This window comes from Vanellus vanellus (assembly GCF_965231255.1).
Source record: "Vanellus vanellus genome assembly, chromosome: 2".
Classification (NCBI taxonomy): domain Eukaryota; kingdom Metazoa; phylum Chordata; class Aves; order Charadriiformes; family Charadriidae; genus Vanellus; species Vanellus vanellus.
The window spans coordinates 82,117,045-82,261,223 of NC_138906.1; positions in this window are offsets into that span (position 1 = coordinate 82,117,045).

Consider the following 144,179-nt stretch of genomic DNA (forward strand, 5'->3'; position numbering starts at 1 on the left):
CTCATATTTCTTGCTCAGCAAGTTGTTCTCTTATTTGCCTCACTTTTCTCTAGGAAACAAGGTGTGAATTTTCACAGTATCTTGCTCGAGGGTCCAGTACTTTAAATTATGTAAGATGGATTGCTCAAGTTGTGCATTCCACAGAGCAGCTCTAACAGCTGTGATGGTGTTTCTGTGTTGCTTTACTTATTTATTTATTTTCAGATCGGTACTGGGATAAAATGTTCTCAATTTTTTCTTCACTAGAGTACAAATGGAGCTGCAATGCATTTCTGACCTGCTGCATTTGATGTTTAATTCTTAAAAGCATTTGATGCTGTTCTATAAAATCACAGTGATGTGCAGTCAATACTGCTAAACTAAAACTAGAAGAAACAGTAATAATAAACTTACGGAACCTTATTAAAAAGATAGAACCAATATAGTGTTTTTATTTGGGAGGACACAGAATACTTGGAAAAAAGTTTTGTAAGGGTCCCCAAACCAAATGCTATTTTGCCTTCCACCTTCATTCTGAGCTTGCAGGAGGTTGTGTAAATCACCTATAACATGCTGGCTACACTAATAAAGAAACAGAAGGTAACAGTATTTTCTGGCATTCACTACAAATCTCTCTCAAGCCAGCCAGTCTGACAAGCATACTCCTTAATTTAATAGCACAGTACATGATGATTTGGGTCATGAAAATATTTAGCTCTTTCTGCTAAAGATCATATCACAACTTGCTAGCAAATCATACTATTCTTTAAGTCAGCGTCTTTCAAATCTTCTCCACAAATCTTAGTAGACAATTTACATCCTATTGTCTATCACACCGCTGATGGTCAGTGATGATTTATTTAGTTACAAATTGCCAATATCTGATAATGTCAGCAAAACATTTCTTTCCAGTACCCAGACACAGATATACATTCATTAAACTTTCTAAGGCTGAAAGGTGCGCCCACCACTGGATATCATACCAACGCAACTGCCAAGTGTGGACAACTGCAGTACGGCTGCTGTATAATTTTATATGTGCACATATACAAGACCAATGGCTCACAGATACTGTAAAAGAAACACATTTCAATATGCGTTCACAATGTGTGAATGTGACACATTTGAACACATTGCAGCCACATTTTTTCTGGCTTGTCGTTGCAGTATCTATCATTTTGTGTGAGAAGGCTGGAGCAGAAACATACCGACTGCTTTTTAAAATTCTATTTTAACTTAACCCAGTTATGCAGTATTTCATAATACTCTAGTGCTGCTCAGGTCTTTGATCATTGATCTGAGCACAATCAACAGTTACACGGCCAAAGTCAGAAGACAGGGACAGTAAAAAGAAATAGTTAACAGCACTGATGCAGAAATATAAGTAAATAAATAGTTTAGGAGACAATACTCGTGACATTTGGAAGTTCATGACAGAAGCATTGTAAACCACTGGAGAAGTACAACCAATGTGGTGAAGGCAGTGCAAACGCTGATTCACAGCAAACAATAAGATGTTAAAGTTATCACAAGGTCACTAGCAGTACTAATAGCAGTATGCCAATGGCTATCATGCTTACCTGGTGCAGATTTGATTACAATTAATTGGCAAAGAATTATTGATTTAGAATTAAAAGCAGAGATGGAACACCAGGCCAAAGATACTGTTAGTATGAAAGCAAAGCAAGCCTATTTTTTTTTTTTAGCTATAAAGACAATAGAAGGAATAATAACTAAAGAAACATTTGCAACCTTTTTTTTTTTTTTTTTTTTTTTTTAATGTATGAAAACAGCATTAAGGCTGTATATGCTATAACTCACTTGGGAAGGACTGTAAATAGAACAGAGCTGATGCCTCTGGTACAACAAAAATAAATAGGAAAATCTTCCAGTTATGGTTATAGCTATAGATGAATCAGCCTGTTTACGGTGAGATAATGGTGCTGGTAACACATTAGCCACGCAAACTGTCTCTGGGCGATTATCCTGCTGTGGTATTAGGTGTCTTAAGTGCTAACCATTATATCTGAGTTACAGTAATGCCAGTAACATTTTTCATTTTTAACACTTCAGCAAAACTATACATTTTTGTTCGTCCTGTTCATATTCTGTTATCACAATATGACATTATTAAGACTTGAACTGAGAGAATTCCAAAATTCAATATTCTGTTATAATTACTCCGGGTCACATTGATTTTCAACCAGCTGGACTTAGAATATCTTTTTCAGGTCAGGTTAGCATTATTTTTTAATAGACACATAATACACTGCTTTGAAATAAGAAATTCTGTCAGTGATATAGTATTATTTTCAGCTTCTTGAAACACAAACAGTATCACTGATTTATTGCAATCATTTCCCATAATCTTCAAAGTAGCAGAGGCAGATACACTCATTATTTTTGCGATCACAATCAATAATAGGAGTACATCTATCCCCTCTGAAAGAAACAAGGTTTCTCTTGTTTGGAGATGAAGATACTTTCAAATTTGATCAATTTTTTCTCATTACCTCAGTCTGCTCCTATTCTTCTGCTTTCTAACATCAGCTACTGCAACTAGACCACAAAAAAGTATTACATCTTCCACATTTATTTACAAGCATGATAGAAGCAACAAAACCAGCCAAAGCAAAACCAAGCAGCTTATTTCAAACAGTATGGTCAGAATGAACTACTTCCTCTGCTGTGCTATGAAAGACAAAATGGGAAAAAGCAGTATTAGTAGTCCATAAGTTACAATTTCAGCATGTGCTCATTCTCCATTTGATCTTTTCTTTGACAAGAAAGATGCATTGTCTGGCTGGTAACTGTAAAGTGTCCGTACCATTTATTCTCTAAATGATGTTTTCTGGGTGTTAATTTCACATACACGATACAGCCTACTATATTTCATAGATGCATATTCATAAGAATAACTTTATTTCTTTTTTCTACTCTTTTCATTTGCTTGTTCTATTTTTTTCTTGCAATTCTAAGTCCATTAGATGTACCCTGGTTACCTAAGCATTATCTAATTCCCCTTGAGGTCTTAATGTGGGAGTGCATGTTGAGGTTCAAAGAGGCACTAACTGAACAACTTTTACTTGTTCCTTTATGCTTAAAAAATTAATGTACCAAAAATACAAATGGGAAGGTTATCTTCTGACCATTTTGAATGATCCCATTTCTTCAGTAACCTGCTAAATTCTATGTAGTTACTAGTGCTAGCACTTTTATTCTGCTAAAGAATACAGAAGTTCAGTACAACTATATACATTTTATACATACTATTTCAAACTATATATAATTCTTACTCAGGAAAACTAACACAGAAATACAGCTTGTTCAGAAAGAAAACATCTCAACTCTGAATTACAGACACAATCTTTCCCCTTTATCTTCCCCCTTTTTAATGGCCACAGAACCTTGTATATGACATGCAAGGTCACAGAAGCAGCCCAACAGTTTTTAGTTCCCAATCTGTGAAATCCAAACCACTTGAAGGTGCGTTCTCCAAAAATCCAAACCACTTGAAGGTGCGTTCTCCAAAAACCCAAACCACTTGAAGGTGAGTACTCCAAAATAGATATAAACTTTTGCTAACGTGTCACACTAACCCTCCATGATATATTGTACATATGTGTACAATCATATATTGTACATAATGTGTACACTTCTTGCGTATGTTTTGTGACTTAGAACTTCTTTGCAGGAGGCACATATGCTCTTTGTTTAATAGTCAACATCTGTGATTAATATAATGATGTGTGCAAAAGTTCCAACTATAATTTTTTTCTTGAAGAATGATCTACAATGTATTATACGGGACAGCATTTAAAGTCAAGACAATATGTGTAGGCATGCAGCAACACACGCTCATATGCACACATACACACAATTTTATCCTAATTTGCCCTTAAGATTCCTCTTGCTATTCAGGGTCAAATGGATTTTGAACTGGGAAGGCGATCTTCAAATCTCATTATTGGGGCCATAGTTGATACACATATATGAAATAAAGATGTACTTCATCAGCATCTCTAACAAAACATAGTAGCTGTGTCTGGTCCACTAACAGGGTACCTTCATGATCTAAGACGGGCAGGCTGACCTTGCAGTAAAGCTACTTTATGAGAAGAAATTGAACTAAAATCTGGAAACTGTTTATGGTAGAGAAGGACTGGAGTTCAAGGTACCAAAACCAAACACATGCCATGAGTACCTGGACGGTTTAGCATAGACACTGTGAGTAAATCCATCCCAAATAACTAACAACTACCTTCCTGTAAGTTAAACCTGTTATGCAAAATACGTATCCCCAACCCATCAAACAGCATTCTTAATGAACTGCCATTTTTTTTTTAAATTTTCCTATTAATTTTTTAATAGGTTTCCAAGCTGCTTGATATATTTTTGTATTAAGGAGAAAAGGGAAGCCAGTGAGCAAAACTGAGAGACAGAACACTAAGCTAATGTTTTATCTCAGACAAGAACCACTTACATGATCCAAAGCTCACTGAAGATGTCAGAAGAAATGGTCCCATTCATTTGAACAAGTGCTGAATCCAGCTTTCTTGAAAATTCTTCAGTTTTTTATTTATGGTAGTAAAAGAGAAAAATTACCAGCTCAAGCCAGAGGGAAATGATACATTAGCTTCTGTTCACGAAGAGAGCAAAAAGCAGCAGCTTACTTCATTGCACTTCTCTGGTTACTACAGAGCGCTAGACAGTACACAGCAATATATAATGATCACCTTTCTGCTTTCACACCACCAGATTATCTGAAGTGCTTTATGATTTACCTAGGTATGAAGCAGATTCTTGTGGTCACTGTTACGAAAAATCCCAAAGCAACTGAAAAGCTGTCTCTGTCAGTTTTTGTCTGTGATAGCCTTTGCCACTACTCCAATATTCCTCCTCTAAAGGAATGAGGGGTCTCAGCTGATGATGTACTTCTGAAAGGTGATGCTCCAGTGGCTAGGCCAGCCTTCTGCTAAGCCAAAGGCAAGCATGAATGAAGTGCAGAAACCCTACATGGGAAATATATGTTCAGCAAAGAAGAAAAAGCAAACTCACTTACTAAGTGACAATCAAATACAAAGTTGGTTAAATCCATTTCCACAATATTACATAGTTGCTATTACTGACAACACATCTGTAGCTGATACACACCTCAGTCACTAATGCATTTCTTTAAAATGCGATCCTTGGCAATCTGTGTACCGTCACTGACGGTGCACAGGTTATTTAGCTCAATGGATTGCACCCTTATTTCTTTCACGTAAACGAATGGCTCTTGTGCTTTGGTACCAGCTGTTTATTGCTACTGACTGCTACTTTGCAGTCTTAGAGCTGAAAACAAGTGATTCATGAACTCTGTCAGTAGAAGAGCTCCAGTCATTAAAACTTTGTGATTCCTGTGCGAGGGGCTGAGCCAGGATGGTTTTGCTGCATCGCCAGAGTTCCCATACAAGGCTAATCCAATGTGAAGAACCTCAGATTCTGCTATGTGGTACTTGCTTCCTATCATTTTCCTGTGACTTCATGCATTTAAATAAATTGTTCATATTTAGTGACAGAAATGCACTGATGATCCTGTTCCTTTCTGATCTGCAAGCTGAGCCATAACAATTTACGCCAGCTGAGATACTGCCTCACACTTCAGAAGTTCCCAAAAATACCATGCAAAGTTTGCTTGCCTTTGATATATAGAGATCATACTCAACTCTAACAACAGCATCCCTGTCCACATTCTGAGTTTTCATGACTGTATAACTGCAATCCATACTTACGTTAATATATGTTTTAACAAGAGCTTACAGTATGCCAATGTCCAAACTTGCTCTTAAGGTTGATGACTGCAAACTTTCAACAATAAGACAAAAATAAATTGTAGACTCAGTGAATCGTTTCTTATTTCTGTTTTGTAAAGTAAACCATCAGGAATATTAGAAATCTCTTTGTATTTCCTCCTGCTAAAAGATGCTATTTTTAGACAGTTTCTGAATAAATAAAACAATAAAGCTATGAAGTGGAGGGGGGGTATTTTTTTGTGTTTTTTTTTCTAAGCGAAAGGAAACAAAACAAGTGGTTTTAAATGCACTGCAACGGTCCTGGAGTATAATTCAAGGTCAGCAATACCGAGGTGAAATTAAACACAGTTATTCAAAATTTACTTTAAAAAAAAAATCTCAAGACTGTTCAGTTTCTTCTGTGCTTCAGTCTACAGGACACAAGAACAGGCAGTTTTGTTTTCTGACATTTGGATATGTAACATTATGGTCAGTTTACCCTTTGTTTTGCATCTATTTATGTAGTCTGACATATATTTATACATAATTTGAGTAAGTATCTTAGAATGTTTTTAGAATAAATTTCAATCTTAACATTATATTACTGTTATTATGAATTAAGAAAAGCAACAGGAAGTCAATATGAAAATAATAAATAGGCCAAAACCGATTTTTAGTTTTAATTATGTATTTTTACCATCCACTTTGGCACATTTTATAAATATTAAAGAACCATGCCAGATTATAAAACATGACTTCAGAATAATAAATTATTAAAAATACACTAATGAATAAACAATTCACTACACTGAGGTTTGTCCCACTGTTACTATATTGAAAATATTTTAAAAGTGGCTTTATTTCTGTGTCTAGTACAAGAAATTATTTCATTTAGGGCCTTGCCTGTTAGACTCACAATTAAAAAAAATAAAATAACAAAATATGTTTTGTAGTTAACTTGATTTACCCAAATGTCCCAGTTCTGGAGCAGAGACCATCATCTCTTTCAGAACAATCATCTCTCAGATATCTCAGCTTCCAGCAAAATGCCTTGTTTCCATTAGGCAAGTCTATCACAGGCATCAGCGTCAGTGAGAAATTAAAGCCTTTCATAACTCTCCTTCTCACAGAACTTCACACTTTCCAGACAATAAAAGCTAAAAATTACACTGTCTTTGGAATTGAAAATGTCTTTGTACTTCTGAGAAAATTATAAAAGCCCATGCAGTCCTGTTGTATGCTGATATTCCCTCCAAAACCAAATTATGATCAAATTAACTAGAAAACTTATATCAGTGAGACTGTCTGTTCATACGTATGTATCCACTAGTCTTTTCTGCTTACTCTCTCAACTGTCAGGTGTCCTCTGTATTTCAGAAGTTATCCAAATCCCAGTTCAGCTTATGGTTGAACCACTGATAAGACGCAGCACAGCCTTTACAATTTACATCCTAAATTTAAGGCACTTGTTTCGATGTTCATCTGGCTCCCTATCACAGCAAGAGCAGATCTTGCCAAGAAGTCTAGGCACAAAATTGGAACCTACCATTAAATAACCAGAAATGCCTTCCCCCAGATTCTCTTCTTCCCCACTTTAAGCAAGCCTCGTCAGTAGCTCCATAATGTTTGTGGCAATAAAGCCATAAAACAGCTCAGAAGATCACAATTTTGACTGTGTCTACATTACGAAGTAGCACAGTGCACCAAAGCTAGGGGTGTTGGAGAAACAATTGGTGCTGAGGACCTAAAATCAGTACTACATCGATATGGGGGTGGGAGGATGAAGAAGAGTGGGAAGGGTAGTTCAGACTAGCTCCAGACTGAGTGCGGGGAAGGAACACTCACCAGCAGTTGAAGGTGACCAAGCTCACTCCAGAAGTGCCACTTTCGCTTTAGATTCACACAAAAATCAAGCACAGTTCAAGCACTCCCAAACTGTTCTGTGATGCAAACTAAAGCCCAGTAAGTGGAAATTCACTTCAAGAGAAGGCTCCCTGGCAGAGCTGAGTTGCTAATGTAGATCAACCTCTAGGAACAGTTTGCCAAACTCTGAACCACTCAGCAGCTCGAAGCCAGATGCCAGTCCAAGGGAAAGAAAAACTCTCCAGAGTTGCAACATCTGGAAGAGCTCCACTACTGGCACAGAAGCTGAGTAAACTCATGAACTCTGCCTTAAGCCCAACCTAAGGAGTTCACCAGAGAGACGCAGAAGTTCAGGACAGAGTTACATTAACAGATAAAATGCTTACAGACTGAAGCTCCTTTCTGATTGACTGAATTAGATATTTAACTGTCAGTATTCATCCATGCTGACGTATCCTGAGATGCATGTAGGAAAAGATCAACCACTGCAAAAATAAGAGTATCCATACGTAAATACTGACAGGCTCCCTACACAGTAACTCAGAGACCTTTACCATTTAGTGTTCTTTTGTTTGTAATTATTATACCTTAGTGCTGCTCAGGTGCATGCTGTGTCGCCCCTGAAAATGAATAAAGGAAGACTTATAGCTAAGGTTTCAAAAGAAAACAGGAAATCTGAAAATTCAAGGGGCTAACAGCATTGCCCAGGCAGTCATTTGCCCGTTTTTCCACCTGCTCCAAAGGTTTTAAGCATTGGATACTCGGAATTTCCCAAAATTTAGAGAGAGAGGTCTCTCTGGTCTTCTCCTAATTTTAACCAGACTACTTAAAACTTCACACACTGAGGATTCCCAAAAAGAGGATACAGTGTACTGTTTCTCTAACAGTAGGAGATCAAAAACTATTGACTGTTTCTTGGGATCTAAAAAGTCTTTCTGTTTGTGACAGGAACTATCCTCAGTGTCTACTGGTTCATGTCCTCTTGAGCATGTGGTGCTTGTTATTCTTCTACCTTAGCTTCTTAGGAAGACATATATCTTAGAACTGAAAATCCTTGGAAAAGTAATGTGCCTTTTTTAGCCTTTAAATGTGGACCATTCATGTAACAGGAGCACAAACAGAAGGGTGACTAAGTTGAGGATCTATATGAATGTGGTACTTCAAAAGAGGTGAGGAAGTCAGTAGTTCTTGACTGGTTGTTAAATTGGAACAAGCTCTAATAAAGAATATTCAAAAGAAAACAATTGGAAGGAATGAAAGCTGAGACAACACAACCTGTTACACCATGGAGGAACTCCCACCAGAGGCCATCACTGCCTCTGGAGGCCTCAGGTGTGTCTCTGCAGATGGGAGAGGAAATGATCTTGGTAAAAACAAGGCTGGGGCATTCATTAAAGTAGTTTAGTTCCTTCTAAACTCATAAGTCTCTTTTTCCTCCTCTGCCTCTCTCTTTGAAGAGAAGTCCCTCAGGTCCCCAGTAGTGGATTTTGGCCTAAACCACAACAGGCATTAACACAGCTCCCAAAGTACACCAAAAGGAACATCTATAAGCTAGTATTTGTAACAGTACCCATAATGGTTAAAAGCATAGAAAGATAAATTTTGACCTTTATATAGGTGCATTTGCTGTCTTTCATCAGCATTTTACAGAAAACGTATATATTTTGGTATAATTCAAAAGATGATTAATATCAACTGACCCAATCACACCAAGAGAGAAAAGCCAGCGCTGCTATACAAACACTAGTCATGATGAATTAGCTAACACCTCAGGCCAGTGGGACAAATCATCAATTGTATTTCAACTAGAAACACCACAAAAAACTCAAACTCTGGAATTAAGTCTCCTGATGCTTTGTCATTTGGCTATCTTCTCAGTTAGCAAAAGAAAGAGAAAGAAAGAACAGAGTTGTGGGAAAAGCATTGCTTCTGTTGCAGATTTGTGACAGAATACTGCATCTTTTGGAGTCATATTATCTCTATGGACAGAGCTTTCCAAAGTGATTTAGCCAGAAAAATTAGGAATTTTCTGAACTACAATAAAGTACCTAGGGCTAAATGACTTAAAAGTTAAACCAATCTTGAAAATGATCTTAGTTTTTAAATAAGAATAAACATAACAGATGTAAAAATATATTTCAGAATGATGAAGTCAGAGACTGATTAAAATAAATATACAATTACCATGAGTAAGAGAAACTATTTGAAAGCAGATTCTTCCACCTGAGATTGCTTTAGGCTTCACAATACATTTTGCCAGACACATGTATTTCACTGTGTACATGAGACAACAATATTGGCTTCAGTGATTGCACAGATTTACTTCTGTTTATTCTGGATCTCTAGCTGCAACGATTGTAATGCCAACAATACAACTGTGGTTTGTGTGTTGCTTCTGAAAAAGCCCCTCAGATTTATTCATCTTTTTCATGTTATTTGACTAAGGTGTAGATTGAAGCCACCGAAATCATTACTGCATAACATCAATGAAAATCAGACTCCAGGAAAAAAACACCGGTTATTTTCTAAAATAGCAAAGCAACTTTACAAAAAGCACTCAGAAACCTGTGTTACTACCTGGATTTTATCCATTATGTCCTGACCTCCCCAGATGTACAAAAAATAACAAGATCCTCTCTCCTGCTCCAGTGGTTCATTAAGGGTAAAAAATGACTGAGGGACATAAGAAAGCTTCAACCCTTGTTGCAGCCAAAAGAGACCACATAATGGAGGCCTTGATAAGTCTTACCTAACTTTGAATGGAGGTAACGAAGTTAATCAGTGAGTCATCCTAACCTCCTCATATAATCCAAGGAAAAAGAAATATTCCTCCCCCAGTGAACTGGAGTGCAAACAAGGTAAATCAGCCTGTGAACGCACTCAGTTCTGTGAACCAGCTGAGGAAGATTCTCAGAGAAACTTTCAACCTCACCTTGGTGTTTCAGGCTAAGTGAAATTAACTCTAGCCTAAGACCACAGCTGAAAATTGTTATAACAACTCCTCATGGATATCTAGACTTTAGCCAAACAGCCTTTTCCAAAGGTTTCCACAAACCCTCACTAACTCCTTCCACAACCAACAGCAACAAATTATCACCCCAACCCTTAAAACATTTTCAGTGTTTCTTATTCTCTTGTTTTTTAACATCCAAGCTACATTAGATTACAGAATGACTCGCTTTCACAGAAAAGAGCCAAGAAAATTCTGGAATTTTGGCTAACCTGAAGGATGCAACTGTCAACCGTGAAATTTCTAAGTCCAAGTATATTCTTAGTATTCTGTCCATTCTTGCCCTAAGTGCTCATTTAACTAAAATGAATGATTTGTTGCTGCATAAGACATCACAGAATACATAGTGTATGTAGAAGAAGCCTGTACCTGGAGTTGAAAATTGCATTTAAAACAAAACTAGTAACTCTACGCAATGCAAACCAAAGCAACACAATGACCTGCACTATACAAGCGTTTTTCTTAAGTTTTCTAAAAAAAAAAAATTAAAATCTGGTTATCTCTTAAAAAAAAAATAATAATCCATTCTAATGGAAGTGCTCTGACAGTGTTATTTCAAGTCAGAGGTATCGACATGCCTTTGTTCTCCTGTAGTTTTCTTTTCCCAGTTTCAGATACAATAAACTATCCATATTATGATGACTTCTTTTGAAGTTAATCATGATCATGTACTGCAGAATGCTACATGTCACTTGCGTAATACAGAAAAGATAAAAAATTATGAGGCAAAGACTTCATAAATTTGCAGTGCTTATTGCTTGGAGAATACTCAGAAGTCACTTAAGAAAGCAGACAATTAAATAAACGCGATTACAGTTCGTAAAAATGTAAAGCCTTGCTCTACTTTCCAAAATAACGGTGAAACTAAAGGGATTGCACTTGGTGTAGCCCCTGCATTAAAAATAAGTTACTTTGAGATGAAAACTTATAGCTATTATACTCATCAATACAAAGAAAATAATTGTCTTGCATAGCAAACACGGGAAACCTCACTGGAAAAGCCAACTACTGTTGTGAAGTTTTACATGAAAACTGAGCAGTCTGCCCATACTAAATATTCTTGACTTTAAAAGTTCACAACAGCTGACATTTTTAAACCATTATAAAGCTACATATTTGTATGTTCTACAATGTGACTTCTGAAAGGGCTGTAGCATAAGACAGGAAATATTTAGGCCGTTTGTAAAAGGGCAAATGATTTTATACAATGTTCTGCTGCTGCCAACTGGTATTTTAAAGAGAGTCTGTCAAATTTCAGAAAGAGCATATTTTAATGACGTGTTGAACGTACCAGATATATATCCTCAATTCTCTTTATGCAACTCATTACTTTGTGAGCGGAATGCCTCAGAACAAGCCCTCATTTGAATAAAAGCTAACTTCAAAAGGGAAGGATCCATCTGCACACATGTACTGTGTGTCTGATTTTAAGCACGTGACTTAGTGGAACCGATATGCTGGAAGACAGCCACCAGCTGCAATACCGTTCTGGACCAGAGATGACAGCCCTAAGGCTGATGGTGTCACCCCGACTAGCAGAACCTGCTCCACAAAGTACAGACAAGTAGTAACATACTGCAAGTTATTATTCCTCATCAATTGTTTTGCTCAGACAAATGACATATCATTTCAATTGTGCACATACTTTTTTATTGTTTACAATTGATACTACACCAGCTAATAGTGTGTTAGTCAAATGTATACATATATACACTTCCTTTTTCACTGCCTGTAGAACATAAGATCCCTATTCATCAGCATTTACAGGAGTGCCATGTGAATATGAGTAATGCTACAAACTGTTACTAGGTGCTAAAAGTAAAATCAGAGTCATGAGCAAATTGTGTCAGTGCAAGGGCCAGAGAAGCCAGGGCAAACAGAAGCAGCACAAATTATGCATGAGTCATCACAGATCAATAAAGGACCAACAAAGGAAGCTTTGCTGATGGTTAGGAAAGGAGTTTAAGAAGCGAGCAGACTGTTTTAAGAATAAAAAGTGGAAATAGTATTTATCATCTGTACCAAATAGAATTCCGAATGCATCATTTGACGTATCTTAGCTCTGTAAAACAAAGAGTTCATGCTCTAGTAAGAACTTTATGACACGTTCAGTGTACCTCCGCTCCACAGAAATAAATAGCTAGCCCAGGTTATTTATGAATCCTGTTAAGACCACTCAAGAACTGAAGGGTCTTGCTTTGAAAAGATTAACTAATATGACTTGAATAGGATTTAGACCACAGTGCTTGCACTTCCTATGTAGCTGGCACTTCAGACCCAAAGGATCCTCGGTTCTGTGCAGGGTGTGGTATCTTCACACTTCTTACTTTTGAAAATCATCTTTATTGCAAGGAAGCAATCATGAAACTGGGGATAAAACCTCAATCATTTATTTAAAGGAATGAACCTCACAGCAACTTGCTTCTCGCATGAATGCTTTTTCCTGTGCCTCTAATCTAAAGTCTTTATTACACACTGTGCCCTACATCTGGGCCTCAGCAGGTTCAGAGTTACAAGATAACTACAACTGGTATTTGACCTGAATAAGCTCTACGGAAACCTTATTCCAAATGAACACAATTTAAACCTGCATTAAAACAAAAAAAGATTCCCTTTTCCGCTAGTTTTGTTGCTCATTACAATGAGGACAGGATTTTTTCCATTGTATTCCCCTTTATGAACTCACATATTTTTCTCTTTTCAAGCATTTTATGTGTATTATATTTATTTCATGTTATAGCATAGTATAATATAACTTCTGAGCTGTTTTCCTGAGTTAAGACTTTGACTGCGTGCACACACAAAAAAATAATCTTTCACTTGGACAGAATTACTGGGTGCATTAAAATTTGTCAAGGGTTCCACTGAAACAGCTAATGAATAGTCCTACACTATTACAGAGACAGAGACAAATGCAACAGAATGTTTTTTTCTTTTGCAAAGTTTACTGAAAGGAATAAAAGGAAAGAATGAGAAAGAATGATAAATCAATAATAATGCTAACAGGAATATTACATTCTTACAAAATTATTACATTCCTAATGAAACTAAATCTGAGGTTTACCTCATACCTCATGTGGTCAAGATTTAGAATTTATCTGAGATGCTGGAACAATTGCCATCCAGGATATATGCAGTGAGGAGAAAAAAAAATTACATATATAAGGTAAAACACACAATGGAATAACATAACCCTATGCTTATGAATGTCTTCACAATTTCCATCTGATTTTTAAGATCAATATTATTCATGTTTAATCTCAAATATTTCTGCTATCCTCTGTCAATAGTCAACTGTTATCCTTTGCACTGAAAAGAAACACTAAAAAAACAACCCAGGAGATAAACACTGTTTCTTAGAAACTATTTACTGTTTTTATTTTTTATTTACTGTTTTTATTTACTGTTTTATCTTGAACTTGAGTGATTGGAAGACAAAAAAAGCTTCAACAACGAGCTAAAGAGAGAGATGCCTCATTCCAGCTATTCTTTAGCTCATCTTTACAGAACTCATCACATTCCTGGGAAGGAAATGAGAGGGACAAACTCACTTTCAGTTTTAAAGAATATCATTGAACATCATTCTCAGCACGCAAAGGTTAATTATTCCTATTCAGTGCACGGGAAAATTTAAGCAAATATTAATTATTTGCCTAACAGACCTAAATGCATCAATTTTGATGAAAAGTTCATGGAAAATGTGCAGCTTTTTTGACACAAGAGTCTGATTAAGAAGTTAAACAATAGACTCTCCTCTGCAGTGCTGCAAACTTGCAAAAAACAATGCTGTGTTTTCTAAACAGTTAATCAACCTTATACGTGTTTAACAATACTTCTGAAATCTGTTTTACATATGTAAAGCAAAAGCCCAATCCTGCAAATACTCCCACGCAAGAATTATTTATTCAGATAGGCAGTCCTATTGGAACAAACTGGGCACATCTGTAAAGTTATCCATGTGCATAACTGCTCATTAGATCAGATAGCCTGCAAGAGCAAGCAGGTATCTGCGTGCTATCTGAAATTATCCCAGGTGGTATTATTTCCACCCGCGGTCAGCGAATTTCTAGTTGACTCACTGATGCTTTTAGAAGCTGTCACACTGACAACCGCAACAGATTCCCAATCAAAAAAGGGCAAGAGCCTGTTGTTCGCAATGGCAGGTAGCAGCCCTCTATCAGGCCACTACACGCACATATAATGTCCGTCATCACCATAAAACTGAAAGCACAAGGACAAGCATTAGCAAAGGCAAAAACACTGGAGAGACCTGTTGCTTGAAAAGGATGATGCCAGGCAGGTAGATTAATGAACACTGCAAGCGGCAATCCATAAAGCCAAATGGCAGGTCCAACAGAGGGTACACACACGCACATTATTTCATAAATTACAGTAGTGCAATTGGAAGGGTCACTTCTTCAGTATAAAGTGGAATGCATTATACTTCCATGCTCCACTCCTTTGTTAGTTTTGTTAGTCTGTAAACTAAATGGGATAAAAAACAACACATGGGGGTCAGCGTGCTTCCAAAAATCCTCCTTCTCTTCCCAGGGCATACACCAGCCTTTTTTGTGTGTTTGCATGCAAAACTGTACCTCCAAGCTATTAAAAGAACTATCTCAGACTGAATTTTAATTTGGATACCTCAAATGTAGCAACAAAATTGTACACAAATAGGAATTTTAAATGTATTCCAACTCCCATTGAATGGCAGCGGGTTTGAGAGCACTGTGTTCCTTTCGGCTCTTTTTAAAATTTTAACCTGCAACCTTATCCATGGCTCAAATTTATTCTGAGCACAGAATAAACTGATATAATTGCTATAATTTGAAGTGAAGGGGATTTTTTTTTTTTCTTTCCATATACAGTGCTGTTAACCTTGACTCTCAGTTCGGTGATTTACAGTCTCTGTAAACATGATAAGAGGTCACGCCTCACTTCTAGCACTGTCTTAATGAAACATAAGTGCATCAAATACACACTGATACAATTTATAATAATGCTAAACAATTTTTCATATGGAATGACATTCCCATGAAATACTCTATTTCAATGAAATCAAATCTTCCCATGGAAAAGCATCATCTTCTAAATATACTAACAGCTTCTGTCCATTGTCTTTTTACAGGGTACTTACAATTATGTATATACACAAACCAGGTCGAAGAACCTCCATTCCTGCAAGAAACCCTGAAGTAAGCCTTCCTAAGAAAAAGCTTAATTCTCAGCTTTTTAATTTTTATTATATGTATATAATTTTGCATACACTTGTAATAAATACAGAAATGAAAGAATGAAAACTAAAAAAAAAAGTTTACTGATCCTGAGTTGTTTTTAATTCCCCAGAAATGTTGGGAAGAATTGTTTCTGTTCCGAATTATAAACAATTTCTAATTCATTAATTGCTACAAATGGGGAACTAAATGCCAACTATGAGTAAAACATAATTCCACATAGTTTTCAGTTCTTATCCCTCACCAAAGAGGAAAAGGAAAAGAGCCCCCGGCTTTGAAATAACAACATGATCTTTTGTATAAAGGAAAACATTTTTATAAAGTTAAAAGAAACTGTTCAGAAAGACATCTTAGGCTGTACTTATTCACCAATGAATGACAGCAGAACAGACTACACTATCTCAAAGCCACGTTTCCATTTCCAGGGCCTCCCCGAATACTAATCATTTTCACTCAGGATTCAAGCAGCATGGAGCACGTACCTTCTTCTGAACCCTCACTGACCTGTTCCAATGCAAGGTAGAGTGTAGACAGTAGAAAAAAGATAAATAGGATGTCCCTTTTTATACACCTAAGATATAGTAGGCCTGACATTTATATGAATTACACTGGAAAACACTTTGTAAGTTTTAAATGGCCTTTAGCACTGTGAAAGTGCTGTAAATTGGCTTTAAGTGTAAAAGAACCAACCACTTTCAAACCTACTGGCTTTATCTATGGAAACAGTTTACCTCGCTCTCAGACTCTCATTTAAAACTTAACTCCTCGACCTCTGATCGTCTGGGACCATGAGGCTAGAATGCTGGACAAAGTCCCCGGCACTCCATATAGCGTTGTGTGGACATAGCTATAGAGGACCTGAAATCAGATTAGGAGCATATTCCAGCCTTGCAGTGCTCATGGGAAAGCAGGACAACCATTGCTGTAACTACTATTTTGTTAGAAGCGGTGGCTTCTGGCACTTGCAGAATAGTCCCTTGTCACGCAGGGGGAACACAGGCTTGGGAACCTGCCTGCGTATACTGTAAGATGCATATTTTCCAAAGTACATCTGGAAACACGCTTTTGATGCGTGCTGGCTGCACAAGTCCTGTTATGCTTCCGAACTTGAGCAAACACATTGTTCAACTCAGTTCTGACCACACTGCCTATATAATAATAGCGGGGGCAACGTCCGGCTTACTGCACCTGAAATGTATCTGAAAGAAGGAAAGATACACAGACGGCCAAGTTACCCACTAAAGCTTATCAGAGTAGACCAGAGGAGTAAGCAGCAAATACTTGCTCACAACGCCCTGTTAACTAGAAACTTGTTTATGCCATTTGGTTAGGAGAAAAATAGCATTAACCCGGAGAATGTTTAGTACTAATTATGCTGTGATTTTTTTATAACATTTTGAGCAAGAAAACCATTCTGTTTCAAATACATTGCTAGCCTCGTCTAATATAACTGAATCTTGGACAAGCTGCAAAAAAAAAAAAATCATGTTGAATACAATCAAAACAAAGTTACTCTGCTTACAATAATTTAACCCTCAAGCTAGAAGTTGTTTTCTATTTTTCCATTCAAATTAGCCCTGAAAGGATTCACAGGCATATATTACAGCTTGAGCATCAAGTCATATGAGAAAAACATCAAAAGAAAGTAAAATCTACTAAAGAAGGATCCATGAAAACAGTTAATCTTTCTTTAATTAAACTTGCTTGGTTGAAAAACAAGGAGACAAACAACAATCTTTAACAAAAACAGTTTTTTATATAAGCAGATGGATGAGAAAAAAAGACCTCTAAAATAAAACAGCAGAGGTGCAAGAAAGAATAGTTTTCATAGTGAAATGATTTTTTTTTTTTTTAATATCAAAGCTAATTCAGAGAGTAAATACTCTGGAAACTGCAGAATCCACATATGTTTTTTTTTTCCTTTCACTTTACTATATAGCTTCGTCAGTATATATATATTATATATATTAAACAAAAAGGTGAGAGTACTGGAATGGATCATCCAGTAAGAAATGGCAAGAGTCATGCTGGTTTATTGTCTCAGAAAATAAATCTATTTTTTTAATCTGTCTTTTACTTCTTATTCTTCCAATCCTTGGAATATGATCTTGATTGAGTTAGTTTGCACCTCTTTGCTAATGTAGTTTTACAGCTCTTATTTAGGCAATCCATAGTTCAACAGGAAGCTTTTTTTCTGCGGTTCAACACTGTTGAACAAACAGAAGCCTCTGCTGCTTCAGCTGGATGCTCTAGGTGCTAACAGGACAATAACTTATTAGCAGCATATCTCAATGTTACCAATGTTTCTGTATTTAAAAATCTCTTAGTAGTGGTATAACAGAGCTGTGCTTTGTGAAAAGAAATCACCTCTTACAGATTTTTTCCCACAACTTCTATAATTATCAATCACTTCTTTTTATTAAACATATTGCAATATGTGAAGAAATTTTTGGGTTTGGTTTGTTTGGTGTTTTTTTGTTTGTTTGTTTGTTTGTTTGTTTTTCCAGAAAGTTCAGTGGATGCGGAAGACGAAAAGTGAAAGAACAGCTGTATCTGAATACCTTCTTGGAAGGTCTGAGATGTGAGGAAGGTAGTATGGGGAAGTGCAAAGGAAGAGAACCATTCTATTAGTCTATCCTAACATGCTGCAATGGATTATGTAGTTTGAATTTTCCATACAATGCACAACCAGGTCTTTGGTAACGATGGTTGCTGGATGTTTAGAGGATCCAGGATAACTACAGCATTCTCAGAAGAGGGACTACAGAATACAATTATATTTTCAACCAAATAATTACAAGCGGTACACCTACTTCAAGCGGCTTTGTAACTGTACAAGAACACGAAACAGGACACAAATATGAAAAATAAAAAATTTAAAAATAAAATTTAAAAATAAAAAAAAAAAACAAACAGGACATAGACACAAAATGCTGGGGTTTTTTTGTTTGTTTGTTTGTTGTTTTTTTTTTTTTTTTTTCAAAAAATCATTCCACTTATTGTATCTCTTCACCCTAAACCTCTATGGGATCTTTTTTTTTTCTGTCCATGTAACAACTGATTAACTCAGCAGAAAAATATGGCGCACTATATTAAAACTATACCACAAAGAAGATGCAGTTCCAGACTACAGGGAAAAAACAAAAGGAAAATGGGGAAAAAACTGAAAAGAAAAAATAATCTTATTTAAGTTTAATGAAGAAATTTAAGAAATTTCTGAAAAAGTGTGCTTGTTTTGACCTTGAAAAGCAAGTTCAATCAATGACACAATCAAAACACACTATCCTGATAAACAAAAGGGAAGTTATGGTGACAGTTATACTTTTCAATAATTAGATACCCAGGTCCCTCAAAAAAATGTGGAAGAACTGTTGCATAGACAGCATAACAATTACTAATAATGGTACAATATTGGATCATATAATCCTAACAATGGTAATATACTGCTAATAATGTTAATATACTGTATTTGACCCTAAACAACAGAATATTTTTAGACTTCTTAAGCAATCAAATGCTATGAATAAGTACCTCTATTCTAACTTACGCAACAAACGCAATGTAACTCTTTTTGATTTGTCAATTTTTTTTTCCTTTAAAGACTTCCTCAGCTCCACTGCCAATGTGTGAAATATGCTAATGTGGTGCTCCACAGTTCTACAAATAAAAGGGATATTTTTCTTTATTATTGTGTTGATGTATCCTTCCTAGTTGTATATCCTTACCTCTTTCTCACCATTTTGCAGAAGAATTATAAAATGTAAATGGAACATAAAGAAACACAAAACTCTTCTAATATATTCAGTATACCAAGAAAGGATACTCCACTCACTATCAATAAACATTTTCCTACACCTCAATAGCCCAACAGTCAAGAAGTTAACTCTGCTCATCATTTAGCTCTCCACAGAGCAGTGTGATGGCCCCATGTTCCACATAAGATTTTTTGGTTCTTCACAAATTAGCTTGCTCAGGTACTACGTGTAGTTCTAGGTAAGCAGTGCAAAAAAAATGCAGGTTATCCTAAGCAAATGCCAATCAGTTTGTGAAGGCAACTCCCAAGGAACATAGCCATCTACTACACCAGTAGAAGTTGTTCCAGGCTTCAAATAGTTGACAACTTCAAAAACGGTCCCCATAGTTTCCTAAGGAGGTCTGAGAAGAACAACCATCTTAACTGCAGCATATTATAAGACCTGAGCTTGACTAAATGCAAGAAGAGCAGCCACGAAGTCATCTGATGAACTACAGAAGCATGTTACCAAAGTTAAATTTTCCACATGAGAAGATGACATTTGCCACCATATAAACATGCTTAAACCAATCTATTTTGAGATCTGAGGAGCAAGCTGTGAGGATCGGGTTTCTTCCAGAGTTGCTTTTTTTTTAGATCATGCCTTTTCTACAAAGATATAAAGACTACATCAGTGTCCACCTGATTTTTTACCGTGGACAACACAGCATTATTAAGAGATCTTCTACCAAAGAACATCTTCTGAGCCTTCAGCAAATTAAATTACAGCTTGGCTACATAATCACCTACTGATGTCGCTGCATGGTTAAGTTTGGTTTTAAATCTGGACTTGTAATCGCCCTCAATGTTTTCAGATGAGCTATGTGTTCAGTACTTTAGGGCATGAGTATGCCTGTCTTGTGAACATCCACAGCTGCTCCTTTCACTTCAAATAGTATTAGAACTATTTTATAGTAATTGACCTTACTTTAACCATTTCTCATGAAGCAGATGTTGCTGGAAGCTCCCATAGACAGAAAAGAAGCAGATCGCATAGTTCATATCTTCTCCACTGCCACTTCTTCGGCGCTGTACCAAGCTATTCATTAAAATATCAACATATCTCCACAAACTATGCTTGTTCCCAGCTTGATGCTCCTACATGACCTTAAAATACTACAGTTGTCCTTTAGTGAATCGTTATTGAGCTTCTGGATGTGCTGAGTCATGAATCAAGAAAGATTTAAATTCTCTCCAAGCAGATAAGGCTTTGTTTGGGTTTTTTTCTCTTGTCATCAGTCATTAAACAGATTATTGGCAAATAAAAAGTAGAATCTGATTCTCTAACATTAAGTTATCAAAGAAATATTTACTGTGTTTTTTAAGAGAATTTTTTAATAACAACCCTATTATTGTCTAAGGAGCACAAGTTATGCATAAGAACTCCTGTAAGGCTTCAGTCAACACCTTCCCCTCAGGGAGAATCAAATCTTTTTAGCCTTCCTGATACCAATCAGCAGTTACAGGAACAGCTAGAATTAAGAGTTGGTTGTGCCCTGGTCCTAGTAGGATCTATTTGTTTTTCTATGCAAGAAACATGCTGAAAGGCTTCTACCTCCAGCAGGAAGGGAAGAATGCATCAGGGAAGCTATAGCATTGTTAAACAAATCTGTTGCGTGGAATGGCAGCACCAGAGGTACTGGATCTTTACTCTGTGATTACACACACTTCGCTTGTTCTATCATGTAAGGTTTCTGAATGTGGCTACCTATATGACGCCACCTGCAATCAGAAAAAAAAACGTATCTGTTTACACTTGGATTCTTCCACTCTTACTCACCTCAGAGAATTACAGTGAATAGGACAAACTCTGACAAAGTGCCACCTACCAGATTCACAGAATTTAGACCTTCTCAGAGCGAGCTAGCAAACATTTCTCAGCATTACACACAAAAAATCATCACCCTTAGCTAAACCTCCAGCAGCCCCACTCTCCAAAAATAAAAGCTTTGGTGTGTTGAGGTGAAAGACAGCATGTTCCATGGCATAAGGGACAGCAATTAAAAAATGTATCATTGAAACAAGTCACTAATATTCAACTCAATTACAACAGTTCATTGCCCTAGCATAACAAAAAAAGTTGGTCTGAAAGGTTCAGCAATGTAATCATCCACACAGTATAAAGAGCAAATAATGCATCTGAGATTCACTACTTAGCTATTTTCCTGATTTTATTAGCCTTTGAATCAGACTAAACATGCTGTGTTGTTCATTACAGTTTTGCAAGTCAACCTTTAAAAAATGTAATCCAACTAGTCATATATAGCTTTGATTCCTAAAGCCAAAAATAACATTAAAATTTTATGAAAAATCTGCTGGGACTTTGAAGCATGGAAATGTTTTTTCCTGCTGTGTGTTAAAGGCAATAAATGGACAGGTGTTAAGTGTAGGTATGGAAGTTCCCGGCAAAAATCAATGCTATGATGAAAAAAGAACACATAATCACATTGCTTATACCAATGGCTTAAGTATCTCCCGAGTATGGCTATCTTAAAAGCTAATACTGATTTTTTTTTTTTTCCTAAGAAGCCTAAAAATTAGTTGCCCAAGTGTCATTAAATATCTGTTTAAGCTCTTTTGAAACAGCCACTGAACAATTACTTGTTTGAAATACTTATTCTCTACTGAACAGGCACAAGTTAGAAATAGTAATACAGCCTTCTCAGTGCCCCTACTAAGTGCCCTCCATTTTGCATCTCCATGTGAAACCTTCAAGAAAAGCAGTGAAGGCACTGAGACAAAAGTAGGGAGAGCAGCTGCATTGGTATAACCTCTTTTCTGTACTGCAATGTGAAATCCTACATAGCACTTACTGACAGGGGGCTGTGGGAGCCATTGTAGTAGAACCCACAGACAGCACTGAGGAGCTAGCTCAGTATTTTTCAGAGAGCATCAGCTGACAGTAAATATCTTTAATATTAACATTTTCTTTTGCCTAGACATCTGTACTACTAACTAGAAACATTTATTTTTTCATTTATTCTCAAAAAAAGTAATTTTACACATCTGGCAATTTATGCTGAGGAAATAGTAACATTTAATTGCCCAGTTTTCTCTAACTTTCTAGCTTGCTATCACTTTTTAATAATATTCCTGAAGGCTGGAACAACTAAAACAATCTGCCAGGCAGGCACAGTACTACAACAAAATCAGTTCTTCATCACAGTAAGAACAAACAATTTCAGAGTATAAAAACAAACCTAGAATAAACAGGTAATAAAGCTTAGAGTTCAATGTGACGAAAAAGAAAGAACAGTGACTGCTTTGTACCCATGCTAACACCCTCATAAGAAACTTAATTTTTTGCTTTGAGCTGTTTGTGCCAACAAAGAATTTGTAACTGAAACACAATGACAGAGAAGGAAGAGATGCTTACTCGGGAGCTGTTGTAGTAATTGTCTTGGATGATTCTGCAATTTATCATACGATTCCAGCCTTCAAACTGTCTAGTGCATGTGTGTGAGGATTTCCACAGACACGTACTACTCAGAACAAACAAAATCAAGACCCTGCCCTCCAAAACTTTGATCCTTATTTCTGCTAGAAGAAACAATTAAACGATGAAACCCACCAACACAAATTTCAGGAACTATTCTGTGTGATGGAAGGGTTGATATTCCATGCAGATGTTGCTGAAGACATTCCAGATGCATATAATTTGAGATTTATTTATTCATTAACCACCTGTGAGCACCTTAAGTGCAACACAGTTAACTGGCTATGTGGCAATTCTCAGCACAACTAGGAAAATGCTATGACACAATGTTTGCATTAAAGAAACCACACAGACATTTCTAGCATAAACAAGATTATCTTCAGAAATCTAAGCAGACTAGAACAAAATTGGGCTATTTTACAGCTAATAGAAATCCTCTGCCTTAAAAATAAATTAAAAAAAAAAAAAAAACAACCCAAAAACAAACAGCAAAACCTCAATATTTTGGGATTTTTTTATACTGAATTCTTCTACCATCTTAAGATGATCTGCTTAGATGATCACAGAAAGTTCAATAGCTAATATGGTTACAAAAACTGTAAGTGTTCAAATATTCTTGAATTAAAGAGAACTTTTATTCCTGCAAATGGAAAAGCTTTGTTCCAATCATGCGTTGTCACAGCCTGTGGCATCTATAAATTATAAATGTACTAATCAGGACATAATTAATATAAACTTGCCTTAAACTCAAATACAAGCATACTAAAATTGTGTAGCTAACAATAATGTGTAAGCATTTTGCAACACTGCGATTGCATAGCCAGACACAATTTTAGGTAAGTTTATGAGCAAAAGGGGCAAAGACAGATGGATGCAGTTGCAGGTAGGAGGCATTCAAGGAACAAAAGTTGCCAGATGAAACATGCTGGACATGCTGGAAGAAAGACTGGCAAGACAAAAGTAAAACAAACAAGCAGGTAAGAAGATTCCCCTTTTGGGGAGGACATCAATAGCATAAAAACATCTGGCACATGGTAGAAGAAAGAAGCAAGCCCATTTTGTTCCTGACTTCTCTCACCAAAGAGCTCTTAAACCTGATCACCCAGATCTCTGCAATTTAGGACCATCAAGAACCACAGATATCATTACTAAATACATAGCACCATCTCCATGATATTGTATGCTCAAACCTAAGCTAGAACATATATTTTAAAGACTACATTTTTTATATGTAGCAATGATTACCAACATTGTGTAAGAAGTGCCATGAGCAGGAAGCGTGTTATTCATGAGAGAAGTTAGTAAAGTTCTATTTTAAATCTTAAAACTGGGCTGATTTGTCAGTCTGCAAATGGCCCTGTCCCAGAGATCTCCAATTCACTCAGTGATAAATACATATATTCAGTTCTAACACATCATTCACTTTATTGTTACTCAAATTACTCAACTCATCTTACAAGCACCATAAACTTTTGGCAGATTGGCTCAATGTGAAAAATTCCCCAAAATGTACCATTCGTAGAATTACAGGTTGTTGGGCTTTTTCATCTCCCACCTGTCTTTTTAGTTTAAATAAAATCCATTCTACATAAATTCATGCTTTCTATAGCAAAGCAACAGGTATGTGACAAGACATGTTGCCCCAAAAGTTCTTCCAAAAGTTCCACCACTTCTTTGCCTGACACCTTCGAAAAGCATTGCCTCAGAATACAGTAGAGGTCTGACCACAGCTGCTTCCGTATTAAGCTTGCTCAGTGCTAGGCTCTGCCAGCAAAAGCAAACTAGGTAGTCACAGAGGTTAAACAGAAGACAAAAGCTTTCCTAACAGAAGAGACAGAAGACTGCTTATCAAAACCAGCACGCAGGGACAAACAGATCACTCGCCGGTCGCGACGCGCTAGGCCTTTCCTCCCTTCCCTTTGCACAGCAGGTGGATCCCTGAAGGAGGTCAGAGTTCTGCTTTCAAGACCAGCAGCTTATGCTATCTTCCACAGATGCTTGGGATGGGGGTTCTCTTTCACCGTTCGTCTTTTGTAACAATTTACATTTCGCTTTTTTGATTTGGTAGTCCGTTACGCTGTCTTCACCAGCACTCTGCAAAAATGGAGGTGATTTCAACAAAGTGAAAGGCAGTCGAAAAAGCAGGCCTATTTTAAGTCCCAGACTCCTTTTCTCCACAGAATTACTTTGGTATTGCTGTTTTAAAATATTTCATGCCTCAGGACTGCTGTTGTTTGAAGTGTTTTCTCATATGATCAAGTTTATATCCTCAACAGAAAAATTCCATCGGACTGAGAAATGCAGTATTTATAATTTTAAGGAATTCTACTGCTTCTTTAAGCATTTCAAAAAATTACCTTCCTCTTAAAACTGCCGCTGCTGATTGCATTTGTTAAGCACTCCTCTTACCCAGTATTGCAGAGCATATGCTTCTACTCATGCTACTGTTTAGCAAATGTTACATCATTTTTGCAGTATGATTATGTCTCTTGGAAAACATCATTCCAGCTGCATCACAGTTGCAACGAATTTGAAGCCATATTCACAACTGCTTTATTTCAGATATAAACTATCAAGTTTCCACTAATTTCAATGACACATTTCAAAGCCAATACTAATATTATGCAAGACAATTTTGAAGCTACTGTAAACTGTTAAAATGCCACCATGACTTACACAGCATACAGTAGCATCATGAATTTCTTTGTGGCAAGCATTATGCCAGTTGTTCTAGGTTTACAGGCGCAGATTAATTAACCATTTTCACCAACCTGCCGCTTTTCACTTCACTTCTTACTCACGCTTCAATACAGCTGCAGTTCCCAACATGTTCTTCAATGCAATTACCTCATGAACAGAAACCAGAATTATATTCTATGCTTCCTGCAGGTAACACTGGGCAAAATTAATATATACTGAACTCAGATGAGCTACATACCTTTCTGCTGAATTCAAAGGATCTTAGAACTCAGCAGGGAGCACGCCAATTATTTCAAAAGAAATCTGTGTGTTGCATACACTGTAAAGTTAAATACATGGCAAACATGAATCTACATCCTTTCTCTGGAGGCTGAGGCTCAGGCAGTATCCTCATGTGACATTATTGTTCCTGTCCCTCAAAGACCTTGCCAGTATCTTCAGGCAACAAGGAGGAAATGAAGACCTAATGGTAACATTTTTTTTTCTTTTTTTAATGGTAGAAAACACTTGCGGGGAAAAAATAAGCCTCATTATACATCATAAAGGAAAAGGAAACTTTCTCCAATTGATCTTAAAGGCATTAACTAAGTAACTGAATGTTGAAATGTGGTTATTTCTTCACATGCTAATAAGCTCAACTGAAAACGCTTTTTTTTCTCCTCTAGGCCCCCAAGCAGTTTGTTTGGTTTTTTTTTTTTCAGTATCTGCATATCCTGTTAGCTGTCTGTTACAATGCATTACCACATGTTACATATTTTAAATGTTCAGTACACAAAGAGCTCCTGCAGTTTGTTAACCTTTCCAACCTAGATATTAAGGTCTGTTAACAGGCTTTTAACGATATTTTGCACACCTAAAAGGTTTTCTAAAGAAAACCTCAAACCAAAAAGAGAAATATTATAAGAGTAATATAGGTAAGTCAAAATGAATGCCTAGTAGTTAAGGTATGAAACAACTTCTTCAGTTGCAGAGTTTTTAAACTGCAGTTACTTCAAATTAAATAGTTGGATTTAGAGTCCCAACAAATGTAAGAATATGATCATCACTGATGGGAGTCCCCAGACAAGAGTTTTGCACAACTCTTTTTACAAGCCATTTACCAGATGTGACTGTTCATCCCCTTAGCATAAAAGGTGGAGGCTTTACTCTTTAGCTGAAATTCTTTTCTGAAAACAACACTTGCTCAATATTGAACTAAGCTTTTCCTGAAGCAGCATGTTCTATCAGGAAAAGAATAAAAAGATAACAATGTGCTTTTTATTGACACAAAATACACCTACCTGTCAGTAAGACCTTCACCAAAATCTCAAAGCACCTGCAGTATGACCAATTAAAGACGTTTTAATTTTGATGCAATTTTGCCCATTCACTTCTTAAGAAGTTTGTATAGGAAAGTGTGCGTTTAACGTAGAACATACCTGACCTTTTCAAAATACCCCAAAAGGGAAGATATTCCTTGCTGCAAATGCATGAAGGACTCACAGGTTGAATCTCTGCAAATGTTTCTATTGTCCTCTCTAACTTCAGTAAATCTTTTCATAACACCAAGAAATGTAACATCTCCTGGGCTAGGCCTAGCAGCTGCATAATCAACACGTGGAACACGAATTGAAAGACTCCTCGCTGGAAGAGACAGGAACAGGATGAGACTGTTGCCTACATTCGTGTGAATGTGCGTCTGATCTGTGGAGTTAGCCACAGCCCTGTATGTATGTGTATATGTGCTGTACATGTGTACTCTCCCTGCGTGTGCCTGATGGGAACACCGTTTCAGCCTCGCTACTGACTGGACCTGGGGAAAGGGGTTGCGTAGCAGCTTTGCCTCTCTTGGGCTGTCAGATCCACTCCAATATACTTTCTCCTGATGTCTTCAAAACTAGGTAAGTGCAGCTGGGTAACTTCAGTCATAATCTGTTAAGTATATTTGGAATAATTCTCAACCCAAAGGAGCACCAAGATTCAGGCAGAATCAGCTGATGAAACACACATACTCTGAAGAACACAAAGGGGAAATAAAAGATAAAATAGTTACGAAAAGTATGTCTATTGTTTTCTCCCATATTTTGTCTTCTCCTTTTGCTGTTAACATTTTAAAAAAATGCGAAGCTGCATTTGACTATTGAGTAGGAGAAACATAAAACAAAAAGGTAAGTTCTTCCAGATTAGCCATTAGGATGTTACTGGACCATGTGAAAGGTACTCTGAAGTTGCTTCTAAACCCATTTGAACACAGCAAATAAAATGGTTTTAATAAGGCAGCCTTCCACTCACATTAAAAAAAAAAAAAAACAAAACAACCAAAACACCACTACCACATCTGCTTTTCTGGAATGTAGACATTTAAATTTTGGGGGAAAAAAACAACAAAAAAAACCCAGACAGTGAATGATCATCTTCATCTGAAGACATCTTGTTATTAACGAAGGAACCAAGATTGCTACTTATGTATTTGTTCCAGAAGCACTTACTCACCCACTGTGAATCATCCAATAAAGTACTAAAAACGAGTCTGGTGGGAAAGCTGATTCACATCATGTATAGTTTCCAAATCTTGATTTAAAAATTCTTTTAAATATTAGTCACAGTGAACATTGCCAGGTGACATTTGTAATTGTTTATGACTTTTCAGGATAAGAAACTTACAGAGTTATTTTTACAGTTCAAAATAAGTTATCTCATAGGAAAAATATCTGTCTTGCAGAACAAGGATCATACCAGAGGTTAGCACTGACCACCTACCATCGTGTACCCTCCTAAATATATCAGTAAATTCATAGCACCACAGAATAATTTTTCCTCCCAAAATCCTCTAAAAGAAAATAATATATCTACTAATAATATTGGTATTTGCACCATTCATTCACAGAACTATAGAATGATAGAATAGTTAGCTGGAAGGGACCTTAAAGATCATCTAGTTCCAACCCCCCCGCCATGGGCAGGGACACCTCCTACTAGACCGGGTTGCTCAAAGCCCCATCCAACCTGTCCTTGAACACTTCCAGGGATGGGGCATCCACAGCTTCTCTGGGCAACCTGTTCCAGTGTCTCACCACCCTGGCAGTACAGAATTTCTTCCTAATACCTAATTTAAATCTACCCTCTCTCAGTTTAAAATTGTTACCCCTCATCCTGTCACTACACTCCCTAATAGACTCCCCATCTTTCCTGTAGGTCCTTTTTAGGTACTGGAAGGCTGCTATAAGGTGACCCCAAAGCCTTCTCTTCTCCAGGCTGAATAACCCCAACTCTCTCAGCCTGCTCTTCTTCTTGGCCCTCCTCTGGACTCTACACAACAGGTCCATGTCCTACTTATGCTGGGGGGTCCAGAGCTGTACACAGTACTTCAGGTGGGGTGTCACGTGAGCAGAACAGATCTGCAAGCTTGCTGAGGGTACACTCTATCTTATTGCCCATGTTCTTAAAAAAGATGTTTAACAGTAGTGGCCTCACTATTGAACCCTAGAGCATACCACTAGTGCATGATTGGGCTCTAGCTGGACTTCACAAAACTGGTCACAAGCTTCAGGCAGTTTTCATTTTACCTCATTGTCTATTTATTTAGCCTGTACTTCATGAGTTTGTCCATGAGGATGTTATGAGCGACAGCTTTACTAAAGTCAAGGTAAATGACATCCATTGTTCTCTATTTGTCCACCAGACAAGTCATTTTTATTGTAGAAGGCCATTAGGCGGGTCAGACATGATTTCTCCTTTGTAAATCCAAGCTGGCTACTCCCAATCACCCTCTTAATATGTTTGGAGTACCCTGTCCTATTCCATGTTCTTTGTCTCCTACCTCATTTATTAGTGAGCCCACATTTATCCTAGTCTTCATTTTTGCCACTGATATACTTGTAAAAACTCTTCTTGTTGTCCTCCATATCCCTTGCCATATTTAACTGCAGATGGGCTTTGGCTTACCTAGCCTTACCCCTGCAGACTATGACAGTGTCTATATTATTCCTCCTTTGTGCCCAGATCTTTATTCCATCTCTTCTGTGCTTTCATCTGATGTTTGAGTTTTGTCAGAAGCTCCTTGTTCACCCACGTAGGCCTCCTGCTACCTTTTCTTGAATATATATTATTACCTCCTAACATACTAAATGCAAACTGGAAAAATAAAATAAAATAAAATAAAAAGCAAAAAGAAACCCATGCTATAGCTCCTGCTAGTTCGTGCAGTCACAGCAAACTTGTATATCAGCTACAGTGCATGAAGATGAATTACCTGTGAAAAGGAAGCTTGGTCTTGCTTTTGTTCTCTTTGTAAAACAGAATCTGCCTCTGATAAATTGCTGTTCTTGGCCCATATTCTCAGCTGGCATTTATTCACACAGCTCCAGTGAAGACAAGGCAACTACTATCATTTGTACCTGTTGAAAACATAGCTCATTAGAATCTTCTTTACTGTGTTACTCATTAAGTGTGAATGTCAATGATTTCTTTCCTAATAAGAAATTAAGCTTATCTAGATATCCCTAAATTCTTACTTGGTATAATTGGAAGCTTACTTATCATGTTTGTTTAGTGGTTACTGTCTCTGAAAAGTAATTTTCTGAAAAATTCTCCCTTGCTTCAAAGCAAGCAGGTGAAGAACTAGTGAAAACAGGAGAATTCCTGCCACACCACTTACTGTCCCCAAAAAATGGGCAACTGAAAGTGGAAACGTTTATACACCACAGTAAATCTTGCTGGACTAAATCATGTACTTTCACTGAAATGTTCAACGAGAAAGACAATCCAATGAACAATCAACACTTGATATTTCTTACACTATTAAAAAAAAAAGAGATTTTTTAATCCAGAACAACGAGGAATACCACATCTCTTACAAAAGGTATAAGAGGATTTCATTGTGTCAACACAGAGTAGATAAACACAAAGGAATTAACCATTGAAGTATCATTGGGATTTAAATATTTTTAGTGTCTGGTACAAGGCCATTGTACCACCATAAAATATGAGGTGTCTTTTCTAAATAAAGTTTGTTCAGGGAATATTACCATTTCCAGGTTTCTCAAGAGAAAAAGACTCTATATTTATATGGATGCCCTCAAAGTGCTAACTTCTATTTTTTTTTTGTCAAACAATGAAATAAAAAAATATTCAATCAGACAATCAAATTCAGTCAATCAAATAGAAAATATCTTTACTGAGGTTCAAAAAGCACAAACCAAGATGGAAACTCCCAATAAAAGTTAACTACAAGTAGTTAAACCAATGTGAAAAGTCTGAGTGACAGACAAGGGAAAAAAGTATTGCCCTCTCAAGGATGAACAAGATTAACATAAAGACCAAGTGACAGACAGATCCCATCAAGGCCAAATCTGGAAAAGCCTTTCAAATACCACGAATATGGTGATTGTAGGAGCTCAAGAAGCTCTAAGGAAATCTTTGTAAACATGTAGGTGCTACACTGGGTTCTGAAGGATGAAGCTTTCTTTATTACGGATAGCTGATATTACCAACTGACAAAAATATTGAAAGTCACTTCTTAAATAAATATTTCCAGTTTTTTCAAGATTACTGTTTCGTGAAAAACTAAAATTGCAAGAATATGAGTTTATTACACTATTTCAATGCATTTATTAAAAAGAAACCGCTGACCTAATCTTGAAATACTAGTTAAAAAAAAAACCAAACAGAAATTTTTCATGCTTATCCTATTTAGTGTGAACAAGTGAGGCTATAGAAGATTGGAAAAGGGCAATTATAATGCCTACATTTGAAAAGGTAAAAGAAGAAATACAGAAATATAGAAAAGGCATCTTGCTTTTATATCTAGGAAAGCTTATGGGACAAATATCAGATTATTAATAAATGTTTAAAATGTAAGGAGCAACTAAAACCAAATACGGATGCAACAAAGCCAAATGGTATTCAACCTTTTGTGTGACAGGGTAGAAGATCTGCTTAAAAAGAATAACTAGGAGAGTGCATATATCTTGATTTTAAGTAGGGATTTTGACACCACCTCACATGACATTCTTATATGCAAATTAAGGAAATGTAATATAGATGGAACAATTATGTTTTATGGCCTGTAGCTCCCTCTTGTAATGTAGATTGAGTGTAATTCCTCAAGGGATCTATCTTGAGTCTGGATATGTTTAGTGTTTTAATTAATGATTTGGCTGGTGAAATAAACACTATACACATTAAATTTGCAGTTGATGAAGAAAGTTGTGATGGTTTGCAAGTGTGCTGAATATCAAGATCAGAATTCATAATCACCTAACCCCGTCTTTTTCCCATGACAAATGATCTGAGAGAAAAGCAAAGAGTATGAATCAAAAAAGACAAGGCAAGGTGCAACACCTAAGTAGAAATAATCCTCTGCCCAAATACAGGGTGAGAATAACAGTTCGTCAGAAAAGATCTTTGAGTTTATAGTGTACCATAAAACTAAATGTTACTTGACTATGTCATGACGCTACAAGAAAGGCAACCTTCATATTAAGGTGTACAAACAGTAATCCTGCCTGTAAGACATGCAAGTACTTGTTTTACTTTCCTCAGGGCTGATAAGGCACCAGCTGGAATTCAGTGTTTAGCTCTGTGCACTGATTGTCAAGAAGGATGTGGACTGACTGGAGAGAGTTCAGTGGAGATCAATATGCACTTTGGAGAAGAAGAATGAATTAGGCTCGTTTAGCCAGAAGAAAGAAAGATCAGAGTGGCTATTACTCCAGCTTTCAGATACACAATAGAATGTTGCATTGAAGAAAGAGGGACCAATCTTTCCTCCATGTCTGTGATGAACAGAAAATAATGAACTGAAACTGTATTAAAGAAATGACAGATTACCTAGGAATACCGTGGATCTCTATATTTCAAGGTTTTAAGAAATGAATCGTATAGAGGGTTGACCCAAATTCTCTTCCAGTTCCTTCTAGCCCTATTTTCAATACATTCTATGGAGGTTATGAAACATCGTCAATTGAGAGAAACACTAAAATATCAAGCAGGAAGAATGCATTGGTTATGATAACTGGAAGAATGAAATGGGACTTAATGCCAGTCAGAGTCTTGGATTTAGAGACTAATAGTAGGACCTTGAGTTATAAGCTAGAAGGTCATCACCTGCAAATAAGAAGATTAAAAAGACCACTGTATGCTTGGCAATCTTACAAGGATCTTTCATCATCTTTTTCTGCTTTGAAGAAAAAGTCTGTCCTGTGATATATATTAAAAGTTATTTCCAGTAGAGAGAAAGTACTATAAATGCCATTGTTAAAGACACTTGTGATAAGTTCCTCATGTAGATAACTTCATGCAGTATCTCTCAATCATCCTTAATATAAGAATTATTTAAATTTCACTTTGACACAAGCATAGAATGACTATGAGGACAGATGAATAGAAAGCTTTTGTTACCAAATTCTCTGAAAGTAATTGTTCTGGATTTACCAGACTAAGAGCTGAGAGCAATAATAATTGGGTTAAGGATCATAGAATCATAGAATGGTTTGGGTTGGAAGGAACCTTAAAGATCACCTAGTTCCTGCCCCATTGCCATGGGCAGGGAAACCTTCCACTAGACCAGGTTGCTCAAAGGAAAAAAGGAAAGAATTAAAATATTTATGTAGTACTCACTCAGGAACAAACAAAGATTAGATAATCAACAGATTTCTGTCATAAGTTTTATAAAGAAGTTTTTATCAAATGGATTTACAATAACAATCATCTCCCGCCAATAGGAGAGGCAAAAAACCTCTCCAAACGACTTTTAAATCCAATTTGATGTGCTTCTGACAGGCAATGTTTCAGAATCATAATCTTTTACTAAAATCACAAGATATTTTGCAGCCATACATAGGTATGTGTAATTCGTACTTCCTGTATAAAAGGTCTACTCAAGGATGTACAGGTATGAAAATATAAAGAAGTAGACCTTTACAATAAAGGGCTTTTAAAATTATTTTTTATACCTGTATAGACACACACACTTTCCTGGTTTAACGCACCATGAATATCAGCAGCTCCCATTTGATTCCTACAACTTTGACCACAACCTTTTAATCAAGCCGTGATGTTAACCAAGCAGTCTTCCCCTTTTCCAGCTCCCCTCTCTTTGCTTGTTGGCTCTGTGCTAACACTATTTGAGTAGTTACTCATTAATTTACTACTTACAAATTCCATCAGTTTCCTCCCTAATTCCTCCTTCACTCACAAGGATGCTTCAAATTGTTTTTTGACACAAATGACTTAAAATAATTGCTGGCTTTCTGCTAAAAACCTCAATGAAAATGGTACAGAAGTAACGTAGATTATTTAGAGAAAAGAGCTGATTACTGACCTTCAACACGACAGCAATAGCTTACAAATTCCTATTCCTTCTCCACTTTTCACAAATGAGGATCGCAAGATACTTTTTTTTTTTTTCCCCTACCCAAGTGGCAGGTTCCAATTACTGGCTGATTTCTAATCTAACCAACAGAAAGAAAACTTGGGATCTTTTTCTTTATTATTATTATCATCACTAATTCACTTTGCTGTAGTTTCAGAAACAAGTTAGAACTGTTCTTCCAAACCAATTCAAATCATCTTTCAGTCAAAATAGGACCATTAGATATTTTTTTTTAATATGTATATTACATAGCCAGTCTTCATTATTTCTGAATATTTCTTCTAGTGCTTTGAAGAATATCTGGAAGTAGACTTCTGCATTATAAATATGCTTAATCTGAACCAATATGAAAATAATATTTTAAAATTTCACATTGTATCTCATAAGTTACTCAGAGAAAACATTTTTGTACTTTCACACCCTCATTATGAATAATGCAAAGAGCCAATTAATAGAAAATGTTCTGAATTATGAATTAGGATCAAATTAAAAATGCAAAATTACAGAAAAACAATGACTGCTTGTTTTAAATTTCCCTTCTAGACAGGTAACCATTTTTAACTACATCTGCTATCCACATTTGATCTATATCTTTATCTACTCTTATGGCTAATGAGGAACAAATTGCTTATTACTCATGAATGACACTAACTACCCGCTCTTGTACAAAAGAAGAATATTACAATTTACATTTAAATGAGATTTGAAATGTTAATGAACAGAGCCAGTATTCTAATTATCTATACAAATACATTAAATTAAGGTGAACTTTAGTAGATGAATTACCTCAGAATCATACTCTATGTTTGCCCAGCAGCATTAGTGAAGAATATTTTAGTATTTGTAGGGTAATTCCCAATAACTGGGGGTCAAAAATGGGCAAACAATGCCACAATGTATTTAATACCATTTGATAAGAGAGAGATGGCCAATCTTTATCTTACACATACAAAAATAGCTTCAAAAGGAACCTAAAAGACATTTGATGTTTTCTTTAAGTTTATGTAAAGCAATAGATTTAAGGTGTGTTTCTTCCTCAAGTCAGTTAAGCCCAGATGGTTAAGGAATCTTGGCCTCTATCTCCAGCTACAGTGCTTAATTTCCCATTGCTTGCCGTTTTGTTGGTTTTTTGGTGTTTGTTTTTTTTTTTTTATAGCTGTAATTTAAAACATTTGAGACCAAGATGGTAAAGAAATCCACGTGAATGCTTTATGCACATGAGCTGAAGATGCTTTTTCTCAGTCAAAGAGGCTAAATGAGCACTTTTTTTTCTTTTCTGACCAGTCATACTGTTTTTACGGCAGTACTACCTCTCTGTCAGAAAAAAATCAAGAAACATCATTAAGTTTTTTCTGACAAAAGCAAATGTTTTCTATAATTATATTAGCAAAGCCAGAAACATAAGTTGGTACTGTATTCAGAAATATCATTCATCCAAAACAATAGTCCCTTGAGCTTTTCATTTTTGGCCTCACTTATTTCAACTGTTCTACACATTGGCAGATTCCAGATATCATTAAAGGATCAAGAAATCAACAACAAGATAACCCTCAAACAAGACCCCTAAGACAACAATCTATGCCATGACAAAATTTATTTTTTTTACTATTTTTGTTTTTAAATAACCAGTATCTTATTGACTCATATTATGTGAAAAAAGGATAGTTCTCCAGAAGGATTTAATTAAAATAGTTCAATAAACAATGTAGAGGGGTTGTAGTAGAATGACATCCCAAACTTTGCATGATAGTTCAAAAGACACTTAGCACTACCTTAATTTTCAATAGTGTACCCACACAAAGTTGGTGAAAAAAATAGCAAAGTCCAAACAGATTTAATATTTAGATTATGACAACACTCCTGAAAGAAGTCATCATTGTATTATTACACTATATTATTTGATATCCTTAAAATTATATTAAAAGTCCATACATTAGTTTGAATCACTTTCTGTTCTGATGCTGAAGTGCTTTTCACAACTTTGATACTGCCTTTGGGCAATACCCACGCGTGTTTTCGTACTGTTCTTCCACTAATTTAACGGTCTGCTCAGAAATTCCAGCCCATTGTTTGTTGCACCTCTTGCTCATTTGCAGCATGCTCTTTGTTTCAAACTCAGCAGCAATTGCTGATGCCTGGAAAAGTTTTTTTGACACTGAGGAAGGTCTTAAAGAACATTGAAATGAGCCACTGATAGTGAATTATGCATAGATTTAAACTCCCATCTGAGTCTACTTTTTTAATCATCATTGCTATTACCATCTTCTGCTTCTCCTAATAATAAGTTAAATAAAAAAATAAGATAAGAAGATAAGAAGCTCTCAAGATTTATTTTTAAGAAGGCTAAATGTTCAGCAGTCTGCAGGTAGACTAGGTCAATACCAATTCCACCCACAGCATCCAGCAAATGAGCTTTATGAGAGGGTAGCAGAGCTGCTCATGATTAAAAATTAGAATAACACTTGCAGGTTAACTGTTAATTACTCACAGCATTTGGCTCACATGTTTTGCATTGAATATAGACAGATGGGACTTATCTGCCCATGCGAAAATAAAAGGGCACACTGGCAAAAGAATTTCAAACATTACAGTAAAAGTTAAGATTTTTGAGGGACTCCTTAATTGAGTTTCTATTCTAAGGAGAAATTCCTCATTACCTGCAGTTCACAAAATTAACATAAAAACGGAAATTCCCTTCCTCTCCTTAGTCTTTGAGTAGCTAACACCTTCTGTGAAAAAGGTTAACACTCTCTATTACTTTAGATTATAACAGAAACCAGGCAACTACACATAACAGAGCAGGTAAAGGGCCATACTTCTTGCACCATAACCAGCCCAGCTAGAAATAGTAATTCCTCTTAAATATTGCAAACCTGGGTAAAAAGCTTATGCAAAAACCCAGAAACCTTGCAAACTGATTTGGGATTAGAAGTTAAACTGTTACAGTGATCAGGAATATCTTGAAAACGATTCCTCAAAATCAGGTTTTTGAAAAATCAGAAATCAACAAGTTAGGCATTCGTGTCCATATTGGACTAATAAACAACTACCATAAAACGAAATGGAAAAAGCTGGAATGCTTTTCATATAATATTTCGGTATCTCCCTTTAAAGCAAAATGCACAAGCAGCAGACTAGCCAAAGGCCAACTCCTGGTTTTGATGCAAATGTAATGCAAAATACTTTTTGGAAGGAACACTTTTTTGTTGCTGAAGTTCAGACACAAACCCTGTTGCAGCAGCTGCTCCTAACTCTACACACATAACCTTTCTGCATGTTAAAACTAGAGTAAAACCCATTATCTCCCTTGTTGTATGTGTTTTTTTCCTTTCTTTTTCAATTTCACTGTTAGTCCTTCTTTGTACCTCCACTTTTCTTCATCTCTCTATACCTTTGATGTCTTAGTCAGGACCACGTTGGTTTTAGACAGGAAGAAAGGGAGCCAAGTTGTATCTGTCTCTCCTTTATTCTCTCTCCGAAAATTCACTTCCAGTGAAACACCATTTTCTGGCTGGACTGTATCCTATTTTTAGACTATCTCTTTATCTAGTTTTCCACGTATAATTTCTGAACATTTCATTATTATTTTTACAAACTCTTCAAGGTTGTCTCCTTTTCCTGAACTTCTCTGAATTGTGTAAACAGGTGGCACTAAGCATATGATAGCTTTTTTTCTTAAACTCTCAGAGGCTATGAAGTGTATTCGGAAACATTCAACACATTTCTTGAGTTCTAGGATTTTATTTAGACGCTGTAGGTGCTATTGTCTTCAAAATGCATATCACTTATACAAGTGATTTATGCAAAAACTAGAATTTGACATGCAGAAGGGATCTGTATTTTATGTTTCCATCATATTACACTTTACATATAATCACAGTAATCACTATCAACATGTTTCATATCAGAGATCACATTTTTAAATGCTGCTGGAGTCAAGGTATCACCTTTATACCAGAAACCTCTTTCAGGAAACTTGGAAAAATACCCCAACTTTTTAACTTCCTTCATTATGCATACTTACAATTGTATTGTAAGTGGGTTGGTTTGGTTTTTTTTAGGAGCCAAAAATGTATCACTCTGTGCTCTAGACTCTCCATATAAAACTGGAACTACTCAGCTGAAACAAGCCACTAAAAAATCTTTCCAGCCAACAAGATGAAATGAAACTTTTAAGTCTCTCTCAGTGTCAAGAAAAATTCTACAAGCCTCAAAATGGCAATGTTTCACATGAGTAACCTGATGACAGAAAGTAAATTCAGACTACAGTCATTCATTCTTGTCATCTCTCTACAGGTCAAGAATGGTCCCATTTTTGTGGTTTTCCCATGACTAGTTGCAAAATTGGATATAGGAAGCTTCATTTCATTTGTATGAAAGAAAGTTTCTGAGTTAACTTCACCCAAACATTGCCCAAAGGAAAAGTTGAAGTTCGGGTTGAACTTCCATATACAAAAGAACAATCTCCACAAAATATTAGTGCCAGTGCCTGTTCTGTATGGTAAGAGTATTCTAACTGTTGTTGTCATTTTAACTGTGTTACTCCTGTAACTCGATGATGTAAGCGCAGAACACAGTTTAACATCTTATGTAACACAGCTATGGGCTTTGCAAAGTATGAGTCGCTGAATGACACGTACAGCTCCTAGGTGGACAGGAGCTGAAAATAAAATACTTTGTATACCTATTGTTATTAAGAAACCTCTTGAAATTGTGTGATGACTAATAAAAGTCAGCATTATCCAACGCTTTTCTGACCTTAGTTCTGTGGAAAGTGTGTATTTGCTTGTTTTTAACAAGTCCCTTTTTTTATCAAAATACCACACACCTGATGATACTCCCAAGACATGGGTTGGAATACGACCTTTTCCACTAAAGCAGTTTACCAGCTGTATCTACCTGCCAGAACTATTTGTATTTCAAAGGCCCTGCATAAAATATAATTGCTTATCACAAAGGGACAGTAGGCTAATAAAATCTGACCATTTAAATTGTGCTGGGATGGAGTTAGCTTTCTTCATAGCAGCCCATACGGTGCTGTGCTTTGGACCTGTGACTAAACCAACCTGGCTAACACACCAGTGTTTCAGCTATTGCTGAGCTGTGCTTGCACAGCATCAAGGGTTTTTCTGTTTCCCACTCTGTCCCTCTGGTGAGTAGGCTGGGGGTGTGCAAGAGGTTGGGAGAGGACACAGCCGGGACTGCTGACCCAGACTGACCAATGTCATATTCCATGTGATATGTCGTCACGCTCAGCAATAAAAGCTCAAGAAAAAGAGGAAGAAGGGGAGATGGTAGTGGTTACGGCATTCGTCTTCCTAAGCAAGCTTTATGAACAGTGAGACGCTGCATCCCAGGCGGTGGCTGGACATCTGCCTGCTGATGGGAAGCAGTGAGTGAATTCCTCCTTTGCTTTGCTCGTGTGTGCAGCTTCTGCTTCACCCATTACTTCGATACATCTTTACCTTGATCTGTGAGACTTCTTGCTATCTTTCTACTTTCTCCTCATCCCACAGGAGAGGGGAGGCAGCAAGAGGCTGTGGAGGTTTGGCTGCTGGCTGCAGTAAACCCACTATAAGGCAAATAAAATAACTTACAAAGTTGTGTACTATCTCGTCCAGAGACATCTCAATAGAAACTCATGTACATTCATCCCAGAAACCTTTCGTGAACAGAAAGTTGCTCTAACTTACAGGAGCCTGTGGGCCCCATAAGAAGCTAGGAGCAGTCTGGAAGCATCAGACTGCTGAGCTACAGAGATATGCCCCCAAAGGCTCTTAAAATTAGTGTTTATTCGATTTCCACCCCTGTGCTAGACACCGGGGACTTCTGAAGGAAGCAGCTGTAGACCTGATGCAGCCCTTCACTGCTCTGAGATGCAAACCCTTTTTCGCCTGGCAATATTCTTTTAGAAAAAAAACGTGAAATGCATTCAATGTAAATAATTCACTTGGTGTTAGAAGGCAATGCTGCAGCTATGTGATAATGGGAGGAGCAAACTGGGTTAAAGCAGCACGCCCCAACAAGAAGTGCAGAGTAGAAAAAACTGGGACACAAGAAAAAAAAAACAAAACAAAAACAAACTCCAAAGCACTCACAAACACTCATTTAATTTGAAAGGCTATTTTTCACTTGACCATGGTTCCCAACTACAAGATTTGCTTCCTGTGAATATTTGAATATTAGAAACTCACCAAAATGAATGCTCAAATCAGTGAAATCTAACGGTAAACATCCAAATAGTTATCCGAACCTAGTTTTGAGTTATATATTCACTCAAAAATTACAGTAAGTTTCATACTGGCCAGTTAAATCAGTCATTCAGACTCCAGCAACTGGAACAAAATAGGTCAAATCTGTAGCTGAAAAACACTTTGTGATTTTCAGATAATCAAACCAAACTTCAGCAGCTATACACAAAGAACTATTAGCTAAAATCACATGAACGTGTGTGTACTCAGAGATAGATGTGCACCCATGCAAGAAATGTAGAACTTTTGAACATGCACAAAGGCTGCTATTGTTGAATAGCTACATCAAATATCTGCACTATTGATAATTACCCATTGTCAGAGGCTGATGTAGTACAGTACATTCCCTTTCATACTACAGAACCTAATGTCCTGAATTTAACTTATCAGATGTTAAGGCCACATCTCCGAGGTATTAATTAACTGAGTATCAACAGCTTGTACATTTATATAATCCTTCAGAAATATACAATTCTTTCTCTCAAGACTTGGAAGCTGTTCAAAACTGGTTAAATAAACAATCACTCAGCTGTCAGTTAAATTACATGAGTACTATTCTTCTATTCAACACTGTATGCAAAACCTCTACTATAAACACTAAAGCACTAAAATAAATTTAAAAGATCTTGAATTTTGGGAGCATCTGGTTATTCCTTATCTTGCATGCATTAGGATGTAGCAGGGCGGCTGCTTATTTTATCAAATGTGTCAATCATCAACTTAAATCAGATAATTTTGTCTTTTCCACAGAAATTTCAATGCAACTATGTTTTACTGTATCTCATTATCTTTTACTTTTTTCATTCCACTCATCAAATGCATTTCCGTTTTCCTGCCATTATGATACAACATCATCCACAGGAATGTAAATATTTTTGATTGAGCTGTAAATGGTGACAGGAACTTGAATTACGACTGCATTAGTGAGTGACCTGCTGCAGAATTTACCAGGGTGAGTTCAAGGACGTGGTACGGGCGCTGCCTCCAGCAGACTCCAGGACGCAGGGACCCAGGATGCAGGACTCCTGCCCAGCTGCCGGAGCCCGGCCAGCTGCACCCAGAGGTGTCTCTTTCCCAGGCCAGACAACACGGCTGATGCTTTCTGCTTTGCACAGTTCAACCAAGAGCAAGGCCGCACGTGTATCCCGGACACACATACACAGAGGAGGGCTGCCTTTTAACAACATCCACATATAACACCACCAAAATTCACACGGAACAGTCAACCAAGTCCTCTTCCCCTCCTTGGTTATCGAGACTGAAGCTCACTAGAGAAAACGCATGGCCTCACGCTCTAGATTCTCAGGCATACCCACATTCATGGATGCCTCAAGCACCAGTGTGCTGGACCCTCTGCCTCTCTGACAGCCCTGATCCTGGGCTCTCTTACCCACTATCAAGGCCAGGCTGGCCCTCTCCAAGGCTACATCTGGAGTTTCTTAATGGCTTATCAATTAGCGACTGGAGACATTTTGTCTTAGACAAGGGATAATGGAGAAAATGCCAACCAGGTTTGTGTCTCTGTGTGTTTTGCTTACAGCTTTCCCTGTTCCTGATGACGCTCTGGGCACTTGAAAGGTCCTTGATCTGACCACCTTAGTGAAGCACATGCTGTCAATTTTCACACAGGTTTACTGAAACTATACTAAACATTAATGCCATATAGACAACTACTTAATACTGGTATTAGCAACTGGAAACAAGTTCTTATCTTTACTGCTTTTGGCTATGCCAGCTGCACAACACGCCCATCCTGCTGATGAAAGAAACCGGGTAAAGGGAACAGGTAAACTAGAGTATCTGGAAGCTTCTTATTTCATTTGATACTCAAGTATGTTAGAGAAGAAGGAAAGCTGTAGCTGTCAACAACACAAACTGGTATCTGGAAGTACTTTTGCGATCCCGACTCCCAACAGGCTCAGATTCCTTCAGACTGTGCCACAGTCAAGTCTGTTGACATTCCTCTATGTTGAGCTACCACAGCTCTCCTGTACAAATTCTGGACTCCAAGCAGCAAAGTATGAAACCTGTGTGTTAGGACAGAAGCTGGGACATAGCAGATCCTGGTGGTTAAACTGCAGAAGAAAGCAGAAGCACTGGACACATCAGATACCACAAAGGGGCAGCAAATGTCATATCATCTCCCTGAGTGGAAAACAGCAAACAAATCTCTTGTGAGCTTATGGTTGGGTGAATTAATAGAGATAAAATTGAAGAATGGTCAAAGGATGAGGACTGGGTTTCCTGAATGTATCAAATGAGCTTCTCCACAACTGTTTCGCCAGTGCAGAGTAAGTGGCCAAAACTCACAAAGTTTAAAGACATTTTACACAAGCACTTCTTTCAAATCACAGAATCACAGAATTTTCTGAGTTGGAAGGGACCTCTAGAGATCATCTAGTCCAACTCCCCTGCTAAAGCAGCATTGCCTAGAGCACATTACTCAGGACTGCATCCAGGCGGGTCTTGAAAATCTCCAGAGAAGGGGACTCCACAACCTCCCTGGGCAGCCTGTGCCAGTGCTCTGTCACCCTCACCGTAAAGAAGTGTTTCCGTGTATTTGAATGGAACTTCCTGTGTTCTAACTTGTGCCCATTGCCCCTCGTCCTGTCACTGGGAACCACTGAAAAGAGTCTAGCTCCATCCTCCTTCAACCCACCCTTCAGATACTTGTATGTCAATGTCTTGATGCTTTTTCTCTCACATCCTCATACCTGCTGAAGACAATTCAGAGTCCAAAACAGGAAAGGTAATCAAGACTAACTTTAAATTAGACTTACCCTTTATTTGCATAGAATATAGATACATAAATTATACTCCCAGACTGTAATCGAAGCCACGCTGAGTCTGTACTCTCAGTACAAAGAACAAATACAAAAGAAACACACAAAACCCTGGCTACACAACATATGTTCGTCCAGTATAGTATGGTCAGGCTAGAGGTACAGAACATGTGGGAGAATGAGAGAGCCTCATCATCTGTCTTCTCATGACAGAAGAAAGGTCTAAAAGTTCAGTACATGTATCTTGATGTTACCTGCTCCTATACTCACAGGGACTGTGCTTTCAAACAAATTTTAATATGATGCAATTACATTGACTACAGGGGAAATACAGCTAAATACAATAAAGTTAGTAAGAGGAAAATCAGTCCCTATATTTGCAAAAGTAAAATTCAGCAGATCTAATAATGTAGAACTGACTTCTCTGGAAAGGTCATGAGTGTTTAATGTATATGCAACATACGCTGTACTACATTTGTTATCTAGTTATAGAAAAAGGTCATTTTGTGCATGGCATTATATGATCTCATAAAAACAGTGCATAAAATATATCCATATAATCTTGTTACACCCACCAATATTTAAATTTGTATCCTTTTAATGATTTTATATATTGTGTTTTATTGAGACAGAATGGGTAACTTGAATTAACAGGCAGTCGTAAGTCAACAGTGAACATGAGTGACATGCAACAGCCTTTAGCCTTCTGATTTACTCCTCAGCTGAACAGGCATGGCATTATTTTGCTATGATTACCAATTCAGAACATATTCATAACTAGCAGATGTTTTCCTCTTGGTTGCTTGGCAATTAAAGGATGTTGCTGCAGCTGAATTTTGCACCTGGACAGCAAAATGACCAACCCAGCTCCATGAAACCTTTGACTTGCAAAAATTGTCCCTTAGTGGAAATGATCATTTTGAAACTAACACTAGATCCATGTGTCAAAGATAATGAATTAACCTTGAATCACTGGTTAATGCAACCAGATAGCATTTAATTTCCAACTACTATGTGAATATTTAAGAATACAGCTAGAAGAAAACACGATAACATTCTCCACTGCTGCTGATAATTTAAGAGAATTCTGTCATATGCTCAGTTTCAGGTATATTATTAGTTTTTCTCTTCAACAATGAAATAACCAAATAAGTTTGTGTCCATTGTGAAAAAAAAATAGCATGCAGTTTGCTAGCTGAAAGCTATTTCTTGTCATGAACCTTCAAAAAATAGCAAACAAGCCCAACAGCTCTTGATTTATAGTAATTACGAAAATACAACAGCAAACTACTTGTGAGGAATAAGCCTTAGAAAGTTAAACAAACAAAATTAAGACGAACTATCTGTAAAAAGAATTTAAAAAGCTTCAACATTTCAAACTAGTATACTAACCAGCTTGCATATACACCTAGCAAAGTCTGTAAGCAAGGATTTGTACGCACCAATCTGTCAGCAAGCACATGCGCTACTTAGCCAAATCATTCTATTTGGCAATAAAGAGAGAACAAAAAAATTAAGACCACAGTTTCTGATAATAATCACTACATATCAATCACCGAATTCTGTGCTGCACTGAAATACCTGACTGACGGATTGTAGGATCTTCAGACACTACTCCGAGCTATATTTCCGCTATATTAGTGAAACACTTTGAGGTCCAAGAACAAAATTATGTGTCTTTACCTTGTCTTACTCTTCTGGAAATGAAAACAGTCACGTTTTTGTTTTATTCAAGGGGTTGAAAGTAGGAGAATTACTCCCTAGTATTTCAAAACAAAATGTCTGAATGTGTTATTTAAGATCTAATAAGGTTTGATGGAATTGAGCCCTTTGGAAATTAGTTTAATGAATGTATATTTAATGTATACTGAAAATATATATTGCTAAATTTATAAAACAAATATATATTGCTAATAAATAGCTTAATTCCTTCATATCAGATAAAAAAAACATTAGTGAGAGCTTTAAAGAACATGGATGGTTGTTTCTTTATACAATAGCATGGAGCACAGTTAAAGACAAGGCAACAGCCCAATAGTCAGTACTGAGGCAACTAAACACAGCCTGCCACGTACCGTCACTTTAAGATGATTCCTTTATTATGCCAGGAAGAAAAGACCCCATCACTAACACTTTCTGTGTCCAATCACTGTGAACTCATTCGTTATTCATTGAAACATCCATCAAGGATCAAAATAGATTCATTTGCTATTCATGATGCTCCCATATGCACTTCTGCAGGTCTTGCACTGTATTTCAGCATTTAAATGACAGATTGTACAGTTGGAAGTAGCATTATATATTAACACTTTGAATACCACCTTGTACCCTAGCCCAGAAATGCACACAAGTATATGTTTAACTCTGAACATAAGCTTAACTGAGCTGAATGGAATTAGACATCCATTTAAAGTTAAGTACACAATTAAGCATGGATACAGGGGGGGGAAAAAAACAGAACACATGCACCCCTGCCCCCAGTACATGGGGAAAATGTTTTTACTGAAGCACTTTGATGATTTGAGGCTTCAGAAACCACCTAGAATCGTAGGACAGAAAGCACAGAAAACACCACAGGAAGCAAGCAGCTAGTCGTAAGTATGTAACACTTACCCAGAAATGCTATTTTTGCTGTTGTTGTTGTTGTTGTTCAGAAATTAGTAATAGGTATTTTAAGACAAAAACATTATAACAACAATATTACATACTATGTCATACTTTGTGGGGAAGATAGCACATTTTGGAGAACTTGTGGGCATTTTTTTAAAAGGGATAATGTGACACTCCTTAGAGAGCTAGAAACAAAGAAATGGAGTGATAACCTGGGACCATGTTTGCAGCATAGCAAATAATTAATATTAAATAAAGGAAGACTGAGGAAGCAAGGGCAACAACACAAGTACATAGCATCACCTGTGAGTGCTTTTTTATGTGTTGTCTCTGAGCCGTTCTACACTTCAGCATGATCTTCTACAGGACACACAGATCAATCCCTTTCTTCTGTCACAGAATCACAGAATGGACAGGGTTGCAAGGGACCTCTGGAGATCACCTAGTCCAACCCCCAATGATGCCATGTAGACAGACAGACATAATTTTTCATCTTCTCCAAATAAAGAGGATGCCAAACTGTGTTCCCAGTTTTCTGGGCCTGTATACTAACCATCTCCATCAAAGGAAGCAGCAACCACCAGTCCAGACAAGTCATTTCCCTCTCCTGTCTTCCAAAGGCAGTATGAAGACTAAACAAACTGCTGCATGAGTGCTCCAGCTGTTACACACCACATTTTGAGGTGTCTTAATTTTATCCCACATTTCACTCTGAGGCCAAAGGCTTAACACAGGGTTCTGGATTCTATCTCAAAGACCAGGTAGCTCAAATTATGTCCCATGGGACTTAAGCACTCATGGGTGCGCTCCTTTCCTTGCACACTGCAAGAACAGAACAGATGTAAAATACCACTAATCAGAACTGCAGAATTCCTAGCTCATTTGATACTGCAGTAAATCACTGCAGAAGTCAGAAAATCAACACAGAGAGTCAACCAACTTTAAATTTGACGCATTCCATAAAGCTTGATGTCTGTGATAAAATCTTAAAAAGAAAGACAAAAAAAAAACAACTTTTTTTTTTTTCTTAGTAATTGCTATGAGAAAACACAGGTAGAAAGTTTAAATAATAAGCACCCTGTAGCATTTTTAGACCTTATTTAAAAGCAAACCGCTACTGTCTCATTTACATGAGAATTCTTATATTAAATAATATTGCAATCAAAGGTTAGTTGTTCATATTTAAAAATACTCCAAATTTGGTTTGTCACAGACAATTTTTTACCAGTATTTTGCCACTGACTTGCATATCTGAATCTTTCATGTACTTTGCACAATGCCTGCTAAGTTTTGACTGACTTAATTTAACAGTTTTAAATGACAGGAACTAAAAATTTTAAAATATATATACCTACACAGACACTGAATTTTTAACTTATTTGAATTTCAATAAAATGAGATAAATCTTTAAGTAAAATATTTATTCATATTAGAAACAGACAAAAGAGAATAGCTCATGCATAACTCAGGACGAGGCAAGAAAAAAGGCTTTTTATTTCTTGACTCTTCCTCATATTTTATATTTGATAACTATTCATAAAACAGAAAGGACAAACAAAATAAAATAAACATTAAATCTTTGTCCTAGGGTGTTCTGACTTTTGTTTATGCTTCACCACAGTCTGTTTTAAACACCTATTATCTAAGAACAATTGCTATGCTATATGTCTAAAAGTAAAGTTAAAATAAGTTGTATTTTCTAAATTGAGTGAATAACTTGGTATAGTAGATAAAACACTATTTACCCCTTAAATAAATGAAAAATAATTCACAGAATCAACCTTTATTCTAAACAATTCTGGTTGAAACCATTGGCAAGACCTACTGAGCCGCCAGTCTTTTCCTAGGAGATATTAGTAATTTAAATTTAAAAACAAACAGTTAAAATGCAAAGTGAGAAGTGTTTTGTCCTTATGAATACTTTTAAGCCTGAATTCAGAAAACAACCTTTGTTACGTCAACACACATCACTCCACACAGTAGGCCCAGCAAGGGCAGAGGAGGACAAATTCTTACGAAAATACTAGTATTTAAGATCATTCAAATACACAGATTACTGCAACAATATGCTTATACAGCTATCTACACCCAAAATACCCAGTTTAAATCTCATTTAGGCTTGAATATGAGATCCTACGACATACCTTAAAGATTTGCATGGTTTTATAAATTCCGAACACGCACTCCGAGGTTTTGACTGAGGTTTCCTGCTTATGCCATACACACCGCAATTGCATTTGCAAAACTCCTCCAGCAGGAGCTCCAGCTGGAACATTCATTGCTGAAGCTGTACACTGCTGCCTGACCCACTTGTTCTGCTGCTTCTCCTTCTTGTACGCATTCTGAAATTTATTTGTGCTTCATCTTTGCCCATCTTGCAAAAACATCCTCCCATTAACTGGTTTGTTAAACAGAAATTAAAAAAAAAACAAAACAAAACAAAACAACAAATGACTTTGCATACAACTGAAAGTTGGTTCACATCACCTGTGATGAATAAATATCTTTCATTTTTGCATTGGTGCCAATCATGAAATCGACTCACTTTTTTGACCTATACAAGAGTACTCATTTAATGAAAACAGTTGCAAGTTTCTGTGAGCATTTAATCCCTTTTCATGCATTTTGGCCAAGTTTCTCTTGAAGGTTCAGTCCACTGGGATTTTGACACATTAATTTAAATATTTTGTTTGAATCTCAAATAGGACATTGAATAGATTGTGAAAAAGCAATGTTCACTTATAAACAATGACTAAATGTGTGGTTATGAGATCCTAGCAACAAAGATGCTTTTTCAAATAAGTACAATGCATCCATTTCTACACAATTATATTGAAGCTTAAAAAAAGTGTCTTAAAAGATAAGAATTCTATGAGAACACAAATTTGTAATTGAAGTAGTTATTTTGCCAGCTAACTAGCATTTCCAACACTGCAAAACCATTTTACATCTTTACAGTTGCTAGTATCTACTTATTTACCTAACAAAGAGAATTCTACACTGTGTAACATCCTACGGAAGTCAAAACCACATTGGTAGCACAGTAAGTAACAGATATTTTAAAATCTGATTTAGTCAGAGAACTCTGAAACAAATGGGGAATGTAAGTGAGACAACTTGATAATAAATTCTGTTCAAACTCAAGCATGCAGTAGTTTGATACAGTTGGAGCTGTATCAGCTACTGGTTTGCACCTCAATACCTTTTTTTTATTTTATTTTTGTTAAAAAGGCATATTTAGCAGCCACATCTGAATGTCACCAAGTCTGAAACAGGTACTTACAATGCTGACAGTGCAATGTGCAAATTTCTGTTTATATCCATACACACACACAATTTTTAAACAAAATGTTAGAGAAATGTTGCACCAGAGAAATGTAAGCTCCAGGAACTAATTACTTTGGAGGGACAGATCAACAGAAATTGTTTTTTCCTATGAGGAGGCTTAATGATTCCAGGAGGAATGAGATTAATCACAGGCCACCCTGCAATCCTCAGACATGCCCAATGAAACATCTAATAGACACTTGGGTGTGCCTCCATCCTTCATTCTTAACTTTGTTATAAAGCGTGTACATTCAGAGAAACTTCAGGAGCCTCATGCTTAGGCATGAGGCTTTAATGACTATCTCATTAAAGAAGTGGTCGTGTTTATGGAAACAAATTTTATTTAGTCTTCCTCGGCCACCAGGGCAATGGAAAGTACCAGTAGGAGACAGGAAGAAACAGATGAAGCAGCTCCCTTCTCCTCTGAGGCGTGCTGGAAGCTTTAAGCTGCAGTGCCTCTTACCTATCCAAGGCTGCGCTTCAGCAGAGGCTCCTGTGCATCCAACATAGCTGCAGCAAGATGCTTGACTGGGCCGGGATGAAATAAGCATACAGAAAATAAATCTCTCGATCCTCAGTCTCCCCAGTTAACACTGCTGCACTATAAGAAATGATGACAATGCTACAGAGAGGGATGTTTTTCCATCTACTCCCATTCTTTCCTTCCAATAAAGGAAATCACAGTTAAAGGATGACAGTTTATACACTGGCACTCCACAGCACATGATCGCAAGTGATACCAATTTTCAGCAAAAAGAATAAGCACTGAAGCATAAACTGTTAGAATTAAATAGTAATGGTTTGGAACATATGCACTAGACTGTGGGCTTTGCACCGAGCAGCTTTCCCTGCCCTTGGGCAGGGCAAAGAAGCTATTGCTTCCTTTATGTAAAAGATCAAATAAAAATTAACATAAAAGACTGTTTGAATGACTTTTGCAAACTCCTGAAGACCAGGAGAAAGATGCAAAGTTAATGCTGGAGGACGACCAGGATATGGCAAGACCGAACGAAGGACAGTAGTTCCTTTCTAGCACCTGACAGCTGAGAGAGAAAATATCATACCTACTTTAACTGCTGGTGCATCGTCTGCCTCTTTATCCAGTCCAGTTGTTGCAAAAACTGAAAAGTACAAGCTTTTCCAGTACTTCCCTTTTTCATACTCACTCTGCCTCGCTCCACTTCTATCTTTGGAAATCATTATGATATTTAAAATTGAAAAAAATAAGCACATAACAGGGGTACATTTTACTTTCTGTATCACAGCAGTGAAATTTTACTTGGTTCAAGAACAGGACATAACAGAAAAAATACGGGGAAATAGAGGGGGAAAAAAATGTGTCTTCTAAAAGAGCTTTCCCTTTGGCAAACCATCATTAAGCCTCTATGTCTTCCTCTCTTGCTCCATCTGCACAATAAATTGCCTGCAGTATCACTGAAAAAATACATATTATGAAACTCAAGACTGACCAAAATGTCAGAATGAAGAATCCAGTTTCATTAGGAAACTGCCCCAGCGCTGCCACTAAAGTAACCCAAGATGTTACAGATGCTCGGAGTATGTTAACCAATGGATTTCTAACTAAGCTACCTAGTTACCAGTATCATCTTCGGCCAGTGAAGTGGGTCTCTGCTGGTACTCCACGCCTATCAATGTCAACACGTGTGTGAAGACCCTGCCTGTGGCACAAAGACCTTGAAGAAAACTTCCTGGTGTACTTACACTTTCTACAATGCTTCTCAACTTTGGTCCACCCTGTGCTGTCTATGAAGATGGGCAAAGGGAATAGAAAAATAATGATACAGAAGCAAGAAGCAGCACAAGTGACAGACACAGAAGTAGTAAGAAGCACAGTAGTATTGAGCTGGAGGGAAGAAAGCCTGCCCAGTGAGAGGCAAAAAGACCAAGAAATGATAATGGAAGGAAAGGGTCAATAAAGTCACTGAGAGGAGTCTCACAAGTGGCTCTGGAAGCTTCATTTCTATGTTTAGATGGTTCCTTGAGTCCCTCAGGAGGAGAGTGCCAACAAAATACACAACCAACACTTATTTCCATCCCTTTCAATATCCAGGCACATACAATCTCTGTCCTGCGACTTCCAACAAACTTTGGGACTTACTTCAAAGTTGTGTCTGACATTCTCTATTGTTTCTCCTTTCAACCAACAGCACCACACTCTCCTTTGATGAAAAATCCATGTGATCAAGGACTTACTCAGTGAGGTTCAAAATACCACTGCTGCATACCTCACACGCATTCCAGCTACAACTTTGCCTGGAATTATTTCTCCATGCTGCACAGCATTCTTAAATCCTAATAACGGAACAGTCCCTCAAGAACTCTGTAAGACAGAGATAACCCAACGCATAGTGACGCAAAGCCTGATACGCCCAATGCATGGTGAACAGCAACAAGAGCTGTTGTTCTGAAAGCACAATACTGTCTGCCAGGGATAAGCAGCTAGCAGCACACGCACAATTAGAGAACACACGTACAATTGTCAGCAACGAAGCTTCAAAGTTGAAGACATTTTAACTTTTTGCAGTTTATAAATTAAAGGATACCGTAGGCCTCCATGAGCCACTGCTGCTGTACAGAGCAAGAACGTCATGATGAAACCATTTTCAAAAGCAGTGTAAGTAACTGCAGTTGCCATACCCTCTTTGCAGAATTCCTTTCTAGGAATGTGTATTTATGGAACTGTCAATCTATATGCATAGGAATTTATTTCATAAATTGAATCATTATTGTCTGATGCTGTTCCCAAGTATTTTAAACACTTAAACATTTCAATTAATATTCCTTTCTACATTCTGCCTAAAACTTCCTAAACAGCTGTTCTTTGGTCTCCTCACACTACTGAAACTAAGAGCAAGACCACCATCATAAGATCAGTAAGTTAGAACAGACCTCCCAGGCTCCTAAGCAGAGTCCCTTGCTATGGAACACTCTGTGCCATATAAATCCCTTTCATAATACAAGAGACCGCCACCTTAAAAAAAAAAATTAAACAACAAAAAAAACACCCCCCCCCAAAAAAAAACCCAAACAACCCACAAACCAAGAAAAAAATCATGGCTCCCCTCCTAATAATTTTATTATCATATTTGGTGGAGGGCTGTTCCAGAATTTCTTTGCTCAAACAACTAGGAATCTTACAGTTTCTGAATTATGCTTTTTCATGGTAAACTAATATCCACTTATTTGGTGTCATCATGGCCCTTTAGCTAAGTGGTTCTTTTCTTCCCGGAATTTATGCCTGATAAATTTATGAATTTTGCTCACATCTCTTCTTAGCCTTTAGTTTGTTAGAGTAAACGAGTCAAGCATTTTCCAATGTCCAAGGTCATCTGCTGGCTCATCATTCTTGTGACAGTGTTCCTTCTGCACTTGCAGCTGCTCCAGCTTTAGTTTGTCTTCCTCTTTCTCTTTCTTCTGGAAGATAATGCTTCAGAATTTGTTTCATCAAGATTTTAATAGCACCAGTTGTTCCTTTTATTATATATATAAAAAAAAGTAAAACAGTTCTTCTAATACATCAAAGGGACTGCATTTTGTCCTTTTTGCAGATGCATCTCAACGGCAGTTTATAGCTGCACCAGCATACTAAGATCTTCCTTTAGTCACTCATTTCCAGATTAGGAACTCTCAACGGAAAAAAAAAAAAAAAGAAACTGAATGATAACAGGAATAAGAGCAATGAAAAGAAAACAAAAAACTAATGACACACATACAGAATCTAATAGCGAAACAGTCTCTCTGTAATATATCAGTCTGCCTTTGTGTCCTCCAACTTCATTTTGTCAGCAGATTATGCTGAAATGTTTCCCTACTATTAATGTAAGGGTCATTAATGGAAACATTTAAGAAAATTATTCCCAATGCTAACCTTTGAGAAACACTAATGATTTCCCTTTGCTTGATATTTCTTTTTTCAGTGTGAATAGTTACATTAACCAATTCTTTATCCTCTTTAATAACCTCCATTGCTTCCTGTAACTTCTAATTTAAGACACAATCACGTAAAATGTTCTACGGAAGGCTAAATAGAAGAGGTCTACCTTATTTTCATGTGGGGAAAAAAAAACCCTACACTATGCTATACCACATTTACCACTTTTTCCCCTTCTGTTCAAAGTCTCATGGTTTCAGCAGCGGCATACAAGCTACACAGAAGAACAAAAAAAAACCAACTCAGCTGAAAAGTGGAAGGGACAAGATCCAAACTAGCAGTGGAAAGGAAGAATGAGGACTAAGGAAGGAGTAAGAAGAAATGACAGTGTTAACTCAGCTGTTAGCACTCTACTGGAACACATGGGGTACCGGTCCTTCAAATGGCAGGGACAGATGCCAGGTTTTCTGGCAGGACTTGTGACCCCGTGGGGGACCCACGCTGGAGCATTCTGTTCCTGAAAGACTGCACCCCATGGAAAGGACCTACGCTGGAGCAGTTTGTGAAGAACTACAGCCTGTGGGAAGGACTCAGGTTGGAGAAGTTCATGGAGGACTGCCTCCCATGGGAAGGACCCCACAGTGGAGTAGAAGAAGAATGCAAGGAATCCTCCCCCTGAGGAGGAAGGAATGGCAGAGATGTGATGAACTGACTGCAATCCCCTTTCCTCATCCCCCTGTGCCACTGGGGGGAGGAGGTAGAGAAATCGAGAGTGAAGTTGAGCCCAGGAAGAAGGGAGGGGTGGGGGAAGGCGTCTTAAAATTTGGATTTTATTTCTCATTACCCTACTCTGACTTCTAATTGGCAATAAATTAAAGTTCCTCAAGTCGAGTCTGTTTTGCCCATGATGGTAACTTCTGAGCGATCTCCCTGTCCTTATCTCGACCCACAAGCCTGTTGTTATATTTTCTCTCCCCCTGTCCAGCTGAGGATGGGGAGCGACAGAGCAGCTTTGGTGGGCACCTGGCATCCAGTCAGGGTGAACCCATCACACTGGGCAGGCCATAGAGTATACTCACCTCATGGTATAGAAACAAGAGCTAATCAAGGGGCAGAGGTTTATGTTTGGGATCCAGCAGTCCCAAAACTGGTCTTACAGGAGTCACTTCTTTTCTTTCAAGATGTTTATTTAGCCTAGATTTGTAAGGAAATGCTGCATGTGTGCACACATTGAGGATGCATGCTTGTCAGGCAAAGAATAAGTAGCATATTTAACTTCTGAACGAGATGACCAAATTGGTTAGAATTACTACAAAATTTGACAGAGGATGCCACACAGACGTGTGACACACAGTGACAGAGGCTGCCACATGGTGAACAAAAGGGTAGAGCACAGGTTTAATCTTTAGTAAAATCAGAAAATCGAGGCAGTAATGAGGTAACTCCAATGCCCCAATGCAAATGAAGCTTAACCCTGTTTTGAATTTATTTCTCTTTTTAAGTTACCAGAGGCTGAAGTGTCCACAGCATAAACCTATTCATTTTGCTTACAGATATAGCTAGTTGAAAAGAAGGAATTACATCCAAGTAATTGTATTAAAACACTATTAACATTATAGTCATCCACTCCAGAATCAAGAACACTCGGAATCCTGAGAAGAGGGATTGGGAGAAGTCTGCTGCAAGGGAAGCATGTGTGTGTCTATACATACACACATGTATATAGAATCTTGCACATACACCTATAATTAAACATCTATAAATTTAAGATTGTGCAGCAATTGTTACACTGATGTTTCTTAGCACAAAGGTTTGATTTGGAACCTCAAGCATTCTTTAGACATACAAGACATTAATTTTGTATTGCTTATATAAAAAGCCCTCAAAAACCCAATCACCTATCACAGTAAGCAATCTAAATAAAATTGCACAAATTGAACAATGCAGTGTAGCCTCCTTTATACCACAGCATCCAAGAAAAACGGTAATAGTTCATTTGTAGTACAGTTGGAATGCTCATTTTCCCTGGCATAAGTTTTGATACATTGCTATTTCCTGAATTCCATTAAACCCTGAGGTATTCCAATCTTCTTAAATAAATATTCTTACTTTTAAAATAGAATTTGTTTTTCCTAAATAATGTACAGGTTTGCTTTCAAATTTCCATTTCAAACGTTCAATTAATTCAAGTGTAAGTTATAAAAACTACTCATCATCCAATCTGACTGTCAAAATGTGGAGGAAAAAAGTAAATTAATTTTCTCCCATTCAAGTTTCAACAGAAGAAACTGAGGTTCACATCAGATGAAAGCTTCCATTCTTTATAAGTTTTTCTTCTAGCTGTCCCTGGCATACCAATGCAATTATGGCAAAAAATAAAAAAAATAAAAATCACAGTTGCTTAACTGAACTTGAATGAATGACTCAGGAAATAAAAATCCAGAAAATAAATCTTCTATTTTATATGAAATCCTTCTGGATAAATGATAGACAATCTTCAAAGGTAGTAAAGTTTTTGTAAGGCTTCCTCTGGATTATCCTAAGCTTCTTTGATTTACCTGAACTTTTTAAGGTCCAGTGGCTCATACTCCATTGACTGTTCCTATTTGGCACACTTTATTGTAGAAGGCACAAGTTATAGGTCTGCAGAACCGTGTCAGTCCTCCTCGTGGACTGGCTATAAGGAGAAAGAGCAGCCTTGTTCCTTGCCTTAGTTTGTCAGCTCTATCAGGAATCTCAGTTCTCAGCATATTGTAATTTCCTTTTGGGGGGGGTTGGAGGGAGTGGGGAGTGGTGCAGGGAGGCAGGAGGAAGGGAAGGCAATTCAATGTCCTGCTAGGGCAGCTAAGTAGCTTCAGTCTTATCTTTGCTGTCTTTCATGTTATAGATATTTAGTATGAAGAATATGCCAGTCACAATAAATGTTTCTCAAAGAAGTGAACAAAAGTTTAAAACCATCGGTCCTGAGCAAACAGATGAAGAAGTATGCAGGTATTTGCTTACCACAATTGGAGCATTAACACTGGAGAACAGTGAGCAACTGAAAGTCTGTCAAAAGGTGATAACAGCTATTAGAGGATTGTCTGGTCAGAAAATACACCAAGTAAAAGTATATTTCTCAGATCAGTTATTTAACAAAGAGGGGGGAGAGATCCGTGGACTAGAATCCCACTAGCACAAAAAAAAAAAAAAAAGGAAGTGTCGCTTTCCTTTCCACGTTACTCAGAGCCTCCCCATGCCGTATTTTACTTCTTCCTCATCACAAACAGTCAGGCACATATCCTGGACCACAACGCTATTTCTGAGCTTCACACAACCTGAGCAACTCAAAGTCATGAGTTATATGAATGTGTAAGATACAAGAGTCCTTCACTTAAATTGCCTCAATTTTCGAAGTCTCAAGCATGTTTCCATTTGTGGAAAGGAAACTGGTGAAATTTAAACTAGACCAAACAGAAAATAGCTGCTGAAGTTTCATCACACCTTATTCCGCCTGATTATTGTCTCTGCAAGTCCATGAGTTTAAACTGACTCAGTCTAACTTGGCTGTACGTGTGAGTAACGATAACACTTAATACTTGACAGAAAATCCCCCGGGCCTCTCTAATATTAAAAAATACAGAATATAATACAATCACAGCAGCCAATGAACTTCATTATACATTTTTTTAAGATGTGGTGGCTGTATGTCTTTTTTAATTAAAAATGGGACTAGCCAAATTCCAAGTAAACCAGAAAACCCTGGAATGAAAATTGTTCTGACTAAGAACTAGACATAGCATCTTGCATTCTGTAAATACTTAAAAGAGAGAACCAAATTATTTAGAGGGGGGCTGGTCTGGCAAGATTACAGTACAGATTCAGAGGTTTCTGACACTTGTCACTTTGCATTTGAATAAGTGTCCAGATGATCCTTTGGCTAATCATCAAAAGTATTATGAACTTTAATATAAATACCTTAGGAGCTGAAACTACACGATGGTTTTGGATTCTTTCAAGCTGAATTAAGCTTTACCTTAATGTAAGTTACTATACTTAATCACCATTCTTTTTGAGTAGAACTTGAATAAGATTTTCCTGAACATTTAGGACTAGCCAAGCCCTTACCAATGTTTCAAATCCCGATATATGCTATGGGAAACACACACGCTGTTAGTCATACTGATATCCTTCCATGAAGGGTTTGAAATGTGAGTGTAATTATGACACAAGAGCAGACTATCCTTCCCCAGGGGTAACATAAAGAATAAAAAGAAGAATTAAAACCAGCTCATACTAGGGTGCATAAAGAACATATTAACAAAAGGATATAAACAAAGTTCTGCGACGCTCTGGAGCAAGCTGGATTCAAATCCAACTGCATTTCTTTAGGGTAAGACTTAAAATGCCCAAGACAGTGGGCAGACAGTTCTTCAGGTTTTGTATCATTGTTGGCAAGTCACAGAATCTGCAATTTTGCCAGTGCCTGAGACAAGCATATTACGGGGCTTCAAGGCCTGTGGGCTTTTCCCCCATACTATTTCTGTGAGAGCTCTTATCCCCTCAGACCAATTCAGCAGCTGTCTGCTGGGAAGGGGGGAGAAGGAGAGGGACAGAGGAGACAGAGGGAAGGAGAGGGAGATCTTCTATATTAGACAACATTTCTCTTTTTATTTCCTCCATTCCCTGTATTTTTTCCTCTCCTTTTCTTTACCTGAACTGCAAGTTTGACAGATAACAACACTAGAATGGGAATCTATCTTCAGGACAGTTGACAGATAACATCTTAGATAGTGCTGTCTCTAATTAGTTTCCTGAAGATCACGTTTATTACATCTTCACAATAAAAGGGAAAAAAATTCCTTTCAGCCCAAAGCTAAGGAAGCGGATTTTCTATAAACTACTTTCCATGGCAAGCAAAAATTGTCTAAAACAAACATTTAACAAGAGGACTCATGATCCTCTGCTACATTCACAAGACTAAAAGCTTAAAGGACAGCAAAATCCCAGACAATAGCCATAGGAACTTCTCATGGAGCCATCAAGGCTATTAGTAGACACCAATGTCACATTAAGTCAATGGAGACATAAGAATTAAATACTACATTTAAATAAATGGAACTCAATTTTTCATCTGTATGAGCTATTTAAGAATCATTGGTGAGTTTTCATATATATATTATATACATAAAGAAATGTAATGGAAAAAGAGTTCATTCTTTGCTGTTTACTCAAGGAAAGATAAAATAAGAGAAACTTTGCAATTCACTGTCATGTAATTAATTATCTCATAGAAGTGCATTTAGATGCCTGTTGATCCAGTAACATTATTTAATGTCCATCAATAAACACAGACACTGAATTAAAAATCTGAGATTCTGATGGAATATATATTTTCTGTCAAGAGTTATAACCTCTAAGCAGCAACTGGCAAACCAATAATCTTTTTCACCAGCACTGAAAATAAATTCAGCCAAGGACAGTAACTGGCCAACCATGAAATTGTGCACTTAACTGGACTTCACACTGACAACAGAAATGCCAGATGAAATTTATATAGGCCTGCTAGTATCACATCTGCTGAGTCTTATTCTCCAGAATCTTCTTACCCAAAATCCATTTGTAATGAAAGCAGCAGTCTAACCATTTGCTGTATCAATGTCAGTTTTCAGCATCATATTGATCAAATTCGTGTTGCCTGAAGTTTAAACAGCAGAAATTATTCCCTTCATTCCAAACTTTTAAGAGAAAGGTGGCAGTTTATACTGTGTGTGAATGTCAGGAACAAAATAACTACCTCAGGAACCTTGTCAGTATTTTGTGGATCTGTAAAAAACCACAATATACTATAAAGCAACATGGTATGCAAGGCTAGGCCATGACAGAAAATTTATTTTATTAAAAAATATAATGTATTAATATGCACTGAACATGAATACATTTATATAATTAACAGATACTACTTAGAACATAGGAAACTATGTTGGTTTTAGAAAAAGGTTCTGATTCTTCTTCCTTTAAGAAAAATAGCGAGTGATAGCATTGGATTTATTTTTTAAGTTTGTAATGTCCACTTTAGCATTTTCTTGGAAAGCAGGAAGCCTTCAGATGACTACTGGAAAAAATGCTGAAATTTTCTCTACTTCATTAATCTGAAATAACACCAAGAAAATTCTCAATGCTCTGAAAATTACTGTTTCTTCAATCTATTTATAATAGTAAATTTACACAAGATCTGGAATGGTACATCCTAAATTACACACAAGCCTAAGACAAAATTTTGCAATACAAATGCAATGCAGATGATGTGAGAGCAATTTGAGATAAAAGCCACAAACAGATCTATTACAGGAAAGAAATACATACCGAACAAGGCCTTCCCCCTTCATTCCTCCCGCCCCACCATTTAATGCTTGTAAAAGTAGCCAGTTTCACGTACATGTAATTATCATCTTCCTCAAGAACAATCTTTTCCTACCTAAATTCAGCCATCACAAATCGAACTACCCATACCGTAGCACAACTTTGACATTCTGCAAAATAAACACTGAAGACAGCAAAGCACAGATTTATGTACTTCTAAATCTGTAACTTGTAACATCTCATCTGGGCAACCGCTGTGACAGCAGAGTCTCATGCAAGCCAAAGAGACTCCATTCACAGACAGCAACCCACCATTTCCCTCAATCACCTACCAGGAAATATATACATACATTCATGCGCACACACATACACATATGCTTTATCAACTGCCAGAACAAGGACACACAAAAAAAAAGAAAACACTGTTCTGAAAACTTGACCCACTGGACCAGATCAAGTACAAATGACCAACAAGTTCCATTCATTTAAATTGATTTGATGCTGATTTATATCACCAGGGACCCAATCCATTTTAAAATTATGTTTTTTAAAGAAAATTTGGTAGGAACAGTTTCGATCCTCAACAAACACAGCGTAGTTTGCTTCTCAGTGGAAGTCTTCCTAGTGAGTTGTCACCTATGCACATAAAGATGTAAGTTAAAATCTAAGCTCTAGACAAAAAAGGGAAGTAAAGGAACTAGGAAGTAAGTCCTTCGGTTTTCATCACAGTGAAAAGCAGATTGGATCCTTGTCCAGGATTAAATATTCCTCCCAGAAAAAACTCGATATTGTTCTGCACGCTGGGTAGGCAGAAAAGCAGGCAAAATTGCCCTTGATGCTCTTCCCAGCTCAGTAAAACACAATTTTTATTAGGCTTTTCAGTTTGATAAATGGAAAACATTACAATGAACTACTTTTTTTTTTTTTTCTCTTGCACATGATTAGGGAAGTCTAACCTATTGGCTGAAATACCATTACCCCCACAGAGCCTATATACAGCCTGTACTTCTCCTGTAATCCCTTGCTGTTGACTACAGGTAGCTCTCTCATTAGAGTGTGACAGCTTGGTTCCCTGATCCAACAGCTGTTAAATCTAGTTCATTTCCCCAGCAGGTTTTTCTATACTGCCGGGTGAATTAAGTGCAGGAAGTAATGTGAAGCCTTCTATCTCTAGGTCCTAGTTGATTTGCAGGCAAGATGGGATCAAGGCTCATATGGACCACACAGTAATCCATCCCGTGAATAGTTTGGGTACCCTTTGCAGCACTCTTGCCCCCTTAAATAGCCAAAGGCAGGGGGAAACACCACAGTCTCACTCCAAGGATGTTCCTAAGCAACAATCTCTGCTAGTCTTAAAAATGGCTTTCTGTATACAAATCTTCATAGTAAATTTCAATAAACCTATTAACCATATGTCAACAGCAGCAGAAAAGTATACAGACTGTGTTAAATTGGCTCCTAGCACTTTCTTAGTAGTGTAGACAGGAGCTGGCTGGCACAGCAAGAGCTAGATGGCAAATAGAAAGTTATTTTCAAGAAAGGATGTCATTACAGTTGCATTACCCTCTGCAGCTGATGACAATACTGATTTTTCTCTCTTTTTTTTTTTTTTTTTACGGCCTCATTCAAACATCTGTAACAGCAAAAACAATTTTCAGTGGCATTCTATACCAATCTAAGATAAGAGGAGGAAAATATTAATAACCTATCTATATCAGGCCTGCCAATTATACTGTTATTTTTAAGAGTTTCCATTTACACATTCATGTAAATGGGACATTGCAGCCAGCAAAGTGCTACTGATGTAAATGAGGCAGCCGTCCAGGCAGTAAGTAGCCATTATAATTTCTATTATTACTAATAGAATTCATAGTCCAAAAATGCAAAGACTGTCTTTAATTCTTCTAATTCTTTCACCTCCCCAGAACCTTCAGTAGAGGGTGTATTTCTCATCTTTCTTGACACAGTCTGGTGCAGTCCATCTCTGGCTGCCAGAACAACTCTTCAATTTTATTAAGTAAGAGAATGAGCTGCCAGATTCCCAAGGGACCAGTAATTCACACCACAGTTTCCTTCTAGTTAGCATGTGTTCACACCATCAAAATGTTACTAATGAAATTTGTGCGGCTACCTGGAAAAAAAACCAAACCAAAACAACAAAAAATGCACGGCACCCATAATTTCAAGTAAAAAGTTAAAAATCCTGATGTTTGCAAAATGCATACTAAGCCAGACAGTTATATTTCCATAGCTTTGGAGAGTCCCTTCTTTCTCTCATTTATAGTAAACTCTTCATCTATAAAAAAAGCAAATAACGCCCCCAAGCATTCCCCATTAATTTAGCATAAGTTTACTAAGATATGTAGGTCAAATAATGATAATTTTTACATTTAAAATATTACTATTTAAAACAGAACTGGAATACTAAATATACAAAAAATAAGTAGCTATGGTAATTTACATTAAATATGCTTTTATGTTTGGATTTTATAAATTTGACCAACAGAACTATCGATTTCTGGGAACAACATACCCCTAACAGTTCTATTACTGTTTCACAAGAGAATTCCTGAAATTTCATTATATATAACATTCATCATAGGAAGACAATACCTTCAAAGTAGCTGGCTTCCTTTATTTACTTCACAGCAAATTGTGCTTACAACCATTTTTAATTAGACACCACTAGCATTCTTAATTTTCTCTGTGCCTTGAGAAGTTCAGCGTCCAAAGTTTTCAAAGTTCAAAATTTTTTTTTTCTGTGCTTTAAAAATATTAACTTCTATACAATGTTAAGTACTCACAGAGAAAAAAAAAAAAAAGTATTTTGCCTCCAACCTGATACCGATATTAAAGGGTATGTTATCCCTGTTTTAAAAAGAATGAACAGAGAAAGAACAACCTTACTTCACTGGAGTGTTGTGAAAACTAAAATAAAACTTCAGTCTCAGATTAACGAGAGAAATGGGGAAAAAACTATGCATGAGAGGGAATTAATAACTGTTTCTATATCAGAACTGAGTTGTGTGAAGATCATCTGTGGCCATTCCTTGAGCAATGAGAATACTCTACGTTCACAAATTTAAAACTGCCCAGCTTGTTTACTGAATAAAGAGGAGACTCTATTCCAAAACTAGTATGTGATCAGGCAGTTAAATGCTTCTTGCAGTTTTAAGAAGAGTTAAGGTTATAGAAATTACAGTTATTTAAACACCTGTGTGCATCCCCTTTGAAACTGTGTATAAGCCTCCAATATTCTAGAAAAAAAAGATTTCTGGATATTTTTCAAAACACAGCATCCTGTTGTATACTGAATATCACAGTGGTCAATGGGAAACAAAATCCTTAATGAGGTCACAAATCCTTAACATGAATGCATTGACAAGACAGCCTGTGAAGCTAAAGTGGAAAAACAGGCTGATGCTTGGATATATTAGGAACAGTGTGTGGAGTCTGGAAAACTGTGGTTCCATAATCTAGATATAAGGACTGCCAAATGCCTCCAGAACACTTTTAACTCAAAGCAGGTAAACTAGGAGCAAAATTTAAATGTTTGAAGAAAAATTTAAACAGAGGAGAGTCAAGGTTTAAAGAGAAAGAAAAAAACATTAAAAAATTAGGTTTACTGTACTTTTTCCAATACCAGAATCACTTTTCACTGGCATTTTGATCACTTCCTACAGACACAAGGCCATGGATTTAACCTCTGTACATATATTCAGGTCTTGGATTGCATTGCCACTCCTACCTGTGAGATCCTTTTCATTTATTTGTTTGTAAATTCTATGTCTTAGAAGATCTCAGAAATCCCATTCAGGTTTGTAACTCTCCAAAGATTATCCATTTTTTACTTAATGTGGAAGTCAGTTTTGACATTTCCCGCATTATATTCTTAACTCTTACCACGTCTTCAGAAATACAGATGTCTTATTGCCATTTCAAACACCATGTCCTGCATATTACTAGATGATTAGTAAATCAACCTCTCATTGCAGGGGAAAGAAAGGGGAAGACAACAATTGTTTTTCTCTGATGCGATCAGGAAGTGATTAAATTTTAGTTTGAAACCTTCTGAATGTATCTGATTGTTGCCAATTGAACTGTTATCCTATTTCCAGCTACAGCAGGGACTGTCGCCTCAGAAAAAAAAGACAAGGCACCTTCAAGATTCATGCGGCGTATGTCCTTGTTTGCGGTTGGGGAGTCTTTCTGACCCCCCATGCAGGCCAGTGTCTGAATCCCTGAGGCATATGATTTGATTTTCTTTACCATCTTCCTTACACAGAGCTACGTGTTAACATTGTAGAATTAAAATGGAGGTTAATGTTCCGCTACTGGTGTGTAAGCATAAAGGGGAGGCATGAATTGAAAGCAGAATGAGTTTATACATCACACTGAGAAAGATTATAAATCCTTAATCACCTTGAAGAGCACTTCACTGAAAAAACATGAAATTCAAATTTGATACAGAGTAGAGCCATAATTTCCTCTATGAGAGCACAAGAACGTTCTTTGTACAGCACCACAAACATCCTTTCATATTACATTGGGCTAAAGCAAGTCTATTCTGGTTCTCTAAATATTGTTGGGGGAAGGCAGTTTTTCTGGAAACTCTAATGAAACTACACAGTATTTTGCTCTAATGCTTTTTCGCGAACCACTGTGCAGAAAGAATCTGGGATGCTGCGTTCTGTAAAATCTGCAGAAAGAAATTCTATTAACTTTGTCAGATTGAACCTTGCTGTTGATATAACTAAGTTTCTACCCTATTCAGCCTGACTTTAATAGCAGGTCAATTTCATTAGCAGAAATAGGACGGGCAATAATAAATAGCTGACACTATCTCCACCGGGACACACCAGTTACATCACACTTTGCAGTGACAACCTTTCTGAATTCTTCCTAAGGAACAAAGAAAAGACATTAGTATCTGGCATCTACCCCAGTATGTTATTTGGGCCTATGCAATCCACCCAAATTTCATCACTTGCTTTCAAATTTAGAATGTCAGATGCAGTGAAAGAAATTTTAGATTGTTAAATTTGCTGACATGTGTTACAAGCTGTATTAGTAATAGTAAAATATGCCAGAAATGAGATGGTGCAGAGTGGAAGAATTATGATATGGGAAATAAAAGTTTAAAAAAGAAATGTTTCATTTTGAGTTCTATGAAATTATCATGCCTTCAATATATTTTTAAAATTAAAAAACCCAGTAAAAGTTATCTCAGTGACTACCAAGTTAAGCTAGTTCAAATAAAACCACAATGAAAACATCTGAGGTCAGTTCTTTGTAATGACAAGTTTATTGATTAAAAAAAAAAAAGCAAGAGATTACTCTCTTGAAAGTAGCCAAAAGGATATTTTGGAAATATACCTAGTCAGATCCTCTCATTTAAGAAAGCAACTGGAGCAGAATGCTTGCACTAGACAAAAATAATGGCACAAGGAGAAGCAGAGTTGGGATTAAAACGTTCAGAACTTGCATCCAGAGAGAATCCATGATGTTCATTTCTCTACTCGTTATGCTCGAAACTTGCAGTCTCCTACAGCTTCAGCTTCTCACAGTACTTGCCTAAAAAGCGTGTGAAAGTGTTTTGAGATTACAGGCTTCTGAACTGCTTGTTTAGATCCTCAAGTACACTATGAAGCTGCACGCATTTCCATTTCAACTGCACTGTCTCACATTCTTGAAAACAAAAGATATTAAATTTACCAGATGGAGACAGATTACGTGATGGATTTCTGTCACTGAATGACGCTACAGGTCTGGGAACTACAGACTGCGACATATTGGAAGGGGTCTTAAGTAGATTTTGCCATTCAGCAATACAACGATTATTTCAATATTAGAGAGATTTTCCTGTCTTCACTCCTGATCTCTAGTTCTGAACCAAACTGGTACATTTTTCTGCTTGTTCTTATACTTCTAATCCTGATTCTTATCACATCCTGTTTTCTTCAACACTAGTAGCAGAGAATAGTTCAGCATGGAAGTCCTTTTATGAAATAAAATTACAGTGCAAACTCCAGAACAGAAGAGAGTCTAACCTCTGGCTGTAAGAAGTTACAACACATAATAAACTATCCTCTTCCCAGGTATAAGCACTCATCTATGATGTGGGAACACGACAGAATATATCTAACTGTAGAGAAAGAAAATCTTGCATCATGCAAACACTCTATAATTACATGGCGATAGCAAACAAACCTAATCAAGATCACGAAAATAAAGCTCAGTGGGAGCCAAACAGGTGTGGAATGCAATAGGAAACAAGAAAGGCTCCTATGAGAACACTGGCAACAAAGCAAGACCAAGGAAAACCCATTTGCTGCTAATCAAGGTAGGAGACCTACTGATGAAGGAAGAACACAAACAGGCTTTAATACTGATTTTCCTCTTGCCTTAGCCTGTGTAGGTAAGATCTTCTCTCAGTACTCTTACTGTCAGTCTCAGAGTCTCGGGGAGCGAAGTATTACCTACAAGAGAAAATCAAGCCGGAGAGGAGGACAATCACTCGATCAGAGTGAAAACACCAAGTCCACAGGACTGCATGGGACTCAAGAGCGTTGAGAAACAACATTGCTTTGAGGTTGCTATCGTCTTTGAAAGATTGTACCTTTCTTGCACTGCTACTACTGCTGTAGTTTGTTTTCGAAGGGGGAGGGAAAAGGAATGAGCACTAAGAGTAAAAGCCAAGTCCAAAGATTTCCCGTGTGAGGCTAGACCAAGTCTTTAGTATCTCTGGAATGTGTTTCCCACTGCCTGCTGGTTGCACACCACCACTATTCTTGATGATTGCCAGAAAGCACTGACATAATGCAAAAATAAAGCACTGTGGAAATCAGTGCTTACCAGCAACAAAGGGTAGCCTTTGTTCTGTAAAACAACCCTAATACAATCACAGCGCATTTCCTCAACACTACACTGTTGTCAGGGCGTTGGGAGAGCAGCAGCACAGAAAGCCAAGGAACAAGAAAACAAAGTACGCACGTATATGATGTTAACAGAAAGCCAAAGATTTCGTAACAAGTGGAATAAATCCCACAGGGAAACAAGGATACGTATTCCTTACAACCTAAATAGGAAAATTTCAGAAACTTTGGAAGTACAGGGGCTGAGCAAATATGCAGACTCCCGATCCCTTACACATTCAAAATTTCTTCTATCTTTTAAATAAGCTTCCACATCTGAAGTTTTGACAAAAACTGGAACATCCACAGTACTGACTTGCTTCGTGAAACTAGACTTCATTTACTTCTTTGCAGATGACGAATGTAATATACATAATTTAGTTAATACACAAAGTACCGCATTAGAGATGGAACTGTGATGCACATTAAAGTACTTCAGAGCCGCATCAGTGGGGGGGGTGGGAGGGGGTTTACAGTGCTCTTAAGTGAGATGGGGCGGTGAGCAGGAGAACAAAATGCCAAAAATAGAAAGCATCAATACTGTTAAATTATAAACAGACAGAAAGGGCTCAGAAATAATATGCAAATATAGACCTGCTGGTTTAATGCAGACATGGGGGAAAAAAAAAAAAGCTTTTTAGAGAAAAATTAACTTGACACCCATCCATATATTATACATATCACTACACAGCGTTAAAGATCACATTAATGTGATATATACATACTCAATTACTATAAAGATCAGATTCTTGAACACTGCACTGTCACCATACATAGTGTCATTATACCGGCTACAATTTTGAAACATTTCTCAAAAGTTTATATATCTTTAATTGCTATGTGACCTGACTCTGAGAAATGGTAAATATCAAAATATCATGTAAAATAGTTGTGTTTGAAAGGAATCCCTAAAGGCATTTTAAGGGTCATCAGGGTTTGGCATCGAGACATACTTCCTACAGAGAGTTATTTCCCGTATTTTAAAAAATCCTGTCTTGGATGCCTGAGAACTAAAGTAAAAAAAAAAAAAAAAAAAAGGTTTGTATATTTTTGTATGCAAAATATATGTTTTATTTGCCAGACTGTACATACAAGTACTAGTGCATTACGCCTAGTCACGTATCAACTGGCAGTGCAGTATTTAGGACCTTGATTCCTTTTCATTCATTTCAGACAACTACAGAAGTTTTATTTAACTATTATGATTAAAAAGTTTATATATTTCATGGACCAGAAGCCATTCATCTTTTTTATCCAATGATTTTCTGGCCTGTATTAGCCCGTATCAACTTATATCAGCTAGCAATTTCACACTTTTGGCAATTCCACTTGATTAATTAGGAATCAGATGCAACTTAGGTTGTCTAAGTGTAACTGTGAACAACTTGAATAAAGTAACAAAAATTAATAATTACACAAAACAGGTAATTCACAAGAAGATACAAAGATGCTTTTCCTTAATAACATTAGTAGAGTAGAAGAGAGCAGTGAATGTTGCTTACCTAAACTTCAGCAAGGCTTTCAAAGCAGTGTTCCACAGCATCTTCATAGCCACAGCATGGAAATACAGAGGGGATGGATGGGCTACAAAGCAGAGGAAAGCCTTGCTGGACATACAGCCAGTGACTCAGTCAAACTGGAAAGCAGGTTTTCCTCAGGGTGAATAATAGGACAGATACAGTTTAATTCCTGTGTCAATTACCTGGCCAAAGGGATGATATAAGCCCTCACGGGGTTTGTAGATGGTATTACATTAGGGGGGCATTTGAGAGACTGGAGTGGAGAGCTGCTCTTCAGAAGGATGTGGATATGCTAGAAGAGTGGACCAAGAGAAATCTTATAAAATTCCAGACACAAATATAGGATCCTGTACATGGGAGAGAATAACCCTTTGCAACATTTCAGACTGCAAAAAAGACTTAGGTGTTGTGGTGAAGAAGGTGAGGAGAGTGCTTTTCCAGTGATGAAAGATAACTGCACACCAGGCTTCATCTGCCATACTACAGCCATCAGGTCACGGGGGAGGAGTACTCTTCATTTATTTAGCCTTTTAGGAACGAATGCCCCTTTCCCTCCTTTCAAGAGACATGTCAGCTAACAGCAGAGGGTTCAGAAGACATATCGAGGTGACTGGGGGCTGGAGTACCAAAGCAAGTTGCTTTCTTTAGCTTCAGACACAGAAGCTAAAGGGGAAAACCAGCTGCAGACTTCCACTACCTAATCAGCGTGGGGTTGGGTGTGCAGAGAGGATTACAGAGAAGACAGAGCTTAGCTCTTATAAAAGAGTACAGCAAAAGAGTCAAAAAAAAAAAAAAAAAGATAACCATGATAAATTGCAGCAACGGAAAGTCCAATTACATGCAAGGAGCTAAAAAAAAAACCACAGCTTCACTGAAGGAGTTGTCAAACATCTGGTCAGGTGTCCAGAGATGATGTGGAATTCTCATTCTTGGTGATACTCAAAAACCTTACTTGACAACGCCACTATTTAAGTTGGATCCAAGTTCACAGTTGATCCTGCTTAGAGGATGAGGAGGCTGGATCATCAAACGTCCCTTCAAACCTAATTTATTCTTGGATCCCATGATTACGTTCTACTTGCAGTTTATCACTGCAGTGTTCAAAGTACCAGTGTCAGTTTGCAGAACTCTTCCTAAGACTTATCTGTTAGTTCTACTTTATTCCAACTTCAGTCTGCACAGACAAGTGGGATTTTTCTATAGTTCCCAACTTAAGTTCTATTCCATCACACACTAAAGAACTAAAAGAACTAAATTATTTAAAAAATTAATTTCATTCATTTTGGATGCTCAGGATGAACAAACTGAAATAAAATCACAAGCTAAATGTTACAGAGAATATTAAAAGTCATATGAATTATGAACGTGTGCAAAGCAAATATGAAAACCTTTAGACCAGCTGTTAACCAACATTTGAAAGCCAAATGAAGTGAGTTTGGAAAATAATGCACCAGATGGAGGCAATATGTATACCCAGGGAATAACTGTTTCTTTATCTGCCATTCTTACTTACTTTCAGACATGCACATATCACCACTGAAGAAAACTGCTTTACTTTATGTAACATCTTGCAATAATGTACTATTCTTTGTGTCCTGGTCATTTTTTTTTTTCCTTCATTGTAGGAAGGAAAATAGTAGTGATAGAAGTAAACACTAGAGGCATCTTCATTTAATGAAGCATCTGCTTATGACCAATTATTATATATATTACATAGTCATATATTCATGTAGGGGTCCTTATAAATGAAACTAAGTTTACATATATAGCTTCTGTTTAACAATTTCCTACATTTGGAATACTTTTGATGTGCAGAACTATACAGAAATTTATTTAATTGGCAAGTATTTAGGATATGTCAGGCAGCTCTGCCAGTACGTGCTTAAAGACAAAATGCATATGCTGAAAATGGTGCTGTCAAGCAACATATTTAACTGGAACCTGATAGAGAAAGTTGTACCAATACGAAACGTGCTAACAGACTGACAGGAAACAAAGATGTTTCAAATTAGTTTGCTAACACCATAAACAAGAGGATATTTTGGTTTTAGTTTTCTCAGAAAGCCTAGGAAATTGACAAAGATATAGTACCTGACACACAGAAATTAATTTTCTACATATGAAACTTATGTGTGGTCCTCAGTTTCTGCAAATCCATCTAGTTTGTGAAGAGATTACAACACCTTTAGATACTGGCTGGTTTGTGTATGCATTAAGTGCTTCAGACCGAAGTTTTTCAGCATTAAGTTTAGCAAATGCTGGCATATACTAATAAATGTTACTCACATGCATACATTATTTAATCCTAGGTAAACCTCAAGACCCAGCAAAATTATTTGTTATTTGGCTACTGTTGCTACAAGGCAAAAAATGCTTTCAGAGATATAAACTCAATGATAAAAAATACAGAAAATGGAGTGTGATGAAGACATGAAATACTAATGTACTTTCTTTCAGCATTTTGTTAAACTAAGAATGAATTCCTTTGTTGTCAGTATAGATTTTAATGTTGCAGTGAGATGAAATCAGTACCCAATGTATAGAGATAAAAAAGGATGCTTTTCCTTGTTTTGTGTTATGACTGTAATGACTTTGTATAATCACTGCAGCAAGTTTTGAAAGAGGCAGAAAATGAAAAAAAAAAAAACCTGCCGATTGCATAGAAGATAAAATCATTGCTGTGAATTTTCAACTGTGCCGCACTTGGCTATTTGCTGCACAATACACAAACAGATGATGTTCAGATCAGATGCAGGAAGAAAATAAAGGCCTTCCATGTCCAGATGTTCTTAACACTGAGGAAAAGATAAAAGACAAATTTTAAAGTGTTAATATTTTATTTCTAAAATGTTTTTATTTTAATTTCTCACCCCCTAAGGCACTTTCCTTTTCTGTTTTCTTTAAAGCAACCAGATGGTTGAAACTTGTGGAAGAAGAGCTATTTGCACACTTCAATTCTCAGTCTCTACTGTTTTTAGTAAAAAAAACTTGACATTGCTACTTAAAAATAAAATAGTTCATTACTCGTACAAAAAAAACTATTACTGAAAGAAAGATATCCAAGAACCAGACAGTTAAATCCACTTCTCTCCTCAAAGAGTAGAGTGCAAGTCCTCGTCTAAGGAATAATGAAGGAAGGTTTGCTTGCCTGAGCTACCTGTAACACACAGTCCAACAAAAGCTAGTACAGCAGTAACAGGAAGCTGTGAGAAGCAGAATTTTCTGAGCTGCTCTAAGATCCACAGCAATCCTTCAGGAGTGCCAAAGTCCCATACAATTAGCATAGCAATGGGATCAGTGTGAGGCCCTCTGTGTAGCCATAGCTGCAGTGCACAGGGAGCCAAGTGATTTACACCATCTTTAAAAAACATGTAAGCATGCGACAGCTTGGACTGAGCCCTGCTTCATTCCTAGATTCAAAACTATCTGTGATCTGGCAACAAGCAACCCTGTTAGGAACTGTCAGAGCTGTATTTCTTCCTTACTTCAACCAATAGTTAAAGTCCAACTTTACTGCTTCCCCACCAGTCAGGAAGGCGGACTTCAGCGGAGGCCAGGCTTTATCTTGGTCTGACAATTTTTATGAAAAATACATACCAACTGTGCAACAACTATACAAAGTTAGCCCTAGGAAGGAAGAAAGGGGGCAAAAAATAATGTAGCTATGACCATATCTTGTTTTGGACACAAGCTCTGTCTCTCTAGAACTGCCCTCTATTCTAAACTTGCTTTACAGTCAGGCAGATAGAGGTCAAATCTATCCTCAGCTATAGATGCTTAATGCAAGCTTCCAGGCACCACAGAGAGGGGAACTTGGGTCTGCGCTATCCTTTCACGTGAAAACAAGTGCTCACTTATTGCAGTGTGCATGGCTGATGTGCATCCCTGACCACATCTTCCATCACATGATGCTGTCACTCAGCAAAAGGAAGACAAGTCAGCTATGCTCTTTCCTGATGTTATGTTTTGCAGAGTAGTCTGGAAGTTGCAATGAGCCAGATAGGGGTATCTGGCCTGCTACAACATGGGGAGATAGTTTAAAACTCACCGTACTGCTTTATTTCCAGTCCCAGGCTGCAGAAGTCAGTCTAAATCAAGCTTGTACTACCAGCTGCTGCTAAGTCCTTTGTGAGCTCTAAGCTCTCACTGCACTGGGGAAGGGAACGGGAAGAAAGGAGGAGGTGGATGTATATAGAAACACAGAAACTATTCCATACACATACTTGTTAGAAATAGGCTTTTCTCCTGTTCATTCTCTCAGGGTTTAGCAGTGTCCCCACAAAAAGCTTCTGGCCCTCTATGCCCCCAGCCTGCCTTCCCCTGATGAAGCAACATCCAGAAGTCTCACCACAGACTTTCATCACAACAAGGAACAATGCTTGTGAAAATCTAATCATAAAGCAGTACAAAAGTAAGCCTCAAGGGGACTGTGATATTACCTTTACAAACATTAGAGGATATGGGCCAAAGAGGTCCCTGTAATGTTAACTGTGCCCCACTGAAACACCACCTTCCTTCTGACAAGGTAGTAAAAAACCAACAAAACCCAAAATAAAACAAACCACCCTCCCCCCTCAAATTTTTCACGTTCCACCTATTCCAAAGCAAAAAAGACTAAACAATAAAGAACAGAATGCTATAGAATTTAACGGATCACAGATTCAGGCTGGAGGCCCTTGGGACGTCTCTAGTCCAACCTCCCACCAAAAGCAGGGTCAGCTCTGAGGTCAGAACGAATTGCTCAGGGCTTTATCCAGTCTCATCTTGTTAACCTTAAAGGATGGAGTCTGAACAGCCTCTCACACTTCTTGACTGTGCTCAGGGTGAAAATGTCTTTAGAGACGATCTGAATCTCCTGTATCAACTTGTGCCTATTGTATTTTTTTTATCCTGCCACGCGTCACTGCAAAAAGCCTGGCTTCTGAGACATTTTACATGAAACTCATGTACAAAATCAGTCATTGTATAAAATACAGTAAAGTCTTTGAAATACAGACTGAAGCTTTGAAATTTTCAGCTTGTGAAAGAGCAAAGAAGCATCCCACCTTCTCTGCCTGATAAGTTTTAAGAGAGACTGCCACTGGGTTTTGTAGTGTCCCTGACCCAACAAGCATACTTTGAAAACATCAGCTAAAGCCCTTCAGGAAAGGTGACAGAGAAGTGCCAGATTTCTAAAGACAAATTTACCTGGCTTAAATATTCCATTTCTCTGAAATAAAAGTGTTTACAGGCACTTCAGCTTGGGGTCAAAACTGCTGCAGTTCCAAAGTATAGGAAACTTTAAAACTATGGGATAATGCACAGATTCTCAAGAGTATGCTTTTCGGTTTAGACATTGAGTTCTATTCCAAGAGAAACAAAAAACAACATTAACAAACCCTATATGCACTTGCTGCAGTTGTTTGTTAGAATGCTTCTTCACATACCTCCCTTTCTCAGCACAACTCTTTAGGCACTTCATAAATATTAATTTACAGAGTACGCAAAAGACACAAAACCTTTTTTTTTTTCTTGAGAGAGAGAAAGAGAACACAGACAGAACACCTATTCCCAGCTTCACACAGAAAATCTTCAGCAGACCCGTAAACTGAACCTACATGCCTCACTTTCTCGGGCAGACTCAAGTGCAACAGCTTCTTTTCTCTCCAGGCCACTCTACTACTCAGTAGGCATGATCTTTTGGGGATCCGAGATTAAACGTTGAGAAAGAGACAGGGTCAGGAAGAAGGTGCTCAATTGTCAAACCCTTAAGGGAGACCAGAGGTCATGCTCCTCAACAAATGATTGGTTACAATGCAATATGGACTCCAATTACCTTCCCTAGGCAATAGAAAATTCTGCTGAAAAAAACAAATTTAATTTTAAGAATGAAACACTCACAAATGAAGTTTAAAGCAAGTTCATCTGATAACTCCAGGATATGCATGTCAACTGTTTTTTTGTTGTTGTTGATTGAGGTTTCTGTGAGTTTTTTTTGCAGTTGGACAGGTGGTTCAAACTTCACAACTAGACAACAGCATTAAAAAAATTAAATCATGAGCTGCATACCAAATAATCTCATTCTGTGCTGTCCTTCTGCTGATATAAACAAGTTAACATGGATATATTGTTACAGAGGTTTGTTTTTCTTTTAATTTTTAAGAGTTTTGCATATGGAGTTTTACTGTTGTAATTCCTTAACTTTAATGGAAAAATTGTTATAACCAGCCGTTGAAATAAAAATGGACAATTGATAAAACAGTGCTAGCTAAATTCAGTCATTATTGACACAGTGTTTTGCTTTCAAAGTTTTTCCATACACTCACATAAACTCCCTTGAAGTTAGCCAGATAGCACCATCTTCTCTCAGCCTTTCATTCACCGGGGTCTTCTTCATAGAGTTACACAGTTGAAATCGGCATGCTTAGCAGATGAATTAGGGAGGGAAAATGTTTACCTTGACACAACTTAAATATCCTCCACCACAGACAGAAAGATGGGATGAGCTAGTAATTACCGCAGTTCTATCCTTATCAATACATGTTACAGTGACATCACAGACCACATGCTACTGCCCTTGGTAGACTCTGAACATGTTCACACAAGTGCCCTGTATCAGGGGAAGAGAGAAGAAAGTGGTCTCAGGAACAGTGAAAACTTAAGTTACGACAATCGTGGAAAAAAACATCAAACGCTTACTCAATTCACAGAACTCTGTTTCTTTGGTACTATGCTACGTGCCTTTCAGACACACAAGGTAATTCTGCGAGGAAGCCTTGCAGGCTGCGAAGAGAAGTACATATGCAGTCTCCTATTACTTACCCATTTTTTATAATTTGGTCTGGATTCTTCTTCTCACATCCCCAGTAGAAATAAAAATAAAACAAAACCAAAAACCAGATGCAGAGTTCTCAGTTTGTCAAATAAACCACGTACCTCGCTCAAAGTTGAAGAGGACATCAATACAGAATTCATTTGCTATAAAACTATGCCAGCTCCAGATTATAAAGCGAGTTTGAAGAAAAAAAAAAAAATCATAGTTATTTTATCCCAAATGTGGACCAACGGTGAAACTTGACACAGAAGAACCTGTTGACCTGTCACTAAAGTTAACATTTCAGCATGCCTAAGCATACCATTCCCAACCACCTAACTTCTTATTACCCTAACTAAATCGGAGACATGAGACAAACTACTAGAATTTTCCACAGGTGAAAGTTTAGAAGGAACAGCCTGACTGAAAAGCAGTCAAACATCACACCTATAATATAATTGGATATGACTGTACCATGTTAAGACATTTTGTTAGGAAGAAAAGAGTTTACATGTACCCAATTCAGAGACATCTGTATAAAAGGAGCCTCCAAACTTCTCATGAGAATAGATATAGAGATCAGACAAAAAAAGCTATCTATTCTAGCATGTTAATTCTCCACTAACCTCTTAATGTTTTTCTCCCCACTTAAGCTATCTATTTTTTCCCCTTACATTTACTTTTTCATTCAGCAGTCTCATAATCAATTGCACACATTTCACACCGTTTCCACACCAATTTCCTACATCACTTCTGTATCACATCTTCTATTCACCGTACCAAGTGATTAAGAGATTCTTCTCAACTAGTTTGATAAATGTCTAGTCTTTTATGGCACCAGTTTCTTCAACTGTTGCTGTTCTTAGCTACTATCTGAGGGTCAACAAAATTCCTAATTACTTCTGTTCAGAAATGACACATTTTTATATACCGGGAAGTGTTTTAAAGCTTCTGAGCTCTCCAAAAGCCCTGGGTTGCTTCACTCTAGATAATAGTATCGGCATAACTCCAGAAAGCACAGAATGTAAAACTGTAGAACACCAGAAGCAGCTTTTCAGTAGGTTTCAGGTTTTCTTAAAATTGTTCTAAAAGTATCTGTAAAAATAAAATAAAAGCCCCAACATATACAATAACTTTTTCAAAGAATTTCACTTCCAATAAAATAGCTTTTCCTTGAACAAAAATCCTCCATTAAATACCAGCTTTCAGTATCCATTAGCACAGAAAAGGACTAAAAAACCTTCACATAACGCAAATCTGAAAGTTACTTGGCTCTTTCAAGCAGTGTAGTTCTTGCTTTCAGTATTACAGTTAAATTTTCTCCTTTCCTTAACAGCTTTCCTATGCAGAGAAGCATTTTTTTTCTATGGGAGGAGGAAGATTTGGTCTAAATATATATATACGCATATACACATACACAGAGATATATCTTTTCATACACAGATAATTTTTTATTGAAACAGCCACCTCGACACATTGTTTGGACAATCTAGCATAAGGTTGAGTTACAGTTATTCACAATGGTGTATTTTACAGATACAGAAACAGTTTCTTGTGCCTCTATTCTCATTCTGTACCTCTTTACAAATACTATATTTTAAACAGTCAAATAAGTGGAAGATTAAATTGCATTATTGAAAGAGGTAATTTCAGAGTTTATTGAAAGAACATTTCTGAAGGATGCACATCCCTGTAGGCAACAGCTGGTGATAGAAAAGGAACAAAAAGGAACAGCTGGTGGTTGTCAATGGCTGTCGACAACAACCACTGATGAGAGAAGGACTACAATTTTTGGTAAAGAAGAAACACACCATCACTGCTTCTGAACACTGAAAACACTACACTGGCAAGGGGGCTAAAAGTGTTTAATTGCCTTATTATAAACTCAGGGCATGCCTACCACTGGTAATAGAGCAAGAACTGTTCAAAAAACCAAAGGAACTAATTTGAGTCCAAAACACACATACACTAGTTTTGGTCTGAAGACAGAATATTTGTGTTAACATAGCACTGTGGCAGATGGACCATAGTAATAAATGGACAGATACCAAGTTTTGTGGTAGACAGGTTCAAGCTTTCCATACCTTGCAATACTGCACATACCTAGAAGTGTTTTCATGCTGAAGTCCTGTTAAAGCTGCAGGATAACTTTCCAATTTTGGGGAGGCTGTGCACATGGACCACTGTTAATGTACAGAACTCAGTTAAAGTGCACAATCACAGTGGCTACGTCTCTATGCACAGGTAATTTTCTCAGTAGTACAAAGTCTATCTCTTATTCTAAGTGTAAATACTTTACTATTATTCAAAACTTCCTAGAATAAAAGATAGATCACCTCAGAAGATGCCCCAAAATTATTCACTAAGTTGGAAAAATGCTGAAAGAAGTATTTTTGCAATACATTCCTTCAATAAGAAACCATTTCATCATCCTTTCTATCATCTAGAAGCTCCAGCCACAATTTGTTGTCGGGCGTCCACCTTGTTATGCCAAGGGGAAAGTTGTTCCAAGGCAAAGTTCTAGAGACTCCTGGGCGATCCAAACACTGGCTTTGAGTGTTTGGATTGCCCAAGCAGAAATATTTTAATTAGGATCTGACGATATGAAATTATGAAGTTCATTTTCTTCTTAATAGTTTTGTGAAAGGCATCCAAATAATCCTATAACCCAAAAAGTAGAACAGAAATGGTTTGCTTGACACTCCTACCTTTTTATTCATGCCTTTTAAGACAAAACTATTTACAAACTTGACCCTAACCTTTAACTACTTAATCCAAATATCAGATTATTCAATGAATAAACCACTAAAATTATTAATCTGTTTAATCTTCCTAATGATAACTGTTGATGTGAACAATATCCTTTGTACAGCATGGATATTAGCCTTCATTTTAACCATGACTTCTGCAAAGCCTCAAAAAGTACATGCTATATACATTGAAAGTAGTGCAACAGATTTGAACCTCAGACTGCTGTATGGGTCACTCAGAGAAATGATATTCAAACACCTCCATAAGAAGCATAGAAAGGATTTCACAAAGCACAAATCATTTATTGTTTAGAATATAGTTATAAGTGTTGCAGAACTGAGTTTAGTCTGTAAATCAACAATTTGTTCTTTGCCAGGAAAGAATCATGGAGTTTTCAGAGTTGGAAGGGACCTCTAGAGATCATCTAGTCCAACTCCCCTGCTAAAGCAGGATTGCCCAGAGCACATTACTCAGGACTGCATCCAGGCGGGTCTTGAAAATCTCCAGGGAAGGGGACTCCACAACCTCCCTGGGCAGCCTGTGCCAGTGCTCTGTCACCCTCACCATAAAGAAGTGTTTCCATGTATTTGAACGGAACTTCCTGTGTACTAACTTGTGCCCACTGCCTCTCATCCTGTCACTGGGAACCACTGAAAAGAGCCTGGCTCCATCCTCCTTCAACTTGTATGCCATGGTAAGGTCTCCCCTCAGCCTTCTCTTCTCCAGGCTAAAGAGTCCCAGCTCTCTCAGCCTTTCCTCATAAGGCAGATGCTCCAAGCCCTTAATCACCTTAGTTGCCCTTCGCTGGACTCGCTCCAGCAGTTCCCTGTCCCTCTTGAACTGGGGAGCCCAAAACTGGACACAGTATTCCAGTTGTGGCCTCACCAGTGCAGAGTAGAGGGGGAGAATGACCTCCTTTGACCTTATGGCCACACTCTTCCCTATGCAGCCCAGGATTCCATTGGCCTTTTTGGCAACAAAGGCACATTGCTGGGTCATGGATAATTTACTGTCTACTAGGACTCCCAGATCCTTCTCCTCAGAGCTGCTTCCCAGCAGGTCCACCCTTAACCTATACTGGTGCTTTACGTTCTTCCTCTCCAGATGCAGGACCTTGCACTTAATTTTGTTGAACCTCATTAGGTTCTTCTCTGCCCAGCTCTCCAGCCTGTCCAGGTCACGCTGGAAGTGCAGAGCTATTCATGACTACCCATAAGGAAAGCATGTTCTTAGTTGCATTGAAGAAAATGAACTGTAAAAACCTGTCCCAAGACATGCCCAAGAAAGGGGGGATGGAAGAAGCTCCAAGGAAGGGATCTCTAACTAGGGAGCTGTAATAATGCTGCCACTCCTGCTTTCTAGGCAAAAAAGTGGCCAATGCACACATCGAAAGCAAAAGTTAATAGAAAAATAAATAGTTTTACTGTCCTATCCACTTTATCTAGAAACCTGGTAAGTTCTTCATTGACATTCAAGAAGCATTGCCAATCCCAAAGTTTCCAGCTTCTCTCCCCTGGCATTAACTCCATAGTCATTTATACTAATCTGTACACTGCCAACTCATCCGACTGTTCACAGACGACAGTTTAGAAATGATCACGCTATCACATGCCAAATGGGCACTGCCAAAGCTTAAAGAACAAGAGTAGGGGGTTTGGTTGTTTTTTTGTTTGTTTCTTTTCCCTGCCAGTGGCAATGCCGGGTGCGTTGCTGCGCTGCGGTACCCTTTGCTTATTCATCCTATGAAATCCTACACTATTTCATGGTGGATGGCCCATTAAAGGACCATGGGTCTATATCCAAAGTCAGCCACCATTCTATCAACAGCGTCTAACTCAGTCCCTGGCTCCAGGCATGCTCCTGATTCATACTGGAGCCAACTCCCATGTTCACCAACCTCCTCCTCCGCATGCTGGTTTCTGTTCACAGAACATCCAGAAGAAGCCCAGATGTGCAGCCAAGAAACCCATTACACACCCAGTAATTGCTAATCCGGATAACGAAGGGAACAAGACTATTCACGTAGGTACAGAGGCAGCAAGAAGAGCTGCGTCTCACACCTCAAATGATCCGCAGAGGATGGAAGGCAGGGGAAGAGAGTGAGAGGGGAGGATGGAGAGCTATGAGTAGCATGTGAAAGACTGATTTGTCCTATTACTTCATCTACCTTACCCCAAATATAAAACTGTATTCTTTAAGAAACAGAGGAGCCAGAAAGCACAAAGATGAAAAATTACCAAAAAGTGTTGCAGAGGTGAACATAAGAATGCTGCTGTACTCCACAGAACCCGCAAGTGTTACAGAAAACAGGAACAATGTATTAAAAATAAAAGTTTAAAAACCAATGCTACTCTTAAATTCAGATCTGACATCTCCAAAAGCTGCCACACTGGAAGTCACACCCTAGTTGATTATCCATAGACTGAGAATTTTACTTCACTGTATTGGAAAAATCTTCGTCTCCCAAAAAAATATTCAGTGCATTTTAAAACCTTAGTAAAAGGACTTTCAGGGATGCAGGAGTATCACCCATTTCCAAACAAAACACAACTGCTCTAACAAAAAGAAAAAGAAACAAGATGTAAATGGAAAGGTTAGGTATTCTAAGATTAACTTTCCATATTTCCATCATTTTTCCCCTCTCCAAACGTTATAAATTAAGTTTACACAAAGCTCTGACATTTTTATTCATATTCATTATAATAGGAAAAAAAACGTTTGAGAAACCGTCTCGTGATCTCAATGCTTCCTTTTTTTTTTTTTTTTCCCTTTTCCCTTAAAGACTCAATTTATACAGGTAACACAGCATCCTAACCCTGATAATTCAAAGTGGTTTGGAATCAATCATTTCATTAAATGCTTAGGAGCCTTGCAAAGTAATACACAAAACATTTAATACAATATTTGGCAGTTATGTATAAAGTAATTTTCCATAGTTTTACATGATTAAGTGTTCTTGTCCTGCAAGCAATAGCACCATAAATAAATATTCAAGATGTTCTTGAACTAGATCCTAAATGAAGAACAGACCCAATAGGAAAATACTGTTCATGAATTCAGAGTCCTATGAAAGGAGCAGAACAAGGATGGAAGACTATTTAAACAAACTACTAGAAACTACGTTTATCAAAAAGTTAGTTTTCCTTTAGCAGTCTGCAATGAACGCTAATTTACAATCAAAAGCTACAGAAACAAATTATGGAGTCAACCTATTCTCTTAGCACTGCTTTTCAGGCTTACTGTGCCCATTTTCATGTTACTGAGAGGCAATTAACATTCAAATCCCATTAACCCAAATTCTGAACACCACAATGAGCACAAGAGCAAAAGCATGTCTTCACACCATTTCCATCCCCTTTATAACATATTTTTAATGCACAGAAAATAACTTGATCTATCATTAGCATGCTAAACCACCCAATTTCTTAGTATTGTGGAAAATGTGTCATCTTTTAAAACCTTATCTGCCAGTGAAACCTTTAAAAAAAAAAATAATTTAAAAACCACAAACAAACAAACAAACAAACAAAAACAACAACACAAAAACACCACACACCACCAACTTTCAATTGGATAAAACAAAAGGAATAAAGATTAATCAACAATGAATAAAGAAGCAATCTATTACTCATGGCAAAATTTCATTTGCTTCCCTTCCCCGGTTCAAATGCGATCCACTTCTTTCAGAAATACTTCCAGATGTCTTTCAGAACAGAACAGAATCATAAACCTGGACCCCTCTAAATCATATGGGAATAAACCATCAGACCAAACACAGACAATAAAATCAGAACATTCAAAACTCATTTAGCTGTGGTTGGAAAAGACAAGCTCATTTTGTAGAAGACTTTCAGCATTTGACAGTTTGTTCCAAATCAACCTAAAAAAGCAGTTGAATGATTATCTCCACAATTCCACAAAAAATTTCACTGCAAAGTCTCAAAATTACTACATCCTACTATCATATTGATCGCTTCAAAGGACTGCCATAGTGTAATATGCAACTCAGTTTAATGTATAATTATATTAAGTAGTTACCGCTGTGCAATACACACTGATAAAATATTAAGATTGCTTTGATAATATTAAAAAAGATATACAAAAACATTTAATTTGTCTGGATATTTATATATGTATAATATATGTACATGCATCTATAAATATATCTCCATATATATCCGTATAACTCCATAAAAATATGTTAATATTGGCAACATGGCACTTTCTGATGAAAAGCTGTTTCAATGACTTTTTTTTTAAGAAATCCTTTTTTATAATTTTGTGATTCAGATATTTATCCCTTCCCCAAGTGCCTCCCTGCTGTCCACTCTGCCTGCATCAATATTCATGTCTCTCTCTCTACTCCAATGATTAGTTCCCTAAAGGCCTATAGTAGTTAGGGTCTCTTTATATCACCATTAAAACAGATAACTGGTTTTGCTGTTAAGAGTCTCTTAGCCCTCTGTGCTGTTATGTGGAAGAGCCTATGGTCCCGTTCCTAACAGGGAATCCACTCTGACAGAGCCCTAGAGAAGCATTTGGGGTGCCGCACAGGCGATCTTGCCAACAATGCTTTGAAGGAGAAAGTTAGGTGAACGAAGTCCTTCAACAGCAGTTCATTTAGCTATAACCTCGAGTTAAAGACTTACTGAAGAAGTACATTAAGAAGAAATCTTAGCTTAAATTAATTCAACCTGAAAGCTCAATAGAGACATATTCACATTGGTAGCTAGACAAGTCAAAGCAGGGAGGCTTTTGGTAGAAAGCAGTACTAATTAAGAAAGAAGAACTCCAGAAATGTCTCTAGCCAAAACACTTTCAAAACCAGTGATGGAGCAAATCAAAACACTTTTTATATTAACAAATACCAACAAATAAAAGCTCACTGTTTAACAGAGCTGGTTTCCTAAAGGCAATTCTCTATCATTTCTTCATTCTCTTCCTCTGTTTCTTCTTCTGCTTCTCCCTTTCCAAAGAGCTTTTCATCTCCTGCACTTTGCCCCCCTTTTCTTTCTCATTTCCTGTCTTCTACTCTGCAGTTCTCCTCCAGCATCAAGCCTGTCTTACATTAATCAACCAAATGATACTAGCTTCTTGCTGTAACTACACAGATATAGGATATCCATTTTAGGGCTACAATAAGCACAAATATGACAAAAGATAACAAGTCCTTCACACACCACTAATCAAAAAAACCCAAACACTTATTTGAGAACTTTGATGTCCGAGATGCTCATGCTTACATTCAAACCTATGAACTCAAAGTACAGGTATGTGGCTGAAGGCAGGAATGTTTTCCACTGGTGATCTCTCAATTCATTCTTGCTCCTTTATCTGTCATTGGTTTTGGCCAAGCCTCAGCTCCTTTTACTTCAGGACCCTCTATTTAGCACCAGCTCTCTCAAAATTTAAATAAATCAAGTTCTGGACTAAAGCTCTTGAAATACTGTAAAATAATGACAAGGACAAACATCTCAGTGCTACATCAGAATATCACTGGGGTGTGCTTTTAAACATAAACAATGTGTCAACTATGAGGAAACCATTGTTCTATACTATGTAGGTGTGGACTGAAAGTATGATTTTATACAGATAATAAATGTATGTTTTTGTTGTTGTTGCTGTTACAAGATTACAGAAAAAAACAATGATTTTGGATGTTTACAGTATTTCAAATACTGTTTTTATGAATGTTGTATACTTATTCAGTACAGATTAAGGAAGCTACTGTCTAAAACAAAATAGACTTCACCAAAAAAAGGTCTCCACCATAGGAACAGAGAATAAAGGAGGGTTGGCTTTCATGAATTTACAAATCAATTACTAAGTACATGATGCACTAAGAGTATGACATCTAGTCCCATAAACCTAAGCATTAAAATAGCACTACATAAGTTAATGTGATTAAGCCAAGATATAAAGAACATCAGTGTAAAAAAAAATAAATCATTAGTATCACAAATTATTACATACATATTTAGACAGATTTTCTGAAGAAGCTAAGGACAGCAAAAAAGTGATTACAGTTATTACCACCTCTGGATATTAATATGACATTTTAACTAATACTAGTTATTTCAAGTCTATCTTGAATACAGAAATGAAATATTCTTTCTCTTTAAAATCTAAAGTCCATTTCATACACTCAGATCTTTTGGATTACATTGCTAATATGCTAATTCTCATTAATTTAACATTTATCTGCTTAACCCACCTCCCAAAAGTCATGTCTTAATTTCCAGAGGCAACAGTGCTTCAACGTACTGCAGATGTATGTTGAAAAGATCAGAAAATAGCATCAGTTAATCCAGAACCCACAGTAGAAAAATTACATAATTCTACTACACGAACAGATAAAGATCACACTTTGTAGAAAGGGCAGAAAGTCACAACAGCAAGAAAGAAAGATTCTCAAAATATGAACCAAACACTGTTTGCTAATTTGAATTAACTCATTTCTGAAAGCATATTCCATCTTGTACTATAAAACATCACCATTACTATAAGCCCTCAAGGCATGTCAACATAAGAAGAACATGTCAAACCTCAAGAGCTCAGTTTGTAAGGTGTCTAGAAGGATGGCTGAAATCATACAAAATGCAAAGAATAACCAAGGCAAACCCCTGCAGGTATTTGGAATGGCTATTTCCTTAGAAGACTTCTTTCCTTCATCTAGTAAGAAGTCTTTCGTATCAACAATCATATCCTTTTCACTTGCAGAGAAATTTTGTTTTCTACTTATCTAACTTGTTTTATTACCCACTACCTTTCTAATGGAGCTTTCTGAGATATTAACTCTAAGATGAGAATGGTTACGTTACTTATGTTGTTACATGATCATTACTGCAGTTTGGATAGGTACTGCCAAACCAAATGCAAACTTGCAAGTTAAGTACCCCTGCCTTGGTGTAGCTGCAACAGAAAGGAAGGATTGTTCCCAGGCTTAGAAAGAGAGCAGGAACAAACTTCTAATATGTGAAAAGGCACAGCTAGCATTAGTAGTATTGTTTCCCTTAAATACTAAATTCTGATTTCAGAGTGTTGAATGCAAAAATTATAAGCAAAAAAAAAAAAAAAAAAGTAATGAGCTACTTGTTAACGGGTGTTGCAAAAAAAAATGAAATAAAATAAAATAAAATCACTGAATCCAGTGGACTCCAGGACCCAAACAATTCCTCCACCCCAGCTGCTGAAGTTCAGTGTGACACAATCTCAAGCCTGGGAGGCCTCTCCTGTCCCTGTCCTGTGGGTGGGGCTGCTCTTGTCCTCTTTGCAGACAGTGGCATGACCGGACACTGATTCCAAAGAGACTTGTTCAAACATACTCAAAATACTGATACAGAGAGCCATACTGACAGTGCCTTACCAACACCCACTTAAACACCAGCAATAGGTACTTAAAACAAAACCACAACCAAGTCTTGTTTTCTCTTGGGCTGATTAGGGTTGGTGTCCATTTGTGAAAGAAAAAAAAAAATAATATATACCCCCTCACTCTGTTGAGTCACAAATGTACATACATTCATGATGTCTCTGTACTGGTTTTGGCTGGGACAGAGTTAATTTTTTTCACAGTAGTTTGTATGCTGCTGTGTTTTGGATTTGTGACTAAACCAATGCTGACAACATCAGGAAGTTTTAGTTATTGCTGAACAGTGCTTACAGAGCATCCAGGCCTTTTCTGTTTTTCACATTGTCCCACAGGTGAGTAGGCTGAGGGGGCACAAGAGGTTGGAAGGGGACACAGCTGGGACAGCTGACCCCCACCAACTAAAGAGATATTCCATACCATCTCATGTTATGCTCAGCAGTAAAAGCTGCAGGGAGGGAGGGAGGGAGGAGGGGGGGCAACATTCAGAGTTATGGTGTTTGTCCTCCCATAACTGCTACTTAACATAGAACCCTGCTTTCCTGGAGATGGCCAAACATCTGCCTGCTAATGAGAAGTAGTAAACAAATTCCTTATTTTGCTTTCATTAATAAATTGTCTTTATCTCAGCCTGTGAGTTTTGTCACTTTCACCCTTTCAATTCTCTTCCCCATCCCACTGCAGGGAAGTGAGCAAGTGGCTCTGTGGGGCCCAGTTCCCTACCAGTGTTAACCCCTGTTGCGGCTTAACCCCAGCTGGCATCAAGGAACACGCAGCTGCTTGCTCACCCCTTTTCCTCCCCCCAGGAAGGATGGGGAGAAGAGGGAGAAAACGAGGGGAAAGGAGACAAACTTGGTGGGTTGAGATAGAGACAGTTTAATGGAACAATATCAGAAAAGAAAAATAATAATAATAATGACACAAGTCACTCTCACCTCGGGGTGAATTGGCACCCTCCCAAGTAGTGATCACAACAGTCCACTCTCCAACTAACCCCATTTATATTCCGAGCATGACATCCATGGCAGGGAATATTCTATTGTCCATTCCATTGCTCTGTCTATATTCCTTTTCAGCCTATGTAGGAAGCTGAAGAGTCCTTGAAAAACATAAACATCGCCTAGCAACAACTAAAACAATATGTATTGTTGACATTCACAGCAATCACTAGAAAGAAAATTAACTCTTTCCAGCTGAAACCGGGACAACCCACCAGAGTCAAATATCAACACAGACTCCATATCCATCTAATATCCATTTTACAGACCCTGGGTGCCTTAGGCAGTCACTGCTTCAAACCTTGAGTCTTTCCAGATGCAGGTGTCCTTCTACTTGCCAGTGAGTCCAATTTAACATCTGCTAACACATTACATGTACGTACACACAGAGAGAACTGCAATTCACTGGGGAAACTTAAGCCCTCAGTAGCTTAAGTTACTGGCCGTAGACCTACAGGCCTTGTGACTCATAACCGCTTCTCCAGCGCTAGATCTTTCTATCACACACACCCGCAGTCCATCCAGTCCTTGGAATTTAGACTTTTCAGCACATGCACACAATACTTTACATAGAAAAACAGTTAAGAACAGGACTTTTTAAGAAGATAGGATAGACTGAAGTGACCAGGTGCTGGGCATTTTGCCAGCCAAATGTTCTGACCAGCAGCTGCTTACATGTGACTTACCCCTTTTATATTTCTCTCATGCTTGTACATCATCCCCCCAACACATGCACCACCCTCATCCTTCCCTTTCTCCACTGCAGTCTCCTCCCAGGCAATCAACATGCCCTTAACTACTTTTTCCCCCGCATCGGTCCCAGTTTGGCTTCACCCATATTCAAATGTGGTATTACTGACACTATTACCAAGGTCACCTTGGTCTTCCATGGCAACACCAGTAATGGTAATGCTACCTACTGCTTTTCTTGGAAGATAGTGCTCCTACAAGGTCCCATGCTACTCCTTTCCCTACTATTTCCAAAACTCAGCCATTTCCTACATAACTAAAATCAAGTAATTCATTGCAGCAGTACCTATGTCAGCTTCTCACTGTGTTTTTTTTTTTTATGTTTAGCAGTCTTATGTCACATCCAATAGTTTCTCACAGTGCATTCATTTAGCTAACCCTCAAGGCCAGAGCCCAGTCTTTTGCCTGCTTATCTTAGCAGTACGCGTACACACACATGTGCCTTCAACTCCGTAAGCTGCTTTCAATCAGCCTCCAAGGGAGGAGCTTCAAACACAGCCACCCTGTGAGTCAGCAAGCAGGCTTTCTTTCACTCCTACAAGCTCCTTCACCACTGCTGAAGATCTAGGACTCTCCTAACAACTCACTCATAACTCTTGATGGATGAGAGGTTGGAAAAGCTTTGTTAGCTGAGCATAGAGAAACATAAAAATGAAATGCAGTGTTGCCTGCAAAGAGGAACAGTTGCTGGGATACTGCTCTTCTGACCTTGGGAGTTCTCCTACAAGTTGCTGCTCTGTTATAGAATTAGCGATCTGATCCCAGCAACAAGCCACAGAGGAAAAGCTTTGTGTTTTTGGTAAGGTCATGCTCCAGTATGCTAACAATAGGCTGAAGCCTGGAGTCAATGCATATGTTTGAATATCTTTTTATATTGCCAAAGCAGCATATGGAGATTTTAATGCAAGTGAAAGTTGCGTTACTTTTTGATTAATATTGCTGCCAAAATCACAAGTCTCTGATCTGGCACAGAAATACAGCAATCAGTGTATTTGTCTCCTAAAATTAAATTAAGTTTAGTAGACAGGAAAAACCACAACTAGAAGTGGCTTAATTAGGAAAAGCAGAATGAAACTCAAGGCCCAAAAAGACAGCAATGTCTACCATGCAAGGGCTTGCAAAGAGCTACTGTTGCTGAGCATGGCCTACATTATGTTCTATAAAATATGACATCTGTTGTCTTCTCTGAAAGTAAATATCCATTAACACAGTAGTAAACTTTGTCTCCATTAAAGCTCTGTGAGGTCACCTTATGCAATATGTGGAATTTATTAGTTTGGGCTGGAGTCCAGCTACATCAAGTGCAGGACAGCCAAATGACTGAATATCTATTGACTATGCCCCTGGAATCTTTACATGAAACTGAAACCCACAAGAGGAACTCAATTTCAATCCATACAAAGGAAATCATAACTAACTAACTTAAACCACAGACTCTTGAGGAACTAATCCAAAAGTAAGCAGCGTAAATTGGGGTAGATCATGCCTGGCTGCAGATAGGCCCATTATCCTAATATCTACTGAAAATATCTGTAATTGTTAATCCATTCTCAGATGGGTAAAAGTCTATGAATTGGTCCATTAAAGTCTAAGGGCAAACAGGACCAATTGACTCCTTGTAAGGCTTTATTAAAACCAAGCTACTAGCAGCCCAGAAGAGTTTCAGAATATCAAAAATATTGTGGAGATCCTCATCAGGAGAAAGTTTCCCATGAATCATCTATGATTTTACAGATACAGAGATTTCCTTAAAGGAAAGAAAAAAAACCACACACAGAAGTTAATATATTATTGTTTAATATATTCATTAATTACCTGGATGAGGGGACAGAGTGTATCCTCAGCAAGTTTGCTGAGGATACCAAACTGGGTGGGGTGGCTGACACCCCAGAGGGCCATCCAGCGTGACCTGGACAGGCTGGAGAGCTGGGCAGAGAAGAACCTAATGAGGTTCAACAAAATTAAGTGCAAGGTCCTGCATCTGGAGAGGAAGAATGTAAAGCACCAGTATAGGTTAAGGGTGGACCTGCTGGGAAGCAGCTCTGAGGAGAAGGATCTGGGAGTCCTAGTAGACAGTAAATTATCCATGACCCAGCAATGTGCCTTTGTTGCCAAAAAGGCCAATGGAATCCTGGGCTGCATAGGGAAGAGTGTGGCCAGAAGGTCAAAGGAGGTCATTCTCCCCCTCTACTCTGCACTGGTGAGGCCACAACTGGAATACTGTGTCCAGTTTTGGGCTCCTCAGTTCAAGAGGGACAGGGAACTGCTGGAGCAAGTCCAGCGAAGGGCAACTAAGGTGATTAAGGGCTTGGAGCATCTGCCTTATGAGGAAAGGCTGAGAGAGCTGGGACTCTTTAGCCTGGAGAAGAGAAGGCTGAGGGGAGACCTTATTATGGTGTACAAGTATCTAAAGGGTGAGTTGAAGGAGGATGGAGCCAGGCTCTTTTCAGTGGTTCCAAGTGACAGGACGAGGGGTAACAGGCACAAGTTAGAACACAGGAAGTTCAGTTCAAATACACGGAAACACTTCTTTATGGTGAGGGTGACAGAGCACTGGCACAGGCTGCCCAGGGAGGTTGTGGAGTCCCCTTCTCTGGAGATTTTCAAGACCCACCTGGATGCAGTCCTGAGTAATGTGCTCTGGGCAATCCTGCTTTAGCAGGGGAGTTGGACTAGATGATCTCTAGAGGTCCCTTCCAACTCTGAAAATTCTGTGATTCTGTGAAGTCTACAAATAGATGTTCTTACAGAGCTTCTCTTGTAAAAGCTTTTCTAAGAGCCATTGTGTGAGAAATAGGGATGAGATATGGATACACATGTTACCTATACACCCATTTGGAACATTAATGAGAAAAAAATGAGTTCATCACAAAATTCTTTTGGGACTTTGAATCTGACCTTCTATGTCAAACTTAAACTAAATGAAGTTTTAATATAACCAAAGTTATAAACGTCAGAACCCAAAAGCTATAATGAGAATGCCAAGCAACTTGTACTACAGCAGCAGCAAACACTACTATAATCTAATTTTCCCTGTGATTCAGAAATAAGTTTAATTTCTTTTTCTTAATGACATTCTACAGTGACCACTTAAAGCTTAGTTACTAGATACAATATAGCTGGATATATTAAAAAAATAACTAATTAAATAGAATCATCTTATCACTTTAACCCTTTTTGACTCTAACTGCACTTTCATGAATTGACAAAGTTTTCACTTTCCCAATGAAGCTTTTTGTATTTTCTTAAGCAGGTGTTATCTCTTCTTAAAGCCAGTCAGATTTCTTGAGATCAAGAAAGGGAGGATGACCACACTTTCAAATATTGAGAATACAAATCAGTTGAAGAAGGGAGGCGAGTTGGACTCTAATTATTCTTTTTGTTCTAGAATTAAAACAGAAGATAAGAAATCAGCGAAGGTTATCCATTATTAGAATCAGTAATTAAATCACAGTAGTAGACATGATTTGAAAAGTAAGGGGTTTTTTTTAAGCATATCCTTGCAGTTTATATTGCTAGCACTGTAACAAAAACATCAAGGCAGATTCAACTGAGACTGTAAATTCCTGCAGAGTGGTGCACTGAGAAATTCTCGTTTGGTTTTCACCAGAATCACCCAGGTTGGGCATGACCATACTTTGCGCTTGGAATCCACCTTCAGACGGTCTGGAACCCCACATCTTGCTGGGTGATTTACTGCTGATGCAGTAGTTCACAAAATATTTCTTCACCTGTACAAAAAGTCTACCTTACACTGTTCCCCGTCTTTGCACCTACATAGAGGCTTTCATACCACAGTAAGAAATAATAATTTTTATTTCATTTTCACCATGGATCAAATAGCTTTTAAAAACAGCTCTGGGTTTCAGTCTTGCTGCTACTGAAACAAATGTTTCATGAATTTTGGATCATCCCTTTTGACTTTTTGCACATACAAAAAGTTTAGGTAATGGTACTCACCATATCTGCCAATTTATTAAACAGCTTCCTCTGACACTAGAGCAAATGTCAATTTACACAGGCCATTTTTCTTCCTGAGAATTCTTATACTAATCTGCAATGTTTAACATTTTGCTTCCTACTACTTGAGAAATTAAAAACATTGTCTCCTACAGATCAGTGCTGCAGATTTTGCCTTGATTTTTTTGTTTTATTACTTTTACCCCTGTAGATCATACCCCCTACCCCCCCTCCCCCCCCCAAAAAAAAACAAACACATACACAAAAAAACCCCAAAACAATGTAAGGTTTGGCAGGATATTAAATTAGTGATGTAGAATGAGATTCAGAGGACACATCCATACTTTCTTTTAACTACAGTTCAGCTGCCTGAATCTTTGTAACTAGTCTAAACTCCTCGAGATTTGCTGAAACCATCAACAAAAAGGGAAAACATTAATATTCAGAATAGAGGTAGCTAACATCCCTTTTAAAACATTCTGCTTTTGTAAGGAAAAACAGATTAATCCTGCATAGTGGTGTACTATCTTCATATCTCAAAGGGCAGATAAATACAGGAAGCCAAAGAGATGAGTACTATTCTATTCTATAACAGCCATCTTTCCTGTGATCAACCTAAACTACACAGAGCTTCAAACCTGTCCACTTTGTCCAAATAGAAAGTGGAACTTGCTGGATATTTTTCCTCAAGTGCTGTTTTTTATGGGCCTAAACACATTTGAATTTTGATGGAAAGTTCTAGTCAAAATATTATAAAATAACTGTTTATGACAATTCAGCAATTAATTCATATTTTCCATCAAAAACGTGACTTTCCAACTGCATCAGCTGATAGGTACAAGATGCACTGCCTCCTAAGGCCAAATGCCATAACCTCTGCTGAAGATCGACATCAAGGAGCTGGGAGAGATTAAGTCCACTCAGACTGTGGGACTGCAGCAAGGTGCACCCCACAGCCCGCAAAGACTCAGATGAAGAAGGTAACTTCACAGAACGGAAGGGGAACTAAACACAATACCTGCATATGCAGTGGCAGGGGCAGGCTTACATTTTAAAAGACTTGTTTTTAAAGCTTGTGTTCCCCACTTTGCTTTCTCTAGCAAACAAACAAGCAAAAAGAAATATTTAAGTTTCTACTTGAATAAAAACTGTCAGAGTTTAAAAGATTTTCAGCTTTCTTTGGGAGCCTGCTGCAGATCTAGGTAGAGCTGCTTCAAATGTTGTTTAAATTGGGATCCTGTTGCAGCGCCTGGGCACGGGGAGGGAGATCCATGTTAGACGGATATCTGGTAATATCCAGTAGGACTGTTATTCAGAATTGTCTGGTAAAATGCTGAGCTCAGATTCTAAATAGAATTAAGTTACTGACACTCTGCCTGGTTTTAAGGTCACTCACTTGTGTGTCAAAGTCCCCAGCTGCAAGAAGAGGACAGCATTTTCATCGTCCCCAGAGGCACAGTGGAGTTACTAGGTACAATGAGAATGGGCAATGAAAGGAAACAGAGGAAGCATTTAACTCTTCAGAGCAGCAATGGTGTTGCAAGGGTGATACTGTAAAGAACCATAACAGTTACTCATCATACAGGTATTCTCATTTGTACCTGACAACCCATAGTTGGCAATATAGGAAACAAGAAAAAGCAAGGTTTGAGACTGACACTTGCCAGAAATGTGGCCTAGTTTACAATGCTATCCAGAGCCAATGGTGTCCCCACTACAATACTGCCATCAGAGCATGCTTGTTATCACCAGTCTGATCTCTCTCATGTGCCACAAAGTTTCCTTCCCACAAAGAACCCACACATTTTATACTCCCTTTTCAGAAAACGTGAAGACCCTGTGCATCTCTCACAGTCTGAAAGCTGCTTTAAAAATAAATAATCAATAATGCAGAAATTACCAAGAAAAAAAAAATATGCAAGCTTGGTATCAGAAAAGTAATGCTGTACTTCATATGCTTTAGTGTTTTAATATATACACAAGGACTAACACAAGGAGAAGGAGGAAGCAGTTTGAGTCCCATTTGACAGAATTCTAGTAGAAAGTACTAAAAGATTAGAATACCTTGAACAGAGTATATTAAAGGTTGTATCATCAAAAACATCTCTTAACTGAATTGTATCACTAAGACATACCGTAAGCCAGTTTGATGTTATTTTTAGCCTGAGTTTTTATTTTGCTAAATATATTCAATGCTTCCTTTTTTAGCTCCAGGGTGTCTCTAAATGAACACAGAATCACAAATCACAGAATGGTCAGGGATGGAAGGGACCTCTGGAGATCATCTAGTCCAACACGCCTGACAGAGCAGGGTCACCTAGAGCAGGTTGCACAGGACAGCATCCAGGTGGGTTTTGAATGTCTCCAGAGTGGGAGACTCCACCACCTCTCTGGGCAGCCTGTTCCTGTGCTCTGCCACCCTCAAAGTAAAGAAATTCCTCCTCATGTTTAGGTGGAACTTCCTATACTCAAGTTTGTGCCCGTTACCTCTTGTCCTGTCACTGGGCACCACTGAAAAGAGCCTGGCCTCATCCTCCTGGCACCCACCCTTTAAGTATTTATAAGCATTGATCAGGTCCCCCCTCAACCGTCTTTTTTTCAGACTAAAGAGACCCAACTCCCTCAGTCTTTCTTCATAAGAGAGGTGTTCCAGTCCCCTAATCATCTTGGTAGCCCTATGCTGCACCCTCTCGAGCAGTTCCCTGTCCTTCTTGAACTGGGGAGCCCAGAAGTAGATACATTACTCCAGATGCGGCCTCACCAGGGCAGAGTAGAGGGGGAGGATGACCTCCCTCGACCTGCTGGCCACCCTCTTCTTGATGCACCCCAGGATGCCATTGGCCTTCTTGGCCACCAGGGAACATTGCTGGCTCACGGTCATCCTGTTGTCCACCAGGACTCCTAGGTCCCTTTCCACAGAGCTGCTCTCCAGGAGGTCAGCCCCCAACCTGTACTGATGCATGGGGTTATTCCTCCCCAGGTGCAGGACCCTACACTTGACCTTGTTGAATTTCATAAGGTTTCTCTCTGCCCAACTCTCCAGCCTGTCCAGGTCATGCTGGAAGGCAGCACAGCCTTCTGGCACATCAGCCACTCCTCCCAGTTTTCTGTCATCATCAAACTTGCTGATGGTACACTCTATCCCTTCATCCAGGTCATTGATGAATATTGAACAGGACTGGACCTAGTACTGACCCCTGAGGGACACCACTCATTACTGACCTCCAACTAGACTCTGCACCACTAACCACAACTCTCTGAGCTCTATCTGTCAGCCAGTTCTCAATCCACCCCACTGTCCATTTGTCTAACCCCCACTTCCTAAGCTTGCCTATGAGGATGATGTGGGAGACAGTGTCAAAAGCCTTGCCAAAGTCAAGGTAGACAACATCCACTGCCCTCCCCTCATCTACCCATCCAGTCACCCCATCGTAGAAGGCTATCAGATTAGTCAGACATGACTTCCCCTTGGTGAATCCATGATGACTACTTCTGATAACCTTCTTTTCTTCCAGGTGCTTTGAGATGACACCCAGAACAAGCTGTTCCATCATCTTTCAAGGGATGGAGGTGAGGCTGAACGGCCTGTAGTTTCCAGGGTCATCCTTCTTGCCCTTTTTCAAGACTGGAATGACATTGGCTTTCCTCCAGTCCTCAGGCACCTCACTTGTTCTCCAGGACCTTTCAAAGATGATGGAGAGCGGCCCAGCAATGACTTCCACCAGCTCCCTCAGCACTTGAGGGTGCATCCCATCGGGCCCCATGGACTTGTGGATATCCAGTTTATCAAACTGATCTCTAACTCGTTCCTCTTCAGCCAAGGGAAAGTCTTGCTTCCTCCAGACTTTCTCTGTTACCCACAAACTCTGGGTCTCCCGAGGACTGGCCCAAGCAGTGAAGATAGAAGCAAAGGCGGCATTCAGCAGCTCTGCCTCCTCTGCACCATCTGTCACCACGGCACCTGTCTTGTTCAACAGCAGGCCCACATTTTCCCTAGTTTTCCTTTTGTCTCCTACACACTTAAAGAAACCCTTCCTGTTGGCCTTGACATCCCTTGCCAAGTTCAATTCCAAGGCTGCCTTGGCTTTCCTTGTTTCCTCCCTGCATATCCTGACAGCATTCTTATACTCTCCATAGCTATTAAACAACATTTTTAGCTTTCTCTAGTTCCTGTTTTCTCTCTTTGTAAGGACACTAGCAATTTTTGCCTAAGAACACTATCAAATATTAGGCAAGACACCTGGAGGGATGGCACACATAATCCCTCTACATAAACTACATGCGTTATACTTATCTCTCGTGAGACCCCACCTGGAGTACTGCATCCAGCTCTGGAGTCCCCAACATAAGAAGGACACAGACCTGCTGGAGGGTGTCCAGAGGAGAGCCACGAGGATGATCCAAAGGCTGGAACACCTCTCCTATGAGGAGAAGCTGAAAGAGTTGGGGCTGTTCAGCCTGGAGAAGGGAAGGCTCCGGGGAGATCTTATTGTGGCCTGCAGTACCTAAAGGGGGCCTACAGGAGAGCTGGAGAAGGACTTTTTACTAGGCATGTAGCCATAGGACAAGGGGGCACGGCTTTAAACTGGAAGAGGGCAGGTTCAGATTAAACATTAGGAAGAAGTTTTTCACTTTGAGGGTGGTAAGGCACTGGAACAGGTTGCCCAGAGAGGTTGTTGAGGCCCCATCCCTGGAGGTGTTCAAGGCCAGGCTGGACGTGCCCTTGGGCAACCTGGTCTAGTGGGAGGTGTCCTTGCTTATGGCAGGGGGGTTGGAACTCGATAATCTTCAAGGTCCTTTCCAACCTAAACCATTCTATGATTCTACGATCTGACAGTGTTAAGGTCTGTTCTTCCCTTAGCCAGATAACTGAATCTTCTAACCATGCCTAGTTTTACAATTTTTATTTTACCTCATGGCAAGGACATTCTTTTTCATTTAAGTTTAAAAAAAAAAAAAACAAACAACAACAAAAAAAAACACACCCAAACCCTACCCCACACCTACTTTGACTCGTTATACAAAAAATTTTATGAAAACTGATTTCATAAGATGTGTAAGACTATCAAAGACAAACACAAAAAAGTAGAGTCCAGAACTGTAGCAATGAAATTTTCTGAAAGTTCAATACTCAGGTGAAGATGAAACTGCCAAGAGATGTGAAAGCAACAAGATTTTTCCTCACCATCTGTGTTTATCTTAACTACAGTGTCACAGTCACCTTGCCCAGAAGATGCTGGGAATGCTAGCATCCACAGCTGAAGAGGGAAAAGAAAATTAAAAAAAAAATCTCATCAGTGCTCTGGTACTTACATAATAGTCAAACAAAGACAAGTAATTCATGTTACTTCTTTGTCTGAAAATGCAAGTGTTGTAACTTCTACATATACAACAACGCCAACTCTCTCTGTGTGTTTTTACAATCAATGACAACTTGGGCCATTCACAAAGAAACATGCTGTCCAATAAATAAAAAACAATAGCTGATCCTTATGGTGACCTAACTTGTTGACTGAAGTCAACAAGAATGTGGCTCCAGTTAGCCACTACTACCTACTCTGCTACCCATGTGCTCTGTTCTGCACCCATGTGGCAGAGAGGAAGTGCCCCACACCCACTCACCACCTGGCTGCAGGGACCAGGAGTTGGTACAGGTTAAGACCCAGAGAGGAGCAAGGAGAGGCAGCAGCAGAAGACAGCTTTAAGAAAGCATGCTTCAGCCTGCTCAGGGACTGGAAGGTTGGATTCTATGCAGGGCTGTCTCAAAGGACAACCAGGCCCTGAGAAGCTGGTCAGCCTTCAAGAACAGCCTCTTCAAAGCACAGCAACTGACCTACCCCAGGGTGCAAGATAACAGGAAACCACAGGACAAATTCACAGGCTATATGAAAATTAACAACAGTGCTCAACCACAAAACAGATGCCCTGGAGGTTGTCTCCAAGGAGGAAACACAGCACCACTGCTCTGACTCGAAAAGGTGAAATCAACAAGGCCACAGCTTGACTCAACTTGAAATTGGCAAACACCACAGCTGGCAACAAAAAGGGCTTCCTCAGGCACGTGAGCCACCAAGGTGACTAGAGAAAACACAGGCCTACAGCAGAACAAGGTGGGTAGCTCAATGGTGGAAGACACAAAAGCAGGGGTGGACACTCAGAGCCTTCCTTGCATCAGTCATCATGGACCCGCTCTGCTCTGTCACCTCCACACCTAGTGGAGTGGAGAGCTACAGAGCGGCAGGTTAATCCCATAGCAGAGGAGAACTCTGACATGTATGTACTGCCCAAGATACACCTGAGAATGCTGACACAGATGGCTGATATAGTGTCTGAAAGGAAGGCCCGTTCACAACATCATCCTCAATGAGTAGAAACAAGTGCCTTGCCCATTTTCAGAAAGGAGAAGGAAGAAACACCAGCAAACTACAGACCAGTGAGATGCACCTCAGTTCCCAGTAGGAAAATGAAGCAGTGCCTCCTGGCAAGCCACTTCCAGGCATGGAAAGGGTAAGGAGGCAATGGGAAACATCCAGCACAGACTCACCAAACACAAACCCTGTGCCTGGCTACCTATCTTGATACCTATGATGACAGGCCTGATGCTGTGCATGGGAAGAGAGCAGTGAATGTTGCTTACCTAAACTTCAGCAAGGCTTTCAAAGCAGTGTTCCACAGCAGCTTCATAGCCACAGCATGGAAATACAGAGGGGATGGATGGGCTACAAAGCAGAGGAAAGCCTTGCTGGACATACAGCCAGTGACTCAGTCAAACTGGAAAGCAGGTTTTCCTCAGGGTCAATAATAGGACAGCTGCAGTTTAATTCCTGTGCCAGTGACCTGGCCAAAGGGATGATATAAGCCCTCACTGGGTTTGTAGATGGTAATAAATTAGGGGGGCATTTGAGAGACTGGAGGGTAGAGCTGCTCTTCAGAAGGAACTTAAGATGAAGAAATGGACCAAGAAGAACCTCATGAAGTTCAAAGGCAGAGATGTGCACGTAGGATCATAATAACCCCGTGCATTAGTATAAACTGGGGACAAATCACCTAGTAAGCATTTTTCCAGAAAACTTCTTCTCCAGATGGCCCATCAAACATGACTTTGTAACTCCCTGTCCCTCATCCAGCAACAAAGATTAACCATACAAAGGACAGCATAAGCAAGACCATAGAAAGCATGTTAGGGAAAACACTATTCTCCTCTGTTCAGGACTTACAAGACTGTATCTGCAACTGTTTGTTTCTGGGCCCCCAGTACAATAGAAAAGTTGACTAACTGAAGAGACTCCAGAGAAGGATCACATAGATTGTCAGGTCTGGATACTAAGTAGGAGTAAGGGTTTTGTTTAGCCTAGAGAACAGAAGGCATAGAATATGTCTGTATGTGTGCGCCAGCATTTGTTCACATGAAACCTAACTGCAGTCTTCAACTGCAGAAAACATGAGGTTGAAGGGGGCAGGACAAGGGTCACAAGCAGCAACAAGCAGCATTCCAATTGGACACAAAGTACAGCATTGACTCAAAAATACTTACTGGGTCTGTTCACTTAAGACAGCCGCTGAGTCTACAGAGTTGTCCATGCCTTAAGTTTGACATCAAGCTCTATGGCAAAGAACCCAGCTTTTGAACTACTGTTTATCATAACACATCAGATGATGTAGGTCAGGGTTTAAGTCCTACTTGTTTTGAAAGAAGCACCAGACAAATTTCTCTTAGTGCCCTACAGAACAGTAGGGCGGGAGGCGATGCAGAGGTAAGGAATAAGATGAAAAAGCTCATGGTCAGGATAAAGGTGAGGAGATCACTTACCAAATACCATCACAAGTGAAACAGACTTGACCTGGTGAAAATTAATTTAATTCATTGCCAATTGAAACAGGTTTGGATAGTGGAAAACAAAGACAAGAACTAAAACACCACCCCCACCTCCCCTGTCTTCCCCAACTCAACTTCAGTCCTTCATTCCTGACTCCACCTCTTCCCCCAGAGCGGCACAGGGGGATGGGGAATGGGGGGCTGCGGTCAGTCCATAACAGCTCATATTTGTCTCTCTCCTCACACCTTTCCCATGCTCCAGTGTATAGTCTTACTATGGGCTGTGGTCTTTCAGGATAAACCTGCTCCAGTGAGGCCACTCCACAGGCTGCAGTTCCTTCAGGGAATATCCACAGGCTCCTGTGTCGATACGCTTCTAAGAGTATCTTACAAGTTTATGATTATATCTTGTTTAAATCTTAGTTTTTGTGTGGAGATTAAGCTAATGGGGCAGGTACACCTACTGTGCTGTCAGGCGTACGACTATTAGGTTTGTTTTCCTTGAAAAAAACTTAGAAAGCTGAAGTGCGTTTTTGTGTATTCAGGCTGTCCGTGGAAGTTCAAAATAAAACTGAGGCACTAATGATCGACTTGCATCAGATTCAATACATTTGCACCAGTGGAACATAACATGAAAAGAATTGCCTGCATCAAATTCTTTGTTCCAAAATCTGTAATAAAAATCTGCTAAAATATCAATGAAAAGTTCAGGAAAAAAAGTGCTATCTTCAAACAGAATATGAATACTGTCTCCATGGCTCAATGGCACATAAGATCATAATGAATCTCCCCTAAATACACCGATTTATGTAACAGTACAGTGCACCTACAGGAAGAGTATATTGAGTCCACTGAGTAAGAGCACTTTTCCTGCTTATAAAATGTGAAAACATGGATTCAAAATAGTTATTGTACATAAAAAGCAGCAGTCATACAAAGTTAACAAAGGAAGTAAACAGGCAGGGAATTTGTTTTGACATCCAATACTGGTGTCAATGACATATGGGAGAAGGCCCTGCCTCTCAGACACTACTGAACTTAGCAGAATCTGGGTGAAGTTTCTCTTCCTCTGCATTAACTGATCAAGAAATAAGGAATGAATTAGCAGTGGTAGACCACTCTGATCTTTGGCCTGTGTACTGGATGGGATGGAGATACATTTTCTTCATAGCAGCCTGTATGGTGGTGTGTTTTGGATTTGTGACAAAACCAGCATTGATAACACACCAGTGTTTTGGTTACTGCTGAGCAGTGTGTGCACAGTGTCACGGGTTATTTCCCACTACCCCCACCCACTATGCCTCCCCAGCAGGTAGGCTGGAAGTGCTGAAGGAGTTGGGAGGGAAAACAGCCAGGACAGCTGACCCAAACTGAACAACCCTATATGACTTCCACACCACATGACACCGTGTTCAACAATTAAATCTCAGGGAATGGAGAAAGATCACAGAACGGCAGGGGTTAGAAGGGACCTTCCAAGATCATCTAGTCCGATCCCACTGCTAAAACAGGTTCACCTAGAACAGGTTGGACAGGAATGCATCTGAGTGGGTTTTGAATAACTCCAGAGAAGGAGACTCCACAACCTTTCTGAGCAGCCTGTTCCAGTGCTTTCTCACCCTCAAAGTAAACAAGTTTTTCCTCATGTTGAAATGGAATTTCCTGTGTTCCAGCTTGCGCCCTTTGCCCCTTCTCCTGTCGCTGGGCACCACTGAAAAGAGTCTGGCTCCATCCTCTTGACACCCATCCTTTAAATATTTATAAGCATTGATGAGAACCCCTCTCAGACTTCTCTTCTCCAGGCTAAACAGACCCAGGTCTCTCAGCCTTTCATCATAAGATGCTCCATTCCCTTGATCATCTTTGTAGCCCTCTGCTGGACTCTCTCCAGTAGTTCCAGAACTGGAAACAGTACTCCAGATGTGGCCTCACCAAGCAGAAAAGAGGGAGCATGACCTCCCTCCACCTGCTGGCCACGCTCTTTTTAACACACCCCAGGAGACCATTGGCCTTCTTGACCACAAGGGCGCATTGCTGGATCATGGTCAACTTGTCCACCAGGACTCCCGGGTCCTTCTCAGCAGATCCGCTTTCCAGCAGGTCAACCCCTAACCTGTACTGATGCATGGGGTTATTCCTCCCCAGGTGCAGTACCCTACACTTGACCTTGTTGGATTTGATCAGGTTCCTCTCCACCCAACTCTCCAGCCTGTCCAGGTCTTGTCATATGGTGGCACAGCCTTCTGGTGTATCAGCCGCTTCTCCCAGTTTTCTGTCATTAGCAAACTTGCTGAGGGTATACTCTGTCCCCTCATCCAGGTCATTGATGAATATGTTGAACAATACTGGACCCAGTACCGACCCTTGGGGAACACTGCTAGTTACCGTCCTCCAACTAGACTGCACCACTAATCACAACCCTCTGAGCTCTGCCATTCAGCCAGCTCTCAATCCACCTCACTGTCCACTCATCTAACCCACACTTCCTAAGCTTGGCTAGGAGGATGTTACAGGAGACAGTATCAAAAGCCTTGCTGAAGTCGAGGCAGACAACATCCATTGCTCTCCCTTTGTCCACCCAGCCAGTAATTTTATCATAGAAGGCTATCAGATTGGTCAAGCATGATTTCCCCTTGGTGAATCCATGTTGACCACTCCCGATAACCTTCTTTTCCTCCGTATGCTTAGAGATGACATCCAGAATGAGCTGTTCCATCAGTCTTCCAGGGATGGAGGTGAGGCTGACTGGCCAGTTGTCTCCTTGGTCCTCCTTCTTGCCCTTTTTGAAGGCTGGAGTGACATTGGTGGGAACATATATATATACAGTTACAGCATTTGTCTGCTCACATAACCGTTATATATGCTGAGACCCTGCCAAGAAGCGTCTGGACATCTGCCTGCTGATGGGAAGTAGTGAATAAACTCCTTGGTTTGTTTTGCTTGCACACACAGCTTTACTTCACCTATTAAACTGTCATTATCTCAACTCCTGAGTTTTCTTGCATTTGCCCTTCCAATTCCCTCCCCCATCCCGCTGACAGGGAGGAAGCAAGTGGCTGGGTGGGATCTTAGTGCTGACCAGTGTCAGGCAAACCATTCTCTGAAGGACTCTCTCTACTGAGGCATCTAATTTAGGAGCTCAGTGGGACAAATCACCATACATATGAAGCAGCGGCAAGTCCCAAGACTTCAAATTACTTTCATCTATTTTCCCCTTTTTGTAAGAATACCACTCATTCAAATGTACAGCAGTCTTGCCAAGCTTAAAAACCACTCAGCACTGCATTTCTGGAGAGCTACAACACAGGCATGTTTTTATTTCTCTCAAAAACATTAGAAGCAAAGAAATAGAGTAAGGGATGGCAGGCTAAAATAAAAATTCCAAGTCAGGCCTTGAGGAGCACGAATGAGGCGTGCATTATCCTAACTAGTCAACATCTCGGGTTCTTGCATAGCCCAAGCTGGCCATAGCAAAGCCTTTTGAAAGGTATGGCTTTACCGCAATTGTGAGCAAACACTCTAAAAGTTATTTTTCCTCTGTTGACTGAAGAATGTATGTGCTTTATTAAGTAATAGGACACTGCACATTTCCTTGCTCTCTCATATGTACCCACGTAAATAATCCTTTTTTTATTCATACTTTTCTTGAATCCATCTATAAACATTGTTTTCTTAATGCTAACCCCCCCCCCCCCCTAAATGACTAAGGCTTAAGGACTTTTTCTGCCAGTTTTACAGATTTCACTAGCGCTTTGGAAGTTGTGATCTTAATAAAAAATGACAGCAACATACTTTGATTAGATGAAGGTTTCTATGCCGTTTTTATTTCCACTTTATTTTACCAATATCTATGCAGATGAAATGTAAAATATTAAATGAAAGACAGACTTTCTCCCTCCTTTCCAGTTATTGATCAAGAAGTTATGACTGAATTATTGCTGGCATCTTATTTAGAAGCTTGAATAATTTAAATAGCTCTGTACATCCTCCCTACTCCATCCTTCAAGAGAATTCAGCAAATATCTACTTCTCAGCCCTCCCTCACTCAAAGTAGTTTTAATCAGTAAAATATTAAAAAGTGATTCAGACTTTTTTAAATAGAAGTTAAAAATCAGTGGTTTTAATAGTCTGTGTTCCCTTTTACATAAACACGGGCTTCATTGTCATTCTCTAAAAAACACCAAATACACACAAAAATACCTTACCACTTTTGAGGGTACTACCATTCAATTTTGCTCCCACCGAGTGAAATTTTAATATCCTTCATTACAGAAGAGCTATTTTACTTAATGAGAATCTCCACTGGCGTCAGTAGCAGTACTAATGAAGCTCATTGAAAATACCAAAACCTGGCTTTTTAAATCTGGAAAAGGAAAATAAAGCATACAGAACTCTGTGAAACTATGAGGGAGGACACTAAAGGGACAAGCACGGAGCAACACAGCCAGCCTGTCCACTACCTGTATCTACCAAAAGCAGAAACTTGCAATGAAAAATTATAGGAGGCTTCAGTTAAAGGGACAGTCTAAGATGTGGCTTCTCTAGGCACAAAAATATGATTTTAACCTTCCAGAGCACTACAATTTAGTCCAGAATTAAAAAGATGTGTTTTGTCATCCAGCTCACAAGAGAGTACATTTGAATGCACACACAATAGCAAGAAGTATAAAAAAACCCCACAGAATAAGAACATTAAGATAATTTCACTACAAGAGTTTTGACAAACTGATAATGCATCACATACCGTGATACAGCTTTCTGACTCTTGTGGGAGAACGATTGCTCATTTAAGAATAGGTAGTTCGTTTTCACTAATTGCATCCTGTAGTTATTCTCTGTACAATATGCAAGCCAGAACTGTAAAAAGCTTTTCACACCTTTTGCTTCTGTAGCTTTTTGGAATGTGTGCTGTACTATCTACAGCAACCAGCTGTGCTCACATTGGATATCCTCAGTTAAGCAGGATCAGATTTTGGCAGTGCTATTATTAGCTGTAAGTATTTGTTTATTTCCTTAGTGCCAATTATGCCCTGTTGGGACTGCCAATGACACACAGTGATTCACGAGGTAGATTTAATAAACAAGCTTATATCAGCGACAAATATTCCATCAAGATGTGAGAAAACAAGGTATTTAAGATTTTCTTATTTTTCAAAATGTTACAGTTAACTTCTGGACAAGAGGAATCTTAATTTTTAGACATTTGAGCCTCCAACTGACTTTCAGATTAGCTGTGGATGTGCAATAATTATTAAAGAGCAGTCCCCAAATGTCACCAAACAATTCCTCATTTAAAATCAAAGGAGTATTCCTGCTTCTTGTCCAGTGTGATTAAGTCTTTCACCCTAATGACTCAGAAACTGACACAAAAATACTTTTTCCTTTTGTATCTACGAGACTGAAGCGCTAGCTGCAACATTAGGAGTTTTGCCACCACAAAACTCAGCCATATAAACAGATGTTCCTAAAGTTAAGTTAGCCAAGAAACACGCACAGAAGTCCACCGTTCTATAATATACTGGAATAAACCTGGTGATCTGGATAGGAATAAGAACAGGCGATTCAGACAAATCACTGCAACCTGGTAGCAGCAGCAACTATTAAATTCAATCTCAAAGACTTGCAGTCTTCACTTCAGAGAAGAGTAAAAGTACTAAGAACTGAAAGATCCATCCTTTGGCTTCAGATAATTCCATGCCAGGAAACTTAGGGGGGAAAAAAAAGAGAAAATAAGACTGGTTGATCTTGAAGCTGATTGAGTACTTAAATAGTACTGAAACTTGTCTTTTCACCATAAAACCATAGCTTGCTCAACAGGACAGGATGCTCACTGTGCTAAACACAGTTGGTAATGGGCGTTTTAATTGTCAAATATTAAAGATTTGTCAAGCATATTATGACTACATTCAACACTTACTCTGGCCAGACTCAAGTTAGAAAACATCTCAAGATCAGCATCTCAAGACCAGCAGTATAGAGCTTGGGATTTGCCTAGTACCTATGTTTTAATATTAAATTAAAAAAAAAAAATCCTGATACTAAGTATGTAACTTGAGCAAGTTTAAAAAATAAAAATAAATAAATAACAATAACCCTCCACAACCTGGAAGTTTTGATTGCACTATTTGCGGACAGCTCCTAACTATTATTCAAGAGACAAATACGGTGGAAGCAATGGAGGGTGACACACTGGGTAACTGCTGAGAGTTCAGACTCTTTTCCAAAGAAAGAGTTTTGTTGGGAGTATATAGATCTATCATTCTCACCACAGCATAGACCTCCATCACAGCAATCAGAATGACAATTCTGAACCAGTAAAACAAAAGAGGATTAGGTGACTAATTACTATTAACAATCTGTGCCAAAATTATTCTCCTTCTATTTGAAAACAAACAAAAACTAAAAAACCCTAAACAAAACAAAACACCCACAAATCCAACAACCAATGTTCTGTGAGATACAATCAGAAAATAAATGGTTAGTAATGAAAGGAACTACATGGAACTCAAAGAATCCAATGTTGCATCTAAGTCTGCATCATGTTTTCCACTGAACATAAAGAAAAATTTAAAAATGCTTAAAAAAAGAGCTCATACCCTCACTCTCCATAAAACAGTCTAAATCTTTTTTCTTACTTTGTTTACATTTATATACTTACAGGAAAGGGAAAGCTCTAAAAAATTTCTATTTTGGGGAGATTATCTATTTCATAAAATATCATCTGCACTGAATATTTATTCAATCCTTTTATAAGAAGAGATTTGGCAGCTGAATATTATGTATGACAGACTTCTTTCACACCATCTGTTATCTGAAGCAAATCAGAAAGCATTTCTGCATTGCTTTTTGTGCAGGACTGTGGATACCGTTCAGAACGCTTCAAAAAAGTATTTGCTATTTGTTTGAGGAGAAGTAGTGGCAGTAGCCATTCAGTTCTGGGACTTCAATGAGTTTTTTCTTCAGAGTTCCTGCCCAACAGTACACTAGAACACAGTAAGTCAGAAACTTTAAGGGTTACAAAATAGGGAAATAAAAAACTTGTTTTCTCTTTCTAATCTACTCACTGTTGATACAACCCGATTGTCTTTCATGTGAGCTTCATTAACACAGAAGGAAAACTAAGCTCAAGTAAGGCATTGCTTTAACGTCAGTTGGCCACATTGAACAGGTTCTTCAGCTATTAACTTCTGTTCTCATCTGTTAATATGAACATTCACTGAAACCAAACTTTACTTCACAGGACAGGTACCCTCCCTGGACTGGAGTTCACTTGATACAGACTTTGAGTGAAGATATAACTAAAACTATAAAAGCAGAAAAAAAAAAAATGCAAATAAATAGGTTAATATTATATTAGTATTTTGGACATCTGAAAAGAACACACATCTACTTGCTCAGTTTCATGCTCAAGGAATTTCAACAACTGTTTCTTTCACTAACGACAAACACAAGTTTAAAATCTAGAAATGGTTTGGAAACAGATTTGCCATACCACTTGTGTCCTTGCCATGGCACAAAACTACTATACATCCAGAGGTGTTCTAGCACTTGAAAGGAGCTAGAACGTAAGACTGACTCTGTTCGCGCACAAGTCAGGATGAGCACATAACCTTTCCTGAAGCAAAATTTGCAACTAAGCAAGGAAATAAAGACTTTCAAAATCACTGACTTTTTGCACACAATCCACCTGGCCAAATTCATCCAGAGGACAAAGTTTTACACTGATAAATTCCCTTTTCTAAATTGCTTGAATCATTGAGAATTTTATAATGCATGAGAAATAAGAATGCATTAGTAGAAAAAAGGAGCTTTTTTTGTGAATATTATAATTGAACTGAAGCCTTTCTACAGTGGATAGTGTTGTATCACTGTCTCAGAAAACCAGCCAATATCAGGAGGTCTACTGTCCTTCAGCACACAGATTCACTATCTATTTAATTTACCTACATTTAATAACTGTGTTAATCCATACTTCTCGGGGTTCCCCCCCACCATATTTCCAGTTACTCTTTCCTACAAATAATTGCCATTACTGTCTGTTTTATGAGTAGAAAGATTGTAGCAATAACATCAATTTGTGCAGCTGAACACATATCCCCCCAAGTAGGCACGCGCATGCACACAATCAGCCACAGATCAACATGAACTGAAAACACACAGCACTCCAACACAAGTGTCACAGATGCTCAACCATGCTTTTCCTCTAGAGATCAGGATGGATGCTGCTAGTTGAATTTTTATATATACAAATATATTTAGGTTGCCTTAGAAATTAAATTTATCTGGTAGCTAGCCCCAGGTGCTCTGGTCTCCTCACTTGCTAGTGACTGGCTGTAGAAGCCTTAAGGTTTTGCAGACACACTCCTCTTGCTGGTACTCAGACCTCCTCTTGTTACATACACACTTCCCTCACCCTGCAATAGTTGGCCCAGACCTATGGTCTTCTCAGAAGCTGACTGTCGGTCTGCCCCAGAAGGTGAAAGGACCCCACCTGGCCAACCAAATAGCTGACTCTCAGACTGCTGGTGTCTCCACCGTCTGGCCTCCAAACCTACCACCTCTCCAGTACCTCACTGCCAGACCTCTTATCCTACTCAGCAGCATGTTTCGTTTGAAATTAGCTGGTGAAGTACACATGCATGCAGCACCATAGTTCCCTAGGGAAACATTCACACTCTTTCCAGTTAATGGCACTTAGACCTCAACACACAAACACAAACAACAGACAGGACTCTCACTGAGGAAAACGGGAATAGCATTTAACATGCAGATATGACAGACTCTGCCTGGCTAAGCGCTGCATCTGATCACCAAACTTACTCACCAAAAGCCTGTTCACACTGAACTCCTTTCTCCTCCCTACTCTGCCTCCTCTTTTCTCTCCATTGTCCCATGCTTGTTCCCCCAATTCACCCCGATTCCTCCCTTTCTCCACATTTGGTCCTTCTCTAAACATCTCATATTAAGTCTCTCACAGTCACACAATCCCCATCAAACATTCCATAATATTTATTACACAACCCCAAAATAGCCTTTCCTTCTGTATCCCATCATGAGTCTCATAACCCTTCAGGTAATTAAACATGCTCCAGTCTTCAAGGCATTCGGGGATCAACTTTCCTTCCTCCCTCTGTGACCCATCTTAGCAGGTTTCACACTCAGGAGAACAGGACAGGTCTCCTTTGAGAACCATACAAGTAGCAGAGTAAGGGTGCTCTGCTTGCACTCATTAAGATACAGCACTCCTCCACTTACTGTTTATTTGCATTTTTGGTGATTAGCCTTTAATCATATTACCTATTAATTATTAGCTTTTACCCTTCTAGAAATCAAGTTGATTAAACCATGCTCTTCTTTCTAAGACAGCAAATTAATTGTTTTCCACTTCCTTGTCTTTCCCTCTTCCCCACATTCATATGTCATTGATTCTTAAAACTGATGGTCCCATTTGATTTATAATGAGACAACATTGTTCAATATTAAATCTCTTCTAAAGCTAAGTGATTTTTATTCTGCTAGTCAAAGTGCATAGGTTGTTTTTATACCTCCTGGTCCTTCTAAGGGAGACTTTGAAGGCATAATGCCAGCTGGATCAATCCCTAGACCTTGACAATGAAGTAATGAGAAAATTAGCATGAACACCCAAACCAGACCAACCTGAATTCTGTGTTCTTTAAAAGTCACAAAATGAAAATAATTTCATAGCAGATAGAGAACTTTCAACAACATCACGCTGAACAGAAGTACACTTTCCATTCTGCAGTTTGAGGCAAGTTGATTCCTTGAAAGAAAGGCAAATACTATCAATAAATTCTGTAGTACTTATATAAAACAGATATATGAATGATTGCTTAAGAATGTAATTAAATACACTGTTTTCTCATGAAAAGCAATCTACAGGTTCCTTTTGAATGTTTTTTTCCCCTGCAACTTGAAAGGCATCTGGATAGTATAGGCTGGCAGCACATGCTTTCAGATATAACTGAGGGTCTTCTGAGGACTTAAAAAACAGGACTTATAAGAGACTGCCTCCTGCTACAGAGATCTCTGTAAATAAGGTTGCTTTTGGGTCTCTAACACAGAGAAAAAAAAATAAATAAAAAAAAAAAAATCAAACATTGCATCAAGAGGGATTTTCTTTTAACAACACTATTTTACCCCCACATGGACTCTGTCCTATAAATACTATTAGGTTTTGTCTGTCTATTGCCTTAGAAATACATAATCCTTTTCATTTGAGATTTCATATCCCACAGTAATATGTCTATTTTCTTTTCATTGCCCAGCTCCCTATTTCTGTGCACACATTTCAATTATTTCTCTGGCCTTGAGTAGCTTCCAAATTGAACTAAGGACTGCCCTTTTGTTATCTGTATATGAAGCCAAGATTACAATACAACTGGACTTCATATTGAACAAATATATTTCACTCCATTATGCTGTAAGAATGAGGAAACTTTTTATTCTATCTGCATCCAAGCTCTCATACTCATTTGGTCTCACAGTTGCTCCTGCTCATGTTCCTAAGATGGTCACTTCTCATTAACAATTTCAACTTCAAACAGGTCTCCCTCAGTGGTTCTTTAGTTCTTTTATTTAAAACAAAACAAAACAAAACCCAAAACACACACACACATACTATAAGCATGAGAATTCAAGCCCTCTTCCCCCTCTGCCTACAGATGAATAAAAAAGATGAGGGGGCAGGACAGGGAAGACAAAGTCTTGGATGCAGTTTTGGAAACCTTCTTAGTTTCTTTTTCTCCATCAGAAAAAGGAAAGAACATTTATCATATCTACTTTAATATAGATGAAGACTAGCTGCCCTTTGGAGACATATTTTGGACTTTGCTTTCATAACTCAATATATTGATGTTTATGTAAGTTCCATGACAATTCATCATTCAGATATCAGCATGATTAAGAGTACCGTAAGATGTGCCTGCATTTAGTATAAACTGAAGATTCCTTGTTTTTTTGTCTTTTTACAGCATTAAGAGAAGTTATATATTTGCATCAGATAATTTATCTTAACTTCACAACATAATTCCTGAAGAAACTCTTTTTTTCTAGCATTCAAGCTGAAAACTTTTCCTTTAACTCCTGAGAAATGCAAAGATTTCCCAGTAGATCTAACCAAGCTTTTCCCCTATCAGTTGTGATTGGCATAGTGGGATCTAATGGTTACTCCTCTTTGTCTGCTTCCCCGTTGGTCATTCCAATCAGCCATCCTGTCTCCAGCTATAACATGTCTAGACAATTTAGCCCTTCATTAAGTCATATCACCTCCCTGGCATATTCACAGTTTTCAACAGAAAAATACAAGTTTTTACTCTGTAATAGGATGACTGTAATGCTTTCCAGCTTTCCAGACAGCGTGGAAGCTAGAAAACATTTCCCAGAAAACAAGACGGTTCTCTCCTTCCTAGTTCACTCTCCTGCTACCATTCTTGGTTCCTGGATCTCCACTCTCTATATTAAGAGTTCTACTCTTCGTTCCACTCAAAAAAAAAAAAAAACAACAAAAAAAACAGACAAACAAACAAACAAAAAAACCAAAACAACCACAAGAACAAAACAGGATAAGCTAACTGAAGCCCATATTTCAAAAATCTGAAGCCATTTTTTCAAAAATTAAGTAGCTATTCTGTCCAATTTAATCTTCAATTTTCACAAACTTCATAACACTCTAGAAATCATGTTTGAATCTCAAGCTATCATCTTAAATTCACCACTCAAAGCTTAAGATGAAAGAGTTATATCATGTAAGAAGGACTGATTTCTCAAATCTGGTAGTATATTTAACCTAAATGATAAAACCTTAGCAGCGAATTGGCACTCATATTAGATTAGTGTCGGTTTGGCCTCAGCCAGCAACAAAGAACCACGCAGCTGCTCACTCGACTCCCACAGCCGTGGGAAAAAAAAAAAATCAGCAGAAAAAAGCAAAACTTGTGGGTTGAAATAGTGTAGTTTAACAGAACAGCCAAAGGGAAGAAGAAAGAAAAACGATAACGCTGATAAAGGAGTATAAGGACGCGATTACAGTACTGCCGCGCAGCGCACCGACCGGACCCGCATCGCTGCAGCCCCCCCCCCCCCCCCCCTCCCAGTGGCGACTGCCCCCCCTTCCCTTATAGCTGAGCATGGGTCAGGTAGGATGGAATACCTGCCTCCCCTGATGGCTCCTTGTGGAAATTAACCCCATCCCTGCTGGAACCAGGACAATTAGCTAATGTCTTCAGCAAATCCAGGATTCTGCCCAGAATACTTCAACATGCACAAGATACAGATCAGCAAATACCACAAAAAAATAAATCTTGTATACAAGTGTATGGGCATAGGATGCAGTATTTTAAGAAAACAGATGTGTTCAGAATTCCTATGTTTTGACTGCCGTTCTACTTCAATGGGGAAGCTGTATTAGATAAGGCTGAAGTATTTCATTACTGTTACTTTGAGAAAGTGTGATACTGACCAATCAAATGAATGTCAAATCACAAGCTAAGAGATGTTATAATGAAAATGTTCACAATCGAGATAGCATTCTCTGTAACAAACCTTGTACAAAACTCCTTGGAATAGCAGAAAAGAGTGGAAGGCTATCATCCTGGGGAAGACAGTCCAAAAACCTATTCCTTAAATCTACTTGTTATAAGCTATATTATCTTTTATATTCGTATACTTTACAACACATTAAGTGCCTTTCACAACTGAATTATCAATTCACTCATATCCAAATAATTTCTATTTGTAGCTTTATGATCACAAAATCTTACTTATTTTATTAAAATTCTATAGGTTGACAATAACTTAATCTCAAAATAACTAAACCTCACAAACCTCATTATAGAGAAGCAAGATATTGTCATGAGCTTACGGAAACACTCCAATCTAATAAACTATCATATAAAGGCATTTTTTACTGCTAAACGCACATTTTTTCTCCCCTTCTGGATACCTGAAAATTACTTCCAACTATACACATAAGACAGAAACCTACTTCCTTTCCACTTTCATCGCAGTGATTACTATAAAAAGGTAACTTTTTTTTTTAATATTTTGCTGACCTATAGCATCTTAAGACTATCTTGTGAAATGTACACTTCCACTAGCTATACTGTATGTATCGGACTTCTTGACAGTGAGGTCTTCTATAAACCCCAATATCCAATCAAGTTTTAATTTTGCATACATAATACGAAAGTTCTATGACCAAGCAAAACTCAGATGTTATAATAAAAAAATAAACATTAGAATTATGTTTGAAGTAATCTGTAGTTTCTCAAGGCAAAGAACAAGCTCCACAAACTACCTAGCCCATTAAAAAAAAATAAAATGCAGATTTTAGTCATTAGTTTGATACCTATTTGCTAAAGACCAATTATTATCTGCGCTGTAATGGGTATTAGGTCTTTTAGATCTCACTTTTGTGACTGACTGCAAGGATGATCTATGGCTTCTAGGACAGAGTTTGTAACACATCACAGTGCTCTAAAAAACAGGATCATTCCCATATTTCTGGGGAAAAGCTAAGTCAACTAGAAGGAAAAACATTACAGATATTAATTAAGCAACTTGCGAGCCTGAAGTCCTTAATCATCTAGAATTAAAAAGAAAACATAGCCATTACACACTATAAAACAACGCTGACAACTGATATTTTGGGTAGACAGAACAAATTCCTGACAATCTCCTGAGAAGTAGGCTCATGCCTCAACTCCTACAGCTAACAGGACTGATATGACATTTACCTTTTCCACCAACATCAGTCCTGGCACTCACTTCCCATTTGTAAAGCTGTGGATTTCAGGTTTCTTTTTATAGATAATTCTTTCTCACAGTATTTGTAAGGGAACAAAGGGAAGCCTGGCTGGTTCTTGTAGCACAACTGCAGAAATGATCTGGCTTTTCTACAGGGTATCTGGTTCAGCTCACAGAAGTAGCTGAGCTTAAAAACAGGAAAAGAAGTTGTTACAACAGTAGTTTTCTTTCAAAGCTTGTCGTGGGAATGTTGTGTAGCTGCGGTATAAATCACTGTTTGGAGACCATCAGAATGGTTCTGTACAGCTGGTTAAATGAAGAAGCAAACATTTTCTGCTTAGCGACAGTCAGGTAAATCCTAGTCCCTGACACAGAATTACAATTTCAGAGCACAGCATAATTATTCCTCATTTCCCCTAATGAAAAAAAAAAAAAAAAAAACAAAACACAAAAACCAAAAAACATGCTAGTAATAAAAAGTTCTTGAAATAATTATTTTGACATCTTACTTTCTGATCTTTAAGCAATTTCCAGAAGCATTCCCTTTTCTAAGTCAGCTCACAAAAGCCTGAGCAAGATTCACTGAGTGCAGAATGAGGACAGAATGCTTGAATATGCTACTCTTTCCCATTAAAAATTTAGTTTTAAAGACTTCCTACTTTCTTTCCTTTTATCGCCTTTTAAGCCATCCACTTAGGATCAAGAGCTAAAACTCTGAAGCTGATTCCTTATTATAGGAAACCAAGTCTTTACCTCAGTTGCTAAAGAACAGACATTTTCCTAAATGCAGAGAATTCAAAGCTCCATAGGCAGAGAATTTCAGTCCAGTTATTCTGCTACCTAAACAGATTGAAAGGCCTCTTATTTAAAGGAAAATATTCAAATGCAGATGGCTAAGCAGCACCAGGTCTAAAATTTCAGTCCTTTATCTCCCTAAGCTTCCACCAACATCAAACAGAAGTCTGGGCCAATATGAATCACAGAAACTGGCCCTTCGCATTCATTAGGCCTGAAACTCAGTTACCTTTTAATCCAAACTTCTGGGCCAAGCCGCACATTTACTGAAGTGTCAGGAAATAAGGTATGAATTTTATACTGTTATACAAGCTGCAATAAGGTAAAAGATTCCAAGGAAGAACAGCTATTACATTTTAGGAGCCTTGAATTGAAACAGCAATCACTGAAATATCAAAGATGTCATTTTGTCTGCAAGACTGGCATAGAAACAGTGCACATTAAGATGACACTCATCTTTCCTCAAAATTAACTTTCATAAAATTATTTCCAATCAGAGGAGTCTCCAGTCAACTGAAAGGGGCCATTCAGTTCCTTAAGAGGAATGGTGGGAGAAAATAAAGTTTCTATTTGGGGGAGGGGTGGCAAGAAGAAATTAGATTTTTGTAAACGGGTTTATTTTCACTACGATCAGTGAAATAATTGGTTTAGCTTAATTACAAGGTGTACATATTTAAAAAAAAAAATGGCTGTTAGTATTTGTCAGTATGCAGAAAGAGGTGCAGACTTGCATACAAGCCTATCTTCCAATCAAACTTGCTGTTTCAAGGAGGTTTAGTGCTTGTCTGAGGCCTGGATCCTCAACCTTGCAGATACTGCTGGAACACATCTACCTCTCACATTGCTGCCCCTTGTTGCCCATTGTCACAACCACGTAGGCATGAGCAATATGGCCCAGGGAGACTGAGATCAAGGGCGATTATATATATATATAAATATATACACATTTGACATAAAAGGGCATAAACCATAGGCCTCGAACCAAAGTTGACTTCTGAGTGAACCTCCTGACCAGGATCATATCAGCATGAAATACAACCATGGCAAAAACCCCTAGAAACCATAAAAGATAGGAATAGAAACCTTTGAACCAAAGCTAGAATACAGGAACTCCTTGGATGCGCCCAGGATCCCAGCCAGATCCTGGACATGCCCGAGTGAGGCAAGCCAATCTACCAGATGTTTCCATGCATTTTGACATACAGATTTTTTTGTTAAACTGTATATAAGTAGGACCTTCTCACAGCAAAGACTGAGACCTCACCGACGGGTAGACGCACTGCGTAGGATTTCCCAACTGCCAGGAGTGGTTCTCTGATCCTTATCCTTCGCTGTGCTAGGGCTCCCCAGCTGAAGCACAGATGTGGATGATGGTAAAGTATCAGGGCAATTGGTGATGTATCTTTCTTAATCACTATAGTTAAATTTATGTAGAAATGATTAGGTGCATTATCTTACTTATTCTTTATGCTGCTTTTACCTAAAGTAAAATATGCTTATTTTTTTAACTTGGTGTCTGTGTCCTTTCTGTTGATCCTGTATATTGGCAAAACAACATATCATATAAAAAAAAAAATATATAAAGGCACTAGAACAGGTTGCCCAGAGAAGTTGTGGAAGCTCCATCCCTGAAAGTGCTCAAGGCCAAGTTGGATGGGGCTTTGAGCAACCAGGTCTACTGGGAGGTGTCCCCACCTACAGCAGGGGTGTCAGAACTCGATCTTCAAGGTCCCTTCCAACCTAAACCATTCTATAATTCTATATGGCTCTGAGGAGTCAGGTGAAGAGGACAGGAACCTATGGGGCAGTCTCAATCAAATCAAGTAAAGGAGAAAGGCTACAGCAGGAACAGGTGTATTCTGTCAGTCAATATGTGGCTTTGTAGCTGGCAAAGGGCTTTGGCTTCTACAAACACACAGTGACCTTCAGAGAGCTGACTGCTGGCAAGGAACAGATGTGATACCTGACAAATATGGGGCAACAAATGGAAAAGGCAAGATGGGATAGTTTCCATGAGTGGAGTTGACATAGATGGATACACGATTTTCAGGAAAAAGGGAAGAAAAATTATTGCATTTTACATGAAGAAACAAATACATGGAGCTATCCTGTGGAATGATAGTCTGAAAGAGGATCTGGGAGAAGTCAGAGGGAGATGCTGTTAGTGAATGGCTGTGGCAGCTATCTAAGAGACAGATAGACAAAGCATTATTCAGACAGTTGGAGGATGTTCCAGTTAGATGCCTTGGTCCTCATAGAGGACTTCAACCACTCTGATACCTACTGAGAAAACAATACTGTGTAACATGAGCAATCCAGAAGGTTTCAACAGTGCATTGGGGATTTTATTTATTTTTTTTTTTTTCTCTCCAAGAAAGCATGGGATAGGCCAACCAGGAAGGTGCTCTGCTACATACAAAGAACTGGCTAGGGATGTGACAGTCACTGACAATCTATGCTGTGGTAACCTGCAGATGGAAGAATTTAAGATCTTGAGGAAAGACAGAGAAGCAAGCAGCAGGACAAAGACCCCGGACTTCAGAAGAACAGATTTCAATATATTGAAGGAACTGCTGGAAGGATTTCATAAGAATATTGCCTAGAAGACAGAGGAATTCATGATGTCTGATCTTCAGGGTTAGCCTCCTTGAAGTACAAAGATGATCAAAGAAAGTGAGTTAAGTTTTGGATCAAATGATCTAAGTGCAAGAAAATGAGCAGCCATAGCAGAAAGTGTCCAGGCTAGATAAAGAACCCCAACCAAGCTCAAATGCAAAACGACAGGCTACAAGAAGTGGAGGTAGGGATATATGTATCACAAAGAGCTCTACGAGCATTAGAAAGGCCAGTGTTTTACTGGAGTTAAAACTGGAAGGATAAGCGAGAGGTGATGGGAACGTACCAGTGTACACTACAGCAAAAGGAAAGCCAAGAAAATCTTTGACTCAGTACTCAGTGGGGTAGGTAATCTAGTAATGAAGGAAAGACTGATGTACTTGGTCCCTCCTTTGCCTGGAGGTCTTCAGCAGCAAGCTCTGCTGCCAGGTATGCAGTCTGTGTGCTTGGTAGCAGAGTTTGAGGAGGAAAGGTGTAATGAGAAGAAAAATGAGTCAAGGACTACTTCAATAAGGTGAACACGTACAGGTCTGAAGCAGGCAACCAAACATTCAGTGGTGCAGAGTAACCTGGCTAAAGTCATTATGAGGCTGTTCCAACACCTTGGAAAGACTGCAGTGATCAGGAGAAGCTCTGAGAACTAGAAAAAGCAGCTAGAAAAAACTAATCTTATGTCCCAAAAAATGGCACAGAGAAGGACGTGGGGAACTACAGTCTTTTAGCCATACCTCCATCCCCAAGAAAATCACAGAAGGCCTCAAAACCATTTCTAGGCACTTGAAGGACATAGAAGCAGCCAGCACAGATTTACCAAGCACAAATGCTGTATCTGACCAACATTATCACTTTCTGTTATAAGATGACTAACTGGATAAGGGGAAAACAGCTAGTTAGTTTGTATTGCTTACTTTGACTTAAAAAAATTATTTCAAAATTGTCTCTTACAGTGTCCTTGTAGCCAAACCAAGGAGATATGGATTGGAGGCAGACTACAAGGTGGGGAGAAAACTGAGATAATCAAGTTCAGAGAACGGCAGTCAAATTTCAATGTCCATCTTAGCAGTCAGCTGAGTGGTGTTCCTCAAGCTCCAATGCTTGCCCCGACAAGGGACCAGTGCTCTTCAACACCATCTACAACCCAGATGTCAGGATGAATTACATCATTACACCCTTGTTAAGTTTGCAGGTGACACCAAAATGGGGGGAGCAACTGATATGCTGGAGGACAAAGCTGCAATTCACAAGAAACTCACGCTGGAAAAATGGGTGAACAGGAACTTCATCAACAAAGTCCTCTGCCTGGGAACAGTCAATCCCTATGCATATGCTGTAATGTACATCAGTTATTACAACAGCAGAATCAGGACAGGTGTCTAACAGCAACCAAAATGCTCATGTTTACATACAAACCATTCATACATTGGAGCTTGTCTCACCTTTTCTCCCCCAAAGATAAATATCACCATAACATTAGCTATCACTAGCAAACCTACTTAGCATTAGGATCTATTTTCTATTTGCTCAATACTTTCAGACATGTGCTACAGCTTTTTCTCATTTTTGAAGACTAGTCAATTTGTAAGCAATATTCTTTCAAAACTCACTCAATTTCTATCCCTGTGTAAAGTATCAAATTACAGGTATTACTAAGTCCCCACAATCAAGTTGAGTGCGCATCAGTTTTCATAGCATTCTAAAAGAGAAATTACCCAGTCTTCTCACCCACATGATTTTCAGCACTTGAAATTTTCAATTTTTTTTCCTTCCACTTCAGCTGCTGCCAATTCAATTTCCATAGCCTCTTCCATCAGCCATTCTCCTTGCTTTAAGTTTGATGTCACCACCAGCCTTAAAAACAAAACAATTATTTTTAAATTCAAATAAGTTAATCTCAACCCAAAACAACAAACTTAATTCTTCACACACTTTTCTGTTCCACACTTTGCTTTGACCACATGGCTAAGGATACATAAAAGCAAGTTAAGTTTAGTAATAAAGAGGCCTCACAAAGGAGTTCTTATACCAATTTTTCATCACTTTATTTTTTGACATTAAGAACCCAGGTTTCAATACACCAGAATTCAAGCAGCATGAAAAAGGAAGCAAGGGAAGATATCCAGAAGGCTTTTTTTCTGGATTTCCCAAAGGCTTCCACAGCATGGACTTTTTATACAAGTGGCCTCTCTTTTCACCGTAACAAAGCACAGGTACAGGCCAGTGTTGCCAGCAGGACACTCCCAAAGTTTACTTTGGTTAATTTACTGCCAACCCACACAAACCTTTGGCCAGAAGTCAGGCACAGAAGCAGATGCTCCAGGAGTCCTCAGCACACCATTATGTAAGCACCCAGCCTCCACCATCCCCACTCCCAGATTCCCCTGTTTTCAACTCAGGGTGCACACACAAGCCATTAAACTTGCTCTGACGAGGAAATGAGGAGGGTAGGAGGGAGAGGAAGACACAACATGGCACCCCACCTATCTCTCCTTCTTCCTCCTTCCCCAATGACTGCTGAGGGCCAGGGTATGTCTGCATACTTTAATGGGCTAGGTACCATTTTGGTGCCCGGTGGGGTTTCTTCCCCATCTCCTGGCACTCCGTTATCACCACTTAGCTGGAAGCGGTTTCCACTGGCACAGGGCAGGTTGCATCACCACTCGGCACCGTGGCAGCCCACTGCTATTCCCAGCTTGTACTGCGCTAGGACTGGGTGGTGCAGGGGTGGAGCCAGACCCTAAGAAGGTAGAGAACCTGTTGAGCTGGAGGGTTTCTCTCAAAATACAGCTTGAAAGCCTCTAATTTCCTAGTTTTCAGTGACAGGGGCTCAGCAGGCTCCAAGCAGCATGCTTAATACATTTAATCTTACATGCAGAGCTGCCCTACATGTTTTCCAACATACTTTAACTCACTATATACCCTGGTTACTCTGCCCCTTAGCTTTAAAGTAACTTCAGGTAAACTGTAAGAGCTTCTCCTCCATACCAGAATAATGGCTTCTCATACCACAAAGAAGTTCCCCCAATTCCACTCCCTAAATAAGCACATACCTGTTGATAAGAGATTTAGAGTTACTAATGCCTCCAACTTTTAGGGCTGGCTTCCATTAAGATCGGCATAAGGAAGGAGAATTAAGGTACAGATAAACAACAGTGATGCTGTGTGGTGGGTTGACCTTGGCTAGATGCCAGGTGCCCACCAAGCTGCTCTATCACTCCACCTCCTCAACTGGACAGCAGAAGAAATAAAGACACTCAGCAGTTATCATCAGGGGCAAAACAGACCTGATTCAGGGAAGATAATTTAACTTATTGCTAATCAAAAAACAGAGTAAGGTAATCAAAGATAAAAACAATCTTAAAAAAAAAAAAAAAATCTTCTTCACACATCTCCCTTCCTCTCAGGCTCAACTTCACTCCTGATTTCATGGAATCATAAAATCATTTAGGTTGGAAGAGAGCCTTAAGATTATTGAGTCCAACCATAAACCTAACACTGACAACTCCACCACTAAACCATGTCCCTAAGCACCACATCTACGTGACTTTTAAATACCTCCAGGAATGGGGATTCAACCACTTCCCTGGGCAGCCTGTTCCAATGATAACCCTTTGGGTGAATTAATTTTTCCTCATATCCAACCTAAACCTACCCTGGTACAACTTGAGGCCATTTCCTCTTGTCCTATCACTTGTTACTTGGGAAAAGAGACTGATACCTCATTACAACCTACTTTCAGGTAGTTGCAGAGAGGGATAAGGTCTTCCCTCAGCCTCCTTTTCTCCAGGCTAAACAACCCCAGTTCCCTCAGCTGATCCTCATAAGACTTGTGGTCTACACCCTTCACCAGCTTTGTCGCTCTTCTTTGGACACGCTCCAGAACCTCACTGTCTGTCTTGTGTTGACTCTCACAGTTGACTTTGGCTCATCAATCCAGCCTTCCAGGTCCCTCTGTAGAGCCTTCCTACCCTCAAGCAGATCAACACTCCCGCCAAACTTGGTATCATTCACAAACATACTGAGGATGTCATCTCAGTCCCCTTGTCCAGATCATCGATAAAGATATTAAACAGAAGTGGCCCCAATACTGAGCCCTGGGGAACACCACTTGTGACCAGCCACCAACTGAATTTAACTCCATTCACCACAACACTTCCCATCCATCTAGCCGTTGTTTTTTTTTTTTTTTTTTTCCCCAGTGAAGAGTACGCCTATCCTAGGAAATGAGGTCAGACTGACAGGCCTGTAGTTCCCTGCATCCTCCTTCCAGCCATTCTTGTAGATGGGCATCACATTTGCTCACTTCCAGTTAACTGGGACCTCTCCGGTAACCTACGACTGCTGACAAGTGATGGCAAGTGGCTTGGTGAGCACTTCCACCAGCTCCCTCAGTACCCTTTGATGGATCCCGTCCGGCCCCATAGACTTGTGTGTGCCTAAGTGCCATAGTAGCTTGCTAACCATTTCTCCTTCGATTATGGGGGCTTCATTCCACTCCCTGTCTTCCAGCTCAGGGGGGCTGGAAACCCCGAGAACAACTGGTCTTACTATTAAAGACTGAGGCAAAGAAGGCATGAAGTACCTCAGCCTTTTCCTCATCCTTGGTCACTATGTTTCATCCTGTGTCCAATAAAGGATGGAGATTCTCCTTAGCCCTCCTTTTTGTTGTGAATGTATTTATAGAAACCTTTTTTATTGGCTTTTATGGCAGTAGCCAGGATAAGTTCTAGTTGGTCTTTGGCCCTTCTAATTTTCTCCCTGGGTAACCCCACAACATCCTTGTAGTCCTTCTGAGTTGTCTTCCCCTTCTTCCAAATGTCATATACTCTTTTTTTCCTGAGTTCCAGCCAAAGCTCACTTTTAGCCAGGCCGTTATTCTTTCCTCATGGCTTGCCTTTCAGCACAGCCTGCTTCTGCACTTTTAATATTTCCTTCCTGGAGAATGTCCAGCCTTCCTGGACTCCTTTGCCTGTTCAGGACTGCCTCCCAAGGGACTCTTGTCAACCAGGCTCCTGAATAGAGCAAAGTCTGCTCTCCGGAAGTCCAAGGTAGCAGTTCAGCTGACCCCCCTCCTTACTTCTCTGAGAATCAAAAACTCTTATCATTTCATGATCACTGTGCCCAAGATGGCCTCCAACCACCACATCACCCACAACAAGTCCCTCTCTGTTCACAAACAACAGGTCTAGCAGCACACCTTTCCTAGTTGGCTCCCTCACCAGCTGTGTCAGGAAGTTATCTTCCACACACTCCAGGACTTCCTAGACTGCTTCCTTTCCACTGTATTGTATTTCCAGCAGACACCTGTTAAGTTGAAGTCCCCCATGAGAACAAGGGCTAGCGATTGGTGAGACTTCTCCCAGCTGCTTATAGAATATTTTTTCTGCCTCTTCATCATTGTTGAGTGATCTATAACATACTCCCACCATGATATCTGCCATGTTGGCCTTCCCTGTGATTCCTACCCATAAATACTTGGCCCTTTCATCACCATCATCAAGCTCTAGACAGTCAAAACACTCCCTAACATACAGGGCTACTACACCACCTCTCATTCCTGGCCTATCCCTTCTGAAGAATTTATAGCCATCCATTGCAGCACACCATGTTCTGCCAGGTGGAGACAGGATAGAGAATCCTCCATATCATGTGTCCTGTCTGCCCCACAGGCCTGTCCCAGGGAAGGTTGGGTGCAGTCCAGTAGTCGATCTCTCTCTCAGGCTCCTTGATGCTCCTCAACCTACTCACCACCTCCCGGAGATCTGTCACTAAACAGAGGAGTTTCTCTACCTGGGCACAACTCCCACAGCTGTGTTCAATGCTGCCATCTGGTTCTGGTGTAAGAGTAGGGCACAACTCTGCAGCCTGACACCAGGGTGTCAGCACATTCCCATCAGAGCTCTTTGAAGCTGTGTTACACATGGTGGGTGCAGTTTAGAGAGGCCATGGCCTTCTGCCGGGTGGATACCATTGCTGCCTAATCGACCCAGCAGTTACAGTGCCCTTCCTGCACACCCTTCCACATCAACTGCAGTGCCATGCCCTTGCTGTTGCACCACATCTTTTTTGCCCGCCCCTGTCCCTGCTGCTCCCTGGGTGTTTCTTTTATATATATGGGGAGGGCTTGGCTGCCCTTGATCCTGGCCCCACCCAGGTTTCATCAGCCAGTCATGCCAGCTGCTCCTGGAGGGTCTCTCCACTGCTGTGAGGTTTCCCAGTTCAGGAAACACCCTTGTAGACCACACTGGACACCAGAGCTGCTCGCCTTGGCGACTCTACCTCCTCCCCCTGAGCGGTGCAGGGGAGCAGGGAATGGGGGTTGCAATCAGTTCATCACACATTGTTTCTGCCTCTCCTTCCTCCTCACTCTGTTCCCCTGCTCCAGCATAGGGACCCACACATGGGAGACAGTCCTCCACAAACTTCTGCAATGTAGATCCTTCCCACAGGCTGCAGTTCTTCATGAGCTACTCCAGTGTGGGTCCTTTCCATGGGGTGCAGTCCTTCACGAACAGACTGCTCCAGCGTCAGTTCCTCGCAGGGTCACAGCTCCTGCCAGCAAACCTGCTCCAGTGTGGCCTTCTCTCTCCATGGGGCCACAGGTCCTGCCAGGAGCCTGCTCCAGCACAGGGTCACAGCCTCCTTTGGGCACATCGACCTGCTCTGGTGTGGGGTCCTCCATAGGCTGCAGGTGCATATCTGCTCCACCATTAACCTCCATGGGTTGCAGGTGGACAATTTACTTCACCATGTTCTTCAAATGATGCATGGGAATCTCTGCTCTGGCACCTGAAACACCTTCTCCCCCTCCTTCTTCTCTGGCCTTGGTGTCTGCAGAGTTGTTTCTCTCACATATTTTCACTCCTCTATTCTGGCTGCCGTTGCACAGCATTTTTTTCCCCTCTTTTAAATATATTATCACAGAAGTGCTACCATTGTCGCTGATTGGCTCAGCTTTGGCCAGCAGCGAGTCCATCTTGGAGCTGGCTGGCATTGGCTCTACCGGGCATGGAAGAAGCTTATGGCAACTTCTTATAGAAGCCACCTCAAAACCTTGCCACACAAACACAATATATGCTGGGACACTATTTGGGATTTTGGGGAACCTTACTTCTTAAGCCAGCCTATCATCCAAATTCATAACGAAGCAAGACAATTAAGAATGTTTCCCCATAAGAAGATCCCCATAGCTAGAAGAAGAAATTAAGACCTTAGCTTATCCTCCTGTGTGCCTCTCTTCCTTCAAGGGAAAACTCGAAAACGTCCTCAGAATACAACCAATGTTTTCCATCACTACCTTTCAGTCTTCTTTCTTTCTTTTCTTTCCATCACTACCTTTCAGCCTACTACATCCTTTCAGCCAAAAGTCTTTGATTTCTCACTCTGGGAAGAGTGAGCCAGCTGCATATTCAGTTATCAGTACCCATAGAACAGTCCTTTCAATAGTTCAAACAGCTATTCCAGGCATTGCATGACCCAAAGTTTAAATTTGAACATTTTCCTGTTTTCTTCAAGATACTAGAAGACAATGTAATGACTTTTTTTAAAATAAAAATTGGAAACATATACTAACAGATAAGTTACCTTCCCCCCCCACCACCCCCATCTGAATATTCTGCCAACTTTCAAGGCTGAACAAGAAGCAAAAAGAGGAAACCAAATACATCTGAAAAGAGATAACATTTTCCTACATGGAAAAGTAAGTCTGAATGTGTTTGTGATCTGCGGATTGAATGGAAAAAAACTCTGCCAGAAAAACCCTCCTCTCTGATCTTATTTGCTTTCTCAGAGTAGAATGAATAAAGTAGAAGAGATTGCTATACTCACAACCAAATGAAGAAAACATTTATCATGTTTATAAAGATACTTTAAATTATTTAGACAGTCAGCAATACTCACTTCTCTGAAGGACAGAATATCAGGGGACAAACTATTGTTCACATTATTGGAAGTACAGAGATACAGTATAATTTTAAATAGTGTTTTCTGTCATGTTAAATTGTTTTCAAGGATAGTCTTGCTGTGACTACTTATTTTGAAGAATTTAGCACTCGCCCTAGATTTTCAAGCTTAGGGGATCTAGATCAAGTTCTACTATGCATTTGAGAGCATAATTTTTCAGTTTTACCACCCCTGTAATTACAATGACTTTAAATTTCTTGTCTTACATCAATGACAGGGTGGGAAGGGAGGAGAATCATACTGGGACGATGTGGTTCAAGAGTAAAATGGTGTAAAGGCAATCCATCCATTTTGAGTGCTTTCCCAGGTGACAGAAGAATTAGAAGCAAAGTGCTCTGACCAGTAAGAGAGTCAGATTTGTTAATAGTTTTCAATGTAACAGCAGAATAGGATTTTATTATTTTCCTCCTCAGAAAAAAGTATTTATGCCTGAAAAGAGACATTGGCACAGGTGCAAAAATGCCTCTGAAGTTAATTTGAAAAATATTAAACCTACTTCAAACTCTTATTTATACACATAGCTGTGATGCAATTACATTGGTTATGCAAAACAAAATGAAAAAATAACAGGGACAGCAAAAACATCTGTTGGAGTAAATATTCCATTAGTGTAGGATTTCAAAGCCGTCAATCATGCAAAAGAGATTTTTCCAGACCTCCACCACTGGTCAGGAGTGAGCTTCTGTTTCTGAGAAAGCAGAGGTTCAAGAAAGCAAAGGAACATTGAAGCACCGTAACTGCTTTCCTTTAAAGAAAAATATGCATGGACCACCTCTGTGGTATTGATTTAACATTCTGCATTTATGACTAAATATTTTCTTTATGTTCCCTGCTTCTGTTTTTGTCAATTTGCATTTGAGTACACAGAGGTTTTAATTTCATGGCTCGCTAATTGAAGAGTATTGATCTGGTACAATTGTGACAGTGACCTAGTCCTCTATTACATTTTTAAAACTTTTCACTCTGCGAGTTTAAGTGTATTGCCTTCTCCTATATCAGTTAAGAGAAGACCTGATAAAAAATTTGTGTAAAACCTTGGTCCATGAAAATCTCTTTTTGTCTGTACTTGTGCTCTTACACTCTGGTACCCCATTATAACACTGATAAAGTGTTTCACTTTGATCATTACATCACAACAGAAGAACCATTAAGGGATGGGAGAAATAGGAAGAAACAAAGGTGTATGAGAAACTTAATCTATCTGAAGATCGGGACCAGTTCTGTAAACCTTATTTTGGCTTAAAATTTCCTAGCAGAAGCGCATCCCAGGACTCTCACAATATGAATATAATTTCCACTATCAGTTAACTTCTGTTATTAAAGGGTCAGACTAGAACAAGAGCAGGCAATAAAGCAAGAAGAGAAAACCTGGGAATGAAGTCTGAAAGTGAACAATTTTAGATAGGGAGCAAGGAAAGGGAATCCAGAATACAACTTTTACATTAGTGCACAAAAACTAATTCATTCTTGAAAGAATAAAGTGTTGCAGTAGGATCAATCAGACTACCTGTAACATAGGTCAAGTAACTTAATCAACTCAATCAACCTCTGTTCCCACAGACAAAAAGCAAGTGATGGAGACTACCTAGCTCAAACTGGTCTCAGTGACTCTGTTCAAAGGGCAGCAAGAACAGCCTGTTTTGTGTGTTCCTCCTTCTTCTTGGTGTGAGATCTGATCTTCAGCACTTTCATACATTAGACTTTAACAGTCTGAAACTTCCCCATTTCAGCCAAGTTCAAGGGAAATCAGTGTTCTGAACCTGTGTAATAACCATAATATTAAAAAGCCATGACCAAATCAAGATGCCTACAATTACAGGGTATTTCTAACCTAAGTTTCCTCTTATATCTGAATCTATGCCATCGGGATAACAAAACTTAGAAAGGTATTGCAAACAAGTTAGTTTGGAACCAGCCATTGTGATGACAGAAAACTATAAAGAAAATTAACTCCATTATCAAACAGGGTGCAAGTGGTGTTCAGAAAGCAGTTTAGGGTCATACTTGAATATAGACCAATTTAAGAAAAGACTGTTCTTAGTCTTAGCGATCTTGGGTATTTGTAAGTCAAATAATCTCCAAGTGTTCCTTGTGTTATTTTGAGAGATCACATTACATTCATAAATACTAACACAAGCAGAAATTACTTCATCGACTTTAAAGTATGTGTTAGTGTTCTTTTCCAACCCAGTACAATGTAAAATAATATGTCCCAATATATTTTCTCAGTGCACTGTGGTATAATTCTCACTCAGATGGGATGATACATACAAAGCAAATGTTTAATCTCTCCTGGGTGAGAGGTCACTTTCATGGGAAATTCATTTCATAGCAATTTCATATCTGTGATACTTCAGAATGATCTTCCAGGATCACAGAATAAAACAGAAATCTTCTTGGGAAATGATACTACATTTCTCCTTAAGATTTAGGTCATCTATGTTTTGAAGAACTATGTTTCTGTCAGAATGTAAAGGTGTTCTTAGTGAATTGAAAAGGACACAATAATAAAACTATCCAAACTGGGGAATGTGTGCAATAGGAAATAATTTCTGTAGGACACAATGGAACATAAATTGAAGGTTAGAAATGGAAGCATTATAATAACCTCTCAAGAAAAGATAAAGGTACCAGCTACGTATCACAAATTATCCTATTATAATAAGGGAAAAGCTAGAGAAAAGATAAAAGTTTGTTTGTTTGTTTTTAAAATGAGATTATATGTGGAATGCAAGAGAAATATTTCTGCAAATACCCTTCCTGTGACCTCTGAAAAATTTTCAGACCACTCCACTTTTTCTGCCACTTCATATCACTGAGAAGGCAGTGAGTCCCTATGAAGGATATACAGTACTATTTTGCAATTCAGGATCACAAGACTACTGATAATTCACAAGGATTTCAGTTAGGAAATCTCACAGATTTATTGCTTTTTTAATTGCTCTTATTCTAAAGGAGCTGCTAATGAATTTCATACAGAGTCAGTAATTTAGAGGAACACTAAAGAACAGTTTACAAGAGGTTTTAAGCACCTTATATATGTAAGGGATATATACATTAAGGGACTTCAGCAAGCTATATTCTTTTAATCCTTATTACCCTGTTATTTTTCACCTTAAGTGATCCAACTCCAAGACTTAACCAAATCAAATGAAAGATCCAACATCACATTCTGTTCTTGATCTGAATGTTCTAGCTTCAGTTTAGAATTAAGGATGTAAGACAAAAAAGACTTTTATCCAAAATATTTACTTATAAGCCAAAGGTCACTCTGTATTTCTCCTAGTAGAGAGTATTTTCCACATGAAACCTATAAAAATGTTAAAAAAATCCCAAACACTAGAAAAGGTAAAGTCATCTGCATTTCAACATTAGATAATTGAAACATTTACCTTCTGTAATATTCATGTTTACAAAGACCTGACATTTTGTTGTTGAAGACTGTCGAGTAGGCAAGTAAACCGATTACTGTATTTTCCATTGGATACATCCAGACTTTCATACTCAGATTTTTAGTTTCAAACTACCCTGGGGGCCAGCATACCTCAGACACATTCCATCATCTGCTACAAGTGTCCTTCTCTAATTTAAATGCATTACTTGGTAAACAATAAGGCCTAAGTCCAAGAGCAGAAGATGTAACTGTATCCAGAGTGGTCTATCAAAACCTATTATTATAAAAAGGTGTTTTATCTTACTATGACAGTGAGAGCCATAAAAGGTAAATGCCAATAAAAGAATTTCTTCATTTTTCATCCCAAAAGAACTTTTTTTAATAAAACACATATCAATCATTAAATAAGGTTTATCCTCCTGTCACCTGATCATGTTAATATTTCCATACATGTATATCTGATGGAACTTACTGTATCTCTTCTACTAGTAGAAATAGTCTTTCACATATGAATAACAGATTAGAGTCTACTAAGCAGACTGCATTTTGCCAGCATGACATTTCCAGTTTATGTTGAATTATGAATTCATTTGTGAGAATAATATAAATATTTGAATACAACAGAATCATTTATGTTGGAAAAGACCCTTAAGATCCCTCTCTACAACTACCTGAAAGGAGGTTGTAGCAAGGTGGGGGTTGGTCTCTTCTCCCAAGTAACAAGCAATAGGACAAGAGGAAATGGCCTCAAGTTGTACTAGGGGAGGTTTAGGATGGATATCAGGACAAATTTCTTCACCAAAAGGGTTATAAGGCACTGGAACAGGTTGCCCAGGGAAGTGGTTGAGTCACTATTCCTTGAGGTATTTAAAAGACTTGTAGATGTGGTGCTTCATGACATGGTTTAGTGGTAGAGTTGTCAGTGTTACGTTTATGGTTGGACTCAATGATCTTAAACGTCCTCTGCAACCTAGACAATTCTATGATCATTGAGCCCAACCATAAACCTAACACTGCCAACTCCACCACCAAAGGGATCTTTTATATCAGTTTAAGCTGGTAGTAAAACTCTTTTTTTGGTCATCTTCTACCTTTCTGTTCCTCTGACAACACTGTGACAGACATGACAAGGGAAATATGCTAGTTACAGATAGAAACCCTGCAAATTAAATACATACTTTTTCAAGAAATATTTTATACCCCTTTTTACTTAAAAACTTTTCATATTTACGCAAAACTCTGTTCAGGTCTCATCTGAAAAGTTAAGTTCTAAAAGGACCAAGGCACTATTGATTAGGAAACTAAAAACAAATTATCCCCAGTGAATAAGAACATTATTTAAAAAGTTAGTGCAAACACAAGAATGATTTCCCTTTTCAGTGTTTCAGATCAGCATGATACAATGCATGCTGAGTTTGAAGACTCTTAGTAAGCAAGCAAGATGCATGAGTTTGGACATACTTATATATGCTTTCAAGCCGTATAAGGTAGAAAGTCATCAGATAAATCATTTTAAACTACTTCCCATCTCAACAGCTGTAGCTTTTTCTAAAAACTGTAAGATACCTCCCTATATTAAAAAGAATTCACCTTCTCATTAAAAACAGTTCCAAAAAGTGATCAGCTTTCCTACAGGTGGGTGATCTGAAAACTGTTTCTCCCTGTCTCCTCCGCCCAAAAGGAGGGGACAACTGCAGCTGTCGAGGTTGGAATGGGTACCCCCTCATGTTTGCCACTGTTTTCTGCCTCAGTCACCTCCCACTCCTTTTGGCAGGGGTGGGTATCAATAACTCAGCTTCTTCCCCTAGGTAACTGCAACGTAACAGGAACAGATCTGGAGTGCTCCCTTGAAAAAAACACAATGAATAGAAGCTGCCTATACAGCATGGGCTGCTTATGCTAAAGGAGAATGGCTAGCAAGGACAAAACATATTTACTGTCAGCAAGAGGTAAGCTACTGTTCCTGGGAGAGAGGCAAAAGTACAGAAAGCATATAATTCTTCCTTCTCAGCACCAAATTAACCTTCAATAAAACTTCACGGTATTTCCCCCTACTAATTCTGACCTACCAGCCCTCACCTTTGCTACTAGGGGTTATTCTTCCTTCTTCCCGTGATTGTGTTGGAAGTTAGGCCAGGCAGTACTTACTCCAGTCTCATCTCTGGAGAAACAAAAAACATCATTTCCCTGGTGCCCTGGAAAAAGTAAAGGGGTGAAGTTGCTCTCAGCTCCTTCCTTCAACTTCATCTGGAGTGGTCACTCTTGGCTATTACAGCCCTGAATCATAGAAAATAGGAAAGGACTTATTTTTGCCTATCCGATGAGAGTAGTCTTTCCCAGAAGATCAGACATTACACAGCTGACTACTGGCCTGGTGAGATCTTGGCTGGAGCCAGTGATACTGTGCCTGACACAGAGAGTCCAATGTCTTCATCTTACCATCTGAAAGATTTTGTAGTACTTCTAAACAAATACCAAACCAAGCAAATGATGAAATCTTGTCTAATCTGGGGACTCCTGCACATAAAAACCTCATGCCTATTATTGTGGTTCATGTATTTATTTTTTAAGTTAAACTTCAACGTATTCTGCTTTTAGAGCTCAATTCATTATCTGGTCATGCAAAATGCTATTAATTTACCAGAAGCTCAAGATTTTAATCTATTTGCATCTGATTAAGCACTTCTTTAGTACCCTCATTAGTACCAGACCCTGTACTAAGCTGTAAACCAGTAGTGATTACATTTACTATCACCATAAGATGCTAGAATATCCACTCAAGATGTTTTATTGCTTAACTAGAGAGTATGTATTGCACCCTAAAAACAGAATTCATAGCCTGGATATAGGAAGGCACCCAAAGAGTGAAACAGCTGAATCATAGTTCTGCCATTAATGATCTATGTTCCCAACAATTTAGAGAACCCTGAAAGCCATCTCAATTACAGCTGCTTTATAGCCCACAGCACTGCACACACTTTGAGGTCACAAGGAATTTCTCAACCCATAAAAATCTGTCTTCTGTGGTAGCTTTTAGAAACGTCCATCAGACTTTGGTTAGGGGATGTTTCCTGTATTGTCTATACCTCAGGGGCAGAAAAAAAGGCATTTTCAGAATTCCTTTATAACACTTCAACAAAGAAAGAGAGGCCAGAGGCCACAGACACAGCATGCAATAGTTGTTGCCTTTCCAAAGTCCATTTTTTGGAAACATCCTAAAGTATGCACCTATAAAACTTAGGCATTTTCAGTTACTGCAAATTTCACTTCATACAACCACAAAAATAATCATTATGTCTTGTCCAATTTTTTTGCTCATTACATATTCCAATTTACCATCACCTGCAGATTGATTTGTGCTGTCGTTTAGATGCAAAGGTTATTACAAAGCCACGTCTGGCATGCGACTGTTTAGTTCTTTACAGAAAGGACTCATGAAGTTGTCTCCCCCTCTACTCTGCACTGGTGAGGCCACAACTGGAATACTGTGTCCAGTTTTGGGGTCCCCAGTTCAAGAGGGACAGGGAACTGCTGGAGCGAGTCCAGCGAAGAGCAACTAAGATGATTAAGGGCTTGGAGCATCTGCCTTATGAGGAAAGGCTGAGAGAGCCTGGACTCTTTAGCCTGGAGAAGAGAAGGCTGAGGGGAGACCTTATTATGGCGTACAAGTATCTAAAGGGCGGGTTGAAGGAGGATGGAGCCAGGCTCTTTTCAATGGTTCCAAGTAACAGGACGAGGGGCAATGGGCACAAGTTAGAACACAGGAAGTTCCGTTCAAATACACGGAAACACTTCTTTATGGTGAGGGTGACAGAGCACTGGCACAGGCTGCCCAGGGAGGTTGTGGAGTCCCCTTCTCTGGAGATTTTCAAGACCCGCCTGGATGCAGTCCTGACTAATGTGCTCTGGGCAATCCTGCTTTAGCAGGGGAGTTGGACTAGATGACCTCTAGAGGTCCCTTCCAACTCTGATAATTCTGTGATTCTGTCTTAGACTACAATTTACCCTGGTCCCTGCATTAGTTTTAGAATCTGCCCTTCAGAATAATACATTGCTATTTTTAATCACTATATGGTGCTTTGCTTACAGTCCTTTAGTATGATAAAAGTAAAATTGACAAATATTCTAATAGAAATTCTACTTTACAAAAACTTTTCTTCATCCTGTTTACAACAGGAGCGGATATATAGGAAGATGTCTGAAGTAGCAGAAAACCACTTTAAACAGCAAGTACTGTGGCGGGTTGATCTTGGGCAGCTGCAAGACGCACACCCAGACGCTTGCTCCCTCTCTTCCCTTCGTCAGCAGGACAAGGGGAGAAGGTAAGATAGAAAAACTTGTGGGTCAAGATATAGACAAGGAGATCCCTTACTAATTACCGTCACTGGTGAAACAGCAGACTTGACATGGGGAAAATTTAATTTCTTGCCAGTTAGAGTTGGGTTAATAAGAAACAAAGAAAAACTAACACTTTTCTTCACCACACTCCGCTTCTCTCGTTCATTCCTGACTCTTCTACCTCCTTCCTCCCAGCACCGGGGATGGGGAATGAGGGGCTGCAGCAGCCTGGAGCGCTCCCCTCGGGGCTCGCAGGGCCGTTTCTCCCCCGGTTTCCCTCAGCCCCGGCTGCCGGGCAGCGTTTTGCCCTCTCTGACACAGGCTTTCCCCGCGGCGCCCGCCCGCGGCTGAGGGGCTCAGCTGTGCCCGGCGGTGGGGCCGTTGGAGCCGGCGGGAACCGGCTGAGTCCGGCACGGGGCGGCCCCGGCCCCCACACACAGGGGCCGCCCCGCACCGACCGCCGGTGCCGACACCGCCGGGGCACCCGCTCCCCGTACAAGGGCCATGAATGTGAATAGAAAAAAAGCGTAAGGAAACAAGCTCTCAGTAGAAATAGTTGAGTGGAATGTAAGGGTGAAGACGGGCGATTATGAAGGCGGAGATCTTAACACCCACTATTCAAGAGTCTGAGAAAGATCAGAGTTTCAGCAATACCTGGAAGTGAGTGGCTGCACAGCTGGGCAGTGGCACACTAGGCAGTGGCACAAAGAATGACTTTGGGTCAGTACAAGGAGTTGAAGTGACACTTAAAACAGGTTCTGTAACTTGTTTAATTAAAGCAAGCTTAAAGCAACGGCATCATTGCAGTTCTATGCATAATGACAAGAGAAGTTTTAGTTGCAGCACTTGCATAAACCTTAAAATAACCCCCATCCACAAAATTTAAACACATGTTCAGGAAGGATAAATTTATGTTTTGAAGTTACAGACTGGCCAAGAGATCAGAATCAAAAATGCAACTGTTGGGGATATTGACAACAGGTACATTTGAAGGAGTTCGTATTTTGCAACACTACGGACTTCGGGGACTGTGTCTTCCTATGGTACACCTACATAATCTCACAGACAGGTCTGCGCACGCTGTGCTTCCAACGGGACGCTGTGAAGAAAAAACTGAAGCACATCTCCACACTGAACTACAGGTTTACCACACAGCCTGAGCTTTGAACTACAGCCCACTCTGCCAGATGAACGCGAGTTTGCCCGTAAAGGATTATGACGATTTACATTCACAAGAGTCAGTGCGGTCTGGCTTGAGCCCAACAACTCATTGTCTCATGTCTGTGGGAACTCGGACGTCCCACAGAGCCACATGCAGGTGGCACTTATTAACAGTTAATAAATCCACAGCAGTGACCAGCAACAATCTGCAAAGCCTAGTACTCAATAAGATGGCCAAGAAAGGAACATCAATTATTTCATGCAAAGTTAAGAGTCTGAGATCACAGAAGCACAGAAGCTAACTTCAGTTTATTCATAGATTATTTAAAAAAAAAAAAAAAAACAAAACAAAACTATACAGTCATGTGAAGCTTCTGATTACTAAAGAAAGTTGCTTTAACCCATCTGTAATTAGACGTCGACAAGACTTGACATGAGCAGACCCTTCACCTGAAAAAAAATAATTTCTAAAAATCACTTTACGTGATCCAGTTTTGAAAGAAATGTCCTTAAAGGAAGAAATGCTGTCTTTCCTCCTTTTTCCCTACAATGTCTCAGGAGTTTATCCAGTTTATCCATGTTGTGGTTTAACCCCTATAGGCAGCTAAGCACCACTCAGCCACTTGTTTACTCCCCTGGGATGGGATAGGGAAGAGAATCAGAAGGGTAAAAGAGTGAAGACTGATGGGTTAAAATAAAGGACAGTTTAATAAGTAAAGCAAAAGCTGCATACACAAGCAAAGCAAAATAAGGAATTCATTCACTACTTTCCATTGTCAGGCAGAAAAAAAATTATGCTGAGCCATTAGCATCAGGATCCCTCACTGTACCTTCAGAGAGTCAACTGTGCAAGACTAGCAGTACTGACGTTTGGGAAAAGAGTATCACATCTCACAAAAGCAGCAGAACAGTTTGCCTAATCTTATTTATAACCAACTCAACTTAGTTTTACCAGTTAGCGTAGCTTGAATATCCATTTTCCATCTATTAGAAGTACCTCATCTTAACATTTTCCTTGCATTACAGTACTACCAACCAGCTCTCCTACTAACATGAAACCAGAAATTTTGAATCAAATTCACAGGATTGAGTCTATATTTGGCTTAATACATGTTTAAGCCTATAATAATGGACAGCACAAAATAAATCAATTTGTACAAGTATTGAATTGAAAACCGACTTGAATCCTGTACCAGTCCAGTATTTTATTTCAAGTAAAATTTAATCATTGCAAATGTCCAGTGAAATTAGGGTTCTGGAAGTAGCAGGTTGAGAGCAAAAAGGACAACAGTCACTTAATTACTCCCATTCCTGCTTTGACATTAATAATAGAGCCTCCTGAGTGCTTACTAATGTAAGTTAGCTTAAGTCAAACACTCCACTTTTTTCCTCCAACACTGGGAACACCATTTACATTTCCCATATTTTTACAGCTCTTAGTGCCGTTAGTTTCTAAATTGAAGTAGAAGATATTGCTGTTCTAAGATTTACAGTTTAATGGTTTAACACTCTTCTAAAAGTGACATAAGTAGCAGAAATAAGGAACCCTAAAAACAGGAAAAATTCTTCCAAATGAGTTGGTGTTACCATCAGCAGCCAAGCAAATATTTTGAGCGTTCTAGCAGCATATTCCTTCATTCTGGCATTACATACTCTAAGAAAGTTAAATATGCTACTTCATCTCGGAAGCCTGCTTCTGGTTTATTTTACTGAAAAGAAGTGTTTCACCAATACAACCATGGACTCTGGCAAAACACTTGCGCAGCTGGTTACTAGATCTCTCAGAACATGTTTTCAAGCATCAAATTCTATTTAGAATTACCAAAGGTGATAAATATTTTGGTAGGATCTTTATGCTTACGCTCTTGAGAATGTCTAGTGTCAGAACAGAGCATACCAATATACTCAGCTGTGTGCCTCATACAGTCCTCCCTTGTCCTGTAGTTCATGTCTTCCTTTCTCTGTCAGTACCCCCTTAATGGAAAGCAATCCAGCAAGCCACGTTACTTCTCTCATTTCCATTTCAAAATATTAACTTGGTAAACCCACCATAGGATTGATAGCATGAATGAAGGCTGTAAGAGTTATTGCAGAACATGGAAGAACTCTAACTTGAGACTCACAAGACAAAGATGTGTTTCTTGTTGTTTAAAGCTTTACAGGAGAAAAAGCCAAGGACTATTTTACCTCAACATTGTAGTCTTTACTTACAGAAGCAATCTTTACTTCTGCAAGAAGTCTTGGTTTAGTAGTGTTCCTAAGACTTACCAGTTGTCACAAGATAAAGCTCTATGACAACTGACATTATCCAACTCCACTAAAACTCACCATGAAAGCTTAAATTGTACTCAGGAATCCTGGAATTCTGTCTTTATGTACTATTTCATTAGAATAGCAATTAATATCATTGCCAAAAATTTCTTACTGAAGAACATGGACCCAGAAAATGTCAAGTCAAACATGGTTACCCATGCTTCAAGGAAGCCAAGATCTGAAGTTCCCGCTGGTGCTGGAAAATGTTAACTGCACTGACTATGTAACTTTAATATTATAGTCCCTGTGTCCTGCAAAACTAATTATTATAGGTTGAAAACAGTTTACTGAGCTCATATATAGTACTATTCAGTCTAATAAATAGTATTTTATAATTTAAGTATTTTTCACTTTAAAGATCAATGAGCTCTTTTTTTTTTCCAATGCTCAAGTCTAGAAAATAATCACATGTGAACAGTATTTCCTTACAAGTCATGCAGCATTAAAACAGTTTGATAAAAGGTAACATTCATTACTCTAAAAATTATGATTTAGCTTAAATCAAGCTTCATTTTTCTGTAACCAAGGAGAAGTACTAAACCAGACTCAGCCTTGATGATCACAGATTCTAACAATCATTCACATAACTGGCCTGGATGACTAAAACTGTTTGTAATGAGAAATGTAGTTTCCATATTAATGCTTGTATACCTGCCACATTAACTCATTCCTTTCCTTTCATTCTGTTCAAGGCTAGCACAGTTGCTACGGTGAATAGCAAGTATTGATATTAAGAACAGCTGTATGTAAAACATTCGGTAAATACCTGTAGTTGTCTTTAGCACAGTAAGGACAACAGGAACTGGAATGTATTCGTCTGATACGGTAAATAGATGCCTTTAACACAATCAGTCTATTGACTGGTAACATTCGGGTTGGTGCTATGGGTATTGCCTGTTTTATTTTACCTCAATTTGTATTACATTCCTTCAAGAAGGGAGATGAGTCCCAACGGAGCCCTTGGAAAGATGGGAGGGCTGTTCCCAGGGAACTTACGAGCATATACAGGAAGAGATATTTAGATGGCAGGATGTGTTACCCACAAGGAGGTGGAGAGATAGAAACACTTAGAAATTCCAGAGTCATGTCTCAAAGGCAACTGATAATTTTCTTGGGACTAAAAGGAAATTCTTCACTTCACTGCAGATCAAGAAGTTAATGCATAGCCTGAAACCAATCCTGAAAATAGTGACTCACCTGTAAAGCCACAGTGAGCAGATAAAAATGATTATTTGACTTCTGAATTTCTGTTCTGTCTGACCCAATCACAGAGTTGCCTCCATTTAAGAGGTATTATAGAACTTCTAAGCTGAATTATATTCATCTTGAAAGCCCTTCAGTCTCCTTTGGGGAGATTATAGTAAAGAGGTCTATACAGGTATTCTGTAAAGCTCTGACCAAGCTATGGCCCCACACTCCTTTGTTAACATCTCATGACAGAAAAAAAAAAACAAAACTCATTTGGACTTTCTTCACTGAATTATATGTTGTCATCAAATTGGGAATAAATACTTTGTTCAGAAGTCAAACAGAATTGGTAGAGGAGTCAATGGCGAAAGGGACACTGAGAACTGTTAGAAAGCCCAGAGCCAATTTTGCAATTAGTTAAAGTACAAATTTTCACTTGAATAACCCTTAGTCAACAACCCAAAACATTTGCCAGGGCAACACCCTAGCAGAGGCCATTAGCAAGGTGGTAAGGATCCTGACCGTTTCAAATTTACCCAAACATTAGGTAGTTCCTTAATACAAATGTGAATAATAACTTTAAAAAAAAAAAAAAAGCACAAAAAAAAAACCCACCAAAACCAAAAAACCTTAAGACCCGCATTTCTATCCCCTCAGAAAGCTCTCACAGAGGTACCCTCCTTTTTAGGGTCCCAGGAAGGCAGTAGTACCCGGGTAATTTCTATAATGCTCTAGTTCCTTATCACAGTTGCTTATTTACAACATCCCCACCCTATGAAGGGAAGAGCCAGCAGAGTGTACATCGCTGCCAAGGGGCCACAGAACTGCATGCTCAAGCCTATTAAAGCCAGAAAAGAAATAAGAGCAACCATGTAACACCACCGCAGAAATTCAGGACACCAAAGTTACAAAGCATTAAGTTGTGTGGGTACAGACAGAAACATACACAGGATACCTATAAAATCTGAGGGACAGATAAAGGCAGTAGGCTGCTGTCATTTTCATCTGACCACCTCCAGCCCAGATTTTTACATTGTTACCCATAACAGATTCCCAGCTGTTGGGGTCCCAAATTCAAAGCCCTCTCCACTTTTAATGAAATGAGAATCTTGTAAAGCACAAGAAAAATGACACTGACCTTTAGTGACCTGTTTCAATTTTTTATTTTTCTTCCAAAGCAGGAAAAAACCAAAAGCATTTGTACTCATATCCTTTTACAGCAAGGTAGTTATAGCAGGTGTCACCCACGACAATAGAGAAGTTTGAAAAGGAGACAGATCACCTTTTGAGCAACCCCAAACAATCACTTAGCCTCTCCAGGCTGGTTTAGCATTTAGAGATCTGTAACTGAAAACACTTGCCAGTTAGGAAGTTATCCGCATGAGTTAATTTTAAAATATAGACCTGGTGACATAAAACTACCATTAGAAATACTGTTAGAATGTGTGGAAAGAAACATTACCTTGAGTAATATAATTAGGCTCTTTCCATTAGGTGTTTGTATCGGACATAGAACCGCTGGTGAATGAGAACCTTATTTTGCAACAGCTCACTTCACCACATTTTTTTTACAAAAGCTACACACAGTGAGAGAACATGAGAGGAATTTCAAGGACAAAGTTTAAATGTAAAAGTAGTTGAAGGAAGAAACACTTGGCCTGACCTTTTGCTATCCTGCATATGTTCTTAACAAAGTATTCTTATTCACTCAGCTGGCATTAAGGAGCATTTTTCTACCGAACTTGCGTGGAACAATGGTTACTGAGTGAATGATTATGCTAATCATACATCAGTATTCCCAATAGATATTACACGGCATAAATCCCAGGCTCCTTCCTGTTGAGAAAGCACTAGTGTGAAAATGAATTGCAGTCAACTACCAACTGTTTCAAACATTACTTGTATTCTGCATTTGAACTCTAATTAAACTGCCTTGAACTTGCATTAGAAAAAGTATTTTCACAATACTACTGTGACTATTTACAACATTGATAGTTCTTTACTTAGCATATACTGTGCTTGTATATTAAAATTTGTTTTAACAGAGCTATACAAATTACGATAATACACTGCTGGACTACAAGCAGTTATAATACTTTAATCCTTCAGTATGACACTGCAGAAGTGAAAAAACATGGTTTTGTTTCAGTGAGCGCTTGGCTATCAGAGTAGGATCTCACAGCCCACACACCCCACCCCCAAGTATTTGAAATTCTGAAAACAGAATCTAAGGTCAGAATATGAATGATGTAGAAGATGTTAATAGATTCCACCCCCCAGCCCCCCACCCCCCACCTTGGAAGCAGGATTGAATGAGCAAGTTTAGTGTTTTTCATAACAAAGACTGCAAGTGTTTAGGGTTCCAGCCCAGAGCCTGCGCCCATAGTGCAGGATCCAACGGAATCACGCTAGATGAACTCTAATAAGCAATACTAAATATCATAGTGAACATCCACCAAAAAACAGTCCTGCTACCTCATAAAAGCCATCAGATACCATGTCATGACAGACTATTAATGAAGGGTAAGACATTGACTTGAGTTACCTTTAACCCTCAGTGTTTAAGAAGTGTTATTTTTTCTTTTGTACAACTAGGCTTGAAGCTGTCTTTAGCCAATTCTGATCTATGATTATGGGTTGCATTAAATCTGTTTAGGGTGCTCTCTGAACACATTAACCTCAGTTTACTTACATTTAGACTAACTTGTAGCTGAAGATTACCTTAGAGCAAGCTTAACAAGCAGATAAAATTTGGTCACGGTACAGATAAAAGCTAGCTAAAATAGTGCAATATGTCTTCATATTAGTGTTTTTCATAACACAGAATGGCCTTCTGAATTCCCCTATAAGGTGCAATTTCTGGCATCTGCAACAAAAACTGTAGTGTAAGTATCCAGGAACATGGCAAGAAAGATTGCTTTGGACTGGGCTACTACACCTGCGGGAAGAAGGCATACGTGAGACCCAGTTGTCTACTCAAAAAGACACCAGCAGGTTCAGCACAAAGAAGGAGACACAAGTAGAAACTTCCACACTAAGAGTTCTGGCCACGTTAGTTATGGTAGTATTTAGATACACTCACCTGGACAGATGTTAGTATTTGTTGTGTTTGCATTAAAGTAATGTGTCTTATGGGACTGTCTCTGCTTGCACTGCAGTCAATATCAAAGTTCCTGTTGTTTCAAAGAACCAAGGATGAACAAAAACACAAACACACCTAGCAACTTTCAAACCAAGTTCATGGACTAATGATTGGTACATTAAAAGTATCAACAATCTTGTCCACCTCTTTTCTAAGGAGGAAATACCAAATACTTAAACCATTTTCTTATGGCTATCTAAACTCAAAGAGAATATCCCTACATGAGTACCATTTTCACCAGTAGAGGCTGTTTCCCAAGAGGAGTCATCTTTAAAAAAAAGTATGTAAGGAGTTTATAGCTAACAAACTGTTATAAAGTGTATTTATATGCAGAATACTTGAGTGAAATGACTTACTAGCCATTAACTCCTGAGTTCACTTTAAGAATGTTTAAATGAAAAATTATTTTCTGTAAACATAGATCACCTTTATAAAAGTTGTATATGGCTGCTAAGAAGCCCTGTCAAGTACAAATATCACTTCAAGTAATCTAATTGTATTATAGCTATCTAATGAAGTTTGAAATGAAGCTGTCTGGATTGCTAATTCACTTTGTGGCAATGAATAGTGTTTTTTTTCCTTGTGTTTATTCCCTTTTTTCTTGTATGTTGATCTGATTTGAATAGATTTCTTAGATTAGGTAAGATATTACTGCATGAGTATTCACTAATCTCTAATTAACATTTTTAAATCCTTACATTTTGAATTAAACATGCATGAAGTCTAATCTCTGTAATTGCAATTAGAATCACTTATTTAATACATTTTGTGCTAATGAGTGCATTGTTCTAAAATTGTTTATCATCAGGTATTTCACAGAAGAACAATTGAGATGATAAAAAGTCTATGGCAATATATATTTGGAAGACTTTTTTAGCAGCAAGGTAAAGGTTTTAAAAAAAAATAAATGTTTTTTCTCTGATTTGATATAAAACCAACATTAGCCCCAGTTTTAGCAACCTAGCAGTTTATCCAAATATCTCGGTGTTATAAATACTGATAGATCTCTATCTGTAATGGAGGGCATTCTGCTATGAAGTTGTGGCTATGACATTTCTGCTTATTAAAAAGAACTGAAGATTCTTATTCCCTTCTCTCAACAAATATAAACTTTTATAACAATGAGGAGTTTGCACACTGACGTCAGCCTCACTATACAGATTGGTAGGGTTCTGCTCACTTCCTGCTTTTAAAGATAATGAAAATTTGGCCAAATAACAGCAAGTTTCACTATTAAGGTCCTTTTCCATAAAGCAAACCACCAAAGTCAAAACCAATACAAACCCATATTTAACATCCACCTAAGATAATGCAGATGCATCAAATCCAGAGAAAGCTAAGTCAGAGACAGATCTGGTGTCCACATTTCCTAGAAGCAGGTCTGATCAGTCCATGCTCCCATGCCTTATCATGCCATTTAAATTTTAGACTTAAGCTGAGGCCTGAGAAAAATTAAATCAACCATTGCCCAGCTATTTTCCAGGAAAGCTCAAGAAAGAACTAAGTTTAAGATGCCGAGGTGCTCTTTTTGGTACCTTGTCTTTTGACCAGTGCAGGAATATACAAAGGAGGCCATGCTTGCAGCTTGAACAACTGTGCCAGAGAGGCTCCACCATTTAGGCCATTTCTTTGTCACTGGGAAGAGTCCAGCTTCTCCCCTGCATGTTTCTGGAGCACAATGAAGGTGATAAGAGTAGCTTATGTGTTAGATCTTGCAATTGGGTAGCCCTGTAATACAGCATTGCCATTGCCAGCCACCGGCCACAGGCTACATACTGGGTTTGCAAGGCCTCAGGACTGACCTTTGTCAAGATTGCTATGTTTGACCTTTTCTTGACCTGTCTGCAGCACTTTCTCTTGGCTTAGCTGTGACTGTTGTTTTTTTTTTTTGTTTTTAATTAATCTGGTGTCTATTGCTGATTTGTTTTGCTTCTGTTTGTCTTTATGAAGCTTTGATTGTACAATATATAGATAGTAGTAACAAATGGCCTTAGCAGTAAAGACTGAAGCAAAGAAGGCGTTCAGTAACTCCACCTTCTCTGCATCCTCCGTTACCAGGGTACCTGCCTCATTCAGCAGCGGGGCCACGTTTTCCCTAGTCGTCTTTTTTCTACTGATGTACTTGAAGCAGCCCTTCTTATTGTCATTGACATCCCTTGCCAGATTTAATTTGAAGTGGGATTTAATTCTAAATGTCAAAATATCTTGTTCTGCAACTAACAAAGTGGTGTAGGGAAAAGAGGCCTGGTATTACAGCAGAGGTCTTGACAAGTGGAGACAGGTTGAGGTGTAAGTGAACCTCTTGTACAGGCATTGGATGACAAGGAATGAGAAACATGCTTGGCACTGGAAAATCCACAGCTATCAACAACTCTGTAGTCAGTTAAGGAAATACAGGCTGGATCCGGACAAAACTGGGATCTCTCGTCAGATACACCAGCCCACAAAAGGAAATGGATCACTAAGAACTCTAATTACAATTCTCATGAGACATCACTATAGTTCAGGAGGCAGAGATTAGCTTCCAACTAACCTGTATTCAATCTTCAGACTAATCCGCATGTATTCAAGTGGAAATAAAATGTCTCAGCATCTCTAAAATCAGTCTGCTTGTTCACCAATTTTTACTCCAGAAAAAGGATAGTCTTTTTTTTTTTTTCCTAAAATTTTATGTTGGTTTTTTTTTTTTTTTCCTTCCTCCAGAGGGCCTGAGGAAGAGTGATTGATTAGTTGGAATCAGCTCTAATAGCAAGTATTGAAAAAACATAATGAAAACAAGTATATCATAATGCAGTAACTTCCATCATCCTGCAGAGTGTTTTTTTTGTTTGTTTGTTTTAAACAGACTTTACAATGATAACCAGTATTTGAATGTAATATGGGAGATAGAGTTTTGATAGCAGAAAATAGTTAGAGTGTTCTTACTTTCATTTTAACTAGGTTTGAGGACAGTGATGAAAGTTCTTCTTGTATTGAAAGCACTATTTTTTATTTATTTATTTTAAGGTCTGGGTCATTCCCTCCCTCCAACACCAAGAAAATGTTACAGCTTTTATATTCGATGTTTTCCAAAATTAAGAAATGACAACTAGAAGTAGCTTCAGTGAAAATGTTTCCATTAATATTTCAGCTAAGCTTCACAGCAAGACGTACCTCTTCATAAGTACACAAAAAGGTCATTAAAAATGCTTGCTATGTAATGATTTGCTGATAACTAAAATATGAACGTTATTTTGGGATTCGTTTTATGTGTTTCTTGCAAGCTATATATGGAACAAAGGGAGGACACCTTTCCCCTTTACCTCAGTAATTAAAAAGCCAGCCCTTTGCTACATCATACATATTCAGCTGCCTTTCTATTTCCATACCAGTTGGGATTAAATTGGTTAACACCCTGTTGTAATTTAAGAAACCTGTAACAATTTATTGTCATTTAGACAATATTCTGTCACCCAATGACCCCTCCCCACCCAGGGAGGGGAATCAAGAAATAAAACAAGGAAACCTGAGGGTTGAAATATAAACAGATTTAATAGAATAAGACTAGATAATTAACATTAATAACACTAAAGAACCAATATTGATCCCAATACCAATATAAAATATACAAGGATTATACTCAGTCAATTCTATCAGTAGGAAGCTGTGTACTCTCAGCAGTGGACAGTAAGTGTGGGACACTGAGTGCTACGGCTTTGGGAAGAAAGGAAGGCCTGAGGGGTCCAGTACCGGGGCAAGAAGTTCTCAGGATTGCAGCCATCAACTGATTATCAGAGATAATATAAATCAGAACGTTTACTTCAAAGTTGACTGTGACATTCATGATATGAAATAATCCTGTTGGCCAGATTGGGTCAAGTGCCTGGGCCTCTCTCTTCCTCATCCCTGCACCTGGCAAGCTCAAAAACACTGAGACCTTGAAACCCACACACCATAGCTGGCTACAAAGTAAATATTTTCACAAATTCAGACAAATTCAGACACTAGTCTTCTAAAAGAGCAGTCTTCCCAAGTATTAGAAGAGAAATTAGTCCTGTCTCGCTCAAACCAGGACACATCCCAAGATTTCCTGAGTTTAAGATAGAGCTTCCTGTATGTTAAGTTCTCAAAAGCACAAGAGATGTTCATTTTTTTTCTGCTTCTACAGAATGTGGCTATTTTTGGGGACTCCAACATGCAAACATCAGTACTGAAAAAAATGTCACCAATCTGTACATTGAACAACTCAGTCCAAGGAGATCTTATAAAATTAACATAGACTAAGCAGTTTCAAAATCAAGAAGGGGAAGAAAGAAAAAAGCCATCTTCTGTGGGTAGGCCTGCAAGTGACAAATGGCAATAGAAACCAGACGCTGGCATACAATATCTTGTCAGATCTATTTTCAGCTGAACTCATCAGGACTGATTCAAGTACAGGGTATGTTGCCAAAGGTATGTCAAAGTCAAACTAGACAAAAACATGGAAATTAATATTTCAGTGGGCTTAACATCAGTTTCCTAAGGATTTTCACATGAAAAAGTCATAAAGCTCATCCAAAGGCTTGTTAGAAGTTTGTAAACCCATCCTCTCTCCAGCCACAGTGAACTTGTAGAATTTGGCTACAAAAAGCCCCTTTATTCTCTGTGTGAGGTTTGCATGTTTTGGAGGATTTCATGCAACTCTAAAAACTTTGAAAATCAAGTCATAACCTATATATTCAGACTATACAGAAATCAATATCAGAAGTATAATTCAGCCAATATTAAGTTCATTTTTTGTACAAATTCCAGGTAAGCTTAGCTAGTCTAAAACAGTATCTGCTTCAAGAATAATTATCAGAGACTGCTTCTTTTCTTTATATAGGAAGCAGTGTTTTGAAAAGGAGTATTTGTGAAAGCGGTGTCAAGAAAGATCATAATTATGTCAGACCATAGTATATTGCCAGAAAAACATGAAAGGGATCTAAAATGAATTCCTATGATACAAAGTTACATTGAATCCGGTTTGTTCTTAAGAATCCTGTGCCTCTTTCAATTTAGTTAATTGGAATTAAGCATGCTATTATGAAAGCAGTTTACTTTGAAGTGGAATTATTTAAGTGTCATGGGGCATCAGCACCTCTAAAATGGGATATCAAGTTATTGAGAATCCACCAGAGGTTAGGCCCCATGGCATAACTTTGTAGGGTTTCCTAATTATAAAAATTAGAGACTAGGGATTTCCATTTTAAGTTCTGGAGACAGACAACGCCAAGTTTTATTGCCTTCAGAATGAAATCTTTATTTATGAAGCAATCAAATAAGATAGGATG